This window comes from Lepidochelys kempii, chromosome 4 (genome assembly GCF_965140285.1).
Source record: "Lepidochelys kempii isolate rLepKem1 chromosome 4, rLepKem1.hap1, whole genome shotgun sequence".
Lineage (NCBI taxonomy): Eukaryota > Metazoa > Chordata > Testudines > Cheloniidae > Lepidochelys > Lepidochelys kempii.
In genome coordinates this window covers 137,001,953-137,112,145 of record NC_136383.1, presented here as the reverse complement: position 1 = coordinate 137,112,145, position 110,193 = coordinate 137,001,953, and the positions used below count along the sequence as shown (strand labels likewise).

Here is a 110,193-nt window from a genome sequence, read left to right as displayed (position 1 = left end):
GTTTGAAGAGGGAGGAAAGGCCTGGCAACGCTAATTAACTTACATTGATTTCCTGCTAGAAAAGTGTTAAGTGAGTTACAAGTTTAGAAGACATGCAGAGAGGAAGGATGGACTGGTGGTTTAGGGCCCTGACCTAAGAGACCTGGGTTTGATTCCCTGCTCTGCCACAGACTCTGGCACACCGTGGGCAAGTCACAGTCTCTGGGCCTCAGTTGCCCATCTGTACAATGGGCATAGCAGCACTGTCCCACCTCACAAGGGGTGTTGTGAGGATAAATCTGTTAAAGATTGTGAGGTGCTCATACTACAGGGATAGGGGGCTTTACACATCTAAAGATAGCAAAATTCATCCTGGTCTGGATTTTCAAAGCACTTCACGTCTTCCATTAATATCCGTTCCTTGGGCCTGCTGACTTCTACTGCTGTTATCCTTTGTTAGCTCCAGATTAGGCTACTGCAATGACCTCTACGTGTGGCTACATCTTAAAGCCATTTGTAGAGGAAAGCTGGTGCAGAACACAGCTGCTTATTGAGCAGGGCATCTTGCTGGGAGTATCATACACACTGCTCTGGAGCCTGGACTGGTTTCCCCTTTGGTTGCCAAGTTGTTTAAGGTGCTGGCTATTCCCTATAAAGCCCTCTATGGCTGGGAGCGGCCTACCTGAGGGAATCACCTCTCCCCTGGCTGTACTACAGCTGAGGCCAGCAGAGCTGCTGGAGTTCGCTCTCCCTCGTTATCAGGCAGCAGCTGGCAGGGTGTTCTCTATGAGGGGTCTGACTCTTGAACTCCCTCCCCCCCTCCCCCCCCCCCAGCTCCGAAACAGCCTGAACTTGGTGACCTGGGTGCACAGCGGAAGACACCTGTTCCACAGGGACTTAGGACAGGCCTGGGGTCTGCTTCCTGGAGCCATGAAGGAATGAGTTTTTGTAGGTGTCATTCTGGCAGAGCTCCACTCTGCGTGATGATTTGAACGCTACTGGGATTATGTTGTCACACTGATGGGGTGTGAAGGTGCCTCAGGCCTTACACTGGCGTCTTTATCATTTACATCAAAATAGTTATTTATAACTTCCAGGGAAGATGTGTCCATCTCTTGGCTGCTCTGACTGTCTGCCCCATTGTCCATGCACACGTATTGACCAGGGCCTACCATGTCTTGTTGAGATAAATCCTGCTGTGCCTCTTTAGCCATTGAAAAGGAGTGACAAAGACCATGTCCATGAAACCGTGGTCACACCTTTGTCACTGGGTGTCACAAGCACTGGCCCTTCCCTATGTACTTTGGCTTCATCAGCAGGAAGCAGAAGGAACAAGAAGTCTCCGAGCCAACCTCACAAGCCCAGACCTACCTACTCCCGCTTTTCTGCTCACCATTATGTTGTGACCCAAGAGCCCTAGTCATCCGCTGGGGCCCCAGTGTGCAAGGCACTGTACAAACAGAACACGGAAGTGGTTCCCGCCCCTAAGAACTTTCACTTGACAGGGGCGCACAAGGAAATATGGAGATGTTACTCCTCAGTGACGGAAGTGGTGTTTTGCAGTAGCTGTCACAGCAAAGGAGAGTTTAGAGGAGGCATTCCCTCTCTTAGCATGCTTCTGCAAAGCGGCTTACGGAGTCAGGCATCCTTCCTTTGGACATCAAGCTGCAGCTACAGGTGTAAAGCCATCCACAATGGAAGGTTAATCTGCACCCACCAACTGATGTAAATGTACCCAAACAGATCTCGGGGGCTTCGGCATTACTGCTACAACCCAGAGCACTGGAACACCACTGTGGGTGTGGCTGAGACTGGTCTGCCCTAAGGAAGGAAGAAGTGGGGCCGAGCATGGCCCGCAACTCAACACAAGAACAAGGGGACATTTGACAAAATGTAAAGGTGGCAAATCCTGAACAGATAAAGGGAAATACTGTTACGTACAATGCATAATTAGACTGTGGAACTCTTTGCCACAGGATGTCACTGAGGCCAAGAACTTAACAAGAGTCAAAAAGAGACTGGTCATGTCTATGGATAATAAAACTATCCATTTTGTAATAACTACTGTTAACAAGCATTTTGGAAGGGATATTAAACCTCATGCTTCAGGGTTCGAGCCAATCTCTAGCTTTCAGAGATCAGGATGAGATCTAGTGTCAGGGTCAGATTATCCCCCTACTGCGGGGTTCTTGCACCTTTCTCTGAAGCATCTGCTGTTAGTCCCTGGCAGAGATCTGTAGCTAGGCGCGGTGGGCATCGGGTCTGAGCCACAATGGCAAGTCCTATGTTCTTTGCACTGGCTCAGACAGGCCACTGGTCACATGTGAGTTTAAAAAAACTAGAAGAGGAATCCTGAAACAGGGGAGAGACTTAACAGGGCTAAATAGCCAAGTGGGGCATCCTGATTCCAAAGTCAAAACATCAAGTCAAATGGATGTGTGGCCCGGTCAGGTACATGAGATGTAGCGTTCTGCCCTTGACTGGTAAAGACTGGCTATATACCCATAGGCAGGTCCTTCAACCTTTCTCCCTCATGTTCTCCAGCTACAAAATGCTGGTTGCGGCTAATGTTGCAACCACCTGCTGTATCTTTGAGGACTATATTGTATGAAGTTTGAGTGTTTTTTTGTGTGTCATTGTGGGCCAGGGATTGTATGCAACTCCATGGGGGAGGGGATGTTACCCACAATCCCCCAAGAGCCAAAAACAAGGGGGTGTTGTGTGTGATTACTAGAATCCCTGAGATTATAAACACCGCCGGAGAAGTACCACCTTTAGGCTGGTTTGCATACACTGGGTCAGGCTGGGTTTTGAGGAGGCCAGGAAACAAAGAAAGGGCTTGTGGTATATCAAGGCTGAGTTTGGGGAAGGTTGGAGGGGTCTTCTTTTTGACTCAACAAACAGGATCTTGGGTCCTAGGGGAACCCCAACCCTTGCTGAAAAGTTGGAAATAATTTGGCTTGCATGAGCCCCACAAGATGGATGCGTGAGTCCTGGTGTAATTAGCAAGTGCATGCAGGTTCTTGGGTTTTCAGGTTTTCTCCGTAATGCTTTTGCCCTAATAAAAATGTATTTTGCCTTGTGAAGGCTGGCTGGTAACTGCTCTCCAGCGGTGTAGCATCTGGGAAAGGAGAACAACAGGCGCTGGATGCCAGGCAGAGCTTCTGGGGACATGGCAGCAAGGAGCAGAAGGACTGCAAGCTTAAACCCCGGTCTGGAGCGAGAGAGATGTGGGAGACCAGAAAGGAAGGAAGCCAGAAACCTTAAGTGGGTGCCCTTGAGGAAGACTGGGGTCTGTGTGTGTGAAGGTGCAGTTACTCCTGAAATGGTAGCAGTGGTAATTCTTGCCCACCTCGCAGGACTGTTGTGGATCCCTCAAGGTTGGTGAAGCAGCAGGTGCTATGCAAGGGCAGGTTGTTAATTTGCTGCTCTGGAAATCACTTGGGTGGGGGAGATGCCACCTGAGGGCTGTTTGGTGATTGGGCCGAATTCACACACCTGTCCCTTCAGCTGGTGACGTCTGCTTGGCCTCTGGCAGGCTCACGGGGAGTGAGTTCACTGGGACCTGGACGCTGAGTGTGCCCTTTTACACACAATCTCTACAGCTCAGGGCTGAAGCTAGGGTTGCCAACTTCCTAATTGCACAAACCTGAACATCCTTGCCCTGTCCCTTCCCTGAGGTCCCACCCATGTCCCGCCCCTTCTCCAAGACCCCACCCCCGCTCACTCCATCCCCCTTCCCTCCATCGCTCACTCTGCCCCACCCTTACTCACTTTCATGGAGTTGGGGCAGGGGGTTGGGGTGCGGGAGGGAGGCAGGATTCTGGGGTGGGGCCAAGGGGTTCGGCGTGTGGGACAGGGCTCTGGGCAGGGGTAGACGGGTTTAGAGTACAGGGGAGCTGAAGGATTTGGAGTGCAGAAGGGGGCTCAGGGCTGGGGCAGGGGGTCGGGGTGTGGGCTCTGGGTGAGAGTTTGGGTGCAGGGTTGGGGTGCAGGATGGGTGAGGGGTGCGGGCTTATCTCGGGCGGCTCCTGGAAGCGACCAGCATGTCCAGCTCCTAGGTGCAGGGACGGCCAGGCAGTTCCTGGCCAATGGGAGCTGCGGAGTAGGTGCTTGGGGTGGGGGCAGCATGTGGCCGCCCCTACACCTAGGAGCCGGACATGCTGGCCACTTCCAGGAGCCGCGCGGAGCCAGGGCAAGGAGGGAGTCTACCTTAGCCCCCCTGTGCCGTCGACTGGACTTTTAGCAGCCTATTAAAATCTCCCGGATTGCTTTCAATAGTCACTGGGAGCTCGATGCTGATTCTGGATGACTCCTGACCAATCTGGGCAGGTTGGGAACTCTAGCTGAGGCACGCAGTTTGGGGGGGCATGGGGCCAATCTGTCCCGTGTATGGGCTTCTAGCCCCCCTTGCTGCCAGGCTGGCACTTGAGCAGCACTAAAATTTCCCTGGTTTTGAAATGACTATTTCCAGCAAAACACGATCAAGTCATCTCTATCCCTACGGCCCTTGAAGAAAGAGCAGGCCCGAGCCCCATACAAGAAGCTGCACCAGGTGATCAGTCTGCGTTCACTCAGGAAGCTGAATGAGAGTCTCACCGGGGGTTAGCGTAACCAAGGAAACTGCCCCTCAGTTAGTGAGATACAGCCGGGCATGTCACTGAATGCTCACTTGGGATTCGGGTGACCAGATCTCCCGATTTTATAGGGACAGTCCTGATTTTTGGGTCATTTTCTTATATAGGCTTCTATTACTCACCACTCCCTGTCCCGATTTTTCACACTTGCTGTCTGGTCACCCTACGCTGGGTGCCTGGCTGGAGTCCCAGCTGGGCTGGGCTGCATTATGTCGCTCAGGGCTGTGAAAACTCCAAGCAGTTAAGCTGACCTCACTACACCATTGCCCCACCAATGGACCTCCATGCTGAGCTCTAGGAAAGGAAGGGAAATTCACACTCCCGGGCTCGTTCCGTCCTCGGCCTCTCCTCTGAGCAGGGGAGTGGCTTTGGTGGTGTGTGTGGTAGATACCGTGGTCTGGGCTGTACCTACGAGGGGCCAGCACCCCATCCCCACAAGGGGTGTTTCTATCCTATACTGGGTGTCCGCCCACATGCTAGCCAGTGCAGCTGAGTCAGCAGGGGTGGGGTGGGGACAGGATTAGTAACAGACCTGACAGAGGCCAATAATACATTTCTGCACCCAGGACCAAAGAGAAAATCGGATGAACTGAGTGGGACTTCTAGGTGCCAATGCCTCTGGGGGGGGGACATCATTCCTTGCTCAGGCTGTACCTAAAGTCACTAACTCGCCCATTATTTGCCCAGCAGCTTCAGGTCCGATGCAGCACCTCTTCTTTCACTGCGGTGGTGGCTCCTCGCTCGGAGCAGGCTGGCCCTGCTAGCCCTTTACTCAGTTTCTCAGGGAAGACCGGCCTACCTAGCTGCAGCTGGTATCTGAGCTCCTTTGGCGAAGCCAGGTCAAATAGCATGTGGCTTGTGATTGGCAGGTCTTTATAGACCCGTCATGGATCTGCAGGCACACACTCAGACGTTAGAGAGGCAGGCTGGCTGTTTATCACCACCTCTCCTTCTCCGACCCAAAGGGCTCTGTGCAGTGAGACTGGGGCCTTTAACCACGCCTCTGCTAATTGGAGCTGATTGCCAGTTATCCATCATTAGCCCCAATCAGCTGGTCTGGCTCTTGTAGCAGGAAGGAGCAAAGCATGGAACCCAAAAGGAATCAATCAGCGTTAAGGATGGTTCACGGCTAGCTTCTGATCCTGAGGAGGTTGACAGACTGGAGGTGGAGCATTTGACTTTCAATCCTCCCCTGGCTGGCTTTGCTAGCAGAGTGGGCCTTGCATGGAGCCCCTGCTCTTGTTGCTACATCTGCCTGCTCTCAGGAGTAGTTGCAGTGTTTACACTTGGGGGTTTAGATGATGTGTTTCAAGCAAACTCTTGGAGAGACTTTCTAATCGGGCCTTCTATGGTGATCATTCCCATTTAATTGCTTGCACCTGTCCTCATGCAGGATCCCCTAGGTGCTGGACACACTGAGATGTGACATCTATATCGCTATCCCTTTGTTCCCCCAAAATGTAGCCCCTTCTGGGGTGGAACACGACAGCAATTTACCAGCACACAGGGACACTAAATAAGCTCAAGGAGCAAAGAACAGTGATGCGGCAGGGAGATTTGAGGCAGACAACACGTTGCTACTCCAGGAGGCATTTAGCTGCAACTCAAGGGTTAGTGCAGGTCTGCTCTGGTCTGGTCTGGCAGGATGAGCCCTGGGATCATTAATGAACACGAAGGGGCAGGGTGCAGCGCTGTTAAGCTGCATGGTTGGACGCCATGATGCGTTATGCTGCTCACATGCTGTTCCCAAGGCAGGGAGGGCTGAAGCTCCCTGGAGAAGAATGGAAAGGCTGTCAGGCTGGGAGCATGCAGTGCTGAGAGCAGAAGCCACGTCCCAAGCTCCCGGGGAGCAAAGTGAGAAGCTGAGTGCCAAGCCTGGCCGGGCTCAGTCGTCCCTCCCAGCGAGTGAAAGGCTCTGGGGCTGGGTTGGCAAGCGCCAGCCCAGGGTTAGGAAAGGTTCCTGGCTGGCGCACTGTTACTCCTGCACTCTGCCTCTGCTGCTCACCCTGGGCATAGTTTTATTTTTGCTGCTGCTGTTTGTTTTTCGAGCCTGGCTCAGTTTCCCTTTTCCTGTTTCTAAATCCCTGTACGTAGTCCCGTAAACCAGCCAAACACAGGGTGTGGGTATGTGATACTTACCTACTGAGGGGCTAAACACGTATGTAGGCTGCACAGAGGAGGGGAGGGAGACACTTCTGGTCTGTCGATTCTCACAGAACATGGTCCCAACATTTGGGACATTGTCAATGCTGATCTCCCATGATTCCTCTGGGGCTGATCCAAGTCTCACTGAAGTCCATGGAAGTTAGGAGCCTAAATGCCTTTGAGGATCTGGGCCTGCGTCCCCAGGCTGTGAGCTCTGGGGCGCATCAAGGGCTCTTGGATCAAACAAAGGCTGGGAGTCTCGGCCAAGTCAATTTTGAGATATGATATGAGCAAAAGGTGCTTTTCAGCCCTTCGGGGCAGGGCCCATATTTTTGCTCTGTGTTTGTACAGCGCATGGCACAACGGGGCCCTGGTCCATGACCGGGGCGCCTAGATCCTGCCACAATACAGATCTATACATAATAACACTCCTTTGTTAATCCTAGTTTCATATCTCCAAAACAGCCTGGCTGGTTCCCCTTGAAACTCCCACTGAAATTCTCCTCCAGACAAACATCCCTTTTTGGATCACCTTTCTCTTGGTCATTTCAAGCAGTAACAGGCCGCCGGATCGATGATGCAGTGTAATCATCTCCACTCAACGGCTGTTTCTCTGGGCAGCTGGCTCTTTGCCCTCTAGGTGCCCAGCCGAGAGTCTGTCTCCCACGAGTATTAGCCTGGGCTTCAGCTGGTAAAGATGAGAGCATATGCTAATTTCCTAGAAACATACCCCGGGCTGCCATTGTCCCGTGGTGCTGCCACTTTTTGACCCACCGGGTTGAAATCCATCTCTCCTCCCTGCCACAAAGCCCTGCCTGGCTGTGGACTGACTGAGGAGACACTGATGCTCAGAGTTCTCTTTGTTTAAAGCACTCACGGTCCTTTCTTAGAGGAAACCTGAGCCCTCTGCTGGCGGGGGCTGCCTCAGCCCCCTTTCCTTTCCTTTCCTTTCCTTTCCTTTCCTTTCCTTTCCTTTCCTTTCCTTTCCTTTCCTTTCCTTTCCTTTCCTTTAGTGTTTCCCTCCTTCAGGCCCCTTCCCTGGGTGTTGTTTTAAGTGAGTCTAGTTCTCATGCCTGGTGACAGATGGCACGTTCAGGATGGCTGAAGTCCTCTACAGAGCCACAGATCAGGTTCCTCATGGGCCGCAGCAAAATAAGCTTCTCCATCCCGCAAGCCTCCGCCTCAGGGTTGAAGAGCAGCCCCTGGCAATCAGGAGACCAAGCACAGCCCTCTGTTATATGCATGGAGCCTCAGCGGTGTCGTTGAGAACCTGCACCAGCTTCAATCAGGCCAGCTGCTCATACATTTTGTTGTGAATTTAACCCCTTCGCTAGCAAGGAGCTCGCTCATGACTCAGCCCCCACTGTCTTCAGACATTTGGTATTTGTACGGAGCTGCTGCATTGTTCTGATGAACCACTTTGGGACTATGGCGTGTTTGCCAACGCTTTGTTTTGACTCTTCATCCTTAATGGCACACGACTGGTCACGTAAAGCCCGTGGCCTGGCTTCTGCTCCCTGACTGGCCCGGAGATGAGCATATAGCATGCTCTCAGGGTGTGGCTTTGTGGATGAATAATGCCGCGGGTTCAAATTCGTGAAGCGTAACGAGATTCATGAGCATTTTCCTGAGGTTACCCAAATACTCACCAATAACGAAAAGTATCGCTCCACAAATCAGGGCTCCTCCCCGGGTGGTCCTCTGAGTCACTAAAATATAGCTGGCAAGTATGTTATGATCTCAGGTCTCTCTCTCTCTCTCTCTCTCTATGGCCCTATCACCACAGAAACTGGGCTTCCCCGTACACCAGCTCTCCCCAGCATGGTGGTGGTGTTTTTTTCCACCTCTAGCCTCTTGGCACTTGCTTGCTACTGGTCATTTCAAACGATCCGTATAATCTAGCCCACCTCCCCCATTTGTCATGTTTTGTCATTTAACCAGGTTTCTTATTCTACTTTGTCCTTCTTGGAGTTGGATGATTCAAGGCAGCGTGGCTTCAAGGCTTTGGAATTTTCTTGGTTCTTGGTCCTGGTTGCTCTTGGAAACCATGCTTTATGCTTATGCGACTGCTGACCTACATCCAGCGCTCAAGTCTTTATCGTAATTCTCAATGACACACAGCAGTGAGGGCAACTTGAGCTCAGCTCGCGTCTCTTGCCGCTGGCCAATACTCCATTGTCTATTCAGCTAGTTCTGCTTGCCAGACCCCCGCCTCAAATCCTGTGGCCTCGTTTCATGGCTCGTTTTCCGGCTGTGGCATAACAATTCTGTTCTACAAGCATCTTCCATCTGCGGGGCTGCAAGCTCTACTGAGTGATCCTGAGAGTGGGTCCCAACACCCCCCAATCTGCAGATGTGACACACAGAGGGGTCAAGGCCCAGATCCTCAAAGGTATTTAGGTGCTGAACTCCTCTTGATTTCAATGGGCAGTAGGTGCCTAGATAAATACCTTTGAGGGTCCAGGCTGCAGTGACTGGCCAAGATCACCCAGCGAGACCTGGCTGTAGCGGTATTGAGACCAGCACACATCACATAGCATCCCAGTCCTGCATCTTAACTGCAAGGCCAGCCTTCCTCCCCAGTGCCAACCAGGCCTTCTCCTCACTGCCACTTGCCACCATTTTAAGGCTCTTAATGCTACTTAAAGCCAGGTAGGCTGATTTGCTAGGCCCAAGAGCAGCAGGAGCCATGGTCACTTACTTCACACCGGCCCATGCTTTTGAGGCCACCCTTGATCGCCAGTCAGACAACTGACGTGCAGCAGGTCCCTAAAGCCTTGCCACGCCCCCTGTATTAATGCTGTGATCTGGGACTGCTTGGAACTCCCCTGCAGTCTTGTGTATGGGTGTGGAAGGGGCTGTACTTCGGGGGGGGGGGGCAATGACCATAAGAGCATCCCCATGCCAGAGGGGTCCAGGGGCTCACTGGTAGCGAGGAGTGAGTATCAGCTGGCCTGACCAGTTCAGCATGCCCCGAGGCACGTATGTCATAATCTGTATCTAGCAGGTGTCCTGTAAGGTGTCTGTAGGAAACCAGTAACGCACTGAGCATGAATAGTCTTGCAGGATGTGTGTACCGTAAATGCCCAAAGGACTGTACAAATGGGAAGAAGTTATGGGCCTAAAATGTGTTGGCACCAGACAAATCTGGGGGGTGGGTAAACAGTTGGTTTTTTCCCAGACAACGGAAAGGTAGTTGGAGCAGCTGGCACTCACCATCACATGCCCATTCGCTGCCGTATCAGAGGCTGCAGGGACAGCCCATGGGGCACTGTAGCAAGCACTGGTGGGGAAGAACCCAGCAGGGAATCTTTTCCATCATCTGTCCATGGCATCCTCCCCCACAGCGGGGGCACTGGACTTACAGAAGGACTACGGTAACCATATTTTCCCAAAGAGAAAACGGGACACCCCCCCGCCCCAGGCCTGCCCAAGCCCTCCCTGCCTCCCACCGGCAAGGGACCAGGCTCAGGTCCCCCTCCCCCCAGGGCTGGCATCAGCCCCCCACATGGGTGGGGCCACCCAAGCCCTTTCGCCGCCCGCCCATGCGTGGGGCCACCTGAACCCTCCTGCCCACATGGGGCCAGCCTGAGGTCCCCCTCGCAACAGGCACCTGGGGCCGGCCCATGCCCCTCCTCCCCCCACAACCCCTCTCCCACCTGTGTGTGGGGCTGGTCTGAACCCCACTGCCACCTGCCCCCGGCCCCCCTGTGGTCTCCTTGCCCCCTATGAATGGGGCTGCTCTGAGCCCTGCCTTCTCCCCCGTGCATGGGGCTGGTCCTCTGAGACCTCCCCCCTCCCCGCTGCCCACCTACGAGCTGGGCTGGTCATCTGAGCCACCCACCCGTGACTGCCCCCCGTGGCATGCTTCGTCCCCGCCCACAGGGCTGGTGATCCGAGCCCTGCCTGCCCATGTGCAGGGCTGGTGGTCTGAGCCACCCTGCCGAATGCCCCTGTGTGGGGCCGCCCGAGGCCCCCCTCCTGCCCCTGTGTGCGGGGAGGGCCGGACAGCCTGAGCCACTCCCCCTAGCCCTTCCTCCAGCACAGGGCTGGCATTGCCACTCGCCCCCCACCCCACCCCACCCTCATGCCCTGCTAAGAGTCCTACCCCACTTTTTTGACAAAACCGGGCATTTGCCCCATTTGCTCTTGCCAACTGATGATCAGCTGGTGAAGGGTTAAAATCCATTGCTGATGTAATAACCTGGTATATGGATTTGTGTACAGGCCCAAAGTCCAGAGTTTGGTGAAGAGGTCAGAGGCCTAGCAAATAGGGATTAGCTAAGAGAAAGCAGAATAACCAAAAGATAACCTTGTTTTTGTTTAGATATGTCTGGTCAGCAAAATGCCAGATGTTGGGGGCAATAATTGTCTTATTCAAAGTTGCAAACAGAACAAAGAAGCCCTGTTTCTGTTGTGTTAGTTTCTCCTGTAGGGAGATATTCTTCCCACACATCCAACCTTGAGTTTATGAAAGGTTGGAACATGTCAGTATAAGATATGTCTTCCTCCCACCTCCTTTTCCCAGGGACCAATGCCTGACAAAACACAAATAAGCAACTTGAAAGACAATCTTTATTGCCATATACTTTCATTGTTTCTTTGCTTTTACCCCTAAATATGTATCTGTTGGACAACCAAAGGAGCTACTTCATTCCTATGGACCCCAAATTGAATCCAACATATATTCTATACTAATACATTTATTAAAGTACTAATTAAATACTAAATGTTAATTTGTTAACATTGAGACCATGGGCGGAGATATTATGTAACCTTTGACCATTGGCTACTGTGCTATCATGTCTTCCAGCTAAACCTACCCAGGGCTGTGGGACTGCCTACCCCATCACTTTCCCTCGCCCATGGAAAATCCATATATTCCAGTGTAATCAATTGATTGACTGTCTCTGAGCCTAATAAGCGAGGTGACACTCCATCAGCGCTGTATGGAATAAACTCCTATGCTTGACCTCTACATGGTGTGGATTTATGTCCTTCAGTTGACAAGAGCAAACAGGTCAAATGCCCAGTTTTGTCAAACAAGTCAGGATGGCCTGGATTGGACCTAAAAAAGGGACTGTCCTGGCCAAAACGGGCCATATGGTCACCCTAAGAAGGACACATTTCAAAAGTTCCCTGGACTATAAAAGAGAAGGGCAACAAACCCCAAGTTACCCTTCCCCTATGACAACAAAGCAACCGAGCACTTTGGCCTTTGTGGGAGATCCTGACCGCAGGAGGGAGGGAGTAGCCGTCTTGCTGAACGGCTGTGTTGTAAAAGTCATGCCATGAACCAAGGCTGTAGTTGCTACAATGCATTTGTCATGTGTATTTGTTTGTAACCATTTCTGCCTTTAGCCCTGAACTGACATCAAATCTTGCCGCTTTTTCTTAATTAGCTCATTTTACTTTGAAGCTGAACCAACCCACGGTTTGCACTGAAGTGATTAAGTCCAGTTTAAAGCACCGAACAGCTGGGTTCTTGTCTCTTCAAAGGAGCAAGGGACCTTATTACTCCTGTGACTGGTCCAGGAGAGGGCTGGGCATTTCAGGACAGATGGTTTGGGGGAAATTCGAGACTGGGGGTATGTTGGGGTCATTTGGCTAGTAGTAACCAAGACTGGTGGAGACCAGAGAGAGGCTGTGGTGTAACAGGCAGGCTGCTGGCCTCGGAGCTATTGACCCAGGGCTGCTTAACACAGAGACACTCAGTACATGTTAGTTGACTGGCTGAGAGCATCCAGATAGGGAGCTAGAAGAGCTGAGCATTTTAATGTACTTGGGGTTACAGGCCAAGAGGTGACATCACCTCTCACTGGTCTTAATTGCACCCCGAATCATGACAGACAATGGCTAAGTGACCCAAGTAAGGGCCTGCTGCTGGCATCCATGTTAGAGGTTCTCACTCCAGGTGTCCTCATCAAAGTCCTCTTTGGCTAATTACATTTTGCCTGCCTAAAATCCACTTTCCTTTCTCACTGCCTGCTCGAAACAGCTGTGACCCAGTGCTGAGGGTGTTACAGGGTCTGCTTGGTACCTGTTATGGCCCCCAGCTTCCGACTCTTGCCAGGTTTGTCCAAGCTGTAGCCACTCAGGGTTTTAACTCTGGAGGTCCCCAGTTCAATCCTCTGCTGCGTTAGTCAAGATGGCGGCCATCACACAGTGCCTTTTGTGCTCCACCCTAGAAATGGCTGCATTCCCATGGCAAGGAAAGCGATCTCTTTGCAGTGTGTATCATTGGAAAAGCGCTTTGAAGGTCGAAAGGTGCCCTGTCAATTAGCCACGCAGTAAGCTGCCTCGCTGGATCATCAATGAAAAGTCTGTTAACAGTCTAGCAGGGAGATTGCTGGCCAGAGAAGAAAAAGACAGCTCAATTTGAAGAATCTTTATTCCACACTGAATGATAAAATAGCTCTTTTACACACATTTTCATTCTTGAAGACACATTGTTTACATTCGGCAAAGTTTAAAAGCAACAACATCAAAGTGCATCTACAGGTGAGAGTACAGACCAAAGTGCTAAAAACGAAGGTTGCCCGCTGCGCTGAGACAGTGGCCGGGCTAACGGAAAGATGAGATGTTCTCAGCTCTCTCCCAACCTTTCCCCTTTTCCACTGCACCCAGGCTTGCAGCTGGGGAAAGGAAATCCGGGTCCTACTGGACACGCGCTCTGAGTGGGATTCCCTTCTCACCCTCTTTGCAAGTGCCCGCCCTCTAACCCCATGGGCTCAAACTTCTACCTGCTGGAGAATACATTTTGGAGAACACAGATCCTCCTGCGGACCTAACCCTGTACTCTGTGCTCTGTTGGTTCTCCAAAATCTTTGACAGGAACGCAGGCATTCCCAGACTGGATCAGACCGAAGGTCCATCTTCCCAGTACCCTAACTCCAACAGTGACCAGCACCAGATGCTTCAGAGACCCTGCGATAGGCCAATGTGGGGTGACCTGTCCACAGGGCTGTTTCTTCCTGACCCCCATTACTCAGAGGCTGGTTTAGACCCTGAAGCATTCTGCAGAGCATCAAAGGGAAGTCTCCCCTGGCCACAGTGGGAGAACCGCCTGCCATTCATCCCTTAAACTGTTGACTGCCAGTTCAGTTCATTTCCCCCTTCCCCACCTCCCCAAACCATGTGCTTTCTTTTTTTAGTTTTTTTGGGATCAGTTTCAGGACACGAGGAAGGGACATTTGGTTTTCCGAACACTGGCACATCTCCACTAATGACGAGAAGATACATAAATTTATATAGTTAAAAAAATAGCTTCAAAGTTGAACTTCTACGTTTTGGGGGCACATGGACACACAAACTGTGTTTTCAATCATTTACAGTGCTTGGTATTTTTTTCCCACAGAAGCACTGTGAAGAATTAAGTGCTTTAGAGAAATGATTACACAATATATATATTTTTGGGGAGCATGCCTTCTGATTATCTCAAAGCCGGGAGAACCATTTGCTGAAAGAAATGCCAGCCTGTCTGAACATGGCTACACCATCCTCTCCTCTCCACTTGCCCAGCTGGACTTGGAGCCACCGCCTCCCATGCTGCCACTGGTTTCTGGATCAGAAAGTTCTGACCTATTGTTGTCCATGGGCTTTGATTTCCTCTGACCCATGGGTCTCAGCTTCTGTTAGAGGTGGTAAAAATGCATTAGACCCAAACCCCTTTCAACAGCCTCATCAGACAATAAACTGACAGGAGGCAACCTAGAGATGGGTCTCAACCAAAAACCCAGTATCGAACACATGCTGGCTCTAGGGAAGTTTGGATCTAGATTTGAACTTCCTGGATGTTAACATCACAATGGGCCATACCCAACTGCTCCCAAACCTTTGGGGAAGTCCAGCTCTAGGGCCTGTGCCCATCTCTGATCTGAGCCAACAGGCCAAGACATCCCAATCCCCAGCAGCTGGGTGGAGAGAACCAGCTCTGGAATGACTTGCAATGGGAACGGAATCAAAGGATTGTATGGCACACGCATGGGGGGGCAGGTCCCAAGTGACTAATGCTTGGCTTGGGGGATGGAAAAGCCCTCCTCCAAATGGCGCACCCAACCGCAGGCACCAGCAGCCCTTTCCCCACTGCGCCACCTCTCTATGTTACCCAAGGGGCAGGGCTGCGGTTTGTACCTGTTCTGAAGGCCATTTCCCCGGCTGAGGGGCCAGCCCCACAGTCAGAACTCCCATGGGCACCATGAGAGACTCCAGTATGCCACGCCTTCAGGCTTCCCAGCTCGCTGGAAGCAAAGGCTCCTTTGATTCATGATGCCAGGAGCATTGCTCTGATTCTGGCCGAAGGCTGGCTGGGCTAGAGGGCAGACAGCTCCTGTTGTGCTCAGGCTTTCATTAAAGCCCTGGCCCCCACTGGCGCCAACCCATGGTGGGGACAGCTTCAACATGCTAAACCTCAGGACAGCCCGGCTGCTCTAGCCTTCCGGGAACCCGCCTAGAGGAGCCAGAGCAGTTCGCAGGACTCTCAGCACGAACCCAGCTCTGAGTTCAGTGGGAGCTGCGGGGCTCAGACCTCTCAGGGTTTGGCCCGTGTCAATTAGAGCCGGAGAAAGGCCTGATCCAGAGCTGGTGTACCGTGGACGCAGTGGAACATAATTGACGGCCATGGGGCTGCTCGAGGGAACACCTGCCCTGGGTTTGGGCCCATCCCTCGCCACTAATGTGGAATATCTCCCAAACTCTATTCTCCAGTTCCCAGAGGGGCAGGCAGCTGTGTCAACACCCGTCCAGCATCATGGCCGAAACCATGCTGCCTACTCACCACCGTCGCCTGGGCCAGGGCCCCTCCCTCATTCCTCCCCCCCCCACCCCCGAGCACACGGAGTTGGCTTTATTTCAGAAGCCGGCCTTGCTAGGACTCTCCCTCCCCGGCCCCCCACTAGCATTTCCACCCAAGGCTACATATGATTGTACAGCAGCAGCAGCAAGCCTGGGCCCCGATCCTGCCCCCTGGCATGGTTCTGAATTTGGCCCAGGAATCTTTACCCCCCTGCCTGGTGGACTCACAACTGGACTGGGCAGAGCACCAGATGGGGTCAGAAGCCTGCCCCTTTCTAACACTCCACGCAACCCACCCCCACCGACTTCATGCAGTTTAAACCAGAACAGAATTTGTCCCACTCCCTTTAAGGTCACTCCCCCTCCACCATCCCACTCTCTAGCCAACCCTCTGGGAATTCCCTGTTTAGAGCGTTTCCTGGTGCGTACCAACCCACACAAGCCAGGACGCACTGAGGGAAGGCGAGCACAGTACTGAGAGGTGACCATCTAGTGACCTGCCACTTTAGATGATCCCAGCATCATCCAAGGCAGTTCCAATAAGGGAACTAAAGTTTAGAGGCTTGGCCAACGCATGGGGGGAAAGCCTCCAAAGGAAACCTCCAAAGCAGAGGGCACTTGTCTGCTTTGGGTTTTGTCACATGCCTAGAATTCAGCCAGGTTAACTAAAGAGTTCACCCAGATTTCTTTTTCAATTGCTCAAGGGCTAGGGCTGTCCAGGGTCCGGCCGGCTAGGACAATTAATAGGCCTGCTGGACAATTAATAGGCCTGGTTTATAAGCCCAGCAACAACAGCAGAGCCTGCTCCAGCCCCAGTCCTGTCCTGGATTCAGACTCTTGCCTCCAACCCTTCCTTGACTACCCCTCCTGACTGCGCCTCTAGCTTATCCTTTGGCTTCTGACTCCTGGCTCTAACCCCTGGCTCAGCCTCAGGCCTTGCCCCGGCTGAGTTCAGTTCTAATCAGTAGGCCAGTCTCTTGTGCCAACCATTAGGCAAGACTGCCCACGGCTCAGTCAGTGAGAGGGGTTCTGGTGCTCCGGGAGCCTGGGTTACGGTTTTGGGTGGAACCTGTCTGCAAGTAAGTGCATTCATAAGGACCTGGCCACCATGTCAGTTTGTGCAAACAGGACCTTCGGGAGCTGTGACGCGAGAAGAGGCCCCACAATCAGTGGCAAACCAAACCCACCACAAAGCTTTCACCAGAGCCTCCCCTCCAGCTTGGAAACCAGACCGATGTTCCTGCGAGCCGATCCAGCAGCAGGGGCTTGATTCTTCATCACTGAGGTCAAGGTGAGTCTTACCATTGTCTTCAATGGCAGCTGTATCAGGCCCTCGATTCCTGGAACTGGTCTGGCCACAAATAACTTATCCTGGTGCTTCAGCCCAAAGAAACCAGCTGCACGTTTGTTTTGAACCTCAAAATCAGTCTGGGTTTTGGCTGATGGTTCAGGCTGATTATGCTCATCTCTAAAATGCCCTGCAACTAGATAGGAGGGAACCTAACAGGAATGAATAAAGCTATGATTTGGTCACGGAGATCGTGGACGTCACGGAACCCATGACTTCCAGCGACCTCCGTGACTTCAACCCGTGATGGTTGGGAGCTGCAGGGTCCCCCACTGCCCACGGGGGCAGGGAGCTGCTGGCAATGCCTCTGGCATTCCCCGGAGCTCCAAGCTGCCACAGGCGGCAGGGTACCCCGCAGCTCCCGGCCGCCGCAGGCAACCCCCACAGCTCCCTGCCGCTGCGGGCCCCTTGAGCTGCGGGCAGCGGGGGTACCCCACAGCTCCTGGCTTACATGGCAGGTGGGGGCACCCCACAGCTCCCGGTCCCCACGGACAGCGGGGACACCCCCGGAGCTGCAGGCAGCAGGGGTACCCCGCAGCCCCCAGCTGCTGCCTCAGGCAGATCCTAGCCCCTGCACAGCTTCCCCGCTGCAGGTGGTGTGGGGACCTGCCGATCCCTATTTTGTCACAGATATTTTTAGTAAAAGTCACGGACGGGTCACAGTGTCCGTAAATTTTTCCTTTTTACCCATGACCTGTCTCTGACTTTCACTAAAAATATGTGACAAAATCTTAGCCTTAGGAATGAATAATAAACAAAATACCCCCCAGGTCTTCAAGTGAATGGCGAATACCTGCATGACATAGAGAAACACAAGGAAATACAGCTACAAGATCTTTGGGACAGAGGCCATCGTTTTGCTATTTGTACAGCACCATGCACCATGAATCTGGTTCCATGACTAGGGCTCCGGCTCTCCCAATTTCATGGGCAGGCAGGTTAGAAGTTTAAGATAAAAAAAAAAGTTTTTTATAAAACTGATCAAATCTGACACCAATAAACCATTTTATGATTTTTTTACCTAGTTAAATTGGGACATTAGTAACATTAAAATAGTCGATTAAAAACCAGTTCTTGTCTCTATTACTGATGCCAACCAAGATCATTACAAGCGAGGAAGGTACATTTGCTTTTTACCTTTTGCCCTGTTTTTCACTCAGTTGAAAACCAGGTTGGTCTGTTTCAATCAGTTCCACTCACTGGTTCTCTCACCCCTAGGCACAGTGCTGTTGGCTTTGGGTTGCAAATGCCATGGAAGGGGGGCAGGGACACTCACATCCCAACAAAAACCTGTTTGCAGTGGGATTTATAAAAATAATCCATGTCACACAAACATGGCTATTGATGGGAAAGTTTGGATCCAAATCAACCTGATATGGGGCCCTGGAGGAGGCTGGTTGGTTGCAGCTGCCGACTCACCCTGTCAGCAGGTGTTAGGACACTGCATAACGCTGCTGAACTTCTGCTGACTTATGGGAGCAGATGTGGCTCCTTAACATCAACCTAGAGCTGGTAATGGCTCTCTGGGCAGGGACGGTCTCCCCCCACCCCAGGGTTTGTACCATGCCTACCGCAGTGGGGTCCTGGGCCACGTCCAGAACTCCTAGGCACTACGTTAATACAAATCATAAATAAAACAACAGCAGCAGGGAACAGGAACTGGGGAACTAAGATACGGTGGCCTGGCAGGGAAACCCTACGGAGAACGTTAGGCTGAAGTTTATGTCGCGTTATTGTTTATGAGCTGACACACAACTCAAGCAGGGGGCAAGCATGGACACAGTGCAGAGTCCATGGGGTCTGCGGAGGAGAGAGCCAGGGCCCACACCATTTATTGATTATGACTACAAAAGGTTCCTCCGGTCTCCTGCTGGTAATAGCTCACCTTAAGTGATCACTCTCGTTACAGTGTGTATGGTAACACCCATTGTTTCATGTTCTCTATGTATATAAATCTCCCCACTGTACTTTCCACAGTATGCATCCGATGAAGTGAGCTGTAGCTCACGAAAGCTGATGCTCAAATAAATTGGTTAGTCTCTAAGGTGCCACAAGTCCTCCTTTTCTTTTTGCGGATACAGACCAACACGGCTGCTACTCTGAAACACACCATTTATATATCCCTTTAAATCCTCCCCTGCTGGAGTGGAAACCCAGCCCCAACAGGAGGGGATAGTGGAGGAGAACAGGATGTGAGACTGACTGCAACAGGGGGGCTTGCCCCTCGGAGCTGGAGGGCATGGGGCCAGCCAAGCCTGATTACCCTGTGCTGCGCTAAGCCCCTGATGGAGGATTCCCCTACAAGGGGCAGCAGGAAGCTGCAGAAGGAGGATGCTCAGGGATCAGAGATGGCTAGGAGTGAGCAGGCTCTAGCAGAGTCCTGGCTGCTAGGACTGAGACTCCAGCCAGGTAGACTCCAGCCTGGGTGTGGCCAGCCAAAGCCAGAAATGCCCCTGGAAGGAGGGAAAGAAACCTTTGATTTGTGTGGACTCATGGCTGGACTTTGTTTTGGGATTTTGAGTTCTATTTGGTGTTGGTATTTCTGACTACAAAAAACCTAGGTGACATTATATTTGAGCAGTGGGGAAACTGAGGCAGGCTTCCAGTAGCACGACTGTCAGACATCAGGGGCGCTCTGGGGGCGGCTGGCTCTGTTATGCTGACTATAAATGCAAAGTGAAACAGACCGAACCTGCTTCATTGTTCAAACTGAATGAAACGCAAAAGGCAAACAGACAGAACAGACGGTGAAAAGCTCATGAGGTTTGCACGACTGCACTATTGCAGGGGCGGGGGGTGTCAGTAACACGGGCAGGGAATGGGTTAAGTATCGAGTTTTTAACCTTAACTGTGCCCCTTGATGCTGCATTTCCATCCAACAGCCTCCTTTGTCGCCAAAAGGGGGACACTGGGGGGACAGTGAGCAGCAAAATTCAGTATGTGATTAAACCTTTGCATTGACAACGTAGCCTATCCGGTTACAGCTTTATTTCCTTCTTGTTAAACATGCTGGACAAAAGGAGGATCTGATTGGCCAAAAGTGTGGGGCTGATTGACCAGGCATCATAACCACTCACGGCTGGGCGTGTCTCTCGGCAGGTACATTGCCAGAGTGAAAGGGAAAGGTCGGGCAGCAGGACCCCGGAGGGGGTGGGGGGCAGTTTTCAAGTGACAACCGGCCTTCTCTCGTGCTCAGTGCAAGTGGATGGGCACTCCACAGCTTTTCACTGCTACCCTCTCTCGCTGGCATTCCCTGGACATGGATCTGGGCCTGCACAGCTTGGGAGCGATGGATTCAGGGCAAAATCACCACTTAAGAAAAGCAGCTGCTGGCATGCACAGCGTTAGCTGGTACAGTGAGCCCGCAGCCTCTCCAATTCTCTGGTTTCATGCCACCAGTGGATATGCCAGTAGGCTCTGATGAATGCTACGGACTACAGGCCAAAACCTGTTGCCACTTCGGTGGGGTTGCAGCTGCTCAAATCCTGTCTAAATTTAGCCCTCTGTACCTCAGGGCCAGGAGACAGCCCTCCTCAGCCAGCCAAGAGAACTCATCGGATTGTCATAACAGAGCCAAACATTTTGGAGTAAAAGAACCTTAAAAACGAAGGTTGGCTCATGTTGCCACCTCCTCTCCTTCTCCCACTCCACAGAGCTCATTCCCATTGGCCCCAAACAATATGGCTCTCAGGCTAAACCTAAACGTACAGTTTCATAATCACTAACCAACCAACCATAATTAAAAAGAGAATGCCGCTTAACTTTGGCAAATGGCCTTAAAAACAAAACAAACAAACAAACAAACAAAAACCACCACCAAACTTCATGCATAACCTCAGAAAAAAATAGCCACCATAGACCTGATCAATGGGGCGGAGGTGGGTCTGACATAGCTCTGGGGTGAACAGTAGCTATAAATTACTCTCTCTAAGACAAAAACAAGTCTTTAGATTTTTTTAGCAAGCAAGGACCAAGATCTATGGGAAGCCAAAACAAAAAAATGACAGAGCTAGTGGCCACAGTAAAGGTACCCCGGATATGAGAAATAGAAGAAAGTCACCCCAGAATCTTACAGGTCTACTGTCCATAAAGTGCTACTTTATATGTAAATACAGTGTATATGTCAATTGATACTCTATAGTCAGATCTCCCAGCTTTGGAAGGAAATTTCAAACTATCTTTGGATGGAAGAAAGGCAAATGCACCACCCGATACAGACGACATCTGCCAGGGATGGAAAGGGCTGCTCTTTTCCTAAGGGTCTCTATTTTGACTGGGCCTTCTGCTGCGCCCAGGGCTCCTGCATGTTCAAATGAAGAGCACAATGGGAGCTCGTCTGCAAGAGCTTCGTTAGGAGGAGGAGATGGAGAAAGAGACCGGCTGGCTCTGGTCACAGGCCACATGCTTTAACCAGATCAAATCCAGACTGTGGGGCTTGAGCCAAGCTCATTGGAGTCCCTGGGAGTCCTTCCTCTGACTCTGCTGGGCTTTGGATCAGGCCCATGGCTGGCACAGATGAAAGGTCCTGCCTATCCGATGGGTGTTTGCCAGCGCAACGTGAAATGAGTTTGCTGAGCCTCGGCCAGCTCCCAGACGACATGTGGCCATCTCACACTGCAATCTGAGTGGAGGTCTTAGCAGAGAGACTATGCAAAGAGCTGACCCAAAACTTAGCCCCGAGGTGGGTCCCTCTGGCAGCAGGGTTGTGGCACATTGCCCCCTGGCACTTTGCCATGACTGCTGCCCACATGGTACCCAACGTGGGCCCAGGATTCCATACTGTGGGTCTGACAATCCAGCATTTAATTCTCTACCAAAAACCAAAATGAAAATAATAAAAAAAAAAAAAAAAAAAGTCCCACACTCAGCAAAATCTCCTCCGTCTCCCAGCAATGTCGTAATGTGTCGCAGGAAGACAGGATCCCAACAGAGCAATGCCTCACTCATTAAATTCGGGCCTGTGACCTCTGACTGCCATCCAGTGAACGCGCTTGGGAACACTCCTGCCCGGCACTTCTCCACAACAGTGGCTTGGAAATGCCTAGAGTAACTGATCAAGCTGATCTCCAGCTCAGCGGCTGGGGTTGAAATAGATTTTAGGGCCAGATGGTGCCATTAGCTCACCTGGTCTGACCTCCTGTATAACACAGACCAGAGGATTCCACCCAGTTACCCCTGTATTAGCCAGGCATAAGTTATTGGGCTCACCAACTCTCTTCCAGAAAGCCATCTACACTTGATTTGAAGACCTCAAGAGATCATAGAATCATAGAATATCAGGGTTGGAAGGGACCTCAGGAGGTCATCTAGTCCAACCCCCTGCTCAAAAGCAGGACCAATCCCCAATTAAATCATCCCAGCCAGGGCTTTGTCAAGCCTGACCTTAAAAACTTCTAAGGAAGGAGATTCCACCACCTCCCTAGGCAACGCATTCCAGTGTTTCACCACCCTCCTAGTGAAAAAGTTTTTCCTAATATCCAACCTAAACCTCCCCCACTGCAACTTGAGACCATTACTCCTTGTCCTGTCCTCTTCTACCACTGAGAATAGTCTAGATCCATCCTCTCTGGAACCACCTCTCAAGGTAGTGGAAAGCAGCTATCAAATCCCCCCTCATTCTTCTCTTCTGCAGACTAAATGACTAGATGAAGAATCCACTGCTTTCCTTGGCCATCTGTTCCAATGGCTGACCCCCCTCACTGTTAAAAACGTGTGCCTTGTTGCTAATTTGATTTGTCTGGTTTTATTTCCAGCCACTGTTCGTGTTATGCCTTTCTCGGCTAGACTGAAGAGCCCTTTAGCACATGATGTGTTTTTTGCTTTCATTCCCGCCCCCCTATTTGCAGGCTCTTGTACATTAAGGCTTCTGTGCAATGGAAGATTATTCCCCAAACTCCTTTACTCATCAAGGGAAAAAAATATCAATGCTTTTCTATTGTCTTACATAATTAGGGAGCCCTGCCGGTCTAACGCCAGCCTTTGTACAATTCAAAGCCGTGCCTGAGTTTGATGTTACATAGCACTACACAAAGCAGAAGACACAGAGCTAGCGACTGGCAGCAGAACTGGGAAAGTCAAGAAGCTGTTTAACCCCTTTGCAGAGCTGGTTGGTTTTGGGGGGGGGAGGGCTTTTGAGGGAGCACTATGGTGGAGGTTGGGGGGGATTTCTGGCAGTTAGTAGGGGGCAGCTCAAGGTTGTAACCTACTAATTGTAATGATAATTTGAAGCTATATAGCACTTTTCATCTGGAGATCTCAAAGCGTCATTATCCCCCCATTTATGAATAGGGAAACTGAGGTATAGTTTCTTGTATGGCAGTGAACTGTGGGCACTGAGGAAAGCTGAAGATAGGCAGATTGGCGAGTCTCATCAGCTGCTCCATATCAAATCGACAAGACCAGCAAGGAGGACGTTCATAGCTGAACCCAGCAACTGCCTCCATCAGCACTGGGTCAGGTTCGGAGGCTTTCTTGGTACAGCCATACTATTAGGAGGGAAGACCAATGAACTACGAAACCAAGAAAGGTTGCTACTTGGCTGGTGGCCACATGTAGGACCCCAAAAGCTTCAATGGCACGATAAGATTGCCAGTGATGGACACAGACTGAATATCCGCCCAGACCACCTTAAGGACCTAGCCAGAGATCGATCCAGATGGTGCTTGGATCTGCACAGGGATGACCTTCCTTTGGGATCCGCCTTGATGATGAAACTGAAACTTAGAACAGGTCCGTGATTTGTCCAAGGTCCATAGCAGAGCAGGGGCCTAGAACCACTGCCACGGGATTCCCGGTCCTGCGTGCCCACCACGGGGCCACATTGCCTCCTCGAGCAAATCCCAGCCCCCCTGCGCTACCTGTACCTGGAGCCCTTCCTGGATCCCTGCACCGCACAGCGTGGAGACCCGAGGTTAGCACACAGCATGCGTCTTGCTGAAGAAAAGGTCTCTCCCTCTTTGGAGAATGTCGTGGCGGGTTTGCTTGCGGCCCTAGCAGGTCTCGGCCTCCCAGCTGTTGAGCTCTATAAACAGGCACGGATCAAAATAGGAGACGAAATCTCTGACCAAGTAGCTACGCATTTCGGTGCGATCCGTGGGGTGCTGACTGTTCTCTCTGCAGCCAGGCGCTGACCCCGTGAGTATGAGCGAGCCACCTGCCTCAGCCTATTGTGCGGCTCTCCTAGGGACACTCCCCCAAGGCAGGAGGTGGGGTGCAGAGCCCAGGAGGGGAGGAATGATAGGGCTGAGTTCAGATGCTCACTCGAGCACCCGTTCCATTCTGGAATAGATCAGACTGCAGGAAGAGCAGCCGCACAGCCTGAATGGCCAATCCTTTCCATGAGAAATATGAAACAGACACAGAGCAGGGCGCAAACCGCCCCTAGGGCTCAGATAGGAGCTCCTCAAAAGTGCAGACGGTTTGGATTGGGTGTCCTTGTTCAGTCTAGACATGGGTGCTTGTGTTGGCCCGCGCCAGAGTTCAGGTGTGTTTGCATGTGGCATTTTGGTCAGGCCCCGCTCCACACGAAAGCAACCCACAGGGTCCCTCGTACCACTGACACCTCATTAGGCACTGGCAGGCCCCCCAATTTCCAGAGCCGTCCGTTCCCACTGCAGCCAGACTCTGAACGCACCTGCACTCACTGGGACGCTCAGTTTCTGTAGCTCTCCATGGCCTCCTCACCTTCAGCAGGGATCTGAGATTTACCTTCTCTCCTGACTTGCCACCTCTCATGAACTGCCCCGGAAGGAACTGACCAGTTCATCCTCTTAAAGAAGGTGGAAACCTGACTGTTCCTCTAAGCCCATGGCAGATCTGACAACATGCAATAGCTGATCTTCTTGCTGATGAGATCTCAGAAGCTACATGTGTTTCCATGAGAGCATCCTGGGTTTCAGCGTTACTCTGAAAATCCAGCCTGCTTCCCCTAGAGAAAAGAGTGCATCTACCCCACCCATTAGCAAAAAGCTACCCGTTTCCCCCAGCTTTCCCCACAATAGCCCTCCTGTGGCTGGAGATTTACAGCTCAGTTTTTATTTAATCATCAAAGGGGTAGCCGTGTTAGTCTGTATGGAGACACACACTCCTCCAGGGTACGTGGGGAGGAGCGCTCTGGCAAGAATCCAGGAAGGAGAGAAACCTGCAGGCTTCCCGGTGCTGCCTTCAGTCCCCCCCATCCCCTGCAGTGTCTGGGGGGAAGGGAGAAGAGAGGAAGGGCACCTGCAAATCCCAGTTTCATTGTTACAGTTTAGGGCAAATTGACAAGGGTCTGTGTATTGCACAAGTCTGCCTGCCCCAGTCGTTTAGCAATTGGCCTTCTTGCTTCATTGCTCCCGTTCCTCAGCCTCCCTGTATTTCCCAGTCTCAAAGGGTGCTTTCTGCAGGTATGTTTTTTAGGGCTGGATTGCCAAAAAAAAAAAAAAAAAAGAGTGTGTATGTGTATATATGGGGGGAGGCGGGGAACCCTACCAAATTCACGGTCCACTTAGGTCAATTTCACTGGATTGTAAACATCATAAAGGTCCCGATTTCAGTTCTTTAAATCTGACACGTCACGGTGTCGAACCTGTAGGGTTCCGACCCAAAAGGGAGCAGCGAGGATGGTGGTGGTGGGTTTGCAAAGTTCCTGTCCGGGGGCCCCGGTATTGCCACCCGTATTTCTGCACTGCTGCTGGCAGCGGCACTGCCCTCAGGACCGGGCAGCCGGGGAGCGCCAGAAGGCAGCGCCCCTGCCAGCAGCAGCGCAGAAGTACGGGTGGCCTGGTGTGGTATTGGGCGGCTGCTGGCCCCAGCAGCCGCCGCTCCCCAGCCACCCAGCTCTGAAGGCAGGGCAGAGGGAAGGGTGGCCATACCGCAAGCCTCAAACAGCCTTGCAACACCCCGCTTCCCCCACCCCCGGCCACCTCCGTTTGGGTCAGGACCCCCAGTTTGAGAAATGCTGGTCTCCTCTGTGAAACCGTGTAGGGTAAAAGTACACAAAAGACCAGATTTCATGGTCCGTGATGCATTTGTCACACACACACACACACACTCGGAGTGTATGTGCCCTCATGTACTCGGTCCCACCTGGCGGTCTGAGCACTTTGCTACACAAGTTTGGCTAGGACTCAGACCCGCAGCGTTAGGCCATGTCTACCCTAGCGAGCTGACGGTGGCAGGGCTGTACCGATGCAGCTGTGCCGTTCTCAGATGGCTCGTGCAGCCGCTCCTTCCCAACGGGAGAGAGATCTCTCCTGGACATAATAAACCCACCTCCACGAGCGGCGGTAACTATGTCGGCGGGAGAAGCTCTCCCACTGACAGCCCTGGCTATACCGGTGCGTCTGTCAGTGTCACTTCTGTCGCTCAGCGGTGTTTGTGTCACACCCCTGAGCGACATGAGTTATACTGACAGAAGTGGTAGGTTAGACGTGACCTTAGCTATTAACCTCACCTACCCACTGTCAGGGAGTTGCTTTAAATCAGTGGATTGCACTGTACTCCCCGACCTTCCATTGCTCAAGTTGCAGGTGTAGGGTGTGGAAGAGACTCAGCACTGGGTGGAGCTGTTTTTAGCCAAGATGGCCAGTCTAGACAGCTGCACAGGCTTGGCTGACTCAGCACTGAGACACCTGCTCTTCACCTTGGGAACTGGATGTGAATTTCAAATTCCCAGAAGCCAGAGACTTGATCGTAAGAACGGCCATGCTGGGTCAGACCCAGGGCGGGTGCAACCACTAGGCGAACTAGGCGGTTGCCTAGGGCGCCAAGTGGTTGGGGGCGGCCAAAAGCACGCTCCGGGGAGGCGGTGGAGCGGAGGTGAGCTGGGGCAGAGGGGCGCGGGGAGGGCCGCCTGCAGCAAGTAACGGGGGACGGGGGGGAGTGGCACACAGGGGAACTGCTCCCCACCCCAGCTCACCCCTGCTCCGCCTCCTCCCCTGAGCACCGCCCCGCTCTGCTTCTCTCCCTCCCTTCCTTTGTCTGTTTTAAACCTGTTGCCTATTAATTTCATTTGGGGACCCCTAGTTTTTGTGTTGTGAGGCATAAATAACACGTCCTTATTTACTTTCTCCACACCATTCATGATTTTATAGACCTCTGTCATATCCCCCCTTAGTCGTCTCTATTCTAAGATGAAAAGTCCCAGTCTTATTAACCTTTTTTCGTATGGAAGCTGTTCCATACCTCTAATCACTTTTGTTGCCCTTCTCTGTACCTTTTCCAATTCCAATAGATCTTTTCTGAGATGGGGCGACCACATCTACAGGAACTGAAAACCACGCTCCTTGCAGGTTCCCCCTGCTTCTCCACCTTTCATCCCAACTGTGTCCTCTCCATTGAGGGAACAGGGTGGGCCACATGTTTAGGGAGAAAACCACAACAAGCTGGAGTAGCAGGAGACAACTGGTCTTGTATGTTTCCTGCCTTCCTGTAAGTGAAGCCTTGATGGAAGAAGCTGGGCCTTGCTATCTGTGAAATAGGCCCCACCCCTGTAAATAAGACCCCGCCCCTCATTACAAATAGTCCATGAGGAACCGCAGGAATCCCAGACGAACACAAAGCCTCCCTTGGAATATGCAGCCAGAAGGGACCCCCTGCAGCAGGATTGCTGACAGCTTAGGAATAATGTTGCACCACGTGGCTTGTGTCATGAGTGTCTGGGCCTCCATTCCTGGCCCTGCAAAGCCAAAGAGGCAAGGAAGGTGCTTGCCCCACAATCAAGGGTGGTTGTTTAGCATCATAGACAGAGCAGGTCTCCCCTGCCCTCACTGGGCGTCTTTCCCACGTTCCTCAGAGTCTGTGGCACCAGCCAGCAGGCTGGGGGCAAAGTGCCCCGTCTTCTCCCAGTCACAGGAGGGGAGGATTTTGCAGCTGGGGCTTGGAACAGTGGCTGCTCTGGGAAATGATGGTGGGTGAAAAGCCCTGACTGACCATAAACAACTAGTAGCAGGAATCAAGAGCGTTCACACAAAGGGGTCTGGCTGGCCTGGAACCCAATCCAATAACTAGACCCCTGCGCACTGCAGGTGGCGAGGGCAGCGCCCAGTTATTCTTCCCTAGCGGCGTGTCTAACCCCGAGCGCCCAGAGTCGGTCTGGAGAGTCACAGCCCCCAACGCTCCTCTTCCCTTGTTGCTCAATCCAGCAACTATGTACCACTCTCCACCTCCCGCCACTCCCACACGTGGGCTTGTCTACCCAGGGAAGCTCGGGTGTGAATTCGGTCAGTTTGCATCAGCCCACAAGTTCTGGGTTGGACAGTGAAAGTTCCACTGTACACAAGTCAAGGGTTCCCTGGCCCTTTCAAGCTGCACACGTATCCTGTGGAGCAACGGGCCCGAGATCTGAACTTTCCCAGAAAAGTCCCTTCAGCCACAAGGGAATTTATAGTCAATGGGGCTTTGACCTGAGGAAAGACTGCAGGGTAGAGGCTCAGACACGCAAGTGCAAGTTGATGGGGAAGTACACTTCCGGGACAAGAAATAGCCAACACTAAAGACATAGAGCTGATTCACTAGTGGCTGATAATCGCACCGTACACAGAACAGTTCCACATTACCCATCACTGTCTCAGCGTGCAGGAGTCTGCAAATCACTTCTGCACGGCAGGGGCATGGTAGCTGCCGCACGGACGTGTCATTACACCTGCTTAGTACCAGGAGGCACAATTGCCAAGGAACGGGACAGGCGAGGAGCCCCTTGACTGTCTCGCCATTGAGTCAGCAGAGGGGCGAGCAACAGGGTATTTGAAATGGGGAAAAACTAATCAGTGAATAGAAAAGGAGCACTTGTGGCACCTTAGAGACTAACCAATTTATTTGAGCATAAGCTTTTGTGAGCTACAGCTCACTTCATCGGATGCTCACGAAAGCTCATGCTCAAATAAATTGGTTAGTCTCTAAGGTGCCACAAGTCCTCCTTTTCTTTTTGCGAAGACAGGCTAACACGGCTGTTACTCTGAAGCTAATCAGTGAATGTGACCATTGACTTTACCAACCCTGCCAGTGAAGACCAGGCACATCCCAGGACTTCTCTACACCCTATGTAGTTAGCATGCCCTTAAACACACGGATTGCCATGTCAGCCCACAACGCTGCTCTGTTTAGCCCAATACCCTGCTTCTGACATTGATTAAACCTACACTTAACACGTCCGAGGAGGCGGGGACTTCCCAGCCCTTGGCCTCCCCCAAACACCCCTGCCCGCTTGTGCAATACCACCCTAGGGCAGGGGGGAAGTGGATTTCTTACAGACCCCAGCGGGGGAGTCAGCTTATTTCCCAGCGTAGCCATTTGTTTGTGAAGATCCCCAGGGTGGAGCCATCCAAAGCGCTCAGCGCTGCAGAGTGCCTGGTGAAGGGCATGCCATGATGTGTTTAGCAAATGATCCTGTAAACCATGGGAAAAAGAGAGAGATGAAGAAAAATGCCTTCCCAGGCGAGGAAGTGACTACGGTTAAACCTGGAGTTGCTTTGCCCCTCTGAGAATCAGGCCACTGACGCAGCTGCCTAAAGCCGTGAGTAAAACTAAGTTTGTGTATAAGTCTTTGTGAGATCAGGGTCTAACTCTGGATTTAGTAGCCTAGACCTTAGGTATCCGATTTTTGGCCTAAATGTTCAGAGCCAAGGAACAACTTGTCAGTGCTGATGGGAAATTCTCTTGTTTTCCCTGCCCTTGCAAATTCAGTTCAGCAGGTCACATAAAACTGCAATGGGATCTCTTTGCAGGTTTGGGGCACTCAGCTTCGGGGTTCCAAACTAGGCCCCTGTCTAACAATGGAAAGGCCGAATCATGTCCTGCCGTGTCCCATTCTCTGACTCTTTCTCTGCCTCTGCAGCAGTGAGTCCCTCAGGCTAACTACACAAGCCGTAAGAAAAAGTGGCCTCTCTTTGAAGTATTTGTCCCATGCAACTCAGCAGATGATCAGTAATGATCCTTAGCTACTGGCTAGAGTGCTTTTCGACTTCAAAGCACTGCAGACATTACTGTAACTGATCAGAAGTTATATAAACGGTGTGGCTTACATTTCATTTTCCATGCCCAAAAGACTGGTTCGTTTGGGGGTGCGTGCGTGTGCACATGTAGGTTTTGATTAAAGGATTTCCACAGAACACGAAGGCACAAGTCCGAAGAAGGACTTGAGCCCATGACCCGTTCGTTTTCTAGGTGGGGGAAGATGGCACAGCGAAGTAACAAATTCAAACTACAATGCACGGCCATGATTCACAAAAGCCAAGTGAGGGGCGGAAGGGATGTGTGTCACACACAGACGAACCACACGCCACTGCACCGGGATCCACAAGCAGAAAATACGATAAAAAAAAGCCTGACTTTTCAAAACCAGTAAATAACATTTTCAAAGAATTTTCGGCTCCCCTCCTCCCCCCACTCCATCCAAACCAGGAAAGAAATTTGCCACAGAACATACCTAACTCTCCCGATGTCAGATGGGCAGGCTTCCCATGTGCTGTTGGAAACAGCTTGAATAGTATTGGAGACAGAAAAATTGAGCTAGCAGCAGGAATCTTCAGTCTTCAGACGTGACTCTCAGACAGGATAGTCTTTAAGCATAGTGTATAAACATGCTGAGTATATAATTTTTCTTTCAAGTCTTCTTTGTTTTGTTTACAGAAATAAATACTTACTTTGCTTCTTTTAAGGTCATTCCCTAGTCTCTGCACAATGTCAGAAGGTGACATCTCAGTTTACAGGACTTGTAGCCACTAGTCTGACTTGTGTTAAAAGGTAGCAAAATGTGGCTTTTCGGAGGCTGTGTTGTTCTCCTTTCCCCTGTATTGTAGCTTCTCTCTTTTTGCTGGTTGTGGCATCCTTTCCCCCCCTCTGCCTGTGGATTTGCTTAAAAGTCCTCGCTCATTTCCCCATATTCCTTCCCATGCAGAGAGGGCAGTGACAGTGACAATTGTTATTTTTCAAGAGGTCCAAGGTGACTACAAATCCCAGCATGCAAAGGTTCCAACTGGATGCCGCTAAGAGGCAGGATGGCACACTGCATGCTGGGACTGGTAATCTCCTCTTGTTGCCTCTCTGGCTCCATTTTATGCACATTAAGCGCAGCTCCCCTACTCCTGGAAAGCTACCATCAGCTTGCGAAGTTTGGGTGTCCCTGATCTAGAGTTGTGTGTTACAAAAGCAAACCCTAACTAACCCACCCTGCTTTCAGAGGAGACAAATTAAATCCAGCAGTGGGCTCGAGCCCCCTAATGGCTGGATCTGGATTTCAAACACCCTTAGTTAATGGGCGCTTCGACTGGGGAGTTTGGTTCAGCCCGTTACGAAGGGAGAGCCTGTTTGCAAAATTCAGAGCCGGATGTGGTTTTGGATTTCGAAAGCCTGCCCCTGAAGTGCAGGGGATTTGTGTTGGAGTTACCAGGGGCGAGGTGGTTTGGATTGGTCTTGGATTAACTGCTAGATTCCTCCCTCCCCACACAATTTTCTTCAGATTTGGGAACTTCTGAGATTGGCGCTCTCATGGCACATCAGCGTGTAGGAGGCTGTCCTGGATCCCACCCACTGCAAGAGGGCCAGCTTGTCCTGCTGGCTCAGAAGGCCTCCGACCATCTCTTCATTCCTACAAAGGGGAACCAGAGAAGGTGCCATGCCTATTGGTCGCTTGACAAAGGGCGGATGGAGGAGGAAGGTGTTTGGAACCGCCACTGCCCCCCCGTCATCCTGAGAGAGACCCAACTTCGGCCAAGTCCCACACCGGGTGGCTGATGGCTTCTTGATACCAGCAGCCCAGAGTGGACGATGAGCGTCACCTCCACCATCCCGGTCAGCTAGTTTCTCTGCCTCTGGAAGGCAGGACAGGGGAAGAGCACTGTGGGCACGGCATGGTGCTTTCACCACTGGCTAGCACACCGTCTCTCTGTGGGGCAAGGAAGCAGGCTTCTCGATCACGGCTCAAGCGTTGATTGCAGTTGGGGGGGGGCTGTTGCATCACCCCGGTGATGGCACTGCTCCTATAGGCATCACCCTGTGGCATGGAAACCTGCTGGCTGCTTCTCTCTGGAAGTGGAGAGTAAAGAGACATAGACCCTCAAGAAGCCATTTCCTTTGGAGGGAGCGAGTTCTCCTGTCTGGTAATAAGATCAACTTTTGCAAAAAGAACAGGTTTGGTACAAACAGTGCCCATGTGTAATGAATACATCAAGGGCTGCCATCGCTGATCAAGGCAGGGGCTTTGTCGCCGACAGAACTGTAGATCTTTGGAGATCGGAATTTCAGCCAATGGATCTTACTTAAAGCTGGTTGGGGAGAGAGGTGCCATGGCAGAAGTCTGTCTGTATTCCGAGCAGCAACGTTGACTCTTCTCCTAGGCGCTAGCCCATCTCTGTGCCAACAGCGGGCAATTTACCCCAGAACGAGCTGCCTTGCGGAAGATGGACGCCTCGCCCTGGGAATGAGCCAGGGAATGCTTGTGAGTGCTTGTGAGGACACGTGATTCCCCTGATGAGACGGTTTATTGCCTTTGCAGGAAGGGAATTTGGCTTCCTTACGGGGTGAAGAGGAGACGAGGCTGGACTGGTGTCCTTGGCGGAGGCGTTCGCTCCATGTCGCCGGCTAGCTTCCCAAGGCGCCCCAAGGGTCACGAGCAAGAGGAGCTTTGTACGTTGTGGTTGCGGAGGCTGTGCTGTTGTGGCCGCTGGCTTGAGGGAGGCACTTACCCACGTTGGGTAAATTGAAAGAAAAGAGTGTAAAATGTACAGTAATGCTGGGCCGTGGGTCGCCCGGCGGCACTACCCCGCCCCCCTAAAATGGAGCTCGGATGGGAGTTGGGATTCAGTCGAGCCACACATCAAGAAAGGCTGTGCAGGGAGCTCCGACTTCCCCAGCGCTGTTTACCGGTCCCGACGGCGCGACCCTCAACGTAGGGCCGGCGCGGGGCCTGGCTCTACCTCAGTCTTAGACTCATCCACTCAGGTGGCAAGGAGGGGGAAGCTGTGCTTGGCTGGGTCACGTGCCACGTCACTCAGATCCCCAGCTCCCGCTAAACGAAAGCGAGGCTCAAAGAAAGAAATGTCCCCAACACAAAGCTCCTTGGCAACAGGGTGTCCGGCCTAGTTCCTCAGGCAGAAAGAGAGCAGCTGAGCCCTCTCTGGCAGGTCAAGAAGCTACCTTTGTAGCACCGTCACGTCCGCAATATGTTACATACCCTGCCCCACCGAGGGAACGGGTCACTTCCAGTCACCAAGGCCTGCACGAGTTGTGTGCGTTGGCTGGCTCTTCTGTGGCTCCGGGTTTCAAACAAAGGGCGGACGGTGGGTTTGGTTTCACTGTCTCTGTTGCTCAGGTGGACGGAGGAGGACACACGTCGTCGTTCCCTGCAGGGCTAACAGCCTCCTTCCACCTTAATGTGTAAAATCTTTGAGAAGCCGGGTCTTTTCCTCAGGGCCTGGAAGAGAAGGGCGGGGAGGGTTAAATGCATGGACAGCAGAGCGTATGCATGCATTTGGCTAATACTAACGCAGAGCCAATTAATTGTATGGTGCTGTTCACCTGTAGCTCTCAAAGCACTACAAAGGAAGGGGAAATTCAGAGCAGGGGTAACTCCACTCACACCAATGCAGCTGACACCAGCTCAGAATTTGGCCCCATGGACTTTACTATGTAAGAAATATATTTTCAAGGGAAAGAGAATTAACTTAGACCCAATTTTCCCTCTGCAGCATGAAGGAACCTCATCCTTCCCCCAACCTCTTCCATTGCACTGGGCTCCAGGCCCTGGGTGGCACTGATAAGGACTGGACCCAAGTTGTAGGATCTCCGTTGACTTCCCCGGAGGAATGTTCAGTGTGACTATTTGGAATTGTTACTCTTTGGTATTTGCCTCTGCAGCTCATTAGCACTAGGATGTAAATATTCAGATTCCCCAAGGAGAAACAGAGAATGAAAAAAAGAACCTAGAGAGAAAAAGAGAAAAAGAAAACTCCCCCGAGAACACAGTGCGGGAGCCCACCTCTTTCACGGCAGGGTATGAATAATTCCCCTTGATTTACACAGCTGAACTAGACCCCTGCGGTACCAGAGCTGAAAGGCAAAACACCTGCACATCCAAATAAATCCTACCAGGGGAAGATCCTACCAAGCACTGGTGGCCTGCACAGGAGTGACCCTCAAGCCCTGCACTGCAATCAAATCATCTTCCCAAAGATCAGCCAGAGCCGGGGGCTGAAAGGTGGAAGGAAATCCTGGTTTGCCCTCCTCACCAGCCCTTGCGTTGGATCTCATCTCGGGGCAAGCACAAAGCCCGGGAAGAAGCCCAGCCCAGCAGAACATTACCTGCCCCATACATGCAATAAGCCATGTGCACCCCCAAGAACTGGCCCACAGGGACTCGCTTCTATGTTCTGCACGCTCAGATCCACAAGCACAGCTCCCTTGCACAAACAAATGCAGAGGAAAGAATGGGGCCCGTCTATTACACATTTCTTAACCGTGTTGCTAATAAGGCCTTAGATCACTGCTGCTAAAATCACTCTGGAAGTAAACAGCGCTTCCCCTTATGCTCCTAAGGCAGAGCAAAGGGGGTGAAAATGCCTCCTGAGTATCGCCCTGTGCAGGAGTCTGCCCAACTGGCATACAGCTGTCAGAAAGGCTCTCTGCTGGCCGTGTGCCCAGGCCCTGGTGTGCTGTGGCCAGCGAGTTGGGGCCATTCTGTGCTTTCCACTGCTGGGCGGGGGCCTTGGGAATTGGAGCAGCCCTCAGGCCTTGGTCAATGTCCTCAGTCTATTGACTTGGCGGAGCACAGGAATCTGTGCTCAGAGCCACCCAGGGACCAGCCTGGCTCCCTTTACCTGGAGTTTGTTCACCATCTCCTCAAACATCTTCCGGGCTTCGGGGCTGTTCGGCTCCTTGAAGTAGTCCACAATGCCCACCTGCACCACAATGGACTTAAGGTTCCGGCAGACACCTGGGGCAACAGAGAGACAGCCAGGGTGTGTGACGTGTGGGGAACAGTGCCCGGGTGCCACACGGATCCCAGGGAGCAGGCTGTGATGGTCAGTATGGCCACAGGGACTTCTGGAGCACCGGCCCTATTCACAGTCAGTGGTACTCGTGCTCTGTCACAAGGGGGACCGAGTCTTTTAAGAAGGAATGGCCCAGCCCATCTGTGCCTCATTAATAGCCTCTGGATGGGGCCCGATAGGGGGCTGCTGGCTCTATAAAGAGCCAGAGAGGAATGGGAAGAAGCTGTGGCAGGGTGATGCCGCAGGAGAGTTGGGGACTTTTCAAGTCCAGGGAGGGCTGGGAGTGGCTTGGCAAAAGCAGGGAAGTTGAAGCAGGAAGGTTGGGATCCTCTCCCGAGAGAATCCCAGAGCAAAACACTCCAGGTGGGAAGGCTGGGGACGGGTTGAGGGGAGACGAGGCTCCCTTTCTGGGAGAAGCCCCAGCACTGAGTATTGTTGTGAATTATATATAAAGATATTAGACCCAGGAGGGGAATGTTTTAAAGATTCTGCACGGGTGGAGTTTATGTAAGAAGCTCTGGGTAAACTGAGGCAGGGCACCTGCTGAACAACTGCGGGCCATGAGGGGGTGGTCACGGTGTTACCTGCCTCAGGAGCGTTTGAAAACCCCACACTTGAGACAGAAAAGGCCCTCTATTGACCTGTCCTGTTCCCCTAGGTATTTATCCCAGGCCTGATCCTGCCCCTTAGAAGGTTTTCTCCTGTTGTCCACTCCAGTTTGTAATGACTCCAAAAATGGTGCACCCACCATGTCCCCAGCAGACTTTTATGCCTTTCATCGTTGGGAAGCGTTTCTGGATATTTCACCTACAATTTCATCCCAGGACGCCTGGCGAAACCGCCTCAACCATACTCCCCACCCTGCTGAGCTGGCCAAGGCTGGAAGTGATACACCCCACCTGCTTAACACTGCTGCGGATCTGGAGCAATGAAGATCTCCAGTCCTCATGCATGTGCAGAGGACCAGATTGTGACCTCCGTTACACCAGGGTAAATCTGGTGTCACTCCATGGACATCAGTAGAATGACTTCAGATTTCTACTGGTGTAAACGGAAGCAGAATCTGGCCCGCAGCCTAGGACACCAGCAAGGGGCTGCGACTGTCCACAGTGACTATTTAAACAGGATGTGTTGTGTTGTTTTGCCCGTTAGCTGCTCCGATGACAGTCCTGCAAGGGGGGCTGTGGCTGGGAGCTAAAACAAGGCTCCGCGGTGCCGGCAGTCGCTACTCACTGTTGAAGTGCAGCAGGGATTTGGGGGTGACAGGCGTGGAGGTCAGCACCAGCATCTCCAGGCCCTTCAGGCCCTCCCGACACACCTCCGCCGCCACCTCCTGGTTAATTTCCGTCACATGGTCGAGTTCCAGCACCTGCAGCCGCATGCAATTCCGGGCTGGCGAGATGAAGAACACAGGGTCAGCTGGGTCAGCGTTCCCGGGAGTCGCAGCACGCAGCGGGGAGAAGCAGCCTGGGGCGGGGTCTGGCCTGAAGCTGCCTGCACATTTTGTGGTTGGGAACACGAAGGATCTAATGGGAAGGGAGGCGGGGCCTGTGTGTTGGCACATGGGGACCAGAGGCGGGACTTGAGTGGAGAGGAGGCGGGACCTATGTAACACTCTCTCTTAAGACTCGGTCCACATGTTTGAGACTCGCCCCGCCCCCAAGCTAAATGCCGCGAGTGGAAATTTTGTGGTGCCCAGGGGAATATCAGAGAACTCCCCCAATACGGGCACATCTCCCGACATACATATCAGCATTCCCAGCACAGGGCCGCACCCAGCGGAACACGTCCTGCGCCCATATCCCATTCTACCTCCACTTCGCAGCATGACTGAGTCGATTTGCATTTACCTAAAGAAGCCAGTCCCTGGATTCCACAGCCCGCGCCACCAACACCCAGAGCTCTTAAATGCGGCCAGCATCGGCCGATCATCTGAAGGCAGCGGTTGCTGAAACGTGTCGGCTGCTGGCTGCAGAGGAAAGGGGAGGAAATAAGGAATTGATAAATTATCCCAGTTACTGTAATGTCACTGAAACACAGTCCTCCGGCACTGGGAAGAGAACTCATGACCTTCTGCTTCAAAATTCAGGCTGCTACCTTTAAAGCTAAGGAAGTAATACTGGTCACAGTCTGTAGCAATAGGTCTTATACCCTGTGTGTGTTTGTCACACTAGAAGGCAATACACGCTCACAGGGTCTGGTGTTCCTTCCAGCAGAGGTCCTGGGTACTTCAGTGACCCATTTCTAAAGGTCTTGTCCACCTGCCCAGCCACTGAAAGAAGTCATTTCCACATGTCTTGATCTGGGTGTGCCCAGTGGCGTATTAACGCCTAGGCTGACAAGGCCTAGGCCTAGGGCGGCAAATTTGCGGGGGCAGCAAATTTATAATAGCAGCCAGAGCCTGCTTCCCCTGGTGCCGGTTCGTCCCCTCCGCCCCCAGCCCCGCCCCAACTCCACCCCTTCCCCGCCCCCTCCCTGCCCCTATTGGTCCCGTTCCCCAAATCCCCGCCCCAGCCCCGCCTCCTCTCCTGAGCGTGCTGTGTTTCCCGCCTTTCCCGCGTCCTTCGCGAAGCTGTTTCGTGCACAAGGACTGTCAGGGAGCAGGAAGAAGCAGGACCCGGCGGCGCACTCAGGGGAGGAGGCAGAGTCGGAGCAGAGGTGAGCTGGGGAGGGTGGGGGGACAATTATTTCTGGGCCTAGGGGTGGCAAAATCATTAATCTGCCACTGGGTGTGCCATAAGTCAGGTAGAGTTAGAGTACGTAATGGTATTGCCTAACATCTACTATGGCAAAAGAAAGGGAAGATTCTCAGCTGCACGGAAGAGAGGAGGTGAATAACCTGACCTAATTTCTACCTCCCCTGAACTGTGCTGTTATCTAAGTCATGCACCTATTAGCACTTCAAGATTTTTTTCTGTACTCTGCAGAGTGGGGAGACCTCCAGAATCTTAATGCCAGAAGATCACAGACTTTAAAAGTGAGAGAAATTACAGTCATCTATTAAACAGTGAGACTCAACACCCTTCTCTAAACACACGAGCCCATCGGGGCTGCTATTACATAAGCGGCGAAGAGCTCTGGCAGCGGTCTGATGTTCAGGATTGGCCGTGCCCTTCATCGCGGATGCATCAGGGTCCTTTGCAACATTTGCATCGCTGTTAGATGCAGCTGCAGATTCCTAAGATGCTTTAGCCTTTATATCTAGAGACGGGGCTGAGCTCCCCATCCCAACATCCTCCGAGTTCGGGTCCAGGATTTTGGTTCAGCCCAGAGGGCCCAGCGAGGACATTTAGATCTGGAACCCAACTTCTTCCAAGTCCAGGGGTAGAGTGGGGACGGGAAGAGGTGGGGGGTGGGGCCTTGGGGGAAGGGGTGGAGTGGGGGCGAGGCCTGGGGTTGAGCGGGCGTTGAGCACTCCTGGGGAAAATTAGAAGCCGGCTTGGGGGTCCACGGAAAATTTTAAATCAAAATGGGGGGTTCTCAGGTTGCTAACGTTTGAGAACCGCCGAGCGGGTGATTCGGGGGCTCCTCTTACCAAGGGTGCAGTGGTGCCACCTGTAGAGAGATGATGTCCCTGCAGCCTGCTCCCAGTGCCCAGATGACTTCATGCCCCACAGGGTCTGTGCAACTCCTGGAACAAGACAGAGAGCCTGCTTTAACCGTCCCCAGCAGGGACGCAGCCCAAGAGGTTCTTTGAAATCCTACAGCGCCAAAGGGTGGAATTGCCTAACGTAGCGTCGGCTAATCTCTGTAGCCCTTGCATCAGGGAGGGGTTTGTGTCTGGAAATCCAGGCCTGGAGAACAGCAGAGGGTTATTATTAATGCTCCATATTCTTTCTGGAAAAAAACAACAACCATCACCTCTTATTCTTCAGGCCATTTGCAGGAACCAAGTTCTTATCTTTTAATGGGAGGAGATGGGGAGGGAAGGGGGGACCATCAGGGTGACCAAAGTAAGTTCCACCTTACATTTAGCCTGTGCACGTGTGATACCACCAGAAGGAAAGAAAAGGAATTTAGCCCTGGCTTGAGTATTTCAGAGACTGAGAGCCCACGTCGAGGCATTGAGCCAGGAGCCAGTAGGAGTTGGGCATCTCACTCCCGTTTGTCTCTCCCTCTGAGTCGTACTTCCAAGTCGTACTAACTGTCACAGGTCTAGCCAAGCGCCCCTTCGTGGCTGCTCACTCACCAGACTGCAGCCGCTGGATCATGTGTGTTTTAAGCCTCCAGGATCTGAATAGAGTCCAGTCAATGGCCCGGGCTTGGGGTCCCTAGGTGTACACTCTGTATCCAGATCCTCTCTCCACCATCTGCTCCTGGGAGTTTAGACCTCTCTGTCCCCTTGCCCAGCCCCTAGAACCAGTGTTAACTTCTCAGACCCGCCCCCACCCAAGCTTAAACACCCCCTCAGCCAAAAGTCCAGGGGTGTGTGCCATGCAATGTGCAGGCACAAGATCCCCAAAACATTCTTGCTCTTTACTTAAGCTTGAGAAATATGGAGCGAATCCAGGTCACGGAGAACACAACACACGTCCTGCCTGCAGCACCCCCTCTCTAGCTCACCTGTCCCTTGGGAGCCCATGGGGGACTGTCTCTATTCAGGTAGGCAGAGTTCCCCTGACTCATCAGGCTGCTCAGAAACTCCCCTCAGCTTGAGCTGGTGAAAATGGCCAGAGACAAAGACCCTGAATAGATCAGTTCCTTTCCAACTGCCTGCGTCTCTCTCTGAGACAGTCTTCCCCCTGCGACTCCTTTTACAATTGCCTGCTTTTGCCACCTTCACTTTGTCCTGCGTAGGGAGTTTCCACTGCCCAACCCCCCCGCCTGCCGATCAACTTGCCTGAAATGGTCTCTCAACTCAGGCATCCTCTTTAGCATAACTGCTGTGTGCTCAGAGTACCACTGACAACTCTCCATTGTCAGCCCTGTACCACTGCCCACTGGCATTTCAGCCCAATATGGAGGTAAAAAGGCAACAGAGAAGATAATTAGCTCCCACATTCAAAACGAAGTTGGCAGTTTGGTAAAGATGCATAGAGAGTTCATAATCTCACATAGAATTAATAAATTATACAGAGTCCCCAAATCCCCATGCAATCCTTGGCTCTCTGAGCCTACCAGCAAGGGTGTTAATTAGCCCTAATGGGTTGGGTCTCTCTAGAGCGTACTCTAGGGTGACCACTCTCACGTTCCTGGAATACTGGACGTTCTGGCACTTGCGGGAACAGTGGGGACCTGCCCCTGCCTGCATGACCCGACCCCCGCCAGTGTGACCTCCTATGCAGCATGTGTGTGAGGTCATGCCGGAGCAGATGAAGCAGTGTGCTATTCAAAATGGTGCCCTCCGGTCCAATACTGGTCAAAACTACGTCCGACAGGGGATAAACGTCTCTGAAAAAGGACTGTCCAGAGTGAAGCCGGACCATTAACCCAGACCAAATTCAAACCAGCAGCCTCCCATCGTGTTACCAACCCCCTGTGCCACCCAGTCCCACAGAGCAATGGAAACCCCTGAGGATCGAGTCCATCCTTCTAATTTTGAATGACCCAGTTCTAAACTTCAAGCGAACCTAAAAATAAGCCAATTGTGTTATCTTGAGCGCTCGTACGTCTCCCACAAAGCCGCCTGCTAAGATTCCCTTACGAGTTCGGCTCGTCCTTAATTAAAACATATGAGTCATGGTGACAGGTGAACACGCTGCCAAGCGCCTCGAGTGCACATGAATATTCGGGGCTGCTGGTGCCATTAAAAGTGAGGAAGGATGCAGCAGCAGATAAATTAAGCGACAGACCGTCATCTCGCATCCCACTCTCATTCATTTGTGGGCCCAGGCTCTGAATCAGGGTCTAACGCGTTTTGCACAATGGGAGCGGTGCTGGAAGAGGATCCAGAGGAAATGCAGCCAGCGCTGCCATCCCAGCGGGTTGGATGTAACATGTCTCCCTCGACAGCTGAATGTTAATGCTGGAAATACTTGTAAGCTTTTTGGAGCGAGAGCCGCCGCTTGCTACGTGTATGTGCAGCGCCGAGCACAATGGGGCCCCCATTTCAGTGGGGCCCTCTAGGTGCTACCCTAATACACAGAGATTATAATGGTACTAGAGGGCAATGGGGAGACTAGATAGCTCAGGGATTGGTAATGGGTTACACAGCCTTTCACTCCGAGCCCCAGGAGTTTGTATGTTGTGACCGAGGGGCAGCGTGGTTTGGTGGTGAGGCTGAAAACCCAGGTGTTCTTGGCTCTGGTTGCAGGTGGCAGTGAGATAGCGAATGGTAAGGGGGGATTACCCCACACAACACACATGGCCATCTCCACCACAGGCGGGTCTTCTCTTTCCTGATCCAGAGAGATGCCGTCACCTAGACCAGACGAGGAAGAAACGAGATGACATCACCATCTCCATGGCTACATCCTGAGCTGGGAACCCAAGGTTCCTGCTTCACGCGGTGTCAATTTCCTTTCTCATCTTACTCTTACTTTTTGTCCTCTCTTTGCCTTCTGTCTCATCAGAACCCAGCTAAGCCAGCCGGGGAAGATCTAACCTCACAATAATTTGCTGCGACCAGCGTGGCAGACAAAAAGCTACCCCTAAGCAGCCGGGTCCTGGTGAAGAAAGCACCCTACAGACTGGGCAGACTAAAGGAAAGGAACCTGCCAGGCATATGCCAAAGCCAGAGTCCAGGACCGTGTGCTCTGTGCTGATCTTAGCCTGCCAGCAATGGAACTGCAACCCAGAGAAAGAAGCTGCCTTTTCCTCTCTTCCGTTTTCACATACATTTGACTTAAGAGGAGACAGCATCAGATGCCAGCAACAGAGCCTGAGAGCTGCAGCTCAGAACCAACTTCCTTTGCCCCCCAAACAGGGGAGCTGATGCCCTTCGAGCGATTGTCAAATTAGGAGGAATTTTCTCTTTAAAAGATTCTGCCCAAGTACCGGGAGAGGAAGGAAGGACAGGCCTGCAGGTCAGCCTGGCGCTCAGAACTCCTGCCTCTGTCCCGGACTTCCTGCATGAACCTTGGGCAAATCACTTACTCCCTGTGTGGAACGTCAATACCCAACACCGCAGGGGTGTTGTGAAGAGAAACCCATTAACGGTTGTGGCGTGCTGTGGTACTGTATTAATGGGGCCATGTAAGTACCACACATAGAAAGAAGCAAGTTTATTACAATGGAGATTAACTGTTGAATGCTTTGACTGTCTTAAAATTCTCCCCTTATTTTCCTGTGGGTTCAATAGGTGTTTAAACTAATTCCTTGTTTCTTCGGAACAAGCCAACCCCAAGCCCTGGCCACTGGACCCCGAGCCCAATTCCTTTTAATGCTGGGGAAGAAAAAGGTAACACCAAAGGCCCTGGTTTTCCAGGGATGGTCCCTGATTTCAGTAAGAGCCGCAGATTTCTGATCATCAGGGCCATGTAGGGTCAATTTAGAAGCATCCTTAACTCACCCCCAATTGATCCTCCCCACACGCCCCATCCCCCAGCCAGGGTGGGAAGCAAAGAATGCAGCCTGCTTGTGAAGAGCAGTGAATAGCTCCTCTCAAAGGCAATCTCCTGGGCTGACTCCAACCTGCTTCAGTGACGTTTATCGTGGTGGCCCCAACGCAGGGACAATCCCGCAGTGCCCCGGCAGGTAAATAGAGCCTCGCTCCCGACTGCTCCCCTGGTGACCCTGCCAAAGAGGAAGGCCTCTGCCAGCTTGCCCAGAAAGCTCCTGCTCGTAGCTTGTCACTTCTCCAGCCTTGCCCTCGGCGGGTAGAGCCAGGAACCAGCATTAATACGGGCTGTGCTGGGCCTTATGCGGCCGTGCCAGGAGGGGAGAGCAGCAGAGGGGCTGGCTGGTGAGAGCACTGGGGGCTTCTCCCTGGGATCCTGACTGGGGCAGCGGTGACGGCTCATCCATCCTGTGTGTGCTGCCCCATTTCCCGCCAGCTCAGTGCAGCTTGTGCCTCGCCTTGGCCTCCTCCCCCCACAAGCCGCTCCACCCTTCCTCCCCTGCCCCATCCCCATGCAACCTCCTCCTCCAGATCCCGTGGCCGGGGCAGGGCACTGGGTGGGCTCCATGCCCTCGTATCAGAGCAGACTCCTCCCCATCTGTAAGAACGCCCCTTCCTGAGACTGGCCCGCCGGGCAGGTAGTGACATCTCCTGCGGCTAGAGCCTTGCCCTGCCCTTTGCAGGCTGATCCTCCCTGGCGAGGTTTGTGCCCGTCGAGAGGACAGGAGCCTGCAGCTGTTCTGTCAATTTGTCTGCTAAGCGCTAAGCAACCGTATGGCACTAGGGAAGCCAACAACCTACATCGTCATCCTCTAGCTCCCCTGGGGCTGGCCCTGTAAGAAATACTGGTGCTACACAGACCCCCCAGGCAGCTGTGGGCGCTAACCTCACCATGCCCGTTGGTAGGATTTGGAGCGCCTCTGTCCCCGTCCGCTCTCTGCACACTGCCAGTGAACACACTGCACCCAGGAAGCGCGGGTCTATGTGAACACGTGCTATAGGACCACAGAGAAGTTGGGCTGGAAGGGACCTTGAGAAGTCACCTAGTCCAGCCCCTTGCGCTGCGGCAGGACAAGGTAAGCCTAGGCCATATCGCTGACAGGGGTTTGTTCTTAAAAAGTCTCCAGTGATGGGGAGTCCACAACCTCCCTCGGAAGCCTGTTCCAGAGCTGAACTCCCCTTAGAGTCAGGAAGTTTTCCCCTCATAGCCAACCTAAATCTCCCTTGCTGCAGATTAAGCCCATTGCATCTTGTCCTGCCTTCAGTGGACATGGAGAACAACTGATCCCCATCCACACCACCAGCGCTCCCAGCCGCAGCAGGCTCTGCAAGGTACTCTGTCAGCTCCGAGGCCGGGGGACTGGCTAGTGTAATGACAACAGACCCCGGTCGTCGTCGGCGGGATCAAACCTGGGACCTCTGAAGCTTAGTGTCTGAGCCTCTACTCCATGAGCTCAAAGCCACATGGCTCTTAGCTAAGGCTGTAGCAGACTCATTAATCTCTCAATGGTCTAGGTGCCCCTAGAGGGGGAACAGAGCGACACACCAAACAGGCCTGGGTGACCCTGTGTCCACCCTCCCAGGGCTCTCCCTGGGTCAGGGACAATGCACGCATGGGTGGGGCTCTGCACACTGTGGATAAAGAGGCCAGGAAGCCTCAGTCTGTCGGTCTGGCACTAGACAGCATGCCCACAGCAGGAAGGACCTAGAATGCCATCCCTGTCTCTCAGACTGACCGGGCCCAGACATCTCCGATACTACCAAACCCTCAGCTCACAACCCCCCGGGAGAGTCTTTTCAGAGGCTCGTTGTCTGCTGCACCAGGAAGCATCCGGCACTTGAGAGAGGAACAAGGTTCGGAGGGCAACTAACAGATGGCCTGGCTTGGAGAGGTGGGGCTGCATAGGGGCGAGTGCCGGCTAATCCAGGGCACTAGAGCCTCCTGCCATTGACCAGCACAGGGCAGGGTAGTTTGCATCCCCAGATGTTTCGGGCTGGGTCTGTGTATCAGGGCCGGGGCCCAGTCCGACTCAGTCACCCAGGAGAAGGTCCCACAGACTGGCCCTTGTTCTGGGGATTCTGGAGGCCTCAGGGGTCCCGGTTGGATTCCACGTGGTGTGGGCTGGCTCAGCTGTTCCCAGCTCCTGGCTACCTCCACCCCGGTCTGCATAAGAGCAGCAGGACAGACACCAAGCAGGAGCCTGAGGACTAAGCCCCCAAGTCCCAAGCAACGGCCCTTCCCATGCACACGCTCTGAGCGGCAGGCAGCCCGCCTGCCTCCCTCCAGCGCGTGCCCCACGGCGAGGTCCAGTGGGCCCAGGACTCGTGCACGTACCGATAGGTGACGGCTTGAAGCGCCCGGCAGTAGCAGCTGGCCAGCCAGAGGGAGCGGTCCGTCAGGATGTTGGGGCAGTGGGAAATCCGCAGGATGAGCAAGTTACCGCCCGTGGCCTTCAGCAAGGACTCCAGCCCGGCTTCGAGGCAGCCCCTGAGGAGATGGAACCAGCGGGGAATGGGGAGAGAAAGCTCAGCGGCGCTCACTGCTACCCCTGCTCTCAAAGCTGGGCTAGACCCGGAGTCCTGGGACAAGGCCCAGCGTGGGAAACTTAGACCTGGAAGCCCAAGGCCAGGCCAGAGAGCAGCCGCTGGGAGGAAAGGTGTAGCCCCTTTCCTTGGGATGTTTCACCCGGGACTGAGCAAAAGCCACAGGGAGCAGCCCTGCCCTGGCCGGGGGCATGGACGAGGGTCCACATCCTCAAAGGTATTCTGGTGCTGAACTCCCAGGGATTTCCATGGAAATTAGCTGCCGAAGTACCTTTGAGGAGCCGGGCCTAGACGACATAGCTCGCTCCCACCTGTAAGTGCAGCCATGCTGTGACGAAGGCCACCTCCTCATCCTCAGCCTTGCTCGTCACATTTGGTTCGGGTGGAGGGGGCCCAGGCCAGGCAACAGTACGTGGGTGCTCCCTCTCCCCCTCCCTTGCCCTGTCTGCCTGACCCAGACTCGCGGAATACCAAGGGCAGATCCAGACCCCATAGGAAGGGTCTCAAGCTCCCTGGATTAGTTTGGGTGACCGATTTGCTCCTTCTTCCTTCCCCTGCCTCATTGCAGGCTGTTTCTCCTCCATCCTCGCCTTTCCCGCTCCTCTTCTCCCGTCCCAAGACGTCCTGGAAGCAGGACACTAACACCCTCACCCCAGCTGGAGACAAACACTGCCAAGGTCTCATTGACCTCCACTACACGGATCTAAGACTGGCCTTTAATGCACCTTCATCAAACCTGTCCCTCAGTCCTGCCTCCACCATCCCAGCCCGTCCCCGGCCAGCTCTGTGCCCTTCAAGCCCTGCTTTGTCCAGACAAATATTACAGCAAACATCCCGAGCTCCTGCCAGCGGGAGTTTCAGTCCTGCCCGGTGATGGAATATTAACGGGGGGGACCCTAGTATTTTTGATGAGTAGGGACTGTGTTTCTGATAGTGATAGCCAAAGCACTAAGGGAGGGGTTCTCAACCGCGGGTCGGGGCCACCCTGCCTGTTCTGTACCAGTCGGGGGTCCCATGGTGGTACTGGGATGGGAATGGGGGCTCTGGTATGGAAGAGGCTGAGATCCACCAGCACTAAGCAATCCCAAGGGACAGGAACCAAAGCACTGATAACCGGGCACTCTTCAGGGCAGGGGCCCTTGTAGCCAGGAAGCTATTAACGTTCTCCCAGTGGAGCGTTAAATGGAAAAGCCAGAGCTACAGAGAGAACAGAGACATGGTTATTAAAAGGTCAGCGGTGCCGCCCCTGGGCTGGCAGACGAGATCCTTATGGAAACGGATGGATCGGCTTTGGAGGTGGAAAGAGAAGTGTCTCGCGGGGGCTCACCGGGTGCTTTTCATGTACTCCTCCTTGCTCTCCTTCTTCCCTCTCAGCCGCGGCTTGAGGTTCTGCAGCGTGAGGGAGTGCGTCTGGGTGCACCATTGTGACAGCATGCCCAGGAACTGCAGGGGGAAGCCAGACCCCCCCGCTCAGTTAGAAGGAGACACGCGCCGGGACAGGAGAGCCTGCAACCAGGAGAGACAGCGGTGGCCTCTCCCCCTGCCCCAGGGTGGGGATGGTGGGCCCAGAGCACCACACATGGGCCCTCATGCCCAGGGTATGTCTACGCTGCAAGCAAACACCAGGTCACCCGTGGGGCAGCCCAGCGTGCCGGTTGCAAGGCTAAAAATATCAGCGTAGACATTCCCGGTCGGGCTGGAGCCCGGGCTCTGACACCCGGCGAGGGGGGAGATTCAGCCTGAGCCGGAACGTCTACACTGCTGTTTTGAACCCCGCAGCCCGAGGTCAGTGGACCCAGGCTCTGAGACTCGGTGCCGTGGGTTTTTCTTTGCAGCGTGGACGTACCCATAGAGGGAGAGGCGCACACACGCAGCTGCCATCGCAGACCTCGGAGACAGGCCCGGCGCACACGCCAACCCAAGGCTTTTTTTGGTAAAAGAAAATGTTTCAGCTACTGAAAAAACCTGGTTTTCATTTATCAAAAAATGTCCATCCCGATTTCAACAGAAAACCTGGGCTTGGAAACAAAGGGCGGGGCTACGTCAGCTTCTAAGAAATGGACCCCACATTGCTGCCCTCTCTGAGGTTTTCATAGGCCCGGCTCTGCCCCGGGGCGTTCCCTGTGGGGCCTGGCTGGAGCCCCACAGCTGGCTGGCCCTTTACCTTCGACGACACCCTGGCGTTCTCCAGCAGCACCCGGGTCCACACGGCAGGGTGGCGCGCCACGAACTTCCAGTCCTTGCAGACCTCAGCAGCCTTCAGCAGGGTCTTGGTGTCGAGGTAGGTGAAGATGCAGAAGAGAGCAGCTCGCATCTTGAGGATCTCCGGGCTGATCACCTCGTTGGAGCGGGACGGGCTGCCTCTCTCGGGCCGGACAGCCTTCCCGCCGCCCCCCTCGGACCTGGCTGTGTGACACACACCATCAGCGGGGGCATTGTGCGGGGAGGGGGGACAATGCTGGGGGTGGGGGTGGAATTTGTGGGTAAAGTTTTCCCACGCTTTTAGCAGCTCCTGGTGCCTCAGCGTGCATTCAAAATAATAACCCTTCACCCTCCTCTAGCACCTTCCCTCCGGGGATCCTGGAACATTTTATAAACAACAACAGATGCCCCGGGAGTTTGGTCTGTATTGTTATTCCCATTTGAACAAGGGGGAAACTGAGGCACAGAGCGGTGCAGTGACTTGCCGAAGGTCAAAGAGAACGACGGAACCCAGGAGTCCTGAATCCCAGTCTGTCCCCTCCCCACCATGAATGGAATCAAGGAGTCCTGAGTCCCAGCCCCACCCCCTTCCCAGGAATAGAACCCAGGAGTCCTGAACCTCAGCAACCTCCAACCTCCCCACAAATGGAACCAGGAGTCCTGAATCCCAGTCAGGTCCCCACTCCCCCAGGAAAGGAACCCAGGAGTCCTGAATCCCTGTTGGCCCTCTCCTGCCCAAGGAATGGAACCAGGAGGCCACCTCCGTCCCCCCATGAAAGCAGCAGGGTATGCCAGCTGGTCCCTGCACTGCCCCACCAATGGGCCTCAACCTCAGCCAGGCCCACCCTGGGTTGCTGCGGCAGCCAACCAGCGTGCCAGTGGGGGGCAAATGTGCAGGCGGTTCTTGCAGAGCAGACCCCTCCCCTTGCAACTCATCTCACTCAAGCCGCGAGCAAACTGGGCTGGGGTTCAGCCGTGAAATGCTCCCTCTCCTTTTAACGATGCCCCTGGCCCGTCCTCCTCCTCCCTGGCAGAGCGGGCCTGGCTAGTGTGGGTACTGCACCAAGCACATCTCCCACTAACGGGAGACGCCAGGCCATTTCATAGGCACAAGGGAGCAGAATAAAGGGCCAAATCCAGACCTGGTGGAATCAATTGCAACTCCAGTGGCCTAAATGGGATGGGAGTGACAACTGTTTACATGAGCTCTGAATCTGGCCTTGTGGCTCAGCATTAGCTCTGATGGCCTGGACCCCCCTCAATCGTCCCCAACACACTTTGGGGGTGCAAGAAAAAACATTCCTGATGCCCCGACTTGTTGTGTTTTAGATGCTCCATCGCCAGGGTGACCGAGTTCAACTCTCTGGCAGAATGGTGTTCAAAAAGCCAGGGCTCTGATTTACAATGCTAACACCTCACATTCACCGAGAGAGCCTCTCTCCTCCGGGAGAATCCTGCCCACGCTCTCTAGATCACTTCACTCAGCCCCGGCATGCAGCCAGCTCTGGGGCGGAACACAGCAGCTGCTTAGCAGCATGCCACTACAGTCAGGGACATCCAGTGTTAGGCAGGAGGTCAGACTAGATGATGGGGACGGACCGTTCTGGCCTGTGAAGATGTGAAGAAGAGCATTGTATCTTGCTGAAGCTGCAGGGGGAACTGAAGGAGGCAGAATGTAATTATGGGGATTTGCGTTGTTTTTATGGAAAGCACCACGGGACCTTTCACAACCACAAAGGGTTAGGAACATTGGCGTTGCTGGCCTGGATCCAGCCCAGGGTCCATCTAGATCACTATCTCCAACAGTCACCAGCTCCAGCTGCTTCAGAGGAAGGCGTAAGAACCCCACACAGCAGGTATGGGATAATTTGCCCCAAGAAAGGTCTTGTCCTGGTCTCTAATAGCCAGAGATCGGTTCAAGCCCTGAAGCAGGAGGTCTAATATCTCTTCCAGTGTTTTTATCATTCGTTATGCAAGGTCTGGACATTCCCAATAGCCATATCCCTCTTTGCAACTTGCTAAATTCTCGACTCTCTATCAATCAGTGGGGTGACCTCAGCCAGAGACCACGTGCAGCCCAATCTCCCTTCTCTAGGGCAGGGATCATATTATAGACTTTTATCCTGTCTTCTCCTATTCGTCTCCTTTCTCAGGTAACAGTCCCATATTTTTCCAGGCCCTTGATCACCCTTCTCTGACCCCCTCTACCCCCAATTCTGCAATATCCGGTGTGAGATGGGGTGCCCAGCCCTGCACCCAGTCTCCAGATGAGGCCGCCCCATTGATTTGGAGAAAGGCATTCAAATATTTTCCATGATATTCTCCACCCCACTCCTGCTTCATGCTATTGCCTTGGTTGTGATTTTTGGCTGCAGTGGCATGTTGAGGAGAGGTTTTCACTGAGCTGCCCACAATGGTGCCCAGGCCCCTTACAAGAGCGGGTACAGTCTATTGCGTAGCTTAATGTGCATTACTTCGGAGCTCAGTTTTCCATCTCCCCCAGATGCCGGTACCTCCCCAACCTTCCCCAGGCTGGAAGTGCAGGGTTCAGCGGGAAGAGCGCCCCCTACTGAACTGCCACTGCCAGGGTTTCCCAGCCTAGTGTGGGTCAGGGTCGCCCCTATGTCCGGGCAGTGGGGTTCCCCTCACCACCGGGATGGAGACTCACCCGTCAGCTTGCAGCTGTTCAGGGGCCTTGCCAGGTTCGCCTCCGGTGGGATGCGGCGGTCTTGCTCCCACACCTCAGCCTCCGACTCGGTTGTCCTGGAGCCCACGTCCGAGATGTCCCCCTCCTCCCCCTCGGTGCTGTCACGGTAGGGCCGGCGGTGCCAGTTCTGGATGGCCTGCCTGCGGAGCCCCGAGCTGCGGGCCACCACGGGCCGCTCGAAGCCGCCGTCCACGCCCCGGCTCTGCCCGCTGTGGTAGGGGTGCCCGTCGGCATTCTCCTCCGGCTGGTACAGCTCGGCGCCGTCGCTCTCGTAGCAGCCTGAGCTCTGGGAGATGGCCTTCACCCGGCTGGAGGCCCTGCGGGGATACGCAGCCATGAGGCGGATGGTCTTTCCTACCTGGGAGGCAGCAGGGAACTGGATCCAGAGCAGAGCTCCAGGGACAGTGGGGTGGCCTCGCACCCTGTCATAAATATAAAGGGAAGGGGAACCACCTTTCTGTATACAGTGCTATAAAATCCCTCCTGGCCAGAGGCAAAACCCTTTCACCTGTAAAACGTTAAGAAGCTAAGGTAACCTCGCTGGCACCTGACCCAAAATGACCACTAAGAGGACAAAATACTTTCAAATCTGGAGGCAGGGAAAAAGCCTTTTGTCTGTCTGTGTGATACCTTTGCCGGGAACAGATCAAGGATGCAAGCCCTCCAACTCCTGTAAAGTTAGTAAGTAATCTAGCTAGAAAATGCATTAGGTTTTCTTTGTTTTGACTTGTAAATTCGCTGTGCTGGAGGAAATGTGTATTCCTGTTTTTGTGTCTTTTTGTAACTTAAGGTTTTGCCTAGAGGGATTCTCTAGGTTTTGAATCTGACTGCCTGTAAGATTATCTTCCATTCTGATCTTACAGAGTTGTTCTCTTTTCTTTTTTTTGTTCTTCTAATAAAGTTCTGATTTTTAAGAATCTGACTGGGTTTTTTGGGTCGTAAAATTCCAAGGCTGGTTTGTGCTCATCTTGTTTATTCTCAAGCCTCCCCAGGAAAGGGGGCATAAGGGCTTGGGGGGATATTTTGGGGAAATAGGAACTCCAAGTGGTCTTTTCCCTGTTCTTTGTCTATATCACTTGGTGGTGGCAGCGTACTGTTCAAGGACAAGGCAAAGTTTGTGCCTTGGGAAAGTTTTTAACCTAAGCTGGTAAAAATAAGCTTAGGGGGCCTTTCATGCGGCTCCCCACATCTGTACCCCAGAGTTCAGAGTGGGGAAGGAACCCTGACACACCCCAAACCCAAAAGCCCTGCTTACAGAAGAGCCCCCTGTTTATTTCAGGCACATGGCGGGGCCTCTGTATCTCGATGGTGAAGACATTGCTCGGGGATAGCTCATCTGGAGCAGGCAGGGCTAGCAGTCCCCGTCAGACGCTCCCAGCCAGCAACTTCCCTGAGTTTCTAGGACAGTTTGCCTAAAGCTGCCCGACATTCCCCCACCTGGCACTGGGGAGCCCCCAGGCCTACAAGGCAGCCGGCCCTTTGCAGCAGGTGGCGAGGGGGCCAGCCGATTAGCTGTAGAGAAGTCAGGCTCGGGGCCAGCCTGGGAGGCACGAACCTGGTTTAACTGGGACTTCATTGAAACAGAGGTTGTGCTGCATTCAGTTCCCCTAGTCCCCTGCCCCTGCCTCACAGGGCCTGTCTACACTGTGATCCCGGGGTGTGAGTGCAGCCCAGCTTTCATCTCCCCAGCCGGGGTCCTGGAGCAGGGAAGCCGTGGCAGCCCGCGCTTCAGTATGGGCCACCTGGATCCCTGGGTAGCTCCTGGTGGGGCTTGCCCATGCGGAAGGCTGCTGCCAGGAGCCGAGCTAGCTGGGCTCCTTTGACACAAACGGCAGTCACAGTGCAGACAGACCCAGAGAGGGCGGCGGTGGGGTCTAGACAGCACTTCCCAGAAATGAGCCATTCGCAAAACAGGCAATGAGGGGAAAGGGGGCACCTGCCCAGTCCATACTGTGCGGCTCCAGGGAATGTGAGGGGGGAACCCAGAGGCTGGGATAAAGGGCTAAACTCCCCTCAACGCCGCCACGCTTACAGTGGCCAAACTTAAAGAGCTAGTGAGCCAAACGCATCTCTGGGGTGACGCCACTAAATCAAGGGAGTTACGTTAGGGATGAATCTACCTCCGTATGGCAAAAAGAGGCACGCCAGCTATTTGAATGTCCAGTAGCTTCCCGGATACGGACAACTCCCGGTTAACAACAACATTTCCCAGTGACTTTAATGTTAATGGGATTCGGATATCAGCGTGCTGCTTTCGAGCGGCACTGTGTGGACGAACGGCCCCAACTGCAGGCAGGTTTGCAAGGCTGCAGCCGGCAAAAGAAGTGCTGGGATGTACCTCGCTTGCCTGCAACCCGCAAACGTGCCTGTGGCCGGTGCTCTGCATGTCCTGGAGCTTCCTCAGGGGCTGCAGCCCCGCAAACCTGCCTGCGCACAGGACCACACAGGAGTTAAGGGGCTGCGAGCTGGGAGGGGAGGTTGTGGGCAAGGCAGTAGTGGGGAAGGGGACTGCTGCAGCCTGGGTGCCAGAGCTGCATGGTATCTCTCCCTGCACTCTGCAGGATGTGCCCTGCCAGGAGGCTGCGCCCAGGGAAGGAAGTGCTGGGATGTGCTGATCCATGTCCCCCAGAGAGGGGCTACCAGGCAGCTCTGTGGGGCCCCTAGCTCCCCTGCTTCCTCTAGAAAGCCTGGGCATCTGGGCTGCAGCCCCTGTTGCTGCCCTGCCTGGATGCAGGTTGGCAGGGTCTAAAAAGATCTGTCCAGACGGTCAGTCCTAGAGCAAGAACCAGTGAACTGAGTGTCCTGTTCTCTCTCTCATTCCCGACACCTGAAACAATGGGAACCACCTCTCCTGCTGGTACCTGGGGTCACCTACTGAAAGCCCAGATCCCAGAGACCAGACCCAGCTGAGGTGTGTGCAGAAAAGTCTGCTCTTCCAGCTACACCATCACATTAAACCTTTCAGAGACACCACCCTGATTCAGATGCAACTTCAGCCTCACGTCTGGGTCAAATGCACCTTAACTGCTTGGGAACACGCTATCAAAAGAGGCCGCATGTCAAAACCTCCCTGTCCTGTTCTAGTAAAGATTTCTGACAGCCCAGTCTTACACCATGGTGCCTCCCACAAGATCACAGGGCGAGAGAAGAAGAATCAACCCACCCACCTATCCCGGTTCCTTCAGATTTCCGACTTCAAAGCATTTGTACAACTCAGCATGGCAAACAGCTTGAGATCAGTTATACAGACATGTCCAGCTGTGACATTCCCACCCACCCGCCAATGGACTGGGCAGACCTGCAGCCATCCAGGTCCAAGCTTGAAAGAAAAGGAAGGGCAGATCAAAAGGGAAAAACCGCCATCCTCCATGCTACTCCGACTGGCTGTGAACCCGGGAAGGCTCCGCACATACAAGGAAGCTGGGAAGCAGAATTTCAGGCTGTCGCAGAAGACAGTTTCTGGGTGGGCATTCGCCAGCCGCCGGCAGAGAATTCCCCTGGAAAGGAACCACAGGCTTCTTCCAAGCCCTAGTGACCACCAGCAAAACACACTCCAGCCCCACCATCTGCTGCAGAGGATGTGAGCCAGAAGGTGCCCATGCCACGTGGGTGCACATTCATGGGCGTCGTGGGCACTGATCCGGCTCAGCCTGTTTCCTGCTGGGAGAAGCTCCCCCATGGCTGCAAGAGAGATGGGAAAAGGATACTGGGCGAAAGCCAAGGCCAAGGCATATGGAGACTGCTTACCCAGTGCTCGAGGACGATCTCTGATTGGACTCCGCGTAGGAGCTGTGGGCAGCTGCCCCGGGGCCGGCGTGCCTGTCTCTCTGGGGCAAAAGGAAGGAAGAAAAGGAGACCAGACACTGAAAGCCTTTCCAACTCATTCAACTCGGGAAAAGCCTCCCCCAGGGGATACCCTGACTGACTGCGTGTGGACATACCATGCGCTGAGAGGTGACACTGGTGTAATGATGCCAGCATCAGCAGATCACCAGGGTGCAGTGCAGCATCTCCAGCAAAATAGCTCCTTGGCCAGCTGAGCCATGTGGGCAAGCAGGGTGGGTTCCAGCCCAGGCACAACTCCCAACACACCTTGGAGTCTGCTCCCCCGTCCAAAGATGCAGGATGAGACCAGCAAAACCTCCCATTTATACAGCGCCTTGCACTTGACAGGCTGGGCGTGACTTGCCCTTGAAATGGGGCCACTTCTGGGGTGGAATATGCACGGCATTTTGCACTACCCAGAAAGGGGGGACTGACGAGTAAATTGGCCAAATAAAAATCCACACGTGTTTTTTTCTCAACGTCGAAGATGGTTCCCTAGGTTGGAAATTGGGGGCGGAGCCTGGGGCGAACAGCCCGGCTCTAGCAAGAGCACTAGGGGAACTTTAATCATAGATTCGGCGGGATGGAAGGGACCTCAAGAGGCCAGCTAGTCCACTGCGCCAGGCTCCTCAAGTAGCGGTGGGGACAGGGGCTCAGCACTGAATCAGTGGCCTCTCGGGAGCCACCCCCACCACCCGCCCGCAGAAACAGAACGTTTTCCAGGGCGGTCTCCCATCCAACCATTGCTCCCACTCAGTATTGCTTAGCTTGCGATGCAAGCAGCCCTTACTACACAATAGCACAGATGAGAGAGAGAAGGCTGGCAAATGCGCCCATGGAGGAAGGTGGCTTCCCAGAGGGCCTGGCAAGCAATAGACGTAATTGGCATGACGCGAAGAGGAGATACCGGTCTGCTGGCGCCCTTGGAGCCGGGCACGCTGCACCTTCCCAGGCTGCCGTTGGGGGTGGTGCTGCAGCTTATGATCTGGAGCTGCTTCTCCGCCCGGTCGGCCCGGTCCAGGAGCTCCTCGATGAACTGCTGCAGCCGCACCTTGGCGTTGGCCTCGCGGGCCGCCGTCTCCTTGAGGAACTGGTCTATCTGGACGACCTCCCTGGCGCAGGGGAGACAGTGAGAGGCAGAGGTGAAAACGCCGTAAGGCCGCCCTTTCCCCGGCGGATCCCGCCGCCCTCTGCCACACGGCAGCTTGCAAAGCTCTGGGAGCCAGGGGAGTATCACCAGTCCTGTTTGAACAACCAGGAAACTGAGGCACAAATGTTAGTGGTCTGATTTCCAGAGATGCCAAGCCCCTGCTGCCTCCCACCCTCGATCAGCCTCATCCCATCTCCCATAACCCCGTCCCAACCCTGTTCCTTGGCCTACCCCACAATATAACCCTGCCCAGGATCCCACCCCACCCAATCTCCTCCCACCCTGATCCCCTTCAAGCTTCGCCCCACATGCCCTTGCACCTGTTCCAGTTCCCTGGGGTCTGGCTGGGAGAGGAGGGGGAAAGGGAAGGGGATAGTATATTGAGGTACATTTCCAAGGGATTTAAGCTGTACATCCCCAGGGCAGGAGTCACCCAGCTCTCTGGATTCTTCGGGCCTGAGGCTTTGAGGTACAGAGAAGTCAGGGCTCCTGCTGGCATTGGCAGGAGTCACAGGTGCTCAGTGCTTGAGTCTAAATGAACCAGCCAATCTCTTTGTCTGTGTGTCATGAGAATCCTCTCCCTCTGTGCTCAGCAGCAGTCGATCGTCCAGCCAGGGATGACGAGAGGCACCCAAGAGAGACCGCGTTAAGTGGGGACGAGCTGACCTGGCGTTGTCTCTCCTGAAATATAACCCTGTTCGCTCTCCACTCACCCGTTTAACATGACACCTTAATGGGGCTAATTCCACCGGCTGCCGTTCATCCTCCCACAGACTGGCCTTGCCAGGCCCATGGCACCAGGAATATACTGGCCAGCTTCACCTTCTGTGCCAGTTTCAGACAGGCAGGGAACACGGGGTGCACGTGGACCCCTGCATCTTAACCTGGAGCCAGCTCTGCCCTGCCAGTGACCTTAACCATCCCTCTGCAGGGTTTATCACCTATGGAAGAGCTGCCCTCACGCTATTTACCTTCTGACGGATTTAGGTGGAATATTTCAATCCCTGCTTTAGGGAAGGGAAGACCAAGGCACAAAGTGGTGAAATTACTTGCCCAGCAAGTCTCGGTTGGATGCAGGAATCCTGGTGCCTTGTCCTGTGTTGTAGCCATTAGCTCACCCGGGAGATCTGCAATGGAGCTGGGACCCAGAGCTCCTGGCAGACTGGATTTCTTGGGCTCACTGAGATGCGTGGTGGGATTTATCGCACAGTGAATGTGCACAGCCGTTAGTTCTTCCTGCACCGAGGACTCCCGTAGACGTACCGAGGAGACCCGTTATCTGCACCTCGCTTCCCCACAAGCCCTTCTTGTCGCGAAAGGGGCTCGTGTCCCCAGCTCACTTCATGCACCGCCAAAGCTCCCTGGCATATTTACCCCCTGGCCTCCTCTCCCCAACGGCACCTGGAGAACCGACGCTTCCCTGCAGCCTCTGAGTTAAAGCCCAGAGGCCACAGGGCTCTGGCGTTGGCAGCATTCAGCATTTTACTAGGCAAATGAGCTGCGTTGCTCCCCGTCAGCCTCCCTCCTCTCTGGGCAGCTGATTGAAGCTAGAGGACTGTCTGTGCTCACTTCCCAACCCCAGCCCCCCCATGCCCTCTCACCCGCTGCTGGCCTGAGAAAGGGGGCAGAGCAGAGACCAGGCTAGCTGGGAATGCCAAAGAGATCCAATGACAGGTTTCAGAGTAGCAGCCGTGTTAGTCTGAATTCGCAAAAAGAAAAGGAGTACTTGTGGCACCTTAGAGACTAACAAATTTATTTGAGCATGAGCTTTTGCGAGCTACAGCTCACTTCATCGGATGCAACTATTTCTAGCACAGAATGTGTCTCACGCTGCTCTGGGCAGAGCCAGGGACAGCCGAGTGGAACTGAGAGGGGATGGGAGCTCTCAGAGTTAAAGGGGGGCGGGGTTGCTGAATTTGAGAGATGTCCTGTCCTCCGTGCTCAGTTCCCAGGCCTGGAGGCTGAGGGCCCTTTGCTAGGCCACAATGGACAGCTGCAGAGCAAACAGCTCCCACAAGCAATGCGGATGGGCCTCACCTCCCAGCAGGGACCATTCGGACAGATGAGAGCTCACTCTCCATGGCCAATGTACCCCTTAGCCTCTCTGCTTTGATTCCCCACAAGGGGCCCATTGCCACAGGACCAGTTGTGTCAGGGAATTTTGCAATATGGACTGAGGTCCACCAAATTTTTTCCACCTAATGACCTCCCACTGAGTGCATCTCCGTGGGCAGATGGCAATTCTGGCTCGGAGGAACTTGCTGTAAGACCTCCGTGACAAACCGATCGCTGGACTTCCATCGAGCGCAGAAAGCGCTTCTCCCACCGCTGACCAGCGGCCAAGTCTGGGGTGGAACTCAGCAGCTGTTCGGCAGCACTGAGGAGAAGAGTAGCACCTTCTCCAACCGAAACTGCGGGGGAATCCAGATTGGAATTTGAGCAGGCTACGAGGGCAAACCCTCCCCCTGGGAAAAGGGGTGATGTGGGCACCTGACGTGAGGGCAGCACCGCGCCCCCCTGTCCCCGAGCTGAGGGCGCCGGTTCAGCAGACTCAGAGGGGAAGAGATCTTCCGAGTGAATCACCAAGACCTGTGCTCTTGCGTTTTTTCCTTGCAGGTCTCCCGTCCATGCACTGACCAGTCAGAGGGAGGGCGGTTGTACCCCACCCTGCCTTCACCTTTCCCCTGTGAACACAGCCAGGAGACTTCTCCAACCAGATCGGCTGTGTTGGGAGGGGCTGAGTTGGGGGACATTCAGCATCAGATCGGTCCCTTCTGTCAACCAGCGGCACTTGGCTGGAACAGAGGGCTCGGAAAACGAGACCTGCTACTTCTCACTCATAGACTATCAGGGTTGGAAGGGACCTCAGGAGGTCATCTAGTCCAACCCCCTGCTCAAAGCAGGAGCACTCCCCCAATTTTTGCCCCAGATCCCTAAATGGCCCCCTCAAGGATTGAACTCATAACCCTGGGTTTAGCAGGCCAATGCTCAAACCGCTGAGCTATCATCTCATTATGAAGCAGCTCTGGTTGCTGAGCCCTGGATTCTGCTCCGTTTAATAGCAGAGCAACAGGAATCACGAGGGTCACTTCACACCTCGCCGATGGGGCCAGGGCAATGGGGAAGGCTGTGCACAGATGCTGCCTAATTGCCCCCTATGGGCCTGATCCTGCCCCCCTGCACTTTGGACCCTGGCTAGCTGTGTCCCTCACTCGCCAATACACAGAATCGGGGGCTTGGATCGTCTGGGGCTCCGTCACTCCGGCAGCACGATGCCGTCACTGAGGTCACAAGCCTGCGGGAGCCAAGCCCGTCTCCGATACCCACTGCGCCAGCCCTGGCCGGAAATTCTGGCTCCAGGTAGAGGGTGAAAAGAGCAGCTGGAGCAGAGAACTCTGGAGATGCCAGGTTATGAAAATGCTACAGTCAAAATCCCCTGTTGCATCCACACCCACCCTCCCACCCACACACCCAGCATGATCTCCCGCAGCAACAGCCTCCCCGCACACGACAGCGGCCACTGGAGTCACGACTGGGCTTTGGGGTGATTCCTGGAAAAACACCGCAGCGTCGTTTTCACATCAGGGCTCGGAAGGGTCAGAAGGTTCGTGAAAAGCTACAGGGCATTTCCAGGCTCGGTCTCTGGGTCAAATCCAGCCTGGATCAGCAGTGCCGGCCATCGCGGGTGGACTCTGAATTGAATCAGTCTCAGTCCGGTTCCGAGGGGACCTGCTTCCCTCACCTGTGGAGGCAGAGCCAGGCCCTCTACCCCAGAGTGGGGCCAGCCTGGAATATCAGGGTTGGAAGGGACCTCCGGAGGTCACCTAGTCCAACCCCCTGCTCAAAGCAGGACCAATCCCCAACTAAATCATCCCAGCCAGGGCTTTGTCAAGCTGGGCCTTAAAAACTTCTAAGGATGGAGATTCCACCACCTGCAAATGCCCTTCTAAATTAACTAAGCACAGATGGAAACTGAGCACTGGGATATGTTCTCATAGCCCCCCCCCCCCAGCCTCCCCGTGCCCTTTAGTATCCACCTCACCTCCCTTTGGGGCTCGTTCCTTTTAGCTGCGCCTCCGAATCTTCCGTGCCACGCAGCAGCCCTGCTGCAAAGGGAGTGGAGAGGCTCAGCGCCAGCCTGACGGGGTCTCTCCGAGCCAGATGCCGGGTGGGGGGTGTCTGGCTCAAGGCAGGGTGCGCCTGGCAAAATGCGGGTACTGGGGCAGAGGTTCTCTCTTAGTTCCGTGCTTGTCCGGTGCCTAGCTCCGTGGGGTCCTGCTCCGCGGCCAGGGCTCCTACGCGCTACGGTCATGGATCGTTGCAGGGTTTGGTGGCTCAGTGTTGAGTGGCCACATGGTGACGCCTGCCCCAGGACATCAGCCAGGAAGAGGCCTCCACCCGCGGAGGGCAGCTCTCTCTCTGCCAGCAGCAAAATGCTCCCGGAGCCAGGCTGTGCTGAAATGCGATCGCTAGGTCTATCCACAGCACCCACTGCTGTCGCGGCTCAGGGCTTGAGCCACAGCCCATCCAAATCAGCTGGAGTTGCTCCCTCGCCCCCGTCGCATCCAAACGAAAGCTTCACCTCCGTCAACCCCCCCCGCCCTGCAGGCAGCAGCCTCCTGCTGTGACGCAAAGAGCCACGCCGTGATGTAAACAGCACCCTGCCCCGACATGCATCTCGTCACGCAGCCAAGCACAAGTGCATTGTGACGCATGCCGCAACCCATCAGTGCGTCGCGCCGCGAATAGCTTCCTGCCACAACTGTGCCTCCTGGCCTGATGGACGTGCTCCAGAGGACGTCTCCCGGGAGGGAGATTGGGGATCAGCCTTGGCGTTTGAAAGGAAATTTACAGTCAAATCCCAAAGCCCGGAAACAGACCAGCTTCATCTCAGGGTCTGGCTTAGTATCCAACACAATTACCTCTGTGTGCATAGATCACGGTAAAATATCCACCTGCCTCCCCAGCGCTGCACTGCAGAATCCTGGGAAAACTCGCCTGTGATGGGAGCTTTATGTAACAGGAAATGCACCGGCAGAAACACAGCACGTAAAGGCTCTCGCGTCCCCTTTAGCAAAAGGGGGGGAGGGATAGCTCAGTGGTTTGAGCATTGGCCTGCTAAACCCAGGGTTGTGGGTTCAATCCTTGAGGGGGCCATTTGGGTCAAAAATTGGGGATTGGTCCTGCTTTGAGCAGGGGGTTGGACTAGATGACCTCCTGAGGTCCCTTCTAACCCTGATATTCTATAATTCTAAAACAGGTTTTTGTCCCCCTCCGAATAAATACCTTCCTGGAGTCGTCACGCTAGACTAGCCAAGGGACCCTGGAGAGGAGCCTGCAGCTCAGACTGGAGCTAGATTCATAGATACAAAGGTCAGAACGGACCATTATGATCAGCTAGTCAGACCTCCTGCGTGACGCAGGCTACAGAATCTCATCCACCCACTCCTGCGAAAAACCTCTCACCTAGATTGGATGCATTGGAGTGACGATACACAGGTGAGTAACCCCCCTGGACTTAATGGGACTCCTTAGATGTGCGTTTGCAGGATCAGGGCCAAGCAGTGAGGGCTTGCCACACGCTCCAAGATTATTAGTGGTGTTATTTATCATTTATTCTGCAATAGCAGCTAGGAGCCCCAGTAATGGGGTCCTGGTTCATTGTGCCAGGTGCTGTACATTTATATTGCTATTAGGCAGGTGTATTGTGGTAGTGCCTAGGAGCCCCACACCAGGACCCTATGGGGTGAGGTGCTGTACAAACACAGACCAAAAAGATGGTCTCAGTCCCCAAAAACTTACAGTCTAAGGATAAGGCCAGAGTCCCACGGGTTTGTATTTGGAGGTTGATGGGGTGAAATAGGGGAGAGACAAAGGGGATGGGAGGAAGAGGGAGCAGGGCTGTCGTAATTATAGGTGATTATTAATTCGTATTATTTTTCTTCCCACCTAATCAAAGAACAGGGCCCCTTTCTGCGAGGTGCGGTACAAACCTCAGAGAAAGAGACTCCCTGCCCCAAAGAGCCTGCAGAGTCTCCGAAAAAGAACTAGGCAAAGAACCAATGAACTCTTCAAGTGGGAGTGGATTGAAGATCGGAGGTTAAAAATGCACTCACAGTGCACCCGCAGTGTAAGTGGGGAAAAAAAGGGTGGGGGAGGGAAGGGCTGGCAAGCACAGAGCAGCTGGCAGAGAAAATAGCGAAATAGGTTAAGTCTAGCCAAAGGGGTTAACGGGAGAACCCAGAGCCAGTGATAAATGAGGAGGAGGTTGAAATGAATGACTTGAAACCGGCTAAGATGTCAAGCCCTTTTTCCAAATGCGTCATTCCCCCCCAAAAAGTAGGAGCAATTGGGAAGAATATTAATATTAATCAGGTCAGGAAATATTTGGAAAATGGGCCCATACAGTAACTTCTGGCCCAGCTGCCATGCGTCTTGAGGAACTAGCAGAGGAGCTCACTGCACTGCTGACAATTACTGGGGGGAAGGGGCCAGAGGACGGGAAAATCAAAGGTAGCGTTGATATTCAAACAGTGGCAGAAGAGAGACCTTGATGATTACTGCCGCATCTGTCTACGTTTATCCTTAGTGAAGCGATTGAACAAATAACCATAGTAAAAACAGATCCCGAGTACACAGGATAAACAGACTGGCGAGCCATAAGCAGCATTGAGAGGTTACAAGGAATAAATCAAGCCCAACAACCTTGATTGGCTTTTTTTTATAGGATTACAAATTTATCGGAGGATGGGAATGCAGCCGATGGGATTTTAGTCAAACATTTTATACCTTGGCTTGTGAAATCTTACTTGAAAAATTAATTTAAGCTGGCAGGGATCTGAACACTGTTGCACGGATGGAAATTTGGCTGGAAGGCCATAAACAAAGGGTAATGATATATGGCAATGTAGCAGATTAAGGGCGGGATGTGAGAGTAGGGTACAGTAGTGGCTGACGTCCCATCTTATTTGACATCTCCATTAATGATGTGGAAGAGAGAGTAGATGTCACATTAGTTAAATCCACAGATGATCCTAAATGAGAGGCATTGTGACATCCGTAAGGACAAAGAACTAACACAAAAGGACCTACCAGGTTAGGTCCTCAGCTTGTGTAAATCAGTGTAGCTCCTCTGAAGTCAATGAAGTTACTTTGATTTTCACCAGCTGAGATCTGGCCCCTGGAGAAGCTGGAGACATGAACAGGAAATACAAGGGAATAGATCTGGGCGGGAAAATAATCCAAAGGACCGATCTTTGTTAGGAGGGTGAAATCTGGAAAGCAACTATGCTGAAGCAGCCCTCAGGTGGGAAGGGGAAAGCAGAACAGACCTGAGTTTATGATGCAGTACAGCAACAAATGGTGGACCCCTTGGCTCTATGCACAGAGACATCTCATTTCAGCACAGGGATGTCATTACAGCTAGTTGGAAATGTTTTGCCAGCATTTGTATTTCAATGAAAACTGCCTTTCGGAAGAAATGGGCATAGCGCAAGACAATGTCTAGCATTGGCAATGTTTTTTCAGGTTTTCACGGCAAACGTTTCAGATTCCGACAACTGAAAAGCAAAAGCAAATCAGGTTTGGCTTTATGTGTTTTCCGTTTTCCTCTGAAACGTCCACTGTTTTTCCATCACAATTTCGGTGCCACCAAATATGTTTCAGAAGAACGTAGCACTGGAAGGGGTCTCCTGGGCCATGAAGTCCAGTCCATGTTTTCCCAGGCAACCTTGTCATATCATCCCGTTTAGAAACTTACCAAGCACCGTCTTAACTCTCAATAGGTTCCCCCCACTGCCTGCTCCTATTGGGAGTCTGTTCCAGACCACCCTCCTCTGATGGCTAGAAACACTTTTCTAATTGCCAGCCTTCATCTACTCATGGCCAATTAATTCCCATTTGTTCTTGTGCCACCATTCTCCTTTAGCTGAAATACCTCTTCTCCCTCCCTGGTATGTATCGCTCTGTATTTCATTTTCTTCTACATTGTTCACAAGAAATAAAACGTATTTCCCAACTAGCTCTAGAGGGAATACTTCTTGGCTGCAGGGGCGCTGTGACCACCTCTGGAATATTGTATTGCATGGTGGGCATCATGATTCCCAAACCGGGGGGGGGGGGGGGGGGAGTTCAGAGAAGTGCAACAGAAACCATCAAGAGGCTGGAAGGACTGACTAAAGGGAAGAGATGAAACAGATCTAGTGTGGCTAAGCAATGATTCCGGGCAGGGGACTAGATAGTCCAGGACCTGCAAGACTCGAAACACCCAGAAGGGGAAGAAGATAGGGTGGTGCGAGGGCTATGACTGGGGTTATGGGAGGAAAACAGGAAGGCTTCAGTCAAGGAAGTCCTGCTTGTCAGGGAGATGGATCGAGCTGTGAAATAGCCTCAAAAAAGCGGAAGCCACATTGCTTGGGACATTTTAAAACTAAAGTGGACTGAACACTAGACAAGCTCCTCTAGTGGACCAACCCTGCATTGGCTGTGAGGTACGGGTTGGACGAGCTCTTTGGTCCTTTGCATCTCTAATGTCCGAGCATCAGAGCCTTAGCTGGTTTAAACGGGCATAAAAAGAGGACTGGACATTTATATGGCTAACAAAGTATCCACAGTTATAATAGTTAATGCTAACAGTCTGGAAGGGGTACGAAGGCATTAAGTTTGGCTTTACCCATCGAGATCCAGAAGGTCTAGTATGACAAGTCCTACATTCTTCTATGGCACCGCTTATTGAGGAGCTGGCCTGTATTTCTGTGACAATGACACACACACACCCTGAGAGTGGAAACATACACACGCACAGAATCACACATGAGCACAGAGACATGTGCACTGCTGCGGACACATGAGACCACACGGAAGCACATTAGTGTGTGCAAGGGAGCACACGCATGCCTCCCCCTGCAGAGAAGATGGGGCAGAGACTCACTGTTGTTTGCGGGTCAGCTCCTGTTCCTTCTGCACCAGGTCCTGCTTGAGGGAAGCCAGCATCTCCACGCTGACGTCCACCTGGCGGGAGAGCTCCGTCGCCCGGTCCTCCAGCTCCTGCTTCTCCCGGCTCAGCCTCACGCTCTCCTGCTTGGCCTTCTCCAGCTCCGAGCTCTTCCGGTCCAGTTCCACCTGCAGCCGGCCCACCTGCGAGGCGATCTTCTGCTCCACCTCTTCTGTCAGCTTCTCCAGCCGCTTGTCCACCTCCAGCTTCTCGAAGGCCCGGATCTTCAGGCGGGTCAGGCCTTCCTCGTAGGCGGCGTCCACCGCGGCAGCAGCGGGAGGGGTGGTGGCCGAGCTCATGGCCTTGCGGGTGAAGATCTCAGTCAGCGGGATCTCGATCTCGTGCACGTAGCGGGACGCAGAGGAAGAGGTGGGCTCCAGCTCGTCGGCCGAGATGAGGTCGCAGGCAAAGCGCTGCTCCTTGCCCTGGAAGGAGGTGCTCTCGAAGATCTCCCGGCGGGCAGCCGGGGTCAGCAGGGTGGCGTCGGACGCCAAGGGGAAGACGGTGGCATCGCAGATGCTGTTGGTCTTGGAGAGGACATAGAGGGTCTCATAGGTGTGGTTGTACTCCAGGTGGGCCCGCAGTGAGGAGAGGCTCCGGAAACGCTTGTGTTCCCCGCAGCGCGGACAGCGGTAGGGCAGGTCCAGAGAGGCCATCCCTCAGCCAGAGCCGCTCCACCAGCCGCGCGCCCCTCCGCAGGAAGCAAGCAGGGCCCCTGTCATGGTGCAGGCCAGGGGGCGGCGGGGGCACAGGGAGGGGTGCTGGCGTTGGGGGGAAGAGGGCACAGTGGGGCGGGGCGCTGGCTCCACAAGGGCATTTCCGGTTAAGGGCCGAGAGGCAGACTTGGCAAACGGGTGGCACCCCAGCCCGGTGAGCCTGAGGGAGGTCCGTGCACCATCGGGCGACGCCGGCGCCAGGCACTGAAAGAGAAAAACAATGCCAGCAGTTCATGGGCAGTGCTTTCCTCTTCCCTTCCCCCAATCACTCCCCCCACAATCCCTCTCCTTCACCCCCACAGCTACCACTTCTTGTTCCTCTCCCTTCCTCCGGGACACCTTAGCTCTCCCGTTCCCACCAGTCCTCTCCCTCCCCAAACACCTGTCCTTCCTATTCCCCTGCCTCGGGATCTCTCTCCTTCCCCAGCTCCTCTCCTGGGTGGCTTTGCCCGCAGTGTGTAAAGAGACAGCCCTCTCTCCCCCAGGCTGGAGGTTTTAAAGCCCCACTCTGTCTGAGCATGTTTGCCTGAGATGGTTTCCTAGAAGATCTGCTCTAGTCAAAACCGGGAATTGTTCTCTGGCCCCCAGGAGGTCAGACTAGCTGACTGCAATAGCCCCTTCTGCCCTTGAGTTCAGCCAGCCAAACGTTCGCTCCCCGCCCGTGGGCATCAAACCCCTCCCTTGCGCCCGCCCCATCGGGTGGCTGCGGTGCCACTTACAGAAGGCAAAGACAGCAGGTTCAGGTGTAGTTGCTAGAACCCGTGAGGCCAACATCCTGCTCCCAAGCACGAGACTCAGAAGAGGAACATGGTGGAGAAGAGAAGGGGGAGGGATCGCTCAGTGGTTTGAGCATTGGCCTGCTAAACCCAGGGTTGTGAGTTCAATCCTTGAGGGGGCCATTTAGGGATCTGGGCCAAAAATTGGGGATTGGTCCTGCTTTGAGCAGGGGGTTGGACTAGATGACCTCCTGAGGTCCCTTCCAACCCTGATATTCTGTGATTCTGAGAAAGATGGAAAGCCTTTGATAACAGTGCCCTGGGGAGAGGGGGGGCGCTGTCTCAGGGTGGGCTCTGGCTCCACCAGATTCAACGCCAAGGATGAATTTGACCGAAGGTGATCCAGAGACGACCACCAGGCACCAACAAATCAAAATCTCTGGAGATCTGCAATGGAGGGCCCAAGAGAAGGGCTTTGGTGGTTCATAAAGTAAATCTCTGTCCCTCACCACAAAACCTGCACACAAGGTGCTACAGCTGATGTGGGTCAAGATTGAGACATATTGATAGAGTAGGTTGTGTGGGGAGCATAGGGGCTGGAATGGCAGCGGGCTGAGAGTCAGGAGTAAGGGACATCGGAAGAGCTGTGGGGGGCACCCAGGAGGGGCTGCAGATCAGGAGGAAGGGGCATTGGCAGAGTTTTGGGTGGGGAGCCCAGGGCTGGGATAGCAAGGGGTTGTGGGTTTTGACTGAGGGGCATTGGCAGAGCTGTGTGTGAGAAATACACCATTTCCTAAGGATAATGAGGCAACTGTTACCACCCCCGCTGAGAATCTGTAAGGAAAGCATTATTTACCAAACTAAATGCTTCTTCCCTTTCGGATGAGGGATGAAAGGAAGGGAATTTAATCAAGTGTGAAATTGACATCTGCCTTGGGCAAATACACCAGGCCCCCCCTTGATCCTTGTTAACTAACGCTAGGGAAGCCTCAGTGTAGATAGCTATCCGAAACCGGTCAGAACTGATCACGGGCTGGCACTGGAAATGCATTCGTTATTCAGCTTGGCTTCTCCTGCATGGCTTCTTATTCTGGGCACCGGAGGGATTTTCTTTGTGACATCAGCCTTGAAATTAAGGATGGGAATGACCTATTGGATCACTAGTCCATCCCCTTCAGCAGGACCGTCCCCTGCAAGTCTGCTCTATGCTACCTTCTCGTGTGGAACTTCACCCAGTCCAGCTGCAAGCGTCCCAAACAAATGGGACTTCCACCACTGCCACGGGAGGACTATTCCACTGCCTCATAGACCTCAGAGCCAGGCTGTTCAGCTTCCTGCTCTCCAGCTGAAATTTCCCTGTGCTTGATTTCCCCCGCAATTGCCTGTCTCCCTTTCCCCTTCCATTGGGTGCACACAAGCCATAGTCCTTCTTTTGAGTCATCTGATCCTTTAGCTAAGTGCAAGATAAAAAATACCCAACACCCATGGTGAACATTGACCATTTATTCCCGCTGTTTGCTTGTCTGCCTCAGCCCATCCTGGCATCAGCCACTGGCCCCAGTTGACAAGGCAAACGCTGGCTCGTAGTAGTTGTTACATTTGCCTCTTTAGAAATGGGGGACCCTTGGTTACTTATTTAGCCCATGCTATTCCCGTACTGTAGTCTTCTCCAGTGGCTAACGCCCTGACACACAAAGAGGCTGTATTCATGCACATGGGCATTGTATTATAATGAGGAAGACTCTAATATGTTGGAATGAATGATAGCACACCTGAAAAGTCCTGGAGTGATAGCCCTGGAGACCAGAATCCTCCATTTCTGGTACAACATGGGCAGTGACAATGCCAACTCCCTGTGCACACACATAGCCCCTCACCCTGACGTGGTGGGAACACCTCTAAGAGTCTGGAGAACTTGGTCTCCGTGGGTCTTTGAGTCCTCTGCTGAGAGGGCCAGTGCCACACCCCAGTTTGACGTGAGCACCTGTCCCCTCTTTGGCTCTACAGAACGATACCTGCCAGGACATTGATTGTGGTACAGCCACAAACAAACCACGCAAACACATGGTAGGCATTATCCTCCTTGTTCATCTGAAACCAAGCAGGACCTGCCCTGGATCTCAGTGCCCGTCTGAGGGAAACCGTGCAAACAGAGGAACCTGACCTGACTGCCAAAGCTCGTTGGTGGTGGACACTGGGGAGCTGTTCCTCCGGCAAGGAGGGGACCCAAAAGCTGCTGCATGATCCCAGAGCCTGCCTGAGCTCTGGACACCGCTGTCCTCTTTAGAAATCCTACAAAATGGCTGAGCCTGGCCCAGGCCCTCTTGGTCTTGCCCACCTTAGATGCTGCTAGCCATAATAACTCCAATGGGGCTATTCGTGCCCCAGACTGTACGGGGAATTCCCATTACGCTCCATGAGAGGGATGTGTGTGGAACAAAAAGGCCAGAGCCTGGCCCCTTGTGAACTAACACCTGCTCCCTGGGCAGGTCTAAATCAGTGCCCTGGGGTGGGGTCAGAGGTCACTATAGTGCTGGAGGGGCCATTTTATTGGATGAGAAGTAAAACTGAGAGCCTGACCCCTCGTGCTCATTAGATATCCTGCAGCACCTAGGAACAATAAGAATGATCAGACAAGGGCTTCGTCTGGTTCGGTATCCTGCCATTATGGCTAGATGCTTCAGAGGAAGGAGACAAAATATCCGTAACAGAATAACCTGACCAGATGAGAGGTTTCTTCCTAGTCCCCAGACAGTTGTGGCTTATGCCCTGAGGAATGAGGGTATGGCCGGGCAGCCGTTAGAATTTGGCTGCCTACGTAATCCTCCCTGCAGTTCTAACTGGATGCTATTCTTCCCTCCCTCCCCCCACCCCCCATCTTTATATAGTGTATACTGGTTCTCTGGGCTGTTAAACAGCTGTCATGTTCTGCCTCAGAGGAAGCTGCATTTTGGTGATGAATTAAATTATTCTTCTCTCTCTCTGTGTATATTGCCTATGTTCTGCAGGCAGTCAGTAAGGACAAGGATGGTCTAGTGATCAGAATGCTAGCCTGGCAGTTGGAGACCAGTATTCCTTTTCCTGCTCTGCCACAGACTTTCTGGGTGACCTTGGGCAAGTCACTGAAGGTAAAATTTTCAAAAGGGGTTCAGTCCCATTTTTAAATGTGACAGGCATGTAAGGCCCAGTTTCATCGATTCCAAGGCCAGAAGGGACCACTGTGATCATCTAGTCTGACCTCCTGTATAACACAGGCCAGAGAACTGCCCCACAATGATTCCTAGAGGGTATCTTTTAGGGAAAAGATCCAATCTTGATTTTAAAATGGTCAGTGATAGAGAATCCACCGTGACTGTTGGCAAGTTGCTCCAATGGTTAATTACTCTCACTATTAAAAATTTACACCTTATTTCCAGTCTGAAATTGTTTAGCTTCAACTTTTAGCCACTGGATTGTGTTAGACCTTTCTCTGCTAGATTGAAGAGCCCCTTATCAAATATTACTTTCCTATGGAGATACATATAGACTGTCATCAAGTAACCCCTTAACCTTCTCTTTGTTAAGCTAAATAAATTGAGCTCCTTGAGTGTCTCACTTGAAGGCAGGTTTTCTAATCCTCTAATCATTCTTGTGGCTCTTCTCTGACCCCTCTCCAATGTATCAGCAGCCTTCTTGAATTGTGGGCGCCAGAACTGGATTTAGCATTCCAGAAGCACTTGTACCAGAGCCAAGTACTGAGGTAAAATAACTTCTCTACTTCTAGTCAAGAGCCCCCTGTTTATGTATCCCTGATCACATAAACTCTTGTGGCCACAACATCACACTGGGAACTCGTGTTCGGCTGATTGTCCGCTATGACCCCCAAATCTTTTTCACAGGCATTGTTTCCCAGGGTAGGCTCCCCCATCCTGTAAGTATGGGCCACATTCTTTGCTCCTAGATGTATACATTAACATTTGGCCATATCAAAACACACATTGTTTGCTTGCACCCAGATTACCATGCGATGCAGGGTACCCTGTATCAGTCACTTGCCCTCTTCATTATTTCCCACTTCCCCTATTTTTGTGTCATCTGCAAACTTTATTAGTGATGATTTTATGTTTTCTCCTAGGTCCTTGAAAAAGAAACATTAAATAGCAAAGGGCCAAGAACCAATCCCTGCAGGACCCCACTGGAAACTCACTTGCTCCATGACAATTCCATTTACAATGACATTTTGAGACCCATCAGTTAGCCAGTTTTTAATCCATTTCATGTGTGCCATGGTCCTTTTATATCGTTCTAGTTTTTTGAAACCAGATGTCAAGAGGTACCAGCTCCCACTGAGAATTAGGTGCCTAAATACCTCTGAGGATCTGGGCCTGAGGAACTTAAGTGCAGGGACTTTAAATGAAACTTAGACCCTAGTGGTGGGACTTGAAAATTTCACCTTGAGCCCCTCTGTGCTTCAGTCCCCCATCTGTACAATGGAGTTAATAGCCCTGCCCTGCCTTGGGGAGATACATACACTAATGATACTAGGGATACTATGATGATACCTTAGATGATCATAATGATCTGTTCTGGCCTTCAAATCCATGAACCTTACAAAGTTTGGGAGATGAGCTATCCAGACAGGGGGATATCAGGTTATCAACAGCCAGGTTCAGTGCATAGGGCCCATGATTGGATGTCAGGACTTCTGGGTTCTAGTCCCAGTTCTACCGCTGGGTGGACCTCGGGTAAGTCACTACCCATCTCTGTGCCTCGGTTGCCCCATATGCAGAACATGCATCCCTTTGGAAAGTGCTCTGAGCGCTACTGATGAAGCCCGCCACGTAGGTGATAGGGATGGCGAGGACTCATACATTTCCTTCAGGATGGTTTTGAACACAGATTTTCCATAAGGGTCTTTCAGCCCCGCTCAGACGCATCCACCTGAAGGACAAAGCACAAGCCGGCCATTTCCTATACACTCCCCACACCACCTTCAGCCCCAGAAAACAGCCAGAGACTGTACCGGCTGTGTCTGCGGGGAGGCTTGTTATTAGAGGTGAGGGCTGAAACTCACAGAAGAAGCAGGTTGATTTGCCTGCAGGGCTGGGGAAGCGTTAAACCATTCTGACAAGCAGAAAACAATGTGCGTGGGCACGATGTAGAAATCTCAGGGGGCAACAGGTAGGCCCTGACAGGGAGCCAGCACAAACCGAGGGCTGTCCTCATTGTGCATCTAACATACAATTCACGTCTCTCCTCTCTGCGCGCTTCATCGTCCACCCACTGGGCTGGAGGGAATCTGGGAGTCAGGGGGTGCACAAAGGCCTGAAAGGACCATTTTGATCATCTAGCCTGACCATCTGCATAACGCAGGCCTGAGAACCTCCCCTAGAGATTCCTGTCTGAGCTATAATCACCATCGTTTCTGCTGCTAGGGTGGTCCCCAGGACTCAAACCCAGGACCTCTGCCACCACAAGCAAGAGCCAGACCCCTAGGCCAGGCGTTAAAAGAAGCCCTAAACTCACACACAGTCGGGGGTATAGTGACATACACAACAGATGTTCTCAGGAGCTTGCTGAGGACAGGACTCAAATTCTCAGGCCTTGGGTATTGTTTAGGTTCAAGGACTGGAGCACATTGCCCTGAGGTACCTAGCGGCTCTAGTGAGGTATCCACTGAAGGCATTGGGGCCGCCTGCCATTGAAGGATGCCCAATCTACGTTGGCCTACTGAGAAGCACCTGTCTCATCATGCAACCCCACTGGAATCCAAGACATTTCCCTGTGGTCTCATTCCAGGTTGAACTCTTTCGCGGGGCAGAACGGACTCAATCCCTACTCCCACTGGAGTCAGTGGCAAAACTCCCAATGACTAAAATGGAAGCAGGATCAGGCTGCAGACTAGGGTTCCATGCCAGAAGGAACAGTTCTCCTCAGGCCGGTTTTGCATTAGACCATGGTTCCTTCATTTTTTTAGCCGGCCTCCTGCCGCAGCCAATATCTGATGCTTCAGAAGAAGGCGATTTTCTCCTCGTCCGACTATAACGTTTGCCTGTGGGAACTCATCCCTGTGCAGAGGGCCAACGCACTAGTCCATTCACAGAGCTGGGCAGGACACGATTTGCTCATCTGACAAAATTCTTTGAGATATTCCAGGATATTGAAACATTTTTCCCACCTTGAATTGGGACAACAAGTAAAAAAAATCTCAAAATTTTTTGCGAACCAACAAAAACTTGGATTCGGGCTCAATGGCAGAGGTGCTGATTTTCTTTTTGCCGGTGGGTGATTCTCTCCACCTCCTCCCCGCCCTTTGAGTGGTGGGCGGGGCCTTAGGAGGAAGAGGCGGAGCAGGGGCAGGGCCTCAGGGCAGAGTGCGGGCAGAGCGGGAGGTTCTGTCACAGTCCAGGCGCCGGGCCCACAAAAGATTAATCTGGCCCTGCAGGTGCTGAGAACCCTCTTCTGTTTCCAGGGGGCTCTTGAGCCCCGGAGCACCCACTGAGTCAGCTCCTATGGTCAATGCAAATGTTTCATTTTGATTTTGACCTTTTTTATTTTTAAAACCTTTTTCTCAGTCTAAATTCACTAACATCTCAAAACAAAAAACAACTTTGACTCAAAACCCCCAAAGCTTTTTTGTTTCAAAAACGCTAAAGCAGGGGCGTGTTTCAACGCTTTTGAAACTTCCCCCCCTTCCCTATATCTTTGTGAGTCAGGAGATTCGTTAAAGGCGACCCTGTTTCACGGAGAGTTTTGGTTTTGATGAATTGACATTTTTGGCACAATACGGTTCATCAAAAAAAATTCCCAGTCTGCTCTCTCGCATAGGTGCCAACTTTCTTCTTTCCAGGTGGGTACTCCACCACGAGGCCCTGCCTCTTCCCCCAAGGCCCCACCCTTGCCCCACCTCTTCCTGCCCTCACTCCGCCCCCTCTCCCCAGCGGCTCCCACCCGCTGGCAAACAGCTGATTGGAGGGTGGCTGGTGGGTGCAGAGCACTCACTATTTTTTGGTGTTTGCTCCAGCCCCGGAGCAAGCACGGAGTCAGTGCCTATGCTCCCTCGGCCCCACTTTGAACTCAAGTGGGTTGGAGGAGGTGAAGAGTCTTGGTCTGGCATTCTCTGGCCTGTCCTAGGCAGGAGTTCAGACTAGAGGATCACAAAGGTTCCTTCTGGCCTTTGTGCATCCTTTGTTGCGAGGCATGAGTTTCACGTTCTACCCACTTGTACAATGCTGTATTTGGGGGAGGGATTCCTTCTTGACCCCTGCTATGACCATCAGAGGCTTGACACAGGCTGATTACACCCACCAATGTTGCTGTTGACACTGAGCCCACCTGGAAGATCTCACACCTTCAAGAAGCAATCAGCCTCTGTGACGTTATTGACTTGAACTGGGACCGTATAGAACATTGTTGCAACCAAGGTCCTGTAGTGGCACCAAATCTTGTATAAAGGGGGTCAAATAAGGTGTCTAAGATGAGGTTATGGTTTGCTGGTTCGGATTATGCTGTCTGTTTGCATGTATCATTTTTGTATTTAAAGATATAAGTATTGGCTCTATACTGTCTGTATTCCAAACTTTATTCTATGCTTCTGGGTGACACCCCAGCCAAGTTGGTGTCAGCTCTGCTTAGCCTGCTTGATGGCCCATTAAGGACCATCAGCTGTACAAGTGACCCATTGAGAGAGAGGCCTCGTGACTCAGCAAGGCATGCAGGGACCTGCCTATGGACAGAACGCTGAGGTTTTTCCAGGCCATGGGATGGGCAGCTTGTCCTTGGGACAAAGAAAGAGAGACCACACGGCAAGAGAGTATAAAAGCTGCTGCAGCTCCTCCATCTTCTCTTCAACCCTGCTTCTTACCTCTGGAGGGACTTCGCTACACTGAAGCATTGAACCAAGGACCAAATGATCCATCCCAGCTGGAGAAGTTCTCCAGAGACTTCATCTGAACCTGCTGTTTATTCCATCGCTGCTACAAGCCTGAACCAAGAACTCTGCCATTACGGTATGTCATTGGTTCAATTTAACCAATTCTAGCTCTCATCTGTATCTTTTTCCTTTTATGAATAAACCTTTAGATTTTAGATTCTAAAGGATTGGCAACAGCGTGATTTGTGGGTAAGATCTGATTTATATATTGACCTGGGTCTGGGGCTTGGTCCTTTGGGATCGAGGGAACATTTTTTCTTTTGCTGGGGTATTGGTTTTCATAACCATCTGTCCCCATAACGAGTGGCCCTGGTGGTGATACTGGGAAACTGGAGTGTCTAAGGGAATTGCTTGTGTGACTTGCAATTAGCCAGTGGGGTAAAACCAAAGTCTTCTCTGTTTGGCTGGTTTGGTTTGCCTTGGTGGGCACAGAAAGCCCAGCCTTGGGCAGTAACTGCCCTGCTTTAAGCAATTTGTCCTGAATTGGCACTCTCAGTTGGGTCCCGCCAGAACCAGCCTCGTTACAGCCTCTTGCGGCGAAGAATTATCCATCAATGTATATTTCCAGAGCCCCTTTCTTCTAAAAAAAAAAAAAAAAAAAAAGCCAAAGCACTTTGCAAACTGACCAGAAATCACTCTGCCCTCCAAGGAAATGAAGCCTCATCTGGGGTGGAGCACAACCTGTCGTACATAAGGGTTTAGGACAGGGAGTGAAGGAGAAATGGCCAGATTCTCTGCTGCAGCGAAGGTGTGCTTAGCACTGCAGAGAGGGGAGTTGTCAGGGAGTTGGCTACAGATTCTCTATCCAGCCCCAGGCTGGAGCAACAGGGGTACAAGAGGTTCATGTACACTATAAAAGGAAGCAAGGCAGAGCGCTAGTTTGTTTCTGTGTCCATATAACATTGCTGAATTACGTGCTACTCAGTTTGGCTGGCACAGGCCCAATTAGGGAAATCTCTCTCATTGCGACCTCTCTTGGGGAAGCTACGATATTCGATTGCTTTGACAGCTGATTAGTAGGGATGGTGACTCTGCCTAATGGGGATGCCTTTGGGTGATTTTCTGGTACTAAGATCCACATGGGTCTCTCTTTTGTGCTTGCTCTTCCCTAACAGAAGATTTCAGACCCTACACAGTGGTCACACAATCTGGGAGTGGATGACCTACCGCCCCTCTGCCTAAGCTATTTCCTTCAATACTATTCTGCAGCAGGGAGTTCCAGAGGTTAATCATAGTGGTGTGACAGCGATTCCTAGAGTTAAGGTTGCACAAGCATTTCCATCTTAACCTTTGGGATTCCTTATGACCAGGTGTTACACATGCCCAGGCCTAAATTTTGGAAAATTTTCAAAGCTGAAATTCTTGGCGTATTTTTGACCAGCTGTAATGCTGTCAAACCTCCAGGGCAGGGTACAAGATAAGAAATTTTGGCAGGAAATCACCATCCCTGTGAACTGGCTAAGCATCCTGGTGAATGCTGGGTTTGATTGGACCAATTTATGGCCAGTGTGTTTTCTAGACAGAGTCTGTGCACTAGGCCCATAAAACGTGATACTAAGTAAAGCTTTTGTGAGCATACTCACCTGCTCAAGAAGTGCAAATATTGTGAGATTAGGAGCAGGGCAGCTGGTAAGGATTACAAGGAGAGGGGCTCCCTACTACAGAGCTTGCTGGATGTGAAAGATGGTGTCCAGCCAGAGAGCATGAAATCGCAGACTGTGGAGTTGGTTTTGGTTTTTGTTGTTGTAAACCTAGGTGTACGGAAAAGAGCCTGAAACATAAACCCTTGTATCACAGGCTTGAGGCCTGAACTAAAGTAGCGGTCAAAGCTTTGCTGACATAAAGCAGAGAGTCAGGTTGTGAGCAAGAGGCAGGCCCTGCTCACAGAATCTGGCAAGAGCAAGGGCTGATTTTGCAGAAATACACATTCCTAAGAAGTGCTTGGCACAGAACATTCATGCAAACAAATCCCAGAAAGGTGGTACCAGAACACCTGGAAACCAACACATTCCCCAAAGAGAACAGGAACACAGTGGCCTATCTTAAAGATAAGGTCAGGATGACAGCCTGATGGATGGAGATGTTTGGTCAAACCAACATGAACAAGATAATGGGTGGTGGTTAGCAACGTTAGAGGGTGGCACCTAGCCATGTCAGAGGGGTGATACGTAACTTGTTTGTATCGATGTATAAAGAGGTATCTCAGAGGGAGTGTCTTTGCCTGGCCTAGGGGGGAACAGAAAGTCCCGCCATTCACTGAGCTGGTCCATTGTTAGGGGCATACATGTAGTAGTGGTCCGGCAGAATCTGCAAGTTACTAGCATCGTGCTTAATTGGTAATAAACCTGGCCATTTGCCTTCATCCCTTAATGGATCTTGTGGTCATTGGACAGTTCAATAGAGGTCTGCTGTGCTAGCTACCTGCACAGAGCTGGGACAGCACACAGCGAGAACACACACGCAGCCAAACGTCTGACTACACTCGGAAATCCATGAAAAAACTCCATGAAGAGAATGCTAAGGCTGCATGGGTGAGCAGTCAAAGTTAGGAAAAGCCAAGGTGAAAGTTGCAGGCTCCCCCTTATTGTGGCCCCTCTTATTTTAGGAGTTTTCTCAGGTGCCCATCATCCTGGAATCTAAGTCTGTGGGGGGCGTGTTGAATGAAGGGATTGAACCCATCTCTATGCCAGCCATGACTCTTGGGTGATGTGATGGTCAAAACCAACGGATCGTCCCGACCTGCGAAAATACCTGAGGGTTGGGAGCTTCAGTGGCACCCAAATCATTCCAGGGAGGATGGGGGGGGGGGGGGGGAAGGTGGATTTGCCCCCCTTGGAATAGGCACGGGTTCTCCTCCCCCAGAAGCCACCGATCCCCCACAATCCACATGGCTCCTGGGGGATCTGCCAGATACCAGTGGCCAGCTCCTGGGAACCCTGTTTATGTCTTCCCGACAGCCCAGCTCCGCTGGAGGAGTGCGCCAAATGGCTGCAACATGGCGGTGGTGGAGTGGCTCTACAATGTGGGCACCTGGCCTTGCCCCACCTTAGCCACAGACTGAGAGGATTTGCCTGCCTGGGACAAGAGCTCTGGGGTGGGGTTGAAAACGGCGCCGAGGGTCCCCACAGCGTGGCAAATATTGCGGGAATGCCTGGGCACATTGGTGGCGTCTCGCCACTGACATCAACAAACCTGCCGCACCATAGCTCCAGGCTTTCTTCCTTGTGCCAGAGGCCAGGTCTTCTGAGGCTGCACTCCCGGCTCTGCCAGCTGCTTTCCCTCAGGCACATGGCTTTGCCTTGTTCTCCATCCCAAATATCATCCACAGAGCAACGAGAGGGGGCCCGGCGCCGCATGCCCCGTCACTGCCGGGCTCGTTATGCCGAGAGGTGCGGGTGATTGCGTGGCTCACATAGCGGAGACCAAAGGGTGCAGCGACACGCAGTCAACATCACTGGCGGGATAAGTCAACCACCGGCCCCCTGCCTATGACAAAAGGGGCTGTGAACCCACCCAGGAGGGCTTTTGTTGAGTGTTGTGGGCCTGTGTATGGGAAGGCAGAACACACAAAACTGAGGCCTGGTCTATACTTAAACGTAGGTGCTCAGGGGGGTGAACAATCCACACCCTTGAGTTCTGCAGCTCTTCAACCTAGACAGGTGTAGATGCTTCCATCTACCTAGCTACTCTCTGGTGGCAAGGGGGAGCTCCTATATTGATGGAAAACCATGCCCATCACAGTAGGGTGTGTCTACACCATGGGGTGATGTCCTAGCTATGCTGCTACAGTCCCTGTACGATAGGCCTGGCCCGAGAGAGACTCAGCGGCAGGAAGAAAGCCAAGTAGCAATATGTATGCATGGTGTGATCCTGGGGAACCCCGAGGAAGGTTCTAGGTCTGGTGCTGGCTAACGAGGCTTGGGGCAATCAGCAAAGAAGCTGTCCCCTGGGTTTTTCTGGGTCCTCCTGCATTTGGAGGAGCAGGACTTCGGACATTCCTTGTAAAAACCAAGGCTGCATCAGAGAAAATACTAGCCTCCATCCATTTCTACTTCCAGCCACAACCACCTACTAGACTTTACATTTTTGGTTAGCTGCTCAGCTCAGGAAGGGTAACCCTCTCATCAGCTGTAGTATCTAGAGACCCCAGCTGAGATCAGGGCCCCTTTGTGCTACAGGGACAGAGTAAGAGACGGTCCCTGTCCCGAGGGCTTCACAACCTAAACAGATAAGACTGGGAAAAGGCGGGAGAAAGAAAGCATTAGGATCCCCATTTTACAGATGGGGAACTGAGGCACAAAGATTCAATGAACTGGCCAAGATCACAGCAGGGTTTTGGAGAACTAGAGGGCATTCAGAGAGGGGTGACAAGAAGAATCAAGAGCTTGGGGAAACCCTCTTGTGAGGAGAGATCGAAAACACTGGGATTTGTTACTTTGAGACAAATAAGATGGAGACATGAGAAGAGCCTATACAATAATAGTCCAGCGAAGGGAGATCCGGAGCTTCTGTTCTCCCTGTCTCGCAAGAACAAGGGAACAGTCAAATACAATACAATAAAAAGTGGTCACATTCAAAACTGATCAAACACAACGTGTAATTAGACTGCGGAACTCATTGCCACAAGGTGTAACTAAGGTCAGGAACTTAACCAGGTTCACAAAGGGACGGGACATTTATATGGATAACAACTCTGGATATGCTTGTTATAATTAACACTAACCATTTTGGAAGGGATATTAGACCTCATGCTTCCGGATTTAAGCCCATCTCTAGCTATTAGAGATCAGGGCGAGGCCTTATGTGGGGAGCAGATTATCCCACATCTGCCACTGTGGGTTTCTTACACCTTCCTCTGAGGCATCTGGTGCTGGCCCCTATCAGAGCCAGGATAGTGGACTAGACGGACCTGGGCTCTGATCAAGTCAGGACATTCATCTGGCAAAGCCAGGATTTGGACCCAGACCTTCTGTGTCCCAGTCTGGTGCCTTAACCAGAGATCCGTCCTTCCTACTCAGAGCCTAATGAATATCCTCCAGAGACACCCACTGTACAGCACCTAACGTAAACCCAACCAGCAATTAGGGAACGTCTCCAATATTAGAAACAAAACACAGGCAGACAAACAAGCTACAGACAACAGCAAAGGGACAGGCCTAGACTATCCCCCGATCCAAATTCCCCTAGACTTCAGAGTGCCCCAGATCCACACCCACATTTTGTGGCTTGAGCAACTCTCAACTTAACACCATTAAGCGGGGGAAAAAACTCCCCCTCCGAACACCCAGCCTGGTGATCTGTATTGTATGGTTCATAATAAAGAAAAAAATTACAAGGAACCAGTTTTTCATCCTAACCTATTTTGGAGCCTTTATAGGGCTGGCTCAGTTGTTTATTATAGACAATAATATGCTGGAGCTAGACCCAAACAGCAGCTAAGAACAATCCATTCCCTTCCTCAGCCCTCCCCTATGTAAACTAACCCCTAGGCCCACCTCATCACAGATGGGGTAGCACTCACACATAACAGCTCCCGCGGCAGAGCTGGGCGCTCCCTTCCCACCTTACACGGAGTCACAAGAGATTTGCTTCCTCAGTGCAGCGTCCGTCGCCTAGAGGCACTGGGCCAGACTCGCCACCTGGTGCGTGAAGGACAACCTCAGCGGGCAGAACCCAGACTGCTGGGCGGTTGGAGATCCAGAGCCAGGGATATAGGACCCCCAGGGACTGTGGTACCCAGGGAAGATGGATGGAAGTCAGTGGTATCTCTCCTGTGGTAAAGCCTTGCTCAGGTACAGCTGCCTCTGTACAGCTCAGGTACAAGCTGTACCCACCGGGACAAAGGATGGCAAGACGATTCCCCCGGAGTCTCATGCAAGTCTTGAGCTTGCTGCCCAGTTCCGCTGCGAGCGCCCAATCCTTGCCCCAGCACCCAGGCTGAGTAACCGGGTGCAATGCTCGAATCGCCACAGTGGCTGTAGAGCAAGAGCTTAGCCCCAGCCTGGCCTTCCTCCAGCGTGACCACCCCCCCTCCCCAGCTTCCGGTTCCAGGGTATGCAGAGCCCAAGGAAGAGATGCCAGTGGCCAGCCTCCGCTTCCCCGGCCCATGGTCAGTGGAACCTTATTAGCTCCATGGTGCATGCGAGGGTGGAGAGGGTTTTACCACCTCGAAGGCACTCAGGACACATTGTGAATGAAGGTTTGTGCTTGATCCCTCCGTATCCTGGGATGTCCCCTCCTTACTCCTGACCAGGATTTTGAGACAACCAAAGCCTCAGACAATCCACCCCAGATGTTACCCAGAGGCCAGGGTTTCAGGAGTTTAGCCAGGGCAACTTATCCAGTTGAAGTTTCCTTAGATCAGGGGCAGTCAATAGACGGACCGCCGGCCAAATCAGAACCACCAGATGCTTCTGAACAGACCCCAAAATCTTTTTTATTTCCTTATTATTATCATCATTATTGGTATTATTTTTTAATTATTTTCTCTGGAGTCTGGACCTTGACATACCTTGACCAAGGAATTTGGACCTTGACAAAAAATAATTGCCTACCCCTGCCTTAGATGTATTTCTCAAGAGCCTGCAAAGTCCCTCCCAGACTGCTGACAACCCACTATTGCTAAGAAAGTCCCTGAGGCTCTGGAAAAACACCCGGCTCCATGTTTATTCCCCCCTGGTGACTCCAGATCAAATGTACTCCTTTTCTAAGCCAGAAAAAGATCCTTCTAACTGCTGGGGCCAGCACCACCCAGCACACCAAGGCCCTGCAAATCCCACCGAGCCCTCTCCACGGCCCACACCAGTGCCAGCAAGGAAGATTTTGCAACTGGAAATGGGCCAGCCGTTGTGCTGGGGATGCACAAGCCAGAACAGAATCCAGCTTCAGGAGCTTTGTGTGAGCAGGGCTGACTGGAGTGACAAAGTTGCCTGTGTCAGTCCAGTGAGCAGGTATGAGTGGAAGGTGCAGAAGGGGCCATGTCTTTCCAAACATGCCAGCGCTTCCACCTGGGCTCTGCCCCCAGTTCACAACTTCCAGCCGGCCAGGGAGCGAGGGGTGAGATGAAAACACCCAAGGCACCAAATTCCATTCTGGATGTACACAGACTCTAAGCCCATGGCTCCCATTCATCAGCCTTCACTGCTTTCTCCTGCCTTCCTCTGCCCTGCACTTGTTTAACCAAGGGACACCCTGGGGAGTCTAGCTTGTTAAATCGCCATAAGAACCTTTCACCGAAAAGCCGCTCTGCTGATGTGAGCTGCTCTCTCTCTCGCAACCCCCCATTTCATTAAAGCAATTGTTCAAGAACTCTATTAATCTCGGTCTCATCTTATTTACGGGCTCTCTCTCCTATGTTGCGGACACGTCCGTCTCCCAAACAGTTGCCCACGGTGATGGATAGATACAAGACCGGCTGCTTCCAAGCATAAGTTTCCATGTGACAACCTGAGTTTCATTGTTAATTTCGGGGGAAATGTACCTCAGTCCAAATTCTGGGGATACTGCTCTAAGTGATTTTACTTTGGCTCGGCGAATGCTTTGGGAAAATGGGATCAGCTCTCCCATAGAAGTCATGAGGCTTGGGAGATCCATTTTTAGCGAAAACCATCCAGGGAAGGAAATAGCCCTATAATTTATGCTGGAAGAATTTATAGCATGCCCCCTGATATTTGGAATTGTCCAAATTGGACACTTACATTCTGGTCCTTTACCAGCTTGATTTCATATTTTGGGGGAGTTACACAAATCAGCTATTCTGCATGGTAATATACACCTCTACCCTGATATAACACTGTCCTCCGGAGCCAAAAAAATCTTACCGTGTCATAGGTGAAACCGCGTTATAGCGAACTTGCTTTGATCCACCGGAGCGCGCAGCCTCCCCCCCAGCGCTGCTTTACCACGTTATATCTGAATTCGTGTTATAGCGGGCCGCGTTATATCGGGGTAGAGGTGTATTACTGTCACATGAGTTCCCGCTTGCTACAGTCTGCTGGTGTGACTCCATGACACAGAATACATGGCCTATAACTTTATTTTAATACAGTCTTTCCTACTTCCAGATGCTCTTTGGCTTTAATAACCGTTACAGAATTCAGCATGAGGCTATGGACATTTTATGGCCCAGTTTGTAATCTCCATCAGCACCAATGGAGTCTTTATTGGTTTATGCTGGTGTAACTGGGAGCAGAATCTGGCTCGTTTCCTGTATCTCGAGAGACAACAAGATGCGAGTGCTATCCTCCTATGGGTGCAATGCACAGATACTCATCAGAAACGGAGATGTACATCTTAACCATAAAAACTGTCTCTTCATAACATGAATAATGCTCCGGATTTAATATAATCGTGACGGGAGTCATTCCTGCCATTAACAGCATGGAAAATGCATTACCCTGTATGCATGCAGATTGACAGTCCCAGCTCACTACCCCAGGGATAAACTGGTCTGAAAACGAAATTAACACCCATATTATTCTATCAGTTACACCTGAGTTTCACCACCGATTCGGCTTTAAAATCGGCTATGTTTTTAAATGAACCACCAGTGAAGCAGAGAATCACGCAAACCATCCATCTAGAAATGACTGCCTGGTTATTAATTATTATTATTATTTTTACAGGCAGAAGGGGGTGGAGGGGAAGGAAGAAAAGACCTTGGCTCATACATCCAGCATGCGATTGCTGCTGGTTACCCTGGCCCCCGTTTACCTCCATTTCTTCCCACCTTCTGGAGGCTCTTGCAAAAATCATGGTTCATTCCACCCCAGGGTAAAAATCACCCCAATGTCAGCACACAGGCAGGGTGTGTGTGCGCGCTGATCCAATCTGAAAATTAAATCCTCGCTCCTCAATCCGGTCTCCCTCTGGTGCATTTCTCCCGCACATGAAACGTGCCCATTTCCCACCCCCGCCGCCAAGACAATTTAAACCAGCTCCGGATCGGGGCGCCCCTTACCTGCTCGAGGGGGCGGGGGGAGTGCAGAGCGGGGGCCCCCCCGAATTCTCCCCGGGGAGCCGGGCTCGCGAGGCCAATGCCCGGGACGCTGCTCAATCCATACCTGGCCCCGGCTCCCCCGGAGAGGGCAGCAGCCGCCGGAGCCGGGAGAGGGTGGGACGGGGACCCGCCAGCGAGGGGACCGCTGGCCAGCGCGGTCCCCAGCCTTTGTCGGTCGGCGGGCGATGGAAGCCAGGCAGCATCCGAGGGGCTGCGGGGCCGGGCACACACCCACCCCCGGGAGGAGGAGGAGAGGAGGAGGAGGCGGCGGCGGCGGGTGATTAATTCAGCAGCGCCCAGCTCGCTGCAGAGAAGCCTCCATTTCCAAGCCAGCAGCAGCCGCGGCAGCGCCGGGGCCGGGGAGACCCGGGGCCGCAGGAGCTCCGCGGTTGCCCCCGCATCCCAGCGGCCCCTCCGCGGGACCGGGCAGCCGGAGCCGGCCTCTCCGCCGCGTGTGCGGCTCTCCCCCGCCCCGCGGCCGGCCTCTGCCGTGCTCTGCCCCCGCCTGCTGCAGCGCGGTCCCCCCCGCCCCGGATCATCCTCCTCCTCCCCCCTGCAGGGCCGCCCTCCCTGCCTCCCTCCGCCTTGAGATCCACGCTAGGGAGCGTCGGCAAACTCGCCAGGCCATGCTCGGGGAAGGTGAAATCCCGCCCCCCCTTTGCGAGGTCCCTGGCGGGGCGGGCTGGGTGCAGGGCGGGATCCCCTGCAGCTCGGAACAGCCCCTGCCCGGTTCTTTTGTACTCGGCTCAGCTGCCAGACATCCTGCTTTAAATGTCTGGTTGCTCATTTATTTGCCGTGTGTCCCACTCGCTTGCCCAGGTGCGGCTTTGCCTGATTAAGCCTCAGTGAAAGGCTGGGCGGTTAGGTCACAAGGGCGGTGTCAATAATCCAACTCCTCGCCTCTCTCAGCTCCCGGAACCGCTGCCCGGGGAAGGAAGGTGCCAGGGAAGGGTTAAGTGGCATTGTTGCACTGCAAAGGATAACGTGTGGGCGGGGGCCCTCTGTTGGATGGAGGGTGGGAATGTGTGTCATAGGGCCCATATTGCTCTACCTTACTGGAGATTCTCCGGTGTATAGGAAATTATGGTGGTCATCTGCTGCAAGTCACACGGTAGCCAGGGCTCAGATCCTCCTGTACACAAGCACAGGAACCCTGGGACTTGAGCTAAGGAGAATCTTCCTTACTCTTAATCGTGTAGAGGCCTATGGGACACGGTTCTGGTTCCCTCCAGTAGACGGCAGCGAGACAAACACAGGTCACTACAGTGATACTATTTAACGCTTATATTGCCCTTCCCTCTCCCAAGCACTTCACAGACATTCATTTATTTTTGGTGCTTTTGATCCACAAAAGGGTTTTGCCACCACTCGGTCATTCACCCTCACCCACCCTGCAAAAGGCGATCAGCATTATACACTCCTTTGGGCAAGTACCAGGTCTTTTCTATTTCAGTGCAAAGCATGGAGCACACCTACGATACAGTATAAATACATAATGAGGACAACAATGGTCATTTATAATTTCCACAGTGCACAGGAGACCTGGGACCTCATCCTGATTCTGCCACTGTGACCTTCGGCAAGTCACTTCTTCTCTCTCTGCTTTGGTGTCCCCGTCCCGCCTGTGTCTATTCAGACTGTCAACTCTGTGGGACTAGGTCTGTCTCTGACTGTGTCAGTCCAGCACCGGGCGTCCTGATCTCAGCAAGGGCTCCCAGATGCTGCTGTAACGCAAACAATCAACACCACAAACCCACAGAGGGAGCGTGGCTTGAGCAGCCTGCATAGGGTGATAGGGAATTGAGGCCACAGACAGCTGCTCCACTCCCACCGGGGGGCGTCCTACATCAAGTCTGCTCTTTATTTTCAGAGGCCTCTTCTCGAGCAGAAGCTCACTTGGGATGTAATTGACATGGGGGTTTATATAGCGGGGGGACCGTCAACCCCTTTACACAAGCCGTGCCCGCCATCTAAGTGGCGTGTAACTTCCCCACCGGGGCCATCTGCTTTTCTCTGGCTCTGCATCTCCCAGGTCTGCCGCCTCCATCGTTAAACCACTTGCTCCTCTTGATGGCCTCAAGACCTTTGGGAGGCTCTTCTCTTTTCCTGGGATTTAGCCAATAAGCAAACCTCGGTCTGTTCCCCATGTGCCTGGCAGCCAGACAACCGGGGGCTGCTCCCGATGCATGAAGATCTTCAGAAAGAAATGACAAAAAAGCCCATTTGAATGGGGGAAACCCCCCCCCCCACCTCTGTTTCTCTTTCCCTTTGCAAGAGCGTCAGACCAAATCACTGCCCAGCCTCAGGGTTCCCAACAGAAGCAGTGGCCAAGCTCCCATTGGCTTCAACATCTTCCCGCGGCCCTGACTGATGGCTTCATGCAGTACATCGCCACCTTGTGGATAGCTTTTGCAGTGAGGCCAAAGACAGAACCAGCAGCCAGCCCTGGAGAGAGAACTGCACAGAACCCCCCTGCGGGTCAAGGTGGTGGCAGGGTGCATTGTGGGAAGCTTGCACAGCCAGGGCATCATAAGGTTGCACAGCCAGGGCATCTGCATCCTAAGGTGCAAAGCAGGGGTGGTGGTGGGGGGGTCTACGTGGGCCCTGGCCCAACCACTTTTTGGGCAGGCCAAACCTGTGTGGTGCTGTGAACCCACACACTGGGGTGTGTGTGTGTGTGTGTGTGGCCTCTCTGCCTCCCCTTTGCCCCAACTTTAAATAGCATCCAGCAGCTCCTGCTGCCAACACATCCGCAAAGGCGCATGGTCCTGGGGTCCCGTCCAAAGGATGCCCGGCCAGTCTTGTTCCCCCTTAAATCAAAGCACAATCTCAGTCCCACCCACAGCAGCACAAACCACTAGTGGCCCAGCTATGTCCGACTCTGCAATCGGGGTCTACAGTCTTTCTACTCAGTGACAGATTTCTTCCCTCCTGCTCCCCGGAGGGATGAAGCAGCATTGATCTCCTTGTTAGCCTGTCACCACCAGTTCGGGATGGTGCAACGTGCCAGTAATGGGCATGTGTGAAGCACAGACACCTCTCCAAATCCCCTAAGGGACATCAGCCCCAATCCTATAGCCTTTGCTAAGGCATTAGGGTGCAGCCTGATGTAGGGCTAGGAGACAGGGCCTGTTATCATGAGCCCACCTCATGATGGTGGCCAAGCCAGTACTGTCTGCTGGGCCAGGATCCCAGGCAGGAGAGGGGCACCAGGAGCAAGGTGGGGCGACAGTCTAGCTCTGTAGCAGTAGCAAGCCAGAGCCTACACCGTCACTCAAACAATTCTCCAGGGCCAACGTCCTGGTTTAAATAATTGGTGTGGACCAATCAGGCAGCTGCAGGTGTCTGTCACTCTGGCCTTTTCAGGCGGTACTTCCTGCAGTGTCTAACCCTCCAGGAATTGGTGGGTGATGCTTTACCTAACTGCCCAGTGGCAATGAAGAGATGTCATTTGCCTAGGATCTCACCTCCCCCCCCCGTTCTAGCCTTGCAGATGTTTACAGTTCTCTGTGCCTACTTGAAAGCAGGGCAGTAATTATCTTACATCTCTATAGTGCCTTCTATCACACAAGGCACTATCCCAAAATGCTTTGCTGTGGGGATGGATCAAGTTGTCCCAGTGCAGCCGCTTCTGGGGTGGTTATTCAGAGCCAGAAGCACTGCACAAGAAGTAGATTTTTTAGGAGGGTCTGTGAAGGAGAACTCCTCCATTTGAAACAGTAGGAGGGAGTTTTTAGGGAAACGGACAGCAATTTGGGAATTTGGCCATGACACCGAGTTTTATAGCCCTGGCCCCTCTAAAAAGTGCCAGGAGATATTTTAATGAAAACCAAGGCTCTGGTCAGTTGTGATTGTTAAAAGACCTCTGGTGAGTTTTGCAACATTTCCAGCCTGATAATGGCATTCCACCTGCAAAAAGTCCCACCCTGGTCTTAGTTTGGAGAACTTATAATTCACTACCCCTCTGTCACAGGGTGGTACTGGCCCTTTAGGAGGGAGCAAGGTCCAGTGTAAATGTGACTGATCAGTACCAATCAATTAGGTTTAACAGAGGGCACCTGGTCCACAGTTGGGAGGAAGACTTGGTAAATCAGAGTTGGCTAGCCCCCCTCAGGGAGATGTGCCAGAGGCTGGAGAGAGTTCCTAGGAGAAGGCTGGAGAAGGGTTTGCTGGCTGACCTCCAAGCTGGAGAGCCAAGGCTGAAGGTGGCAGAGCAGTGTAGCAGAGAGAGTGGCCTGCTGATGGCTAAGCTGGAGAGGGCTCAGCTGCTGACTTCTCCATGCTGGAGACCTGCTCCCAGAAGAACAGTGGGAGGGCCTGGGGAAGCAAGAGGTGCTCCCCCGGTGAGGCTGATCCCCCAGCAGGGAGGCTGTGGGGGTTCCTGCTGGGAAGCGTAGGGTGGCACTCCAGCTGGAAGGGCTGGGGGGTGGCTGTCTTGCCAGGAGGGGACTGAGGAAGTGCCCAGAAGACACCAGAGCATGGTATGTGCCACGTTGACTGTCTAGCTAGCCCAGGACTTCAAGGACTACATGTGCTAGATGGGCTGTGGCTTGGAACTTCTGTTATGGACTATTTGGGCCATATTGCAATACATCAGCCCCAAGGACGGGTAGGGCTGAGACAAGAAAGCTTGAGTAGAGTAATTGGGGACTCTGAAGGAAGGAAACCGAGGCAGACATACTAGTCATGCTGCAGCCTGCTGCACGAGGGTACCTCAGGCAGGGTTGCCTTGCTACCAACGCCTCAAACTCAAAATCGTGCCACCGTTAAGTAGCTGCCGCATCCCACCCCAGAAGTGGGTGCATTTCAGCAGTGGGTGAGGCGTTCCCTGCACGGGCAATGACCCAGAGCCAAATTCTACCTTCAGTTACACCTGGGCAACCCCAATGACAAGAGCTATAGAAATAGAAGGGGCGACTGGCAATGATCATGATGTCACAATGCAGCATTGCAGCGTGAAGATCCTGGTCAATGGACAGACAAAGAGAGGAAGGCAGCATTCTTGGCACGGAGGGGGCAGCTAAGGGGGGACAGAGGACGCTTGGATGGGAGAGGGGCATGCAATGCCCTGAGCCCCTGTGCGATACGGAGACACGTCACGTGCTGTACGACTGGTTGGTCGTTTTGCAGAGCTTTTCGGGTTTGGCATCAATAATGGATGTGTTTCCTGAGGGGTATTAATAAGGGCTCATGCATCATGCATGACAGACTTTGCAGGGAAAGAGTGATGATTGTTTACTGCTATGAAAGAGGCCGGCGGCCTGTATCCTGCCAGGGTGGTGGTGTTATTAACAGCGCAGCCATACCTGTCTCACCTGTGGCTGGGATCTTGTCACCTCACCTATGCTAAGCGCTAATGGGCCCAATCAGCACCGGAATGGGAGACCGGGAAAGAAAAACCAGCTGCTGCCTCAAGGGCCAGAGCAAGCGGCGCTCTTCTCTTTGCCAGCGCTGAAGTACTGCCCCTGGGTGGTGCTAGGGGGCGCTGTGCCGCTGGAGGCACACCTTGCAGGTGAGACCTTAAAACTAAGGCCCTGACCACGGGTGCCATGGATCTCTCTGCAAGAGCAGAGGGGTTCACTGGGGTCCTGGCTGAACTCCGTTCCACCCCCTCCATTCCCTCAGCTGGCTGAATGGGATGCAGGATTCTTCACTCCTGGGTTTAACTCGTGTCTGGAGGGTGACCAGCATATAGGAGGGGAAACTGAGGCAGCTTCCTGAGGCTTGTCAAGGGAAGGGGGTTGGTTCCCTTCTGTTCTGGATTTTATTCTCCCCTTGGTATCTGAGCATGGTGGATGGAGGGCCTTTGGCAGCTGGGCTGGGGCTTTGTCAGGCATGTCTCAGTGTCTGGAGAGGGGACGGGATGAGCCCATGGTCCTGAGGATAGGAGAAGAATTGTGTTTCCTAGACGACAAACACACACTAAAGGGCAAAGAACCAAACAGCAGAGGGAAACCACAGCTTTCATCTCTGGCGCTGACTTTCACTTGCAACCTCCCTGCTGGAAAAACAGGCCCGGCACACGATTTTATCAGCCACTCCGAGCCCTGGCAAACTTGTGCCAGTGTCGGGCTGTTCAGGGCATTGTTTTTAGCTGCTTCTCTGGTCAGGTGTTGTCAAATAGACCGTCTTGGCCAGCTAAGCCAAACTCTTAAACAGAAGGCCGAAGAGGGAGAGGAAAGGAAAAGGACACATGGGGTCTCGGGGCGGGATGCGAGTGACAGTCTCACATCCCAGGTGTTTGGGATTTAGCCCATAAGGCTGGTGATGTCAGCTGGGTCCCACTCTTGGCCCGGTCTGGTCAGGACATCACTCAGGATCAGGATGTCAAAGGCCCATGGTAAATCCCAGCCATGATGGTAAAGCCTGGGGCAGCGTTGTTGGCAGACAGCTTCTCCTCTTCTTGATTTCTTCTCCCCTCCCCCAAAGGCCTTTTCTTTCAAGGAATCCAAAAGGGAGCGATGGGCAGAACAGCCCATCCCCTCATTATTTTGTGCAAATCAATTAGGGTTCATTTCTGATATCAGGTTTGGTCTGTTGATTTCCATTCCCCCACGTCTCGTGTTTACCAGGCGTGATCTTAACCCAGCCTTTGAGTTCTACCAGGAGGCCTCTTTGTTTGGACCCCCTTCTGACAACAAATATTACTACATGATCCCGATCACATTCAGATGACTTGGCTTTAGGATGTAAAGGCCAATGCTCTCCCCTGGCAGCTATCTCCTTGGTGGGAGGGGCGCGAGGGGCAGGAATATTTTCCTTGCCAAAAACCAAAGTCGTTCTGCCAGTGGCAAGAACGCCGTGACCCGGGCATGACAGCCGCCGCAAGCCGCTCTCTTGCCTGGATTGTGGCGTTCTTGCATGGGAAGAACAGCTTTTTTGCAGTCCCCTTCAGGCTCCCTTTGGAAAGGACTGTGGACCCCCAGCACCTCTGGGCCCTGCCGTGTGTGGCAGAGGGGAGGATTTCACTCTTCCGGGCTGCTGAGCCAGGCAGAACGGGAAGCACTGCCATCTCTCCACCAGGCTCCCTTCTAGACACGGCCTTGGGGGCTTCCACCGTTCCCTTTGCTTGCACAGACGAAACGTCCATCGGACACGCTGTAATATACCCGCATTGCACAAGAGGGCCAGGAAGAGACTGACCTTTTAGTCCTTAGCTGGAGTGTCATGCCAAGGCCACCCCCCTGATTACTGACCCCTGTCATGTGACTGGGTATAGCCACAGACTCCAGAGGTTACTGCCACAATCCCCAGAAGTGGATGCTCCAGATTTATCTCCTCTATGGGGATCTCCAGCACCGGGATTGGCACGTGGCTGCGGTTCCTGTTTTGTGTGTGGCCAGAAGAACGCAGTCTCCAGGGCTGTCAGGGGCACTGCAGTCGGTTTTTAAAACAGTCAAACAGATGGGATCCATTTTTCTCTGTCCTTCCTTGACTGAGTTACTAGCACATCCCCCACATTCCCCCTAGCCCAGCGGATTCCCAAACTTCAACAACCTATGAACCCCTTTCACTAATATGTCAAGTCTCGCGAACCCCCTCCTAAAAATGACTATTTCCAGGGATTTTCTCCTTTACCTGAGTATAAATTATAAAAGCAGTGATCTTGGAAATATAAAATTTGTTTTTATGACATGCTTATTACACACTATTTATTATTCATTATTATTTATCATGACAGTATTTTTATTACATTATGAAAACGGCAACACTCTTCCAAGGTCTCACTTTCGTAGCTTGTATCACTTTGAATAATCTTGTTCTAAGACAAGGCTCCTCTGTTTAATCAAGGAGTATCACATGTGGAACAGCATGAAGGGAGTTAAGAAGCCAACTCAAAGAGTTCCTCGTACAGGAGCATTCAGGTCTTGAGCAGTCAAGGCAAACGATGCACGTTACAACAAAGCTTAAACTTGTTCTTCATCATAATTTTAAAAACAATACTAGCTGTCTATTTAATTTTAAAAACAGCAAAAAATACCCACCTCCCTTTCCAGTTCTTCTAAGGAGCCTTGAAGTTTAAATCTCCTCAGTGTGATAGATATGCTTGCTTTGATCTGCTTAGCTCTTGGAAGTCCAGGGGCTCCGGGCTGCCGTCCCTGTGCTGCCCTGGGTCCCCAGGGATAGCTCTGTCCGCCATTAGGGAATATTTTCCCAAGAACCCCCTGTAACATTTTGCAAACCCCAGTTTGGGAACTACTGCCCTAGACCATCCGTACAATGCGTGGGCCTTGAAAAGGCAACCGCAAAGGGAAGGCCAGTGTCTTGGGGTGAAAATGTTTACATGGATGCAAATAACTTAGTTGTGGCCGAGGGAGAAACTTGTGCGTGTGAAGAGGGTGACGATCCAACTGGCTTAGCCGAACTTCAAACCCGCTAGAAAATCATGAGTATCCAAGCTGGACTCAGATTTCAACCTAATTTGCTTTGCACGTTGTAATGATTTGGGAAATGGGTCTGTACAAAATGACCATGTCGGTGATGAAAATTGCTGTATCAGGGAATGGCTCTACGTGGTTATGGAATCCACCAATTGCTGACATGGGCTGAAGCATGTACCTAACAGTGAGGGACAATGGAGAGTCGTTCGTGATAATGAGTGTGCTTTAAACCAAACAACAGGTATGCTCAGGAGGTTGGCTGGAGCTCAAGAAGCTACTTCCTTCAGCTTGTCTTCAGGGAGACGGTGAAGTCAAGAGTGGAAAAACGGCAGTAGCAGAACAAAGGAACTAGGTGCTGGTAGAGGGAACATATAAACTGGGAAAACTCACTGAGAAGGTGTAACAAGGCCTATGCTTAGCCCTCGCACTATGGGACCCCTGCGCCCACAAAATCAGCTAGAGACCTCTTCTGGGTGCAATCACCAGTGCCTTTTATTTACCTTGTCAGCTCCCAGCACCTTCTGTTTACAGACCACGCCTGTCATAAACATACAGATAAGGGTGGCCTAGAATTCCTCCTTACCTGTAAGGGGTTAAGAAGCTCAAATAACCTGGATGGCACCTGACCAAAAGGACCAAGGGGGAAAGAAAATACTTTCAAATCTTGGTGGGGGAGGCTTTGTTTTTGTGTGTTCTCTTGGGAAGCAGAGAAGCATCAGGTCAGAAAACTCCTTCTCCTATAAACCATCCTAAAAGTCTCTCATTTTACAACAATTGTAAGTAAAAGCCAGGCAAGGCGTGTTAGATTACCTATTGTTCTGCTTGTGAATTTTTCCTTTGCTGGAGGGAGATTTATTCCTGTTTTTTGTAACTTTGAAACTAAGCCTAGAGGAAGTTCTGCTGTGTTTCTGAATCTTTTGTTACCCTGTAAAGTTATTTTCCATCCCGATTTTACAGAGGTGATTTTTACTTTTTTTTTTTTAAATAAAATCCTTCTTTTAAGAACCTGACTGATTTCTCTATTGTCTTAAGACCCAGGGGTTTGGGTCTGTGATCACTTTGTAACCAATGGGTTAGGATATTATTCTCAAGCCTCCCCAGGAAAGGGGGTGTAAGGGCTTGGGGGGATATTTTGTGGGAATAGGAACTCCAAGTGGTCCTTTCCCTGATTCTTTGTTAAATCACTTGGTGGTGGCAGCATACCCTCTAAGGGCAAAGAATTTGTGCCTTGGGGAAGTTTTAACCTAAGCTGGTAGAAATAAGCTTTGGAGGTCTTTCATGTGGGTCCCCACATCTGTACCCCAGAGTTCAGAGTGGTGAGGGAACCCTGACATGGTGGCAGCGCGGTGGGATCATTTTGAACCAAAAGCACAGTAGGATTTTAAAAGGATAATTTTTTTCCCCCTTTTGGCTGCTTGGAAAGCAGGGACGGTTTTTTTTAAGGATTTTGTTTTTTTTAAGCTGTGAGCAGCTGGAGGTTTTTTTCCCTGCCTGAGGACAGGGTAGTTAACCTCCTGCAGGGGAATTCACACTTTTTTTTTTTTCTTTCTTGCTCTTGGGTTAGGCCAGATTAAACACAGAAAGACTAGGATGACTGACAGTGACGTCCAAAAGAAATCAGAATTAGCCAGATTCGAAGCTGATGAGAGACAAAAAGAACATGATAGATGGATGACCTTAAAGAGCTTGGAATTGGAGGATAAAGAAAGAGAGACAGGAAGCATGAACTGGAGGATAAAGAGAGAGAGAGAGAGAGAGAGGAAGCATGAACTGGAGTTAGAGACAAAATGCTTAGAGATGGAAAGGGCTAAGCAGAATATACCAAATAACCCTAGCAATTCTTCTTCATGTGCCACTTCCCATCCCAGAAAATTCCCCACCTCCAAGGTAGGTGATGATACAGAGGCCTTCTTAGAAAATTTCGAAAGGGCCGGTCTTGGGTACAGCATCTCTACAAACCAGTGTGTGGTGGAGCTGAGGCCCCAGCTCAGTGGACCCTTAACAGAGGTGGAGGCTGAAATGCCTAAGGAACACATGAACAGTTATGAACTTGTTTTTTAAAAAAAAAAGCCAGAATCAGAATGGGGCTAACACTCCAGCATGCCCGTCGCTGGTTCAGAGCCCTAAAGTGGAAACCGGGCATGGCATTTTCCCCAACACGCCTACCACATTGTAAATATTTGGGATGCCTGAATATCAGGAGCAAGCGTTAAATCTCTGGAAGATCTGTCTTTCCTAATGCAAATGGAGCAGTTCTTAGAGGGTGTTTCTGAGGAAATAGAAAGGTATATCCTAGATGGGAAGCCCCAAACTGTAATCGAGGTACGGGAGATTGGAACCAAATGGGTGGAGGTGGCAGAAAAGAAAAAAACTGGTAGCAGTTGAAGTGGATATCAGAAGGGGCAACCCGAGACAACACCCTACCACCGGGGGCAGCCCAAGGCCCCACCTACATCCCAAGGAAAACCCCAAACACCTTATCGTCCCACCACACTTTTTCTCCGGCAACCCACCTCGCCCCAGTGACCAGTCAGCTGGGTGATGTTTTTAAATGTAATGAGCTGGGGCATGTGAAGGCCAGCTGCCCCAAGAACCCCAACAGACTGCAGTTCATTCTCATTGGGTCTGGAACACATAAACTTATGAGGAGAGGCTGAGGGAACTGGGATTGTTTAGTCTGCAGAAGAGAAGAATGAGGGGGGATTTCATAGCTGCTTTCAACTACCTGAGAGGTGGTTCCAGAGAGGATGGTTCTAGACTATTCTCAGTGGTAGAAGAGGACAGGACAAGGAGTAATGGTCTCAAGTTGCAGTGGGGGAGGTTTAGGTTGGATATTAGGAAAAACTTTTTCACTAGGAGGGTGGTGAAACACTGGAATGTGTTACCTAGGGAGGTGGTAGAATCTCTTTCCTTAGAAGTTTTTAAGGTCAGGCTTGACAAAGCCCTGGCTGGGATGATTTAATTGGGGATTGGTCCTGCTTTGAGCAGGGGGTTGGACTAGATGACCTCCTGAGGTCCCTTCCAACCCTGATATTCTATGATTCTAGGATTCATTACACCAGAGTCACACCAAAGGTCCTCAGGACCAGATGCCTTCCAGGTACCCTCAGAGCGAAGGGAAACTGAGTGTGGGCGGGAAGAAGGTTATTGCGTGGAGGGACACTGGAGCACAAATGTCGGCTATCCACCAATCCTTAGTGGACCCCAACTTAATCAACCCAGAGGTCCAAAATTGAAAGGTGGATAGGGAATTGGTTAAAGGGGAGACTACAACGGGTCCTACTGAAAGGTGAACTGTCAAGTTGGAGGGAGGTTACCAGTGGAGTTCCTCAAGGATCAGTTTTGGGACCAATCTTATTTAATCTTTTTATTACTGACCTGGGCACAAAAAGTGGGAGTGTGCTAATAAAGTTTGCAGATGATACAAAGCTGGGAGGTATTGCTAATTTAGAGAAGGACAGGGATACCCTACAGGAGGATCTGGATGACCTTGTAAACTGGAGTAATAGGAATAGGATGAAATTTAATAGTGAGAAGTGTAAGGTCATGCATTTAGGGATTAATAACAAGAATTTTAGTTATAAGCTAGGGACGCATCAACTAGAAGTAACGGAGGAGGAAAAGGACCTTGGAGTATTGGTTGATCATAGGTTGACTATGAGCTGCCAATGTGATATGGCTGTGAAAAAAGCTAATGTCGTCTTGGGATGCATCAGGAGAGGTATTTCCAGTAGGGATAAGGAGGTTTTAGTACCGTTATATAAGGCACTGGTGAGACCTCACCTGGAATACTGTGTGCAGTTCTGGTCTCCCATGTTTAAGAAGGATGAATTCAAACTGGAACAGGTACAGAGAAGGGCTACTAGGATGATCCGAGGAATGGAAAACTTGTCTTATGAAAGGAGACTCAGGGAGCTTGGCTTGTTTAGCCTAACTAAAAGAAGGTTGAGGGGAGATATGATTGCTCTCTATAAATATATCAGAGGGATAAATACCAGAGAGGGAGAGGAATTATTTAAACTCAGTACCAATGTGGACACAAGAACAAATGGATATAAACTGGCCACTAGGAAATTTAGATTAGAAATTAGACGAAGGTTTCTAACCATCAGAGGAGTGAAGTTTTGGAATAGCCTTCCGAGGGAAGTAGTGGGGGCAAAAGATCTATCTTGCTTTAAGATTAAACTCGATAAGTTTATGGAGGAGATGGTATGATGGGATAACATGGTTTTGGTAATTAAATATTCATGGTAAATAGGCCCAATGGCCTGTGATGGGTTTTTAGATGGGGTAAGATCCAAGTTACCCGGGAAAGAATTTTCTGTAGTATCTGGCTGATGAATCTTGCCCATATGCTCAGGGTTTAGCTGATCGCCATATTTGGGGTCGGGAAGGAATTTTCCTCCAGGGCAGATTGGAAGGCCCTGGAGGTTTTTCGCCTTCCTCTGTAGCATGGGGCATGGGTCACTTGCCGGAGGATTCTCTGCTCCTTGAGGTCTTCAAACTACAATTTGAGGACTTCAATAGCACAGATATAGGTGTGAGGTCTTTTTTAGGAGTGGTGGGTGAAGTTCTGTGGCCTGCATTGTGCAGGAGGTCAGACTAGATGATCATAATGGTCCCTTCTGACCTAAATATCTATGAATCTATGAAAAAAAGTGATGATTCAACCCTTCAAGTCAAACTCTTTTGACTTGCCTACAGCCGAGTTGCCGGTCCAGTACAAGGGCTGGTCAGGAATGTAGACTTTTGCAGTCTATGATGATTATCCCATTCCCAGGCTGCTGGGGGAAGACTTGGCCAACCATGTGAAGCTAGCCAAGTGGGTGGGAATGGTCACCCGCAGCCAGGCTAAGCGAGCTGTCACACCTAGCTCTGTTCCTGAGCCTTCAACAAGGGCCCTGTCTGTGTTACCAGAGACCCAGACTGAGGGGGTGGAACCGGACCCCATTCCAACGTCTGCGACAGCGGTAGTGGATCCAGTCGCAGAGACCCAGCCAGAGCCAGTCCCAAAACCGGAATGGCGGAGCCACCAGCACCAGAACCATTGCCAGCGCTGAGTCCAGTGCTTACAACCCCGTCTACTGCTCCAACTCCAGAGGGCCCCACCGAGCCTGCACTGGCAGCCGCCGCAGATAACCCTACACACGAGGCTCAGCCAGAGCCTGAAACACCCCATAGTGCACCCACGGAGAGCGGTTCACAGTCAACGGAACCAGCCCCATCACCTGCATCGCTTCCAGGGGGACCAAGCCCAGGTCCACCATCCAGTGAGGAACTGATGTCTCCAGCATCAAGGGAACAGTTCCAGGCCAAGCAGGAAGCAGATGAAAGCCTCCAGGGAGCTTGGACAGTGGCACGGAGCAACCCACCGCCTCTCAGTTCTTCTAACCCATCCTGGTTTGTTGTAGAAAAAAGGACTTTTATACAAGGAAACTCTGGTGACACCTGGAAGACTGGCATCCTCAAAGACAGTTGGTAGTTCCAACTGAGTACCGGGTAAAGCTCTTGAGCTTAGTCCATGATCATCCTAGTGGCCATGCTGGGGTGAACCAGACCAAAGACCGTTTGGGGAGGTCCTTCCCCTGGGAGGGAATGGGCAAGGATGTTTCTATCTATATCCAGTCTTGTGAGGTGTGCCAAAGAGTGGGAAAACCCCAAGACCAGGTCACAGCCCCTCTCCAGCCACTCCCCATAATTGAGGTTCCATTTCAGCAAGTAGCTATGGATATTCTGGGTGCTTTCCCGAAAAAGACACCCAGAGGAAAGCAGTCCATACTGACTTTCATGGATTTTGCAATGTTCCGAGAAGGATAGACTTGGGAGAACTCGATTTTGATTGGTTGATCATTTTGACTGATAATATTCATGTTTGTTTTTAAGCATTTTTTTTCTATTTTAATTTTCACAGTTGCAGGAAATTATGGGAGGAGGGATTCATAGTGTGGGGAGGCCAGGCAGTCATCATTTAACGACTGTAGATGTTGAGATTAAAAAAGTTAACCCAAAATATGCAAAGTGACTAGCCTTAAATCAAAGTCTAAGTTCTCAAGCACCATGTTTCTGACTTTCCCTCTCTGTACCTTTTGATTATTATCAGTGGAAATATTTTTTGCCTCCGTTTGCGTGTGTATGGTGAAATCGACATTGACCAATAAAAATCCTTCCAAGCCTACGTATGTAACACCCTGGCTTTGTGTGTATGATGCCTTCTAATGGCTCTTACAGCTTCTATTGCCGTTGGCTAAGAGAAGTTTCCTTTAGCGCTAGTAGTTTGTGGGGGTTGGAGTTGAAAGAACAGGGTTCTAGACCCACCTCCACAGATGCATGGCACTGGGATCCAAAAGCTCCTCAGTTCTAGCCAAGGCTCTGTTACCTGTGTGGCTGTGGATAAATCAGTTTATCCCGTGCCTCAATTTCCCCCCGATAATACTTGCACGTATCACAGGGTGTCATTAGTATTAATTAGTTATTTGCAAAGCGAAAGCCCTGTATGAGGGTTAAGGGTTATTAACCATGCAGTCTGACCTTACTGCTAAAGTCTTGGCAGCCTTTAGCTTCTACATGCTCCTCTTTCTCCCCATTAGCTGAAATCCAAAGGTCAGTTCATAATCTAAAAGCCGCTTCCTAACATAAAAATTTCCTACTGCAATCAAAATTGTATCTGGTTCTATCCTCCTCCCCTCACACTTTGTATGTCACTTGCCATCTTGGTTATTGGTAGAACTTCCTATTAGTAAGGTTGCCTGACATTGGCTGTTATAAGACCCCATTTTCAGTTGCTTATAAGTTTGCCAAACTTTAACTGTTTGGGCTGAAATCTTCCATGCTGGGTGTCTGCCTCAGGCTGAACTTTGTTGGAAAACTTCCCCCCCAAATGGGAATGGCAATAAGCCATTTCTGAGAAGAAGGCTACAGAAAATATGGCTTGCCCATGTTAACTCTGGTGAACTTTCCTTTGAACAGATCTAGCGAGCTCATTCAGTGAGCACTGTTTGTCCTGTGTGCTGAATGAGGCAGAGGTCCAGGAGTGGGGCTGGGGAGTCTGTGATCATGTAATTAAAGACGGCATCATTATGTATATGCACAAGGGGGCCTAATTAAAATTTGTGACCTTAATTCTGGCTTTTCCTTACTTTTGGGTGTTTGACTTGGCCACTTTAATGTTCTTTTAACGTCGTTTTGTGTGTGTGTGTAATAAATTGTACAACACCCAGCCCAAAGGGGTCCTAGATCCAAGCTTCGGGGCATTACAGAAGTATCACTATTAAATAAAAAGAAAAGGAGGACTTGTGGCACCTTAGAGACTAACCAATTTATTTGAGCATGAGCTTTCGTGAGCTACAGCCCACTTCATCAGATGCATCAAGTACTCCTTTTCTTTTTGCGAATACAGACTAACACGGCTGTTACTCTGAAACCACTATTAAATAAGAGATGCAAAGTGATTGTTTTAATAAGAATGATGATGTGACCCATCTACTTGGATGCTACATGTAGCAGGTATAAACCATTGGCACCTGGTCAGTCTCATTAGCTACACTGGCATGGGGACAGCTCTTGGGATCATGATTAATTCACAGAATGATATAAGCCCCGAAAGCAGCGCAGCTGAGTTAAGGCTGTAGATGCAATGGATGTCTCCTGCCACTTAGTGTACACAAATATCCTTAGCAGGGTGTGAAATCCCAGCTGAGGGTACCAGCCAGGCAGTAACTGACTTATCACTCACGGCTTGGAGGGACGGACCCTGGACATGTTGTAGGAGAGTGAATGGGCTAAACTGGGAAACTATATTTTGCTTCTTTAAATTCCCCAGCATTTTCAGCTGGATACAACACTCTTCTCCGTTTCCTGTCCGAAACCATTGTTCGGGACCGCTGTAGAGTACTTACCAGCTGCTACCTTTCACCCCAGAACAGGCTGAGTTCCTGCCCTGAGTGGAGACATCACTCCCAAGCTCAGTCACCTCCTTTGGCTCCCCGTACAACTCAGGATTCAGCTCAGAATTGCTCTCCTTTGTTTTTTGTAACTCCCTGAATTCATTTACTCCATTTTTATCTCCTGGCACTTGTCCCTGACTGCCCCCCTCCCTGCTCTCTCTCTTTTTCTGCCCTGGGCTCCTTCTCCCATTACACATTCTCATGGGTTTTGGTACAAGAGCCTTTTCTTCAGCTCTTGGTTCCTGGGACACTCTCCCCATATCTCTCTTGTTGAGCTTCCATCTCATTTGAAAGTAGCTCTTTTCTCCGACAGCTCTTCATTTGTTTCCACTAGAAAGCATGACTGGGCTGGGGAAAGAGTTTTCAATGAAAGAGGTTCATCAACGCTGCATTGTATAGAAGAAAAACAGATTCTGGAGGCACGGTCGTGAGTCCATAGTTAAGCTTACATTGGAAGTTCTAATTTAAGCCCCTTTAATTTCCCATTTGAAGCCTTGATCCTCAAACCACACACCGGTGGAAGACAACTTGGGGGTGAAAGAGATCATGAAATGATAGGTTTCATGTTTCCTAAGGAAAGGAAGAAGTGAGAGCATCAGAATAAAGACAATTAACAAACGCACATTTGATTGGTTAGGTTCCATGAGAAGAAAATCTAAGGAGGAAAAATGAGTTCAGGAGAGTTGGCAGTTTCTTGAAGGCAAAACTATCTCGATGGGAAGAATAGAAAGAGGCCAGCAGTGCTGCATCAGCGGCTCTTTGATGATGTGAAAATCAAAAAGGAATCCTACAAGCAGTGGAAATAGGGACAAATTGCTAAGGTTGAGTGCAAAAGCATAGCACAAGTATGTAGGGACAAAATCAGAAAGGCTAAGTCACACAATGAGTTACACCAAGTAAGAGCCATAAAAGGCAATAAGAAGAGGTTCTTTAAATACATGAGGAGCAAAAGAAAGACAAAGGAAAGCGCCGGCCCTCTACTTAGCAGGGGAGAACTAATAATGGATGGCATCCAGAAGGCTGAGGTGTTTCATGCCCATTTTGTAGTCTTCACTGAAAAGGTTAATTGTGACCAGATGCATAGCACAATTAATACTAACAACAAGGGGGAAGGAATGCAAGCTACAATAGGGAAAATACAGGCTAAAGATTATTTAAATAAAGTTAGGTGTATGAAGTTCATCAGGGCCCGATGAAAATCATCTTAGGGTACTTAAGGAACGAGCTGAAACAATCTTGGAACCATTCGCAATTTCCTTTGAGAACTCCTGGAGGACAGGTGAGATCCCAGAGGACTGGCGAAGTGCAAACATACTCCCTGTCTTTAAAAAGGGGAACAAAGAGGACCTGGGGAATTACAGATCACACAGCCTAACTTTGATATGTGGAAAGATACTGGAACAAATTATTAAACTATACATTTGTAAGCACCTAGAGCAGGGGTGGGGCAAACTTTTTGCCACATCTGGGTATGGAAATTGTACGGCGGGCCATGAATGCTCACAGAATTGGGGTTGGTGTGCAGGAGGGGGTGAGGGCTCTGGCTGAGGGTGCAGGCTCTGGGGTGCAGCCAGAAATGAGGAGTTTAGGGTTCAGGAGGGGGCTCTGGGCTGGAGCAAGGATTAGGGGTGTGTGTGTGGGGGGGTGAGGGCTCTGGCTGGCGGTGCAGGCTCTGGAGATGAGGGGTTTGGGGTGTAGGAGGGTGCTCCAGGCTGGGACCCAGGGGTTCAGAGTGTGGGAGGGGGCTCTGGACTGGGGCAGGGGACTGGGGCGCCACAGAGGCTCAGGGGTGCAGGCTCTGGGTGCCCGGAAGCAGCAGCATGTTCCCCCTCTGGCTCCTACGTGGAGGTGTGGCCAGGCACAGGAGATAACTGCCCCACTTTACTTGGCCCGGGTGTGGTCTCAGCTGGAGTACTGTCTGATTTGGGGCATTGCACTTTAAGAAAGATGTGGACAAATTGGAGAGAGTCCAGAGAAGAGCAACATAAATGAGCAAAGGTTTAGAAAACCTGACCTATAAGGAAAGGTTAAAAATGGGCATGTTTAGTCTTGAGAAGAGAAGATTAGGGGGGCCTGAGAACAGCCTTTAAATATATTCAGGGCTGTTACAAAGAGGATCACTATCTCTTGTTCTCCATGTCCATCAAGGATAGGACAAGAAGGAATCGGTTGAGTTTGCAGCAGGGGAGACTTTGGTTAGATATTACGAAAATCTTTAACTACAAGGCTAGTTAAGCACTGGAATAGGTTATCAAGGAGGTTGTGGAGTCTCCAAAACTGGAGGTGTTTAAGAACAGAGATTGCAAGATCAGGGCCTGACTTTGGATCTGAGCATGGGATTTATTAGAAGGTTCTGGTGCATAATGTAGGGCCGGGGAAGGATTTTTCCAGCATATTTCATAACTCTAGGATGCTGGGCTTTCACACTGGTGCATCAGAACTTAGCAGTTTAATGAGGCACTGGAGCATACCTTTTTATTTTTTATTCCTGGCATGTGATTTTTTTCAGTGCACCATTCCCTTTTAATTACCCTAACTGGCCCATGTGCCGCTTTGTCCACCCACTTGATCTTCAGGTGCTCTGTCAAGCTACTGAGTTAAAAAGAAACAAAAATAAAAATAACCATGGTTATTAAATGGATCCCTGTCAATGGAACTAATGTGTAAAGATATGAAACCAGCATTTAAATATATGCTCCCAAGTTAGCCAACAATTAAAGATATAGACACACAAGTCAACTGGTATTTAAAGGTAATTAAAAATCATTAATGTATATTTAACGTTGCTAAGTAACATTCCAAACCATTATTCATCCATCGGACTGGGGGGAAAGAATCATTTGAATGTCATGGAATTAAACAGTTATAATTAAGTTAGCAATTTTACCAACAATCTTAACACATTTCATGTACATATTGCAAAATAATGGGATGAGGGGATAGAGAACAAAGGTAAAAAGTGCTTAACTCTGCCCCTGCTTAAAAAAAGGGGTCTAATTTTTTCATAATTTGGTTTTCCACTGTTTAAAATGAATTGCTATTGTGATTGTTGGTGTTTAATCTAAAAAAACCAAAAAGTACAAACAGGCGAATGGCTTCCCGTTTGTTTGCATTGCAGAATACCTCACACGTCACAAGATCGCTAATGGAATTATGCAATTTTACAACTCGTCAAAGCAATTGCTGTTTTTATAAAAACAACGAGGAGTCCGGTGGCACTTTAAAGACTAACAGATTTATTTGGGCATAAGCTTTCATGGGTAAAAATCCCACTTCTTCAGATTGTTTTTGTGGATACAGACTAACACGGCTACCCCTCTGATACTTCGCTGTTAAGACCCTCTTGTGCTTCGCATGGTACATTTTGTAAATTTCCTTTATTTTGTTTGTCTAGAGACTTACTGCAAAGTTCTGTCCAATATCTTTGTGAAGATAAATGTGAGCCCAATATTACCACAACTTTATGCATGTGGATAAAGCAAGTGCCTAGATTTTTATCAGGGTTGGATCCTAAATATATTGCGTGAAATCCTAGCAAACTGAAATCAGTGGGAATTGTGCTATTGGCTTGCATGGGGCCAGGATTTTACCTATTACATACAAATGTGTTCAGGTGTGTTTGTTCATTTGGCTGCTCTTAAAGGGCACCTGCAAAGGAAATAAACTGGGATGGCATTGTGTCCTGTCTCCACTGAGAGCAGGATTGGGTGCATAGTTTATTTCAGGGGAATTATGATTTTGATCCTCCTTTTACATAACGGATTTTTACAGCGGAATTTCCATGTATGGCTCAAGGAGCATTGATGGCTTATATGTTACTAAGCAGCATTTGAATAATTCTGGGATTAGAGAGTGTTTATAGTAAAGAATGATGTTGAAGGGATTAATACCACATCACTACTGGTCTTCTGCTACCTGTGTGTCGTTTCAATCACTCATTTTTATGGCTGGTGTTTTGTCATGCATGGAGGGTCTGGGTGGGTGACTGCTTTTCTTAAACATGCACAAAGATTGGTCTTTCTTTGGTTGTGGCAGCTTCCCATCAGCTAGAACGACAGACATAGGACATTTGACATAGACTATTCCTAACCGATCAATACTCGGGTGGCTTCTTAACAGAACAGCCTGCAGAGGGAGCTCTATGCAGACAGCAAGTTCAGAGTCACATGGCCTCTGCATTGTGGATCCAACCACCAGATGACTAAGCAGATCGCTCTCCCCTTCTGAGGATTGGCAGGAGTTCAGTAGTATCTAACCTAAATCTCTCTTGCTGCAGATTAAGCCCATTGCTTCTTGTTTTAATTCCAGTGGACACAGAGAACAATTGATCACTGTGATGCAGGCTTCCATGGAAGTTCCTCAGGGCAGGGTCATTAGAGGTTCTTGCTCTGCATAACCTCCTAGTGCCAGTGATTTCAGCCTATCTGGAGCAAACCATAGAACTAGAAGGGACCTCAAGAGGTCATCTAGTCCAGTCCCCTACACTCAAGGCAGGAATAAGTATTATCTAGACCATCCGTGACAGGTGTTTGTCCAACCTGCTCTTAAAAATCTCCAATGATGGAGATTCCACAACCTCCCTAGACAATTTATTCCAGTGCTTAACTACCCTGACAGTTCAGAAGTTTTTCCTAATGTCCAACCTAAACAGCCCTTGCTGTAATTTAAGCCCATTGCTTCTTGTCCTATCCTCAGAGGTTAAGAAGAACAATTCTTCTCCCGCCTCCTTGTAACAACCTTTTATGTACTTGAAAACGGTTATCAAGTCCCCTCTCAGTCTTCTCTTCTCCAGACTAAACAAACTCAATTTTTTCAATCTTCCCTCATAGGTCACGTTTTCTAGACCTTTAATCATTTTTGTTGCTCTTCTTTGGACTTTCTCCAACTTGTCCACATCTTTCCTGAAATGTGGCTCCCAGAACTGGACACAATACTCCTGTTGAGGCCTAATCAGAGCGGAAGAATTACTTCTCGTGTCTTACTTACAACACTCCTGCTAATACATCCCAGGATGATGTTTGCTTTTTTTGAACAGCGTTACACTGTTGACTCATATTTAGCTTGTGATCCACCATGACCCCCAGATCCCTTTCCGCAGTACTCTTTACTAGGCAGTCATTTCCCATTTTGTACATGTGCAACTGATTGTTCCTTCCTAAGAGGAGGACTTTGCATTTGTCCTTATTGAATTTCATCCTGTTTACTTCAGACTATTTCTCCAGTTTGTCCAGATCATTTTGAATTTTAATATTATCCTCCAAAGCACTTGCAACACCTCCAACTTGGTATTGTCCGCAAACTTTATAAGTGTATTCTGTATGCCATTATCTAAATCATTGATGAAGATATTGAACAGAGCCGGACCCAGAACTCATCCCTGTGGGTCCCCCCTCATTATGCCCTTCCAGCATGACTGTGAATGAAGATTTCTAGTATGCTTCTATACCGCCAGTGGGCCCTTTACTGCCAGCATTCCACTCCTGGGTGGGCCACGCATGGAGGGCACAAACACCTGCAGGGATTGCCTCCTGTAATAACCCCTACCACAGGGAGCTGCTCCCCACCACGCACAGGGTCATGTCGCTCTTTGTCCCTGCACTGAGAATGGTTCTGGGAGAGGTGAGACCAACTACGTGTCCCCTCGTCAGCACCGTCCAGTTACCACCGCACCCGGGGCGGCCCTGAATTTGTGACCCTGCTGCGGCGGCCTCTCTGTGGCCGCAGTTGGGATGTTGTTGTTGTTGTTTGTATTATTGCAGTCCATAGGAGCCTCAGTCATGGACTAGGAAAAACACTGTTTGCAAATGAATAACACCTGGCAACTTCCCTGCCGCCCCAGTGTTGCCAAGTCTTGCAACTTTTATCACAAGTCTTGTGTAATTCGGTGTCTTTCTTGAAGTCCCAGCTCCTGGAGTCATGTGATTTACATCAGAATCTTGGCTTTCCTTCAATGGCAGAAGAAGAAGAAGAAAAGGTAGTTCCTAGCCTTCTTGGTGATAGCGAATGTGAAATTGTGACACTCTCCCTCACCCTTCCAGCTCAAAAACCCAGAGGCGAATAACCCACAAAGACCTCCAAATTTATTTATTTTTTTTAAATCTCATGCAATACTGCAGCCCCCCCCCCCCCCACCACAAGGCAGGCAGGTAATAATGTAATGAGCCTCATATTATAGATGGGGAAAACAAGTTACTGAGGAGCTCAGTTAAGGTCAGACAGAGGATTGGAGCTCCTGGCTTCCAGGCCTGTGCTCAGACCTCTAGACTTCATCTCTTCCAAGGAGCAAGCTGCTGGGAACTCTTCCGTATCACCAGCCACAAGTGTTCAAAACTCAGGAGCCAGGGCCCAGAAAATCATGAGATTTTAAAAATAATCAATGTAGGGTCTGTTTGGTGACCATCTGGGGCCTTTAGGGCTCCTGCTCTCCAGCAAACTAAGCCAGTTTCCCTGCAAACAGGAGGGTTAGAAATGTCGTGTTTTTTTTTTTTTAATAAAACAAAAGCTGAGAGTCTCACACAGTCATGTGATTCCAGGAGCTGGGGCTTTATGGAAAACATAAAATAGTATGTGACTCTGTAGTGTTGGCCTCACTGGTTCCTGAGGGCTGACTCCTGAACAGGAACCCTGTGATCCTGTCTTTCTCCTGCCGCAGCAAGGAGGAGTCTGTCTCTTTACCACTGGAATTTGATGGGTTCCTAAAAGGGCTCATTGAGTGGATAGTGCTATGAACGCTCCTCCCTCTCTGCACAGCCCCTTCTGGGTGCCCACCCTTGGGTGTCATCTCTCCTCCTTTCAGCCTGTGAGATCCTGATTTCTCTTGCTAGGCTGGTGTGGATGGTACAGCACGGCCTGCAGATGGCTCTCATGCTCGGCCAGGCAGTAGCTGCTCGCAGCCAAACTGAGCGGCCTCCTGTGGGAATGATGCACCAAGGAAAAAAAAATAAGACCGGGGAAAAAGATTTGAGCCAAGGAGAGATCAGAGCAGTGGCAAGTCTCCTGAAGCATGGGCTAGATGATCATAATGGTCCTTTCTGGCCTTAACAATCGATGACTCTTCTCATTCACCCACGTTTGGGGGCTGATAGCCAGAGGGTTACTCCTTCCCTAAGCCCATGTAAGGCATGGGTAGAGGGCTGGCTTTGGAAGATCTCATCCAGTCCTGGGCTAGGATTAGCCCCTACCTCTGCACCTGGCATGACTAGCATTGCATGTGGTGAAGGAGCTGGGAAGGACAGGGGGTTATATGTTCTAACCGTTGAGTTGCCACCAGTCCAGTTGGCACAGGCCAGTCCTGCATCCTCCCAGCGCAGCTTGTGGGCCGATGCTGTAACGGTTGTAGGCCCGGCTCATCAGCACGCCATTGTGACGTGTCACACGCCATGGGGATGCTGGAGCCCCAGCGCTTGGTTTCTCAATGCAGCGTTTGATGTGTGCCATGGAGCGGTGACGTGACGTCTGTGTGCTGTTCGTTCCTCAATTGTCCCACCTGAGTTGTGAGGCGGTGACAACATGTCCTGAAGGGAGTGACATTTCGCAATGTAGCACCATGCTGCATCGTGACGTGATCGCACGGCATCATGACTCAGTGACGTTAATATCCCTGCATGCTAACTTCCCTGAAGCCAAAGGCAGCTGCGTTGGGACACCTTTCCTAACCATGAGCCCCACCCAGCTGCCCGGTTCTCGCTCCCTATAGGGAGACAGAGCTGTAAAGGCAAAGGAAAATAAGCGATGGGTTCTGAACAGCATAAGGTCAACTGGAGACAGCTCTGTCAGTCCTTCTATTGCTACTCTGCTTCTGAGCAGAGCAGCTACAATGATCAAGCCAAGGAGAAAGAGGACAAGGCTGGGTTTTAACCCATCCGTGGTCCTGCATTTCCACTTAAGAACCACAGGGATGGGGGACTAGAATCAGGGATGATGAAGCGGCAGCAGCTTTGAGATGGGTTAGACCTACCACTTTAACCATCAACCCCTGCCGTCTGTCTCTAACACAGACAAGCTGATGTGCTGGGCAGGTCTGGCCGCGCCTGGCTGAAGAAATGCTCTCCTTGCATGTCAGATGAATGGGGAAGGTGAGGGGTTGGGGGCAGGCATCTGGGCTGGAGGAGCATGAAGATACTGGATATTTGTACTGCTTGGGCTGGTTTGCCTGGCTTTACATAAGAACGGCTATGCTGGGTCAGACCAATGATCCATCTAGCCCAGTATCCTGTCTTCTGACAGTGGCCAAAGCCAGATGCTTCAGAGGGAAAGAAGAACAGGGCAGTTTTTAGTGATCCATTCCCTGTTGTCCACTCCCAGCATCTGGCAGTCAGAGATTTAGGGACACCCAGAGCATGGGATTGCATCCCTGACTATCTTGGCTAATAGCCATTGACCTATTCTCCGTGAACTTATCAAATTCTTTTTTGAACCCAGTTATACTTTTGGCCTTCACAACATCCCCTGGCAAAGAGTTCCACAGGTTGACTGTGTGCTGTGTGAAGAAACACTTCCTTATGCTTGTTTTAAACCTGCTGTCAACAATTTCATTGGGTGACCCCGGCTCGTTGTGTTGTATGAAGGGGTCAATAACACTTCCTTATTCACTTTCTTGAGTCTTGCGATCTATTGTCCTCCGGGCCAGATGGGCCCACGTCTGTGTGAGGAGAAGAGAGTGAGAGGGAGGATTTTTTTTCCCTAAAATGCCACACGTTGGTTCAACTGTGACCAACTGGCTCCCCCCCCCCCGTAGCCCGCAATGGAGTGAAAGCAGCTTGGATTGGGCATCTTTGGGGCCTGCTATTGGAAACATCAAACTCAGGAACATTCCACTTCAGGGAAGCTTTGGTGGGCATGGCAGTGGGTCCATTTCACTGCTCTGGGAGCCAATTAGAGAGGACCAGTGGAAGGGTTTAAAGTTCTTGTGGCCACTGAGAGCACTTACTTGCTCTCTCCGAGGACTCTCATTGGCTGCTAGAATTACTGGGCTGGTGGGTCATCTAATCAATTTTGGCTCTTTCTAGGATCACAGGTCTGGCCAGACTGGATCAGACCCAGAATCTGTCTAGTTCAGAATCTGGCCTGTGGCCAGAATCTAATGCTTCATGGGGAGGCCCAAGAAACTTTGTAGCAGACAATTACGGAATGCCCTGTCCTTAGAGGAACAATGAAAAGTCATAGAAGATGGCATGATGTGGTGGTTAGAAATTGAGTCACCAGATGTAGGCTCTCTCTAGCTCTGCCACTGATGTTGTGACCTTGGGCAAGTCCCTTAACTTCGCCACCTCAGTTTGCCCAAATGGATTTGATCAAAGCTCCCCCTTTTGGGATCCTTGCATGGAAGGTGCACTGAGCCTGCTTTAAGCTGATCATTTAAGCCAGGACCAAGCTGGCAGAATTTCCCTGCTTTCCTGAGTGTGAGTCTCTTCCCGAAGTTATTTTTATGCCTGCGGTTTGTGTGAATGTGTGCGGCACACAATGAGCCGCGTTCGGTTGTTATGGGAACTATGGCTCTAAAAATGTAAAAAGAAAACAAGCAGGGCACATGGGGGGTGAGGGAGATCTTGTAGTTAACAGCTTTCATCACATCCGATGAAGTGAGCTGTAGCTCAGGAAAGCTTATGCTCAAATAAATTGGTTAGTCTCTAAGGTGCCACAAGTCCTCCTGTTCTTTCTGCGGATACAGACTAACACGGCTGCTGCTCTGAAAGCAGCTTTAATAATAATACTTAGCACAACAGCTGGGAATCACAAAGCACTTTCCCAGGCCGGGCCAGGGTCATTTCACAGAGTGGGAAAATCTAACACTTGGACTGACTCACCCAGGAAGCCAAGGGCAGGGCCAGGTGCCGAAGCCAGCTCATCTGACTCTCAGCCCCAACCGACCACACTTCAGGCTTCAGCCAGCCGCCTTTGGCATCAGGAAAGAATTTCTTCCTCCCGATGCACAATTGGTCACATGGATTTTGGAGCGTTTTTTCCCCTGCTGTAAAGCATCAGGGACTGGCCCTGGCTGGAGATGGGGCCTGGAGAGGTGGGTGTGAGATGGTACAGAGCAGGGATCGGCAACCTTTCAGAAGTGGTGTGCCAAGTCTTCATTTACTCACTTTAATTTAAGGTTTCGCATGCCAGTCATACATTTTAACGTTTTTTAGAAGGTCTCTCTCTATAAGTCGAAATATTATATAACTAAACTATTGTCACACGTAAACAAGGTAAACACACCTTGTTTAGCCCTGAAGGCAAGACCACAGGGGGAGAGGGAGGGGAAGGGAAGGGTGACTAGCCTTGTTTCCCTCAGGCACACCAACACTAGCAGGGCATCGAATCCAGATCTACAGCAACCTAGCCTAGAGCTTTCCCATCCATCTGTGGTCAGTCAAGAGCCCAGGGCACTCCTTGCAAGTGTAACAGCATTGACCCAGGTATCCTGACCAACTGGCCAATGAAATTCTGCCTGACCCAGTCCCCCATTGATGTTCAATCACAGATATTTTCCTTCATTTCCCCCTCTGACAAAAACGTGGTGTGTAGGGTATCTGGGTGTCCAGAGAGCTCCTCCATGGTTGAGCTGGGCCCTGTATCTCTCTAGGATCCTGCTGGGTGAAGGGAGCTGTACAAATGCAATGCAGTATTAACTATAACCCTGGCCTTTGCATATACGGGCAGAGCACTCAGAGAAATCACAGGCATTTCCTGGGAGGGGAAAGACAAGGATCAGAAGCTGATGTTAGATAACCCTGGGCTGGATGTGCCTATGACTCATGGTATGTCCACACTACAAAATTGTATCAACCTAAGTCACATCGATGTACAGCCACCTCTGTAACTAAATCGCTTGTGCATGTCCACACTATGCTCCTTGTCTCAGTGGTGCACCAGGAGTGCGTGCACCAATTTCACTGCCACGGTGAGGCATTGGGGGTTGGCTTTTGAAAGGCAGCAACAGTTGATGTAAGCAACTCCATGTCTACCCAAACTCACCCAATGGCACGGGGCTACAATGCTGCATGTAACACGCCTGCTTTTGTGAAAAGTGCTAGGTGATCTGTAATGGCCACAAGTGGCCTCTGCATAAGTGTGCCCATTTTACAGGTAGCCCAAAGCCTGCCTGGAGACTTGGACCATTGTTCCTGCAAGGATAATCCCTAAACACTGCCAAGAATGAAATAAAACAAATTGTTAAATCCAACAAGCTTCTTGTAAGGAGGGCTCCCAGGATGAGTCCGAAAGCCCTGAGCTTGGAGATCTGCATGTGTAGAGACGGCAGCAGACAGAAAACAAATGTAATGGCACAGGGATATTCTTAATACTAGAAAACCCTTGAGTCAGGGACTTTGTCACTAGTTCCCTTTGTTGGGCCAGGTTTGAGGTAATCACCTTAAATCGGTCCATTAGGGATGGACAGTTCCATCTCTGTAGGGAGCTGATGGGAAATGGGGCTCCATGCGGCCCACGCAATGCTCCATCCCTACCCAGCACCCCGCTCTCCTGGGGCTGTACAATCGCACCAGTTCTGCTGCCTAGGAGGAGGGGCTGAATGCGACCCCTTGTGCACTGAGCCAGCCTGCCAACAGCAGGACCCGTTGTATGATGTCGACACCTGGCGCTGGGTTAAGACATGGTTTATGGAAGAAAGGCCCTTAGACTGAGTTTGATTCCCTGTGGGACCTTGGGCAAGTCTGTGCCTCAGTTTCCCAGCCGTACAGTGTAGATAAGAGCCCTGCTGTCCTAGGAAGATGCTCAACTACAGTGGT

At 51.6% G+C, this 110,193-nt stretch overlaps 1 protein-coding gene across 4 annotated transcripts; it reads right to left on the bottom strand.

The window, feature by feature from the left end:
• Positions 1 to 13,134: 13,134 nt before the first annotated feature.
• Positions 13,135 to 82,564, bottom strand: FBXO41 (F-box protein 41). Of its 4 annotated transcripts, none has more exons than XM_073343011.2 (15): positions 82,090 to 82,564; positions 63,724 to 64,706; positions 54,552 to 54,756; positions 53,567 to 53,646; positions 49,781 to 50,136; positions 47,075 to 47,316; positions 46,238 to 46,353; positions 44,702 to 44,854; positions 38,404 to 38,499; positions 36,719 to 36,837; positions 36,102 to 36,260; positions 34,695 to 34,810; positions 30,308 to 33,292; positions 29,131 to 29,268; positions 13,135 to 14,392 (listed from the first exon to the last, which is right to left on the bottom strand). In XM_073343011.2, exons 2-13 carry the CDS (start codon positions 64,440 to 64,442, stop codon positions 33,230 to 33,232), a joined length of 2,424 nt encoding a protein of 807 aa, XP_073199112.1. In that variant the 5' UTR covers positions 64,443 to 64,706; positions 82,090 to 82,564; the 3' UTR covers positions 13,135 to 14,392; positions 29,131 to 29,268; positions 30,308 to 33,229. The 4 variants fall into 4 exon arrangements, with proteins under 4 accessions (XP_073199112.1, XP_073199111.1, XP_073199114.1 ...); XM_073343010.2 differs by having other exon boundaries at positions 29,135 to 29,268; XM_073343013.2 differs by having other exon boundaries at positions 29,135 to 29,268; positions 49,781 to 50,127.
• Between the last annotated feature and the right edge of the window lie 27,629 nt (positions 82,565 to 110,193).

Excerpts from the sequence above, each read along its gene's own strand:
- FBXO41 (XM_073343011.2), bottom strand. The coding sequence starts at position 64,442 with ATGGCCTCTCTGGACCTGCCCTACCGCTGTCCGCGCTGCGGGGAACAC. Across the intron at positions 46,354-47,074 it reads ACGCCAGGGTGTCGTCGAAG|TTCCTGGGCATGCTGTCACA; the intron begins GTAAAGGGCCAG and ends TTCCCCCTGCAG. Across the intron at positions 44,855-46,237 it reads GAGTACATGAAAAGCACCCG|GGGCTGCCTCGAAGCCGGGC; the intron begins GTGAGCCCCCGC and ends CCATCTCCTCAG.